Source organism: Anguilla rostrata, chromosome 13, assembly GCF_018555375.3.
Source record: "Anguilla rostrata isolate EN2019 chromosome 13, ASM1855537v3, whole genome shotgun sequence".
Classification (NCBI taxonomy): domain Eukaryota; kingdom Metazoa; phylum Chordata; class Actinopteri; order Anguilliformes; family Anguillidae; genus Anguilla; species Anguilla rostrata.
Window position 1 is genome coordinate 28,284,690 of NC_057945.1, and position 144,179 is coordinate 28,428,868.

General features: G+C 41.9%; 1 protein-coding gene across 5 annotated transcripts; it reads right to left on the reverse strand.

Annotated features, from left to right (window-relative positions):
* Positions 1–659: 659 nt before the first annotated feature.
* On the reverse strand, positions 660–89,990 carry pdzrn3b (PDZ domain containing RING finger 3b). 5 transcript variants are annotated; one of them, XM_064304995.1, is made up of 10 exons: positions 89,167–89,990; positions 84,375–84,461; positions 81,842–81,949; positions 11,064–11,317; positions 9,207–9,294; positions 7,155–7,253; positions 6,119–6,181; positions 5,922–6,023; positions 4,925–5,041; positions 660–3,071 (listed from the first exon to the last, which is right to left on the reverse strand). In XM_064304995.1, exons 1-10 carry the CDS (start codon positions 89,878–89,880, stop codon positions 1,578–1,580), a joined length of 3,126 nt encoding a protein of 1,041 aa, XP_064161065.1. In that variant the 5' UTR covers positions 89,881–89,990; the 3' UTR covers positions 660–1,577. The 5 variants fall into 5 exon arrangements, with proteins under 5 accessions (XP_064161065.1, XP_064161064.1, XP_064161066.1 ...); XM_064304994.1 differs by having other exon boundaries at positions 660–3,074; XM_064304996.1 differs by lacking the exon at positions 81,842–81,949 and having other exon boundaries at positions 660–3,074.
* Positions 89,991–144,179: the final 54,189 nt, after the last annotated feature.

Below are 144,179 nucleotides of genomic sequence, written 5' to 3' on the forward strand. Positions count from 1 at the left end.
ATTTTAACTGTTTTTTTGTACAAACTGAAAGCCCATTTTTACACAGCCACCCCTTTCTTCAGGAGTATAGCCTTCAAGTTTTTATTACATCAACTGTGTCCCCAGGTTTAGCTTTTCAAACTTCTCAAACATGAACTTGAAACTGTGACCCAAAAACCTAAGTATGAAGCATTCCAAGGAGCTGGAGAAGCATTAGACCCCTAATACACTGTATCTAAAGAACTACAGGACCACTTAGGAGAGTTATGTAAAGTAATTATTGTAGCAAAAATTCCGCTGTGGATTGTGGGCTATGACACAGGTCTGGTATTTGTGAAGTTGCAATAAGCCCTTCTTCCTGATTTACTTTAGTTTTTTTCTGTTACTTTTTAGATCCCACTACAGAATCTTTTCATGGGCAGGTATATATGAGGTATCTCAATAAAGGAGGACAGATTCCTGTCACAGATTCCTGCATATATAATAAACTGGTTCAATGTTACCATGGTCCAGGATCGGTAACTGGACACTGTTTTGGCAGGTTCACAAATATGTACTAATCTCATTCTGTATAGCCGTCAAACCTGCAAGCCTTCTAGACCACACGTTAATCATCAAAGCAATTGTGAATATGAAAAAGAAAACACACACAAAACTTGGACCACCGTTTTGAAAGCTCATCAAATATAAAACAATAATTTATTATTTCTCTCATTTTACAAGACATCAAATTGTGTTGCTAACTATGAATTTGTTAAGCCGCAATATTTTGCTCAATACATGGAGTCTTACTAAGGCATGGCCACTACAATGGGTTTTAATAACACAGAAAGATTTGGATATTAACAAATGCATGACAAAGGCTTTGTCTCTTTCTGTACATGCGAAATGCTTTCACTTCGTCATTCAGCATCTGTATAAAGATCAGACCATTTGTAAATGCTTTTACTTCGTCAGTTAGCATCTGTAAAACAAAAATCTGACCATTTGTAGCATGATATACCTTCAGGAAAAACCTTCCTTTATTCTGCAACAAACTGAAAAGCTGTTTGCTTAAAAAAATGATAAATTCTGTTAAATTTACAAAAGTCCGTCCGAATAAACGGTCCTGTGTTGACCTTGAAGCAATTTTTTTTTCATATTTCTGTTTTTGTAATAAGAAAAACTTATGCATAAACCGTAAAATACTGATAAAAGATAATTGTTTCAAAAAATTCCAATAAATGTTGGCTGTTTACTCTTGGCAAGCATTTTTTCCACTGCTGAAAAACCTGCGCAAGATTTCAAAAGAAAAAAAAAAGGCATAGGAATTGTTTTTTTGTTTTTACATATTATTTAAAATAATGAGTACAAAGGTAGAAAGGCTATTGAAAAGCACGTGAAAACATTTTCATATCACCTTCAAAGTTTCACAGACCGTTCACAAAAAAACCGCTCTCTGAACCGTCTCTTCACCTGCAGATTCTCAAGTTCCTTCGGAAAAAGGCTCCTCTCGCTTCATATTTACAAAAAACGTTGCCGCATTGAACGAGGCAGGTATCTCTACCCCAACCGGTAGTGTCCTATTTACAGTACGTTACATAAGGGGGAGGGGCCACCTACACGGTGGTGACGGACAGGAGGGAGTTGTACACTCGCGTTCCGTCGGGCGACTTGGTGCCGTGCGTCAGCAGTTCCTGGATGGTCATCCAGTTGTCGAAGATCTTCTTGTTCCTCTTCTTCATCATCTTTTTGTGGCTGAGTTCGATGATGTTGAGCTCCTTCTTGTCGTCGGTGGCGGCGCTCTGCTCCTTCAGGCAGTCGATGCGGCTCTGCTTCATGAACTCCCGCCGCTGCCGCTGCTCCTTGGCCCGCACCACGTGCTGCTTGCGCTCCTCCTTGCTCCAGTAGCGGCCCATCTTCAGCTCGCTGGCGGCGTCGTCGTCCGTGGTCATGCCGCTGCGCTCCTCGCGGATTCGCAGGGCGCGCTCCTTCAGCAGCTTGTCCCGGACCGGGCGCTTGGTGATGTAGCGCGTCCCGTCGCTGCGGATCTTCACCTTCCACTCCATCTTGGGCTCCAGGTCGCCGGGGGAGACGGCGTCCCTGCACATGCTCACCAGGCTCATCTGGCTCTGGGCGTACTCCACCGCCGACTTCTGCTGGATGAGCTGCATGTAGCTCTGGTAGTGCTGGGCGTGGGCGGGGATGTGGGCGTGCTTGTAGGGCGAGCGGGGCTGGGGCAGCAGGGAGCTCTTCCCCGCCGTGCTGGCCTCGCCCGGCTGGCCCTCCTTCCCGTCCGGCGGCAGGCAGGGCTCCGCCTCTTTTGGGCGCGGCCGCGTGGGGCTGGCCTCCTGCACCGGGGACAGCAGGGGCTTGGGGAGCCGGGCGCCGGCGGCGGCCCCCTCGGCCCCGCCCTCGTCGCCGCGGCGCAGGGAGTTGTCGGGGGACAGCTCGAGCGTGAGCGGCGTGCTCCGGCAGCTCTCGCCCGTGTTGTAGGCGCTGGAGCTGTCCTTGTCCGACTTCTCGGGCAGCTCGGTGATGTCGGAGAGCTCGTGGCGCCGCGCGTCGATGCTGGTGTTGTAGTTGCGGAAGCCGCTGTTGTGCAGCATCCAGGACTCGCGGTACTGCTCGCGCAGCTGCTGCATGCGGTGCGCCCGCACGATGTTCAGGCACTCCAGCTCGATGCTGCGCAGCTCCTCGTTCAGCAGCTCCAGCTCCTTGTCCACGCCCTCGCCGTCGCCCTCGGCGCCCGGGCAGTAGGGGCCGTGCGGCCCCGCGCTCTGCACCTGGCACTTGAGCTCCAGGAGCTCGCGGAAGCGCTCGCACTCGTCGGCGGGGATGCCCAGGAAGTCGGCGTCGGCGCAGTCGGCGGAGATGAAGGACTCGCTGCTGAAGGGCAGGTCGGCGCTGCCCAGCGTGTCCTGGCTGTACGCCAGCTTCCTGCGGCTGCCCAGCGTGTTGGAGGACGTGGTCTGGTCGTCGCCCAGGTTCTCCTGCTCGGAGCTCTCGTCGTTGCGCGTGCTCTCGTCCGTCCGGCCCACCCCGCTGTCCTTCTCCAGGTGATTGGACAGGAGGGTGGCTGTGTCTGTGGTCCCGCCGTCTTCTTCCCGCTTCTTCTGAAACAAATGAAAGATAGTCAAAATATTTAAAACATTACACACACACACGGCAACCAAACACACAACCATCTTAAGTATCAGGTGTCATGATATGCTTGTCAGAAACCCCACTGAGCTCCAGAACAATGGAGCACAGATCTTTAAAGGAATATACATGTTAACTTTAATGTAGATGCAAAAGAGAAAGGTTTACAGAACTTTAAGTACAGCTTCATTTTGTATAAGGGTAGTGTGTGACAATTATGGCTAAGCATTTGCTCACCAATGCTAGCAGGCAGCTTTTCTTCTGTCACATTTTAAGACTTTAATATCAATGTGTTTATGTTTTAAACAACAAAATTAGTAATTCCATACTCAATGGCACTGTCTTGGAATTTAAGAATTTAATAGGAATGAACAATAGATTAACAAGTAACAATGTCTATAAACTGACAGCCTTAACACACACAAACAGACAAACACAGTGATAACACACACGCACATACTGAGTGCAAACTCACATGGCTTAAGATAAATTTATAACAACAAATTTGAGGTTGCAACTCTCATCTTTCAGGCATTCTGTGCAGCATCGGACTATGAGCCACTTGGATCATAGGTGACTCATTTAATCAAGACATTCCTTGAGGGCATAAGTTAGACTGCAGCAATGCATGAACACATCAAATCAATGTACAATATAGGAAGTAATAAACTGATATAATTATGGCTGTGGGCACATTTTCCTTTTTCCATTTTTTATTTCTTTGGAAAACTGCAAAAGAAGAGAATGAGCTACAAGGAGATGGGCTACAAGGAGACCTAGGCTTGATGATACTGTCTGAAGATAAATTGAGACAATAATCTGATAATCTGCTTTTTCCTTGATACATGGGAGGTCTTCTGTGATTTAGTGTCTGGGGTAATGTTATCCTGGATAGCAGTGGCTTGTCTGCAAGACTACGCTGGGTAATATTTTATACCATGATCCACTGGTGCATCTATATGAAATTGCAATGGGCGCATCTGAAAATGATCATCGTGGCAATGATTGTTCACCAGCACTAATCACACTCTCATGCAATAATTCATATTTGTTCTGTCGCTGTTGAAAGAATGGATTTATAACCTGTGACTGCGTTAGACCAGGACGGAATGAAGAGTGCAGTCACCATGTCGCATTCTAGCTAATCTTTGCATTGGAAACAGTGTTGCCAGATTTGGGGGGGAGGAAAAAGAAAGTACAAGTGAAAGTTAAAAAAATGCAAACACTCAAGGAGGCTATACTCAAGGAGGCTATACTCCCAATATGTATTTAAGTACAGTAACAAAGTATTTCTATTAAAGTACATCTATCTGGCCTTCTGTACTTCTGACTATGCATTTTTGAGTTGGACACTTTGATGGCCATTTAATTGTTCAAATGTGCAGGTACTTAAACATAAAGTAAATTGTGGTTTCTAAATAAGTCCCGCCCCACCAGACAAGAGTGAGAGAACAATAGCAGACTGGAGGAACAGTGGGAAATTCAAATTTTCCAACTTTTCTGTTGATAGTATGGCTAGAAATGACATAGTCAGCAACTTTGCAAAAATCTCTGAGTACATTTTAAAATGTGGCTACATTTGTGGCAACGTGCTTTTTGGGAAAGTAAAGTTGCTAGGGGAGGCCAAAAGTGGTTAGATCTAGCCACAAAGTAGCTCGGTTGGCAACACGGATGGTGGGGAGAAAAAATTCCCCAATGGGAAGAAAACCCAGCTATAGAGGGGAAGTCCATCCTCTGCTGGCCGACCTTGTGCTACTTCTTGCAACATGCTAGCAGTGGATCCAGGAAACTATTTTACTCTGGGCAAAGCACCCTAGCTTACCTGCTGCAGCATGCTAGCAGTGAACTGCATGGCCTGGTGATGCTGCTGCTCCAGCATGTCCATGTGGAGGTCATCCAGAAAGTCGTTCCTGTCATCGTCCATCCATCCCTCATCCAGCTGGTCCATAGAGACAGGACATCAGATCATCACTCTCAGCAAATCAAAATCACACACAGTTGCTGTCACAGGCACCACCCAGCAACTCCCCCTGAACAAACCAGGAAGGGACCTGGAAATGCGCTCAAAGAACCGCAAGCTTTTCAGCTTCCACAGCAGCCAAATGTGAATGACTAAGCTGACCGTGAATTCACAGACAGAGACAGGAGGGAGTCTTTTTATTCCAAATGTTGTGACTCAGCATTGTTCAGTAATGGCCTAACGCTTGTCATGCTAAATCTGTATGCTGGGCCAAAAGCTGCATTCATGCTATCAGACTTCCCTTGTCTGTGCAGTTGCATGTGGAAGTGAGAGGCTGAGACTTTTAGCTTTCCTCAAGGCCTTTAGCTTCAGTCTCTGTCACTGCTGTCAGAAGTGAGATAGAAAGCGATGTCAGCAGTGGTTTGGGAGCTAGTTTCATTGTCAAAATCATGGTGGGGTATAGTCACTGTATATCTACCCAAGGAATTGAACCTAAATTGCTTCTATATTACCCAGATGTATAAATAATATACTAGTATAATAATAAAGAGATAATGCAATGGAAATAAGCCCACACACAATGTAAATCATACTACAACGTCTTTTTAACCTGCTTTATTGTGTACGACTGACTACAGTGTCACATCCCAGGTAGAGTATCGCATTGTGCAAGGTAGTTAACCCGTCTCGTTTCACAATAAATTGTAACCCCACAAATGATAAAATCTTAGCAATGTGAGTCCCCACTGACAAGGTTATCTACTATGAAAGTAAATTCAGCGATAAAAGCCCTGTATATCCATGTGAAAGCTCCTTTCTCCACAGCGTGTGTGAGTGGATGCGTGTTCTGTAGATGTACCTGTATCTCCGGCCGAGCCACGAGCAGGCAGACATTCTTGCTCTCTTCGCTGGTCAGCAACGCCACTGCCTCTTCCCGATTCTGAACCTCGATCCCATTGATCTTCAGTGGAAAAAAAAGAAGAAAAGAAAATGAGCCACATATTTGAGGAAACGGAATCCCAACAGCTACTCTCAAACGATGGAAGCTGAGTGTACCTGGATGATCCGGTCACCTTCCCTAATCCGGCCGTCCTTCGCAGCAATGCTGTTTGGATCAATCTAAACAAAAAAGAACAATTATGTGTAAATACATTTATACCTAACCATAACAATGACTTCAAAGATATTTATATGTCCAGGATTTGAAATGTACAGGGTATTTAGATTCTACGGGTAGAGAAGGATGGATTGCAAAGTAACCACCGGTAATCTTTAAAAGGAGTTAATGATTCATTTGGTTTAACAAAATAAATAAAATAAATAAAATGTTGCCAACAAATCTGTTACTTCTAAATCTATAATATGATTATATCATCGGAACACTGGCTGAGAATACTATTCCAGTGTAAGTTTCACGTGTTTATAATGTTTGTGCATAAAAACATTTAGTATTCCTGGGGCAGAACTGAATGTACTAGAAAATAATCTGCCTCTTTCCCAACCAACATGATAAATGGCTATCATTCATATGAGACCTTCCTGACATCTGAAAATGACTATTCATGAAAAATTAGGCCCTACCCATATGAGGTGTTTGCTTGTTTTCAACATTGTCTGGCAAATATCTAGTTGCTGTTTGTCTATTTAAATCTGATTAATTGAAGTCATTTTCTTTCACAGTATCTCCAGTGTATTGCTTGCAGTAAATTATGTGCTGGGTGACCAAAGTAAAATAAATAAAACACAAACAAAAATCTAGCCAAAAACAATCTTCATAAACCACAAATACTAATGAGGCAAGTGTTTAATACATTGCTACTGTTTTTATCTGGGCCACACACAAGAAGTAAAGAGTCACATAAAAGCAAAGAAAAACAAACAAACCAAAGGAAAAAAACCGGCAAAAATAAGCCAATAAATGGAAAACTAAACAAATCGAGCTCTGGTTCCTTACCCTCTACCAACACTCTGTGTGCAATAATTTGTCCCCTTTCAATCACTATGTACTCACAGTTGACCAACTTTACATTAAAAAAAGTGTTGAGGCTGTGTTAGCTTTCTAGTCTACCCACAATGCTGTTCTGCAACACACCTCGCTCACATAAATCCCAGTCTCGTCTTCATCGTCAGTCCTGTAACAAACTGTCAGTCCCAGCTTGTCCTGGATATTTACTCTGTATAAATCCACCTCCTGAAAAGATGAAACAGAAGAGTACAATTAACAATTATAATAATTACAATCCTGACATTCAAACTGACAATTCATCACCTTCCTGACAAGGACAACTGTGGAACTCTTATAATTTAAGACATACATTTTAAACCATACACAACACAAACACACATGGTTAAAAAAAAACAAAACAAAAAGACAAACAACCTAGAAAATGTTTTCTGCAATCACTCTTGTTGAAAATGGACCGCGCCTGCAATTATGGGAACATGATGCTGTGCGTTTTAGATAGAGAGTAGTGACAGAATGAAAGATGTCTAATTTATTCACATATCAGAGAAACATCTGCCAGGCAGCGGTTGAGTAGTTCTCCCACTCCTCACCTGTCAGCACCTATAATCTGTTAGATACAGGCACACAGACTGCCTCTCCTCTCTCTACTACCCCAGTGAGGCTTAACTCTATTTTTTTACAAAAAAGCAAAAACTTTCATCTAGACAAATAACAGAACAAGTACAGACATGTCTATATCTACAATAGAAGAGAATGCATAACCATTTCAGCATATACATCTTCACTACACAGAACCTTAAATCAGTATATGAGACTTCCGGCTCTCTGGAAAAGTTCTTTGCATAAAATATGGAATACAAAATGGGATTTTATTCATTTCAGAGGATTTATCTTCAAAATCTCTTCAATATTATTTCCTAGTACATTAGCACCTTTAACAGATCCTTCGATCTAATCCTTGTGTGCTCAGTCATGAACTTTGAGTAATGAGTTCACTCAATTATCTGAAAAGCACATTAACACTTTACTTCAGTCTGAAAGGAACAATGACACAATGGCAGCCTGTTCATTCCTTGATGTTAAAGACACGCTGCAGTTCCATTGAACAGCAGCCAAAATTTCAAGCCAGGTGGAAACGTTGGATGCCATTATGAAACCAAACAGCCAACCCCAAACTGCTGAGCCGACACAACTCACAACAATGATCTCACAACAAACGGGCAGTTTCAAGATGCCCTTTTCAACAAAGGCTCAAAGAAAGCTGTGATGCTACGGGATTCCTGGTGCGCCTGCATCTCCATTACAGTACACAGGGGTTTCAGATGGGTTTCAGTGAAGCGATAGGGATAGCATTTATCAGTCCTAACAAAGCACAGATCTGCAGGGGACCGTTAGGGCTTTGTCATTGTCCTGAGCCAACAATTGATCTCTGTCTGTGGGATCTCCGCAAGGTTCCTTAGTGGTCTTCAGGTCTAGAGCGGGGTCAGAGGAAGGCAGCCTACTGCTCATCTGCCCGAAAGTCGCAGAAGTTCACCTCTTGAGCCTATGGCACGTGTCAGGGACAGCATTATTAATGGTGAGTGCCCGGTGACCTTACAACCTTCATTTTTTAAAATATATATTTATTTCCATCACTGCTTTTATCTGGGCATTGTTAAAATACATCATACTAGCCATCACTCTCCCATTGTCTCTGTCATCCAATTATCTTCTTCCCCTGATCTGTGCGGAGCCTCTGGGTAGGTTCTGTCCAAAGATGTATTATTTGTTGTCACAAATAAATAATGATGTTACCGTCTGGCATCTGCTCAAGAGTGTGGAACAGACAGCCCGCTCGATTGGTGTCTGGTCTGCATTTTAATCTCAATACAAGGACGAATTAGTCTGAGTTCATCAATAACACATATATCCTATAAGCCTCAGCACAGAGACGACACGTGTATCCGAACACTGAGAACAAAGGCACTTCGAGGCGGGTGGGTCGGAAGGACGTGGCTCCTGGCTGAATGGGCCACACGTGGGAGAATGTTCTGTATTTCGTGTGTGCGTGTGTATGTGTGTCTATGTGTATGTGTGTGCGTGTGTGTGTGCGTGTGTGTGGTGTATTTCTGGGTGCGTGTGTGTACGTGTAGGCATACATGCAGGCGCATGCATGTGTTTGGTAGAAGTGATAAATACCTCATATTCCAGCTCCTCTCTCTCCATGTCCTGCTGCATGCCCTCCAGGAAGTCACTGGGGTCGAAGTATTCATGGCCCGGGGAGTGTCTATAAAAAAATATCATCTCATAAAAATATTCACAAGGAAACAACACACCCTCAGACACCCATAATACACTACTGAAGATAATTTTACAAGATCATCCAATATTAAATGTTTCATTGCCAATGAGCCTCACTGTGAGGATGTGGAGTGTTTGATGCATAAAAAAGGTAGAGCATAGAATGCCTTGCTCTCGTGTTTTACACATTTTGACCAGACCTGGGTCAAATACATATTTGTTTTGGATTCAAATACTTTTCTGTGCTCTATTGATCTGGCCTGGTGTAATTCAGCCTGCCAATATGATCAGGGGGGTTTGTACTTTTTGAGAGTATTTAATTGGTTCCAATACACAAGACAAGATCAGTAAAGCGTAGAAAAGTATTTTAATCCAAAACAAATTTGACGTATTTGACCCAGGTCTGATTTTGACAAAAAGCAAAAACTTGAGCCAAGAGAGCAAAACACCCACGTAACTGATCAGGCATCAAGCTAACTGATCCCAAGGGTATGAGACAATTTCATTTTATTAACAGGCATTTGAATCAGATTGAATATGCAGGTATTTAGTTATTTTATCCTGTTTTTGAGTGATTTTGACGCAGGCTGTTGGGAAACTAGAGAACGTGAGGCATTACTTTCCTCAGGCTATTAGTGAACCTTGTCAGGCAGGGGTTCTCAACCCTGACCTGGAGAGCCACAGGGACTGCCTTTTTTTTCTAAACCTGAGCAACCAGCTCAGACCCAGAAAAACGGATGAGGTGAGTTAACTGTGTCATAAACTGCTTTAACTGCTAAATTAAGTGCTGAGTAACGAGGGAAACTGGCAGACCGTGCGGCCCTCCAGGACCAGGGTTGTAATAAATGGGTCCTGTCCTTCGCCTGCAGGCCACACAGAATTTTGGAGGATGATGTCACGTCTGGCCCGTCACGCATTCACAAATTAGAAGAAGCCGTAATTACGCTTCCTGCCCAGGGCCTAAACTCTGACAGGTGTAATAATCTGCGCGGACTCCATCACCGAGGCATGAACTGCAAAGCCAGCTTGTGAAAGAATGGCAGATTTTAATTTCCTTAACAAGCAGAGAGTTTGTTTGAAGACTAAGATGGTCTGAGGAGCGCTGTAAGGGCTGTCAAACCACTCTGGCGCTCCAACACGCACAAAGAGCATATACATGAAAATTTCAGCAGGATTTCTTCAGCTTGTCAACAAAGGTGAGGTTTTGAAAAGTTAAAAGCCAGCTTGTTTCTCTGTGATGCGAGGATGGCGAGTACTGGAGGCTATGCTGACATCACAAGGCAAAAGATCATATGCAACACGGCAGTGACACACAGGCTCTGAGATAAGACAGATAGCAGCCAACTGGAGCCAGTGACCCAGACATGTGTGTTTCCCTGATAAAGCCCCATTTGGATTTTTCATTTATGTAACAATGCAGAAGATCATGTCCATCCCGGTCCATTATATCCATATTCAGTGTGAGGCATGCAGAGCTATACTCTAATCATGTGAAAATGTAGAAGCATTTTGAAATGTATTATACAGTGTATTAAACATTGATTGGAAAATATACAGTATTGTCAATCTGGCAATAATTCCAATTTTACAATTCTGCATATATTACAGTATAAAAGTTACATGACATATCAGGACACATTTTTCAGAATATGTAACTCGCTTAAGTCTGCTTGTGTTTTCATTTAATCTTTGTGTCCTCTTTGAACACACAGGACCTCAGCACAAACAGCCAGATAACGGACAGGTGTCACTCACTCCTCCGGCAGCAGGTACTGCTCCAGCACGTCAACGGGCGTGGCGGCGGCAGGCAGCTTGGTGAGTGCCATGATGTGCTGGAAGGTGATTTCGGTCTGCGTGCTGATGTCCACCACCTGGGCATCGGAGGCGGGGCTCACGGCTTTGGGGCGGGGCGTCCGGCGGAGCACCTGGACCACGATTGGCTCCTTAGCCGTACGGAAGGCCTCCACCGCTTGGTCATGGGTGGCCTTGGACAGGTCCTTCCCGTTCACCTGAGGGGACAGGACACACACACAGGACAACGCTGTTAACAAACTCATGTTTGAGACACTGGCTATGTTTTTCCCTAAAAATGTTAAAAACATTATGTACATCAGGTCGCATTGAGCAACTACATTTTGATTAACTTTATTTTAAAATGATGATAGAAATGTTTGGTGAAAAAACAAGATCATTTGGTGCATGAATGAATGGCTATGTGACATCAGCTGTTTTACATTTATTAATTCAGTCATTTGTTTTTCTTTATTCTCCAATGAGAGAACAAAACACATTGTACATTAAGTGCTGTCATTAGATCTCAGTGGCCAGTGATAAGTGAGCTCAATAACTCTCCTTAAAAAGAATACAGCAGCACTGCTATAGTCCAGGCTAGTTCGAGTCAATGCAAACATCACATGAGCTGACCCTAAATCAGGTCCTGAAAGCCTGCCTCTGGGTCAATGAGGTCACGGTTTCCACGGAGCTGAATGGATATTTGCCTTTTCCACCCTGGTCGTGTTGTGCGGCTTTACAGATTATGGCGCTTAACCCAAAACGGCTGCTCAGACATTCCAAGCGCATGGTTCCCCGTAGCCTGCAAGACCTCAAATCATTCTAAACTGCTGTAGAAGACCTTGCTCCAGCACTAAAAGGATCCCACACGGGGACACAACTCATCACAATAAGTGCATTAATGAGGGGGTAAGTAGCTACTGAGAGGCTCAAACAAATGAACCTGCAGAAAAAGGATGGGCTCTGTGTTATCTTTAATAAGCCAAAAGTAGTCATTCATCACAGGTGCTACTGAAGACGTGAGGGGTTGGACTCTTGAACTGACCTTTCCTGTCTCTCACTGAAGACCTACTGTACTGAGTTACCACGCTGGGACAGAAGAGAGCAGGCGATGTGGGGTGATTTGTTTTTGTGTGGGGCTCATAACATCAGGCCATATAAAGACAGACAAGGTGATGCTCATCTCTCTCTCTCTCTATGTCACACACACACACAGATTCAGGAGTAAGAGAACAATGCAGTTTAGTAGGTCGTCTACGAAAGTAATGACCAGTGTTCAAACAGCCTTCCATCAGCCGAGTAAATGTTTTTGTTGCCCATGAACAGCTGCAAGGATCTTCCATTGCGTTATCCTGGTGTGTTCTGTACCTCAGCAAATCCTAGCCAAACAACTTCAGCTAGCACTGCCTTTAACTAAAGGATTCAGAGTCATAGAACATAGGAGACAAACATCTGAGAAAAATAATTAAAAAAAACTTTCAAAATAAAATAAAAAAAGCAACATTAGGATTTGGTAGACAGGCTCTTTGTTAACTTCTTAATGAATATTAAAGTCAAGCAATGATGAGAAGTATGATAACTTGTTAATGCCTCTTATTGGTTTACCGGGTCAAAGCACAGCTAAGCAGAATGGGACGTTAATTAGAATGAGCCGGGCTTTCATTAATAAAGGTCGTTAGACAAACTGAAATGAGGTGCCCTCATTTAGCTAAGTAATTTCTGGCCAGTGAAAAATGTGGCCTCTCCTTGGAGGATTATCTGTGTGCAGTATGTTAACCTGCTAAGACTCATTTGTGGGAAAGGCTACAGCATGTCACAGAGAAGAAGCTAATTAAGTGTGGATGAGCTGCTTGACCCTGCGCCTTGCTGTAGCGATGACGGATGACAGTGCGCTGCAGCTGTTTGGGAGAGATGTTCTGGCCACGCCTCCTATCCCGACACGTGGAGGAAAGACAAAGCCATAACAGTGCCAAGAACCACATACACTGCTCTAAGCGCTAGCACGTTATGCTAAACTCATTAACAGTTCCTCTGCAGGAATTAGCACTGTGCAAAGCATTTATGCAGCATCATGATATTCGAAGTATAGTAGTTCTAATAACATCTTGAAAAAACATTTGACAGTATAGGTTAATGAGACCTACAAAGCACAGGAAACACCAGTAACTTTGGTCCAATTCAACAGCTTAAATTTACATTTAAATGCGAAGCACAGGTATGGGTGGATGTACCTTCCATTCAATAAGACAACTGAAAGAAATAACCATATTCATATGCATATCCATACGTAAATTCATTTGCCCGGTACTGTAGTTTGATAAGGAAGCCATAAAACATTACAGGTATAAAGTATACAGAATCGTTTTGTCATGATTAACATACAGGCAAATGGAGAGCGGCGTGAATAAGCTGTACTACTTCATCAAAGCCAACGGCCCAATGGCACTCATCCATGGGAATACCAGAGAGGAAAGCCAGGCTAACGCGTTGGGTCACATAACCTCATTAAGATGCTGGACACTAGAGCTGAGATCACCCACCTGCTAACAGCAGATTTCGCTCCGGCCCAGAGGACCAGCCCTCAGCTTATCAGAGTTCCCACAGCTACCCCGGGTCCCGCTCGCCATCCGCATGGCATTTGGAATTTGTCCATTTATGATTCCTGGATGTGGGGGAGCTTAGAAGTAATCTGCACCCGAGGCTCTTTCTCATTTCAGATACGCACTGGCGCTAATGCCGCCGACCAGAATAGGCTACCGCCAGGAATGATGAAACCCTTGAAAATTCACATGAAATGTGGTGACGCAACAGCGCACAACCCGTGCTTTCGCGCAGGACTCCGTGGAATGCACACAGGGAGGCAATGATTGGGTACTGCCATTTTTTGATAAGGCTGATATCGTTGACCAGTGATAACATGTGCTCATTCTCCTTTCCAGATGAGGGATTTATGGTTATTAGCTTACCCAACCGGAACTACAGGAATGTCAATCACATCCACGTTTATGAACAATGGCATTTGCGCAGTTTTAGGCATTGTTTACATTCATTTATATTCATCCATTTTAATATCCGGCTAGAGGTTCTGAGATTACCATGAGAACTTTGGCGCTTTTTTTACCCAGTGCCCAATATGTTTCACCCCCTGCTGATATCTACATTAACAGAAATGAAAGTGAAGATGGATGTATGGAAATTGCACACTCCAACTTTGAAGAGGTTATGTGCTCACTAATAACTAAAAAGGATTAATGCTAATCCAGGCCTGAAGGATAATTGGATCATCCCAGATGAGTTCCACTTCTACTTCAGAAACAGCAAAACTTGTCAAATAAGCTACATTCTTATTAGGCCTATATGTCTTCCAACATTTGCATGTACAACTGGTAAATTCAGGGCAATTGTATAATACTGCTATAACTGGATATCAATGCCAATGGTGATAATAAAATGGCAGGTATAGAATGTGGGAGATGTAGGCATTTGGTTAGTATATTTACTAATATAAATTATAAGTCCTTAGCAAAGATATGATTTACAACAACTACAGAAAAAGAATGGACACATAAGTTGGATGCTGAACAGTATTCCCTGATCTACATGCAGTCTGTATACATCTCTGCACACAATGCATCTGTTTCCTCATTAAAAACCAAGAGACAACTTTGAAAGTACACAGGCAAAAAGGAACATGCCTCCCCCTCCCCCTCTTCACTCTCTCTCGCTTTCTCTCTCTCCCTCCAACTCCCCTCTGTCTCTCCCTCTCTCCCCCTCTCTGCCTCTCCCTCCCCCCCCCTCTCTCTCTCTCAGGAGCAGGAGTTGTGACAGTGTGAATCATCTGGGAGGAATATATGTGTTTCTATGTCCGTCTCCATGCTCACCCTCTGGACTCCGGATGCCTTGTTGCCCTGGAATCCTGCTGTTCCCGGGAGGCAGCGACCCCTGAATAAAGCCCCGCCCCCTCCCATAGAGGCCACAGTATTGCGCCTGAGTGCACACGATGGGGGCATTCCCACCCGGGGGGGAGGGGGGGAGGGGGGATTGGCTGAGCGTGGTCCCCTTTCACTAAACTCACCTCTGACACCACACAGGTCTGCAGGGAGAGGCCGAAACACTGTGCTCACCAGTGCCGTACTCCCCAACTCTGAACCCAACTTTTAATCCATTTGAACCCATTCTTTTAACTCCCTGCTCTCTAACACCACACAGCACCTCTATTAAACTAGAGACTCCCATCGTGCGTCAGCCCACCTAAGGAAATCCCCACAGATGGCGCAAAAAGCCTACCTTTCGTCTATCTCCTCAAAGCAAGAGTCCATAGTATAGCTTGACCATGCAACGGGGATACATTTTTATGCTGCACCACATCACCAGTTATGATTAATGAAAACAGTGCAGAATTAAAGAGCACAAGCTTGCTTGTCAGCGAGGCTGAAATCCTGGTTCAGATGATGTAAGGTTACCCTATTACTGAAACAACAAATCACAAACATCTACCTCCTTCTGTCACCTCCTGTACGACATTATGCTAAAGCAGTCAATTCAGGGACAAAGACCTCGTAAACCCTTTTAATGAGGGCCGTGTGTGATATTCACAGTGACGAATAGCAATGAGGTCTGAAACCACAGCTCTGTGTACTTATGGGTGTTGGGGTACAAGGGAAATTTATTCAACAGCCTGTCCATCACTCAAAGGCCTTGATAGGGAACCAGTGCCTCCTTCAATTAAGATATCAGGCCTGCATCAACCCTATGCAGACGTACAGGGTTTTTTCTCCCCTGTCTGTGGCGAGCAGCATCCCTCATCGTCTCCTGCCCTCCTGCCACCCCTGTCAAAGTTCCGCACATCTGCGGCGTGTCCTCAAAGCTCGTTACGATCCGTGCCGTCGTCCCGGAAGCTAATTAAGAGCTCCCGATGGGAACGGCAGCATGTTCGCCCACCTCCGTGCTGGACCGCGGAACGCAGTTTGGGTTCTGCGTGCCTGGCGGCAGGTATGTGCGGGGCCGCTGCCAGAGAACACGGCCAGGGCTTCCGCCCTCTTCCGCTGCAGCTGAGGCTGCCACAGGGAGCGCATCATGAGAACACACAACCAGAAACAGGCTTATACGGATTTATCATGATCTCATTTACTTACGCTCCTCTAATTTTAAAGGCGAGAAGGGAGTTGCCTAAATTCTGGGATTTTTAGATTGCTAGTTTATTTGTACTCATCCAGTCAAATGTGACTAATTTACCAATGGGACTGTCCATCCAGATGCCTTCCTTGGGTTTTAAAGTGTTGTTTAATTAGATGCCAAAAATATATTAAGCTAGGTTTACAATGGCAACTTAAGCAGTTTTGTAATGAATTTTGAGGCAAAGTGTTGGCTTGCTCTACACCTCATGGAGGGGTGGCCTGGAGGATGGCAGCAGACTCAGCTTCATATTGAGACTGAGGGAACAGGAGAGCTGCCAGACAGATGCAGGACAGACCTTCGCTTGTAGAGAACTGTGAAAGCCCTGGGAAATGCAGTCTATTAACGCCTGGCCACTGATGTGACAAGCTCTTCTTTAAGTCCCTCTTTATGGTTGGATACACTTCTTAAGCAAATTCTTCGGTCTGTATTTTACAAGGGGGAGGGGGAGGGGGGGGGCTCACAACGGCTGATTTGATACAAAACATTGAGGCTTGAAAGCATACTTTGAGATGCTGGGCGGTTGAGTGGTGGAGGAAGAGTTCTAAATGTGGGTCAATTCTGCTTGAAACAGCAGCTAATCCGTCTTTTCTTTCACATTTAACAGTTCTGACAAAAAAAAAAAACGCAATGCAACTCTGTTAAGGCTGGTTATGGCCTTTCTCTGCATACGTGTTTCAATCTTTTCATTGACTGAGGAGAAACAGTTTCTCTGAAAGAGCAGATCTCCCCTCGGCTTACATGAAACACATGAAACACATTATTTACCATAGTCTGCTGTGTTACTGAGGAACGCAGAACAAATAGTGCTAAACAAAAGTATTCAATAGGCATAGCTGACTGAAATAAAACACCATTATTTACTCTCTCCTAATCTCATTTAAGCAAAGGACATTTGAGTTATCCTCAAAAAAAATCAATATCACTTCCTTCAGGCTCTCTGCACTGCTTTCCTTTCTTGATGAGAACTCCTTCAAGTGCTTTATCAAAGCAAATCTTTTCAGATTTTTTTCAAAATCAAACGCGGGCTTCACTCACACCCGTTGCAGCGCTGTATCTGTATCCGTGTGATGTTGTGCGTTCTCTAAGAGAGGAGGAGCTCTCTAAGCCACCGAACGGAGACACTGTCCGACTCGTGTAGAGAGTGGAGCATGAGAGGACCAGGGGAGGGACAGGGGTGGACCCGGCGGGGCTGAAATCACAGGCAGCAGCTTGGGAGAAGAGTCCGGTCATTATTAGAGCGGCAATCTCAGAGTCTCCCGATCTCCGTCTACCAGCCGGGACACATGCTCATTTCTCCCTGTCATCAGTGCAAGGGCAGACAGGAAGCCTGTGTTTCCCAGCTCAATTCAAAAGGCTGCCCCCTCCCACACATCCCCTCCCCATACACCCAGGTCTGGGTCACACACACATACACACACACATACACACACACACGTACGCACCCATGTACACACACACACTAGTGTTTTCCAGTTATCCCGATCTTACCCTAATACTACAAATATACAGGACAGGCCCTGGTTTACAGAAGGAACACAGCACTGGCCCCAGTTCCATTTTAAACACATTCTGACCCCTGTATTAACTCTTAATAAGGGAGCCTGAAAGCAGCGAGCTCCTTCCCATTGGCCACATGGGGTACGCTCAGCCTGCAGACTGATAATGAGCAATAATGGCACTCCATCACTCGCATTTAAAAAGGCGCTGTGACTCGGTTCACTTTAATAAGCGCTTAAACCCCTCTGTCCTGATGTTTTATTCATGACTCTCCCGCTGCACAATGCGGGGCACACTGTTGTATTCACTGGGTACATGTGTACAAAGCTGATTCATTCTCTTAATCAAGCGCCACTGCCGTCAAATGCTTTCTTGGCTGGCGGTATGGAATTGAACATGGGAACGTCTGTGCTTCTCACTGGCGGGATATAACTGTAAGACAGGCACCAAGACAGCATTGCTTTGAGTCTTAATTAGAAAAAGGAAAAATGTATGAGTTTTTTCCACAAAGCACACTGCAACATTATGTTACCTCAATCTAATAGACAAACATTATACACTGTGACAAATCACCAGCATAAATCCTGAAAAGACAGTCTGTATTTGATCATTACAAATTTGATCAACAGTAACACCTGTTTTACGCAATCCCTATAAATCAGCTCTGTCCTTGATATGAGATTAAAATTTTGTTTGAAACGAAGCTATGCAACTATAAATCTGCCACATCGCTGCATATCTCAGCCAATTATGTTGCATGCAGTGACCTCTCTTTTGTAACTGTCAAAGGTTAACATGGGAAAATTTTAAAGAATGAAACTACATTTTTTGTGTGCCTTTGTTAATTTTTATACCAATCCAAGTAACCAATTAGTGATCCCACAGTCAGATAAAATTCAGACAGATAATCAGATAAAATTATATTTGTGCACTTTTTGGTGTGCATTTCTCTTACAGTAGCTAGATCTAAAGTGCTTTTACTTGTTGCACTGGATCCACCTGTGCTGGTGTTCACTAGGCTAAATGTCACACTGCAGTGATGTGCCACACTGTGCCATCTCTCTGTGCGGTGCTTTGCTTTGTGGGTAATCTGTAGACGCTGTGCTGTGTCTGTGCACTGTTTTGCTTTGTGATTAATCTGTAGACGCTGTGCTGTGCTGTGTGTCTGTGCGCTGTTTTGCTTTGTGGTTAATCTGTAGACACTGTGCTGTGCTGTGCCATGTGTCTGTGCGCTGTTTTGCTTTGTGATTAATCTGTAGACGCTGTGCTGCGCGTGCGTGTGCGCACATGGCGCTGTGACTCTGATCAGTGACATGTGACAGGGCAGACTGAAGAGGGGCCGTCGCTGAGCGCTCCCCCGTGGCTGATCACCAGCTGCTCCGGTGTGAAGCAGATGTGGAAGCGCAGGGGTGAATCTGCCTCATGTTAAAGGGACTGTGCTGCGTAACCCCCCTTTGTCATTACACCCGACCTCCGTCAAGCCTCATTAGGGAGCCCACTGCCTCTGTCGGGGCCACATTAAAGACAAAGCTTTCCTCTGTACTTTTTGCCCTTGTGATAAGGAAAACTGTCCTTCCTTTTTCTACTCTTGACAAGCCAGTAGTTTCCTCTTCCAGTCCCATGCACCTCATGCAGCAGCCTGTCACCCTTGCATGGTCATCTTTCAGAACATCTAAAATATCTGATGTAATTCTAAGTAAACTACTAGAGCAGCATCGACCTAGAAGTATATTTAATGTTTCCACAGTGTACATTATAACAGATTTAATGTTACTCTGTGGACATCTCAGAGAATAATTCATGTTGTGGTTAACAGAGAGAAAACTGTTCTGGGTACTGAGCAACAAAGGACCTTTAGAAAATGAATCTGAGGCTCACTTCTGTAAACACACATTAAAAATCCTAACAATGAAAATATACGCTCCATAATTACATCGCCGCGGATAAAAATGTGTCATCACATGTGGCCTGTGTTGCTTTATCTGCTCAGCGTCTGCTCCCGATTTACACACAAGACCCAACACAATCAACCGAGCGAAAAACAAAAAAACCTAAAAAAAATAACTAAAATAAAGTAAAAAACAAAACAGAACAGTATTTAAAAAACGGCGAGCGATGGAACAGACGGAAGAAGCGATGCGAGCAGATGAAAGCAGGAGCGGCACCGCCGTTAGCGTGTCTGGCCGGAGGACCTGAGTGGCCCGGCTTGTGGTTTTTTAAAGTTCTAATTAAACGGGGGTCTTGTGAGGCGCAGACAGGCGCCACGGCCATTACAGGCCACTTTAGGAGAGATTAGGAGCCTCCAGACTGTCAAACAGTGTTTTGGAGCGCTTTACCTCTGCCTCTCTGACAGAAGCACTGGAGCTTGCTGCTCTGCGTGGCACATACCTTTCCTGCTTTGAAGAGGGAGCCCTGGGTTCACTGCAGTTAGCGAGGTCAAGTTTACACAGACAGATCGGAGCAGTCTCAGCCCATTGCCTTCCCTGGGCTCTAATTATCTTAACTGACAGAGAAAACGGCCTTCGGGCAGACTCTAAAACTCACTCACTGATACTCTTTTTGTAAAGGTGGCCTTTGGACCCACTTCACGCACCATGAAAGCAATCATTGCTGTTGATATCAGTTTTGTTGTGTCCCGTGTACTGTAATTGCTTGAGAATAAGTTAGAATAAAAAAATAAATAAATACAAAAAGCCGCACAGCATATGCGAACAATGCAGAATTATCAATTAATTATTGCCAATTTTACGGAAGACATGCCGGCTTAGCAAGCCGTGCTTCTGAGCAGAAAGCTCTAAAGAGCCGCATTTTCATGTCAAAAGCCAACTCCCCCTGGCAAACCGAAGAAGCTAATGATGATGACTACGCACCAGTGACTACGACAGAATCAAAAGAACACAAATTAGCATGGGGGAAGGCAATTCTTCAATGAGAGATTCTCCGTTGCAAAAGAACAATGTTTTACTGTTATCAGTGACAATAACCAAGTGACTATTACTGTTTTTCCTGATTGTGAAGCAATAAGGTATATGTGCAAGAAGAGAGGTATTGTGCATCATTAAACCCCCAGAGAAGTGAAAGGGGAGAGCTGGCAGTGTGCCACATGCCCTAATGAAGAGCATCTCTGCAAATGTTTATTATCTGTGTATGTGGCAGGACCACAGCCCAGCCTGGGTTAGACCCTGTTTCTGCTGCCTGTTCCAGGGGCTTAACCACTCCCCCCACCCCCCACAGCCACTCTACGCCATCTCTCTTTTGGAGAAGTGTGTCCTATTCAACAGAGTTCCTGTGAGCAGAGGTGCACACAGACCGCTTAGCGTACAGTACGGTGCGGTGCACTGGACCCCTGCAGAATGCAGTTGACGTGCAGAGGACGAAGGGACCTTGAAAGAAACGCTCACAAGTCACATTCGGAATGTGCACGTGTCCATACGGCTCATTACAGCAGCATGCTACAGGCGGCTTTGACACCAGTGACAAAAGGCAGTGATGGAACCAAGACTTAATTCACCAATTAAAGGATATATCCAGTACAATGCTAACATGTCCTTGACCCTGTCAGAAATCTCACAACCGGACAAATGGCTTCCTAAAATACACGACCATACAGCCTGCACAGCTGAACTATCTCTCCCCAAGTCCATTTTTGTGCAAGTCAATCCCATTTTTTGGGGCCTTATCCTAAATTCATCAGAAGGGGCCACAGTATGCCTTCAGGACTCTACAGCATCTTTATGGCCTGTCGGCTGAGACAGTAGAGGGCTGCCACAAACAGCGAGCACTTTGTCAAGTGCATCTGAGCATTATCTGCGTAATCACAGGCACGGGGAATGGGGTGTCAGGGCAAGGTTTTCTGATGAATGGGGTACGAGGCTGAACGCAGCAGGCTGGCTTTGTCTCGCTCGTCCTCCGCCCGGTCAGGTGGTGCTCCCTGTTGGAGTAATTGGCAGAGGAGGGAGTGCCATAAGACAGCCAGCATGGGTCCGTCAGCTAACAGCCTGCCAATCAATGGTAATTGACAGATAGCATGACAGGCTTGCCACTGATCAAGTGTAAGGACACAAAGGGTCTGGGCCTCCTCCCCGAGCCTCATCCTGACATTTGTCCTGAGCAAAGGAAATAGAGGAGGGCAACGGAGTCTTTCTATGCCTGCTCATCTCATATCATCTGTTAGCCGTGTTTGGCAAACAAGTCATTTAGCATGACAAAACACACCCCGCCAGTCTCAGGCAAACCTTTTAGTCTTCCAAGCAGAGCCAAGCATGATCAAAGCTCAGCACTTTGAAGACAGAATGCTGAAATACCAGGCGACACCTCGGAACCTTTGAGTAACGTGTGAAAGAACAGCTTTCTTTCTTTATAATACAGAGGGAAAAGCAAAAAAGCCAGCTCATTAAATTCACTTAAATAAAAAAACAGGCCCCGCATTCTCTGTTCACTAATGGGGCTGGAGATTATAGCTATACAAATATAATATTGTGTCTTTCACGGCTAGCACAGAAAAGGTGCTGTGTGAAGATACATTCCTTTCATGGTGATAAGTTAGCCTAATGCTATCATCAATGCTTGGCAGGGCAAAGCCATTCAAAGGCTTCTGTTCAATCTACAGGCCAGAGTCACAGTATTTTTCCAGTCAAACACAATGTGACTGGTCGATAAATCCTTTCAGATGAAGACACCTCTGTGTTGCCATCCTCTTGCTACAGAGGGGGAATATGAGACTGTAGAGAGAGCATGTTAAATAATGGGGTGCTCTACTTCTTCCCCTGCAATTCACAAGTAGAGATTTACTCTGTTACCTCCTCACAGAATGTCACCCATCTACTTTTATCATAAAAATATACATAAAAAACTTAAATCAATAAATAAGGACACAACTAATCAAATCCTCATGCCATGATCAGCTAAGCTGGACAGCTTAACTAATGTACACCAGCAGAGCTAAAGACACACTGTTACAACAGGCAAAAAGGACTACAGCACACAAAAAGACACAAGGACACATGCTGATGTTCAGTTCACCTGAGGAGACACAGAAGACAGAGAAGACTCATGATGCAAAGCACAATTGCAGATCTTGATTTGTTTCTTAGCATTCTAATTATTAGGGATAATAAACTAGGCTACGTGTGTCTAATGCATTTTCGGTCAAATATTTCACAGAATTTTGGACAGCATTTAAAGTATCTGGCAGTGCAATTCTGCATACTTCTTTGAACACTTTCAAAGTTGTGGGAAGGGTGGGGTGGGGCGGGGGAGGTGGGGGTGTTGGGGCTGTTGGGGTTTTAATTTGCTATGCGCACGCACAGTTTCCATGCTGAACCTCCAAATCTCAATTTAATCAGTAATCACTAAGAAAACAAATAGAAAAATAACTTCTTTTTTGTTAAAAAAAGTTAATTAAAACACACGTTATAAAAGACAGGCCAAGCAAAAATACCACAGTTCCACACCACAAAACAAAACAAAACTAAAACTAAAACTAAAACATGCCACATAAGTGGTTGCTCATTAAACATAAACCCAAGTAGAAGTCAAACTGGGGTTAAAGACTGGAAACCCCACAGTCAGCACTTAGTAACACAGAAGGAGGAGGTGGGTTGGAAATTGCACATGCGGACGGAAACATTCAGTCGTCTGTCACAGATCTGGGCGCACTCCTTGTCTCTAAAGTGCGTGACCATGCCTCGACCCTGTGCTCACAGACCATGGGTACTAAGCACACCCAGCCCCCCCTTCCCCCTCCTCCAGCCCCCCACGCATACATTTCAGCCCTTCATGCTGTCACTCTACCAACAAACTAACTGCAACCAACAGACACCGCTAACTTAGTGCCTAGCAAAGGCAAACCAACATTACAATCACCAAGGTGAGAATAGCATCCACAATCACAAAACAAAGCATGTGCAGTGATGCTCAGACATAAAGTAGCCTACCTCATCCTAAAGTCATGCAAAGTCTGTGCCTGTAGCCCCTTCAAATAGCACAATGCTCCTCCTTTACTTTACATGCACTGTATGTACACTGAATAAAAGTAGCAGAAGCTCTGTCTTCATTACCTGACAGACTTCGTACAGCAGTTTGTACTGTTCCTCTGGCTTCTGCAGAGTACAGAGGCGGCATCCCATGGTGGAGAAGCGTCCCTCTCCTTTTCCTTCCTCCGGCCGAGCAGGAAGAGAGAGACCTCAGCTGGCTCTCCCACAGCGGGCTCACATGTGGCTGCTCTCTCTCTGTCCCCCTATCTCACTCCGTCACTCCCTCTCTCTCCCCCCTCTCTCTCTCTCTCTTTCTGAGGATAAGGGTCTGTCTAAATGGATTTACATGGATGCTGCAGACTCCAGCACCCGCATGTGAGTGTGAGTGTGTGTGTGTCCCCTACCTTCACTCACTCACTCGCTCGCCCGCTCATTCCCTCAATAAGTCAGTCCTCCCTTTACTCCTTGCTCAAGCTTCACCACTGCCTATATACATACACCCCACTCATGCATATTAAGCAGCAGCTCACTGAATATTCATGAGATGCTGCCTTATGGATGGTGGTGTGTGTGCATAATTGCAGACTACGCCAAATGAAGTTTCATTAATTGACAATCGTTACTTCTATTGTGCGTGAACACAATGGAGTTGAGCGGTGATGCGTTATCACTGCTGCAAACAAACCTCTCTCTGGGTCAGACCTGCATAATTGTTTGGTAGTGAAAGCCTCTTTTATTAGATTCACTCAATAGTCAATAAGCTGATCACAACAACCACTGAAGTGGAAACCAGTTTTTTTCTTCTTTTCAATGTAAAATTAGACATACATCTCTACTGAAGGAAATTCATGAAATGAACACTCAGTGGATAGTATGAACACAAAAGAGGGGAGCATTAACTTTTGCGAAGGGAAACATGTATCCAGTTAAGAGGGTTTTCTTCTTGTGCAAGGTTTCCTTTTGTATTTGCAGCCAGGACCTTAGACAAACACATTCTCCAGTAAAAGGTGAATAAAAGAGAATCTCATCTCTTCCAGCGCTGGTCCTAATGTATTGGGGGGCGAAGACAAGCAGACAAAACATGTGCAGACGGAGACTGTCCAGCTGATAAACAGTGACACGCATTCGTAGCGAGTGAGCTGTAGTCCTCGGTCACAGCCAGAGAGGACAGACGCTTTCCAGGACCGGGCCTGACAGCGGAGGTGGGCTCAACCCGCGCAGATCTGGCATCCGGCCTGGCGCCTTGCCAGGCGCAACGCAGCCAACCAACACAAAAGGCAATTACAGGAGCCAGGGTGGGCACTGGGTCAGCCTCTTGCTTATTATGCACCGGCGGCATCGCCGCGCAACAACAGAGCGGCCTTGTCCAACGATGCGCCCCACTCCAGCTCACACGATTAGTGAGCCCCTGACATTTTAATTACTGCCCCGGGACAAAGAGGAGCAGGGAAACTGACCACTGCGCTCACCGTTCCATGTCCTCGCAGGACAGGTCCGAGCGAACAGTTCCGCGACGGCGCGTGATTGGCCAACGCCGTGACGGCTCTGACTTGACTCGACTGAATGTTTTAACATTAGGCTGCTGAGGAAGTCGGCTCAGACAAAATTCCTTCCTGTCTTATCTGCCCTTCGCTTGGAACCAATGTTGTTCCAGAAATTCACCCTCTGTCGTGCTCCACCCGTCTCAAGTCTAGCACAATTCACACACTATGCGTCGCAAGACGGGGAGATTAACTGGCACGTTGGTGATGAATATTTAAGCTTATATACCTGTATAGATTTCATGGTCTAATTCAGTCTGTGGTGTTTTTCACGGTTTGTGAGGAAGGTGATAGGAGCTTCCAGAAACCAGATGTTCCTTCAGATTCTTATCCATGAGGGATTCCTGCGGCTTCCCAGTGCCACAATGGCAACTGAAAAAATACAGCCCTCCTATATACATACTGTAAACCCTTGGTTTAAAGTGTCAGTCAAAACTATTCAAATTATTTAATCATTTTCCTTAAGAAATCACATTGAGGCCAGCAAAGGATTATGACTTCTTTTCCCACAACCTTGGCTTGACAATTCTCAGTCTGGTTCTCACACAGTCAAGGTCACGGTAAAACATCACATAATCCAACTACATAATGAGAACAGGGTAGACAATTGCCAGAGGCATCCCAGAAGAGGTCAAAGTACAGTAATTGCAATTATACTTGAGCTCCTCTATCATTCACAGTGTCCCAAAGGTTGTTTGTTTCTTTATCAAAAGAATCAGCCTGATGGTTGCTGTCTGGGCAGCATCATTGAAAGCACCCTGTATTTGGCTTGGTACAAGCCAAGCGTAGCCTGGAGACATGATGCAGAAGAGAGATTTAGAGAGAGCTTTCTCAGCATGTACAGGTTTTAGAGGAGATGAATCTATAGAACCACAGATAACTTTTCCTTGCTCTCCAAAACCTGCATTTTGGTTGCAAATCTGTGCTCTGGGCAAATGACTGGCTACCTCACACCTCCTAGAGCTGAAAAAGCAGTTCAGAAAGGGACAGAGGTAAGGAAATGAACAGACTGATAAATAAATAAGCAGACGGAAACAAAAACCAATCTACACCCACTCGTCCTCGTCCTCGGAGATGACAATCAAGTGACACTGGGAGCAAGAAAAAAACATGGACACTGCATTCATCAAATTAATTTCTTGTTGCCGTGCCAACACAGCATCTCCCCTTCCCCCCTCTGAACCCTGGGACACGGGGGCTGAAACTTGCTCTTTCGGTAAACACGCTTCAAACAGCGGTTTTGATCCGCGGCACCGGAGAAATGAGCAAACAGCAGCAACGGCTAATTAGCAGCGAATGTATTCCTGGACTCCGGCGTGAGTAACAAGTGAAACTAAAGGTAATGATGTAATCCCGCCTGTCACTGGGGGTACGTGAAAGAGGGGCACAGAAGGTGGCGGGCGCCTGGGGACTGCTACCGTTGTGTCCCCTCCCTAATTAACTAACTGATCCTTTAAACTGTCAAACCCCGGCTCCGGCTCCACGCTCCGCTGAGCCATTCATATTCATAACCAGCTATTTTGCACTCGCCGGGGTCCTCGCCTATCCAGTCAAACAGTTGTCCCTTTCTGCTGTTTGTCAAATGGTGCACTGGAGAACCAGGGGCCCACGGCCGACTCCCTCTTTCTGTCTGTGTTTCTCCTTCGTTCTCATTTCCCGGGAGTTTATCAAATGAAAAACTAAAACATTAAGATGCATTTTATGTAACAAACTAATTTTCCCCCACAAAACAGCACTCGGTGCTCTTAAAGATCAAACAAAGAGTAAAGCTTCCTCCATCACTGTCGTGGATCTGAGACTGAGCTGTAAATTGCATGAAAGTTCACATGAAGCAAAGTTCAAATTGGGCCAAACACACACTCGATTGGGAAATGTGCGAAGAGGTTATATCATATTGGAATGAAAGATGCCTGTTGAGGTGTCCGATGCTGGGGCCGGTCCCTGTCCAGCCCGTGGGAGGAGTTAATGCACGCTGACCCCCGGCATTTCCATGAGCTGAGGGAAAATGTCAAGCTATCAGGTTTATGATTGGGAGGCCTGGCTGAAGAAAGTTCCTCAGATTTTAATCCGGATTTTATGACGCGGATCAAAGAGCAGCTTCATTAAATTTCGGGGAGCTGTCGACTGACTTGCTGTGTCTGAGGAGGTGACAATTCAGGACACGACGGTAACAAGTTTGAGGATGGCGATGGGACAAAGGAGACAGAGACGTGGGCTGCAATCTCATGCTGACGAACGCCGTGAAGCAATATCGAGACAGAGATCCCCTGCATGGGCAGTCTTTGTTTGCACCCTGAGCGTCCACAAGGGACACATGCACATGCTCATGCAGGCTACCGAGGCCAGTTTAGGCTATGGTATGCCACATCCCTCATGGCTGTACGGCATGTCTGTCTCCCCTAAGCCTCCCTGGGCCCTTCTCTGTTGGGGGGGGGGGGGTAATCCCACGGTCCACAGAGACCCGCGATTGCGGGAGATTAGTGCTGTCTTCCACCCCGCTGACGCTGGCTGTGGAGAAAGGTGTCTGTTTATTAGGCCCTAATCTGCTGAGGATATGAGTCTGAATGCTGGTGCAGAGGGAAGGTATCCTGTAATAGGACCTCGCTGTTTTTACAACGGGGAGACCAGGTCAGAGCCCCTGCTTTTTTAATGAAGGGGGGGCGGGGGGTTGGCAGAATGAGCTCTGTCACAGAATGTCCTAACCCCCTCCCACTTCCCTTGCAGACTGGTCTCTCTGTCCACAACTGGAGCTAGTGGGCGTATAAATCATGAGACAGCTGTCAAGCTTTTATTTACTGCGGTAAACAGATCCCGGCCAATATGAGCAACAGTCAAGGGAATTGCAACCGCTACATCATTTTAATTGGGGAAAATAAAATAATAATGTCCTATCCGTCATTTAAATCCATTAATGAGCCTGTCTGTGGAAATGGCTCAGTGGCAGGGCAAAGCTGGGGTCTAGGGAGCGCCCTCACTTTTGTGCAGACAAAAGGCAAAGCAACACATTGCAGGAACAGTACAGGGAAAATGAGGGCCACAGCAGAGATGTCACGCACTCCACACACCACGGGCTCCACACGATATCAGACAGTCTGCAGACATGCCTGTCAACAAACAGTTTTTTAATCCCCATCAAAGAGACACACAAACACCCAGGTTTTTATCTCTTTTCCTGATGTGAAAATGCAACACCCACGGTTTTGTGATGTGCTGTAATTCTCAAAGAAAATTCTTAAAAAGATGAAGAAAAAAAAAACATCAAACTGATTTTTTTCTCTCTCAAAGCATCATCAGTGTTCTTATTTGTGCGAACGGACTATGAAATACATGCTGTTTCTCTCATGATTAAATACAGGGGAAATCAAACAGTCACACATAAAAGTAGAAACAAGCATATACAAAGCCCTATCAAATATTAGATAAACGAGTAACAAAGGGCCCTGCAAGTGACATAAAAACATCCGTAAAGCTGCATTATACAGAAACGCCTGGGCTCGAGGTCAGTGGAGAAAAGGGACTATGGGCTATGCGAGCTGACAGGGGGCATAATTCTCACTGCAGCTCTCAACTGTTGTGGGAGAGAGGCGAGTTTCACATGAGGGATAAAGAAGGATTTGAATATAAATAAATTGGAAGGGGTGATGACAGCGAGCGAATCTGGTGGCAGTAAATGGATCCCCCATCCTGGCTGACAGATCTAATATGTCTTCGGCTTTGGCGGGCCTCCAATCCACAAATGACAGACCCCTGCTCAAAGCGGAATTAGCGCGCATAATGGGGCTACTAAAATCATGGCCTAACCTTTGCTGCCATGAAGAGCGCAAGGTAAACGTCCATAACGAGACATAAAAAGTATTTACGATTAATTATCTAAATGCCACGGCATTCCTTCCGCAGGTAAGTCATGCAGCTTGTCAACGCGGTTATTAAGTGGGATATTAAGGAGTTCGTATTTCATCCGCTGGGCCACAAGCGCTGGAGTCCCAGGCATGTGGACATAGGCGCTGGCGGGGGCCTACAGCGTCTGCCTCCGCCGGCAGGGAGACCAGTCTGTCACGGCCCGGCCGTTCCATCTCACTCACTCCCATCGTATTACTTCCGCCGCGCTCGGCGGTGTATATACCTACTGTAAAGTCGCGGGCGTGCCTGAATCACGTTTGCTCAGACGCAGGCGGATGCGTCGTGTTGAGTGAATTGGCGTTGCGGTGTTACCCGTCCTGCCGGTCTCGGGGGGGTTGAGTTATTGGCCCGGCGATCCCGTCTGACGCTCATCCATGAGCGCATCTCATTACATTACCACGCTCTCAGAGGCTAAGGGACTGACTACAGGACATTAGCGGTGATGTCAGTGATGGGTGAAATCATGGCACGACAGTTCCGTCATAAATGATCCTGAAGGAGGACTGCAATTTGCAAAATGGAGCCGCGGTGAGTGATGGGCAGTCACAACGGTAAATACTGTAGACAATGCTTTCATTTCATTTTCTACATTTCCATCAATTTCAGCCCAGCTGTTCTTACCAGTTTTAATGCCATTACTCCATAAAAATCCAGGCTTTTACTGAATTAAAACAATAAAAAAAATAAAAAATAACAATGTTGTCACTACAACGCTGAAATATTCCAGTCGGGTAACACCTGCCAATTAACTGGCACTAAGTTCAATTTAGAGACAAAGCTGGAGATAATCTCTCGATGATAAGACATTGACAGGGACAAGTGAAAAGTCAAATGAGCCTGTGAATAATGTGGATCTATACCCTCCTGCCTCTTGTAGCCATTCCACATCTGATATATCTCTCCAGCCATCAGAGAGCTGAGGCCAGATGCTATATGGTGCCAAGCCGTCATGATTCAGCCTGTCACGAGTTCAGTTCCAAAGCCCTCTCCAAAGACCCTTCTAGCTAATAGAGAGCTCTGCTGCACATTGATAGTATGCAAATGTATCATATTTCTGTATGTTTTAACAGTCAGGGGACCAATACACTACAGAAAATAATGTCTAAATTAAAGGCTAAATACCCCTGTTGAAACGGAGTTCTAAATTAAATTGACAGACTAGTATAGTGAGAAAATATGGGCATCATAAAGTTCTTGGTTGAGAGAAGTGAGTTTCATTTCGTAAAAAAAAGTCTATATATATATATATATATATATATGGCCTGTACAACACATTCTGTTCTGGAAACATGTCTTCTGTTGAAATCATAGTGAGATGAAATGTTGATGAAACACAAACACATAGGAACACATGTAGAAATGCACCACCCATGCACACACACACACACGCACACACACACACTACTCACCCCTATTATAGAAAGCTCAGATCGTGAGTATGTAGCCCCACTCATAACCCCACTCCCCACTGGAGCCACACAGAATCATCAGTTGTCTGACCCCAGGTCAGAGTTCACACAAAGCATAACCCTGGGGATTCCCCACCTCTCTGTTGTTTTTATACTGCCCACATCTACTGCTCATCCACAAGCTCACTTTGCCCACACACTCCTAAGAATGTTAACTAATTTCATCCCTTTTTTCAAATTGTCAAAGGCCAAAACATATATTTTAAAATATATTATAACATTAAAAAGACATCAACTCTGTATTCCCACATTGTGTTTATATAGATTATATTTTTATATAGAAACAGATCACACATAAATATATTTTTACTGAGCTGTCAAAAAGCACATTTTGTAAAAAAGCACCACCCTCTAAAATAATACCACTTTGACACAATATTCGACATTTAAAATATTGCGGCTGAACCATGTAGGCTAACATCTTATTTGTCACAACTCATCCATTCAGACAGGAAAAAAAGTTCCCAGCAGCCATTTATTCATGGCCAAATCCCCGAAGAAATGAAATAATCAAAGTTGTATTGATGTAGGCCCACCCAGTACCTCGGGCAAGCCATAGATTATCAGAACCCGTGTTTGATTGCATCTACTGGATGACAAACTGAAAACAATCGCGCAAACAAAGCTGACACTTTCTGGTTTTTTTCCCCCTTCTGTTCAATCCAACAATATTCACACTGGACAATCAGCCCTTCCAATGGTTTAACAACAGCCTCTGGCAAGAAAAGTTACCGAGCGCCATCGATGAAAAAGCCCCTGCAATAAAAACCGCACAAGCCTCCCAGCCCACTACAGGGAGGTGTGTTACACTCCCATACCAACCTGACTCACGGGTGCATGTTTTCACTGGTGGAGATGGAGAGATATTAAGAATATGCACTGAAGTGTGTTTGATGGCAAACCATCAGGGAGATAAAAAGCCCTAATGTAGTTATTTGTTCTGACTCAGTGTGCTCAGGCTATCCCAACATGCAGCTAAATTAATAGAGGTCCTCTGGTCAGTCGTTTGTCACTGGACAGACACCCAGGGGCTCTTGGTCGATGCGGACACTTCAGCCTGTACTCTCGAATGGACCTCTGGGAGACGGAATGCAAAATGGCGTCCCTGGGCGCGCACCCCACCCCTCCAGCCTACCCGCCGCGCCTCCCGCCATCGCCTCCGCTCACGCCTGGAACGCATCTGAACGATACAATGCAAACCTCGTTTGGCTGACGAGTAAATTCAATAAGCCACTTCCAGCACATCAAATTCCAATTTATCAGGGCTCCTCTTCCTGTTTGCCTCCTGAACGCTGATATTCAAATAGTGTTTGCTTTTAGGCTAAGAGAGGCTAATCCATTTAGCAGCGATGAAAAATACATTTGTAACAGTTGGCGTTATTGAACTTTCAATCTCCATTTTTAACCACTCGTAATGCCCTTTGTCAATGCCTCGCTCAGTGAGAAGCCGACGCCAAAAGGACTTTGTGAATGGTAAAAACTCTTTAATAAATGCAAAAGGAATCCTCTTGGCTGCGTGACAATTCTTATCTCCTGGACTGTTTATTTTTCCCCAGTAGAAGTCATCCGATGCCTCTATTGGACAGCTATAGCAATTAACAGTCACTATAGCCTAATAAAAGTTGTATGCTTATCTGTTATAACTTATCAGGTCAAATAGAAATGATTGCATTTTTCTTCCCTGGTACCAAAATAAGAGTGGACAGTGGGACTCCATGAATTAAATGACAGCCTGTGTGTTGTCAAATGGCTCCCACAATAGGCAAATGGGCACAAATAGGTACAGCTTTTCTTATTAAAATCCACACTGCCCACAGTGCACAGTGCCATTAGTGGTAATGTAATTCTCTAAGTGTGGTAACTGCACAAAGAAACAGGGTTGGGTGAAGATAATACACACAGCAAATTTCGCCTCTCACACACCACTGCACCCCCCAAGCCCCCGCCTCCCCCTCATCACACCACAACACCCCTCTCCCCGAATGGAATGGGAGAGTGTGTGTGTTTGTGGGTGTGTGTGTGTGTGTGTGTGTGGGGGGGTGGTTTAAAAAAACCCTTGGCATATAGTTTTCATCCAATCCAAAGTTCATTTGAACTGAAGAGCACAGAAAACACTGTCATTATGGAGTACAATGCTTCAGCACAGTGAGGGGAGAATTGAAACCATTAAACAAAGGAAGGATCAGCAAAGGGTCTTAGAGAGAGAGAGAGAGAGAGAGAGTGTGTGAGAGAGATAAATTAAACATCTTGTCACAGAACAGAAGCCCTCTGGTGTAATAAAGACATGCCGCTGGACATAGGCAGAGCACCAGGTGGCCTCTGACACCTAGACCCTGAAGTACACCTGTGCTTTGTCAGAACGTGGGAGGCAGGTGGGGGACCGGGTTATCTAAAGCAAGGAAATAAAAAAAGAAATAAAAATACATAAATGCAAGCCAGCTTCTCCTCATTAAACACAGAGCTAGTGGAATAAAACCACGGTTTCCCTCATTCATCAGCCCTCCAGAGTTACTGTTCAGGCACTGACCCTATAGTGAGGTCCATAGGTCCATATTCACCACACACCAACGGACCACTGGCATAGCATCCACCTGCTCAGACCCCCCCCCCACCCCGCCCCCCCCCCGCCAGGTTCTCCCCTGCCCCCTATAGTTGCTTCATTATTTCAGCACTGGCAGTGATTGGCGCATCACATAACAGATAAATTCAGCCACCCTTGGTCTTTATTCTAGAAAGCAGGTTTTCATCTGGCTATTAGCCTACAGAAATGGGCTGCAAAGCAACACGATCAAGGTAGATATAAATACATTTAATCAATCTGCTCCCATGGGGGCCCCCTGCACTATTGTGTTCATCCACTTCATTTCTGAGCAAGACAGTACAAAGTTGCTACCATTCTACACATATTGCATTTCTTGTTCTTGAAAAATGAGGTAAGGGTACAAAATAGGATCTTTTCAAAATATATCAGCACATCTGCATATCTTACCTCTATGGAGAAACACTGACCTTGACATTTTAGCTGGTAGTATGAAATGGAAAATAAATAAATAAAAAACAGCTAGGCATTTTGAACCATTCACAATCTCAAATTTGCTGGAAAATTCCAAGCACACTTTTTTCTTTTCATAAATCTCTATATACTGTGCAGCCTAATGCTCAACCAGCCAAATAGACAATATTACAGTGACTTGTCTCATAAAGTCTATTTGTCTAACAATTCTCCAGTATTCACAAGCTTTAATTCACAATCTCTAATTGCATGACACATACAGACCTGTTAAAGTGTGTGCTCATTGTTAACACTGTTCATTTGAATCACAGGCTTTAAAATCGAGCTGTTAATTGTTCCACATGCAATTACAACTTAATGAACCACAGCAAAAAACAGGTGTATTCAGAAGGTTAAGAGTGTGTTGTTTGTTTACGGCTTTCCTTAACCTAGGCTTTTCAAAAGTGAACAGTTTGCCACGCTGGCATTTTAAGAAGCTATTTAACACATTTTTATTGCATGGAACATAACATCACATTCTGTTATAACACACCACCTGAGTTGCATGTTGCGTCAATGGAAAAATCAATCTTCAAGGGAGCAAATCTTAGGTGCACTGCAATAGGATTCTGCCTACCTCAGACCATGGTTCTCTGTTAAGCGTATGTGTGTGTATGTGTGCGCGCGTGTGTGTGTGTGTGTTTGGTAATGTAATTTACCCATCGGTATTACAGTACAGCTAGAGCAGAAAGTGCAGTCTGGTCCCACAGGGGCTCAGTAACACGCTCCCCGCTGTTCTACACACATCCAATGCATATGATGTGAGAGAGCAATCAAAGCAATAGGGAGACACTATAGCTTATCTTGCTGGTACCCTTCCCCCAATTCTCCCCTAAAGTCAGGAACTCAGCCCTCCAGGACAAAAAGCTTCTTCTACTACAAACTTAACTTCCAAGCTCTTCATCATACTAAACAGTTGGATTCAGACTTCTGAGTCATTTAACAGAATATGTAAATGCAAACAGCAAATGTATGAATAACAGGACCACGCTGAGCCTGCATGAAACGGATGGCAGGTATCCTCTGCCCATCTCAGCAGCAGTTCAGCTTCATCTGAGGCACACCAGAGGAGCAAACGGATTGGATCAACGGTTAAACCAAGGCATGCATGTTTATCCAATCAGCCATCACGTCTGACTGTTGCTACTAACAGCTACAACTCATTTAAAAAAAACAAGTGGGTACAAAAGCTATTATAACATAACAACAGGTTTCTAAATGAATACGTACATATTAATAGGTAATAATAACCAACTAAGGGTTATTACTTTGCCAACCTGTGTAAGCATGGGAAAGGAAGACATCATTCCTTAGGGGAAGCAAGCTCATACTGATATGCGAGCTGTTGATGTGATCTAAGCCACTCAGTATTTCAATTAGGCCAAATAAAACCAAAAACAAACAGAATAAGGATTCTAAAAATATATTAAGATGGAACTATATCAATATTAAGAGATGAATAAATATTAAGGGAAGATGTGTGGTTGCTTCCGTAGTCCGAACAATTCAGTAGATGGCATATTATTGTGGGGATATTGGAGAGATTGCTGTAGCAGTGCATTGCCTGGTAAGAAGACTTTCATGGCACGAGTCCTACTGCAACATTGGCCACGACCATTAGCCACACAGTCACCAAAACTAGGTCCAGTTTGTGTACCTTCAACAACACTTACTTCAAAAGTAGCTGATTAGTATGGACTTTCCGTACATAGCTGCATATATAGTTCATCGCAGAAAATTCTCATTTACCCCCAGTGGTGCAAACTGGATCCATATACAGTCAGAATTAATCGGCACAAAGTTGCTGATATGCTCCCTCACAATAGGATTAGAGAAGGAGCTATCTGCCCTTGAGTCTTTCCTCCATCATGAACTCCCAAGCAAATAATGTGTCATTTGGAGAGCTGCTGTATTTATTTATATACAAAAGCACGTGCAGCGATAGGTGGGCGTCAGCGATATCTGAATTTCATCTCCAGTGTTGTTGTAAGGCTAGCAGCACTTGAGCGGTACTGCGGATGAGACCCTGTAAATTGAAAGGTGAGCCGCCGCACTGACTCATTGGAACTGCACACATAAAACAAAGGTGGGGTCAGTGGAAAGTGGGTTTACAGTACATATAACTCTTCATGTCTGCAAATCAATAAACCCGGTTTGTTTTCCAGAACATCAAACTGAAAATATACCTCGCAGAAAAAACAAAGGCGTGTTTAGCCAGAAGAAGCGCGAGCTGAGACTGACGTCTGCCCTCTTCTTTTCACACAGAAGTGACACAGAGCACACAGTCCCCTCCGTGACAAAGCCTTCCAGTGACTGCACTTTTCGAAGTCTGTTAATAAACTTAACAGCAATTAACAAATTGCAGGCCAAACAAAACTGGGCTTGATCTGTGAGGCACTCACAGCAGTGAATGGCACTACTCAAGAGGGAACAAAACCCATTTGAAACCCTGCTTGAAATAATGAAATGCTTGAACAGTTTTTATGCTGCACAAAGGTTCTACCTTGAGATTTATGTCTCGGAGCTCAGGGTTAGTCACTCACTTACTCATATTATTTGCCTTCGTCATGATTCTTTATGGAAACAGGACAAAAAGAAAATGTTTTCCCCCTGTCTAGACAAATTATTGTCCCCTTCCAAGCTACAGTAACATATTGAAAGGGCTGGATTACACTGCTTTTGTCTGTGGCAAAAACGTCTGAAAGTCTATGCGAAAGTAAGCCATCATGCATGAGGAAAGTGAAGTGGATTTCCGAGGCCAAAAGTCTTGAAGTTATGTTCAGCAGCTATACTGATCAGGAATCACCTACAAAGTAAAAATATTAATACCCAAACATCCTAACTATGCAATGAAATTAAGTGTTACGGTCAGTGAATGCAGGTCACTTTGTGCAAGAGGTACTTAGCAATTCACCATTCAGGCCTAGACCTAATCTATCAAACTGCAATAAAGCATGGATGAAACACAGACCAAAACATCTCTGGGTCTCCGGGACCACTGTTGCCTATCCCGTCTTTATTCAACACCAGAACGGCAATACATTTTTAAATAGCAGTCTGTGCTTTACTGTTTAAAGGATCCAGTATTTGAAAGAAAACGCAATGAAGGAATATTCACTGGGAGAACGTGTGACAGTATTAAGAACCTCTCAGCATTACTCTGCATGCCACTGTTGCATCTTTCTAGATGAGAGTTAGTCCTTGCAGGTCACAGTCATCCACTCATGCTTCAGTGCACAAATGTTCACCTCAAATGACTTAAATACAGGGTTTAGGGTTTATATAAAAGCCCCATCCACCCCCGGCTGAACTGTTTATACGCAGCGCTGAGAAAAACCTTCGCTGGGGTCTCCGGTCACTGGTATCGGTCAGCTCATATTTACTCGAGTGCAGCCTCCGTTTGCCACCAATTCTGTGTCTTCATTGTCACATGTTTTCAATTACTGTGCGAGTGCACAAAGCCAACCTGTGCTGCAATTCAATAAGGACACAAAAGAGTGAGGGGGACCATGTGTTCCGCCTCGCCCATTGTCCCGGGACGGCTGAGTGACAGGGGCGATTCTGCCCCCTCTCTGGGGGACCTGGGGCAGTGAATCGTTACTTTGTACCTGTCACTCAAGCGGTGACACGGGGACCCCTCCGCGTTTTCATAGGTGTCCCCGAGATCAGGAGAGGTGAGGAGGTCCCAAAATCACCAGCATGTCACAGGCAGCAGGCCTTTCTCCGACTGTCTCATTCAACACCCCCCATCCCCTCCCCCCCAAAAAAACCCAACAACACTGAACAATTACCTTCACATCACATGAAAAAAATAAAATACACCGAACAATTACCTTCCCCTTAGATCAGGGCTGCAGTGAACCAAAACATGAAATCCACAGCTAATCCCTAATTACAAACCTAACGTAACGCAAGGCCTGCAACAAGGGAACACAAATTACTATAACTGTGTGTTACTCTCTTTGTCACACACACACACACACACACACACACACACACGCACATGCACAGATGCAGCCATATGCACGCACGTATAGAAAATGCAAAAAAAATAAAAAAATAAAATAAATGAGTCGGTAAGTATCCCTTTATCAGTCCTGATTGCTGTGTAGATGAAGGCTTATCAGCGTATATTCATCTGTCATTTTCACTGGGACATGCTGGAGATTGATTGAATAAGTACAGCATTCAGCTGACATTGTGCGCAAGTTTCGATAAGCATCTCCCTCTCCCATCTGCTTCTTTCTGACTCCGCCACATGCCCTGACTCATCTTTTACTTTCAGCTCCATCAAGCTAATTATAATACAGCTTAATTTATGTGGAAAGTCAATGCGTATTCCCAACCATTCAAAGAGAACAACACAATCAATTTCTACTGATTAATGGCAAATGTGAAAGGCCATTATGTGCCAATCAAAGCTCCCCACGCTTTCAAATTAATGAGCAGTTTTTCGGGGTAGGGTTAACGACAAGGCCGGAGAGTCCGACCGACTCAAGCATTCTAAGCACAGATTACGTTAATGAAACCACACTTGCAAAACATGAACAAAAATCGGGGGGGGGAGGGGGGGGCTGTGCTGGCTTTGGTAAACAGGATTACGGTCAAATCCAGGTTCCTACTCGTTGGGTAGTGTATGTGGCAGTTACTGACTTCACAGGGCAGGGATTAGGCCTGGGGAAGTGGTGATTTTCTGCAACGGAGCTTCCTGATTATGCAGCTCTAAAAGATTACAGGTCACTCAGAACACAGCCCACGTGATGGTGCACACCATGCTCCACGTGTTTAAGCCACATGCTGGCTCGCACACTGGTCCACGGTCCACGTGCTCAATCACAACACTGTCAGAACGAGCTCACCAAACACGTACCTTCACATGCAAGGTGCCTCTTTCTTGAAATCAGAAAAATCCTCCCCCCAAAAAAACCACCTCCTTTACCTGAGGTTTACAGTGTTCTGCTCAGCCAGTCTGCTGCAGTGCACTTCCAGTGTGCACTTCCAGTGTGTACACTGCGGAGCTGGTCATTGCAGAGTGCGCTAAATCCACTACCTGCAGTCCCCTCAGACAAGGGGTCCCTCCCCTCAGTGGGGAGTCATTAGAGCCCATGCGGGCTTGCGTTCCAGGGACTGATAGAACCTCATTACCACAAGCCCAGACTGCTTTGAAGCTGTTTTCACGCTCCGCAGGGCACTCGGTACTAATGAGGCAAACAGGTGAACGCTAATTTAAATCCATTTGGAAAACACACGGCGGTCACACACATACACGGGAGCTTAGCTGGGAACAAGCGCGGAGAAGCAAGCAGCATTGTCCGCAGTCATTTATTATTCCCGTTGTTTCTGGTGAGGCTTCTCCGAGCTACGCTTTACCCAAGGGCGTGACCGTGAGGAGCCGAGAGCAGCGCACAGTAATATTTGCGGTGCGTTTTTTTTTGGCTCTTTGAGGAGCCGAGGCGCACACGTCGTGATTCGAGGCCCGGGCAGACGGACGTGCCGCCCATGTCTGAGAAGCGATAGCTGGGGACTGAGGGCAGTTGTCAAGGAAACGAGCGCTGTTATTGTCTGTTGCCATGGTGCCTCGTGTGCTGAAAGTGCCTGGTGTTCTTGTTCCTGGAGAGGCGGGGGATTTTAAGATGCTTCTTAAGGCCATGCCACAGCGCTAACTCGGTGCTGGCCTCTCCCATGCTCAATGCACTCTCAGCACAAAGCAGAGGGACTGCAAAAAACAGCTCTTGATATTTTTAGAATTCACTACAAGTTGAGTGCTGAGCGCAATATACTCACAAACCAGCATTTTGACCCAACAAAGTTTTCTGACAACATAAACACAAATACTCTTTTAACAAACATGCTTTTCTACATGTTTGGAATGTAAAGTTTATTTGAGTTGGTAAGAAGGCACTTTGAAAATACATCAGTATTATATAAGAAACAGAAATGTTTCTTATTGCTGTCCCTGTTTTAAAACTGCACGTGCTTGAGACAGCAGTGTTTTTGTCTGAACGCTTAAATATGCACTATGCAGCCTGTATTGCCTGCATGAACATTCATGGTCCACTCTAAAAGCAAACCTGATTAAAAATACATAAAATATTAATAAACAAATGCCTAATTTTAAACTAACCATCACCTTTCCAGACATGCTCATTCATAGCAGCTTTCAAACAGCTCTTGATCAAAACCCATGGAGCAGAACTCCTGAATGACATGATGGAGGGGGCAGGACAAGCGTAGGCCACTCTGGGAACACTAATGAGTGTGCAGCCCAGGTGAATGTGTGTGCAGCTTTTGTTCACAGTGCATGCGCAGGTAATGAGATTATCAGCGCCAATCGGGACTGTGGTAATGGCTGGGGGTAGAATGGCAGGATAGGGCATGAACCATGGCTAGTGATACTGCTCCAGGAAAGGGATTCATTCTTACTTACATAAGAAATGTGCATGCACTTCTATCTTGTGCTTCGGCAGGGCGCTAGATTACCGTACATCCCTTTGAGGATCTTCCTCACTTCCGGTACTTGGTGACATATGGAATCACTGAAGGGCAGAGCTGTGTCATTGCACAGTCATTGTATTTAAAGGTGTTCTGCTTGGAAACCGGAGAAATTCAGTGGTTTATATTCCATACTAAGAGGATTAATATACAGTTCGAAAGGGTCATGTGACTGTTCCCGTCCTGCTCAGGGTATCTGCTACTGTAACACTGCTCTCTCTGACTGCCTTCACTAACCTGCTGGGTCTGCAGCAAAGGAACTGTGCACTGTCAGTGCAGCAGAAAAACACATGCATAAGAGCAAGAAATGCTACATTTCTGCCTAGTTTTCCTCAATATTACCTTGGAAGTATATATATTTTATTATTTATTTTTATATTTAATAAAATATATAATATTATTCTCTCATATAATATAACTTTTTTCTTATTTATCATTTTTATGTAAAAAAAATCAAAAAATCCATTCATTGCAACATTCAGCAGAAATCAAAATGATTCTAGAATGCCCTTAAAATTATATGGCTCTTTTGAAAAAACATAAGGTATTTTTATTATTGTTAGTGAAAATTGTGGTTTAGTGTACACTCAAAGGTATTTTCAGACTGGTGACATATTCAGTGAAACAGAATTTCTCCAAATGAGAAATTCAGATTCAAACTACGTATAATTCATCTAGTCATGCCAAATATTTTTTATTATGTTATGCTCCCCCCTGCTGGTGATGCTGATTATTACAGTGAAGCTGTGATCGTGGGAAATGTGGAAGTAGGATAAGTAATTTGTTGACTGATTTGAGAGTGGGTGAAATTGTTTGGTGAAAACCTTTGAGAACACATTTACAGTGCTGAAATCTTTTTATGGATGAGCTCATTTATTTCAGATGTAAAAAAGGTATCTAGAGAGTTTTTTGTTCTGAAAAGCGCAGAGAGAGAGCAATAAAATGGGTTACAAAATTATAAATATGTGATGGAAATTTTTATAGTAAATGCACGGAAATAAATCTGACTCTATCGTAAATTCATGACACTATAATCTATCAAAGTGTGGGTAGAGAGTAACATAGAGACAAAGGGATAGTAGACCTGGTGGATACAGAGCCTCTAAGTTCTGTACCAAACTGAAAATGAGTGCTAACAGTTTCAACATGTGCCCTAATCCCAGGCCTGTGTCCTCCACTGCTCTCTTATTTACCAACTAGATTCTATAGCAGGTTACCATGCCCACCGCCTACTCTTCACCGTGTTTCCCTCTACTTACGCTCCCTCTCACTCTTCCCAGTGAGCAAAAGCTGGAATCTAGACTTCTAGAGAGGTGCACATCTAGGCTGAGACGTTTTGACATAAACAGACTAGGTTAACCCCAATATAGCTCTGGTTGTATCCCGATATAACCTGGCTACGTCCTCGTCGGCTACTCTCACTTTTCAACCAAACGTAGCCTGGTTTGCACCTGAACGTCTAGACGGCGTTTCACCAACTCTTCACCGACCTTCACCGCTAAAACGTTCACTGGGTTTGCTCGTTCTCTCTCAATGTAACATTTATCAAGTCACATAATTGGTGTGACCAGCATAACCTGGCTTTTGGAAGCACATACATCAGCATAAAATTCTCACAATCTTTATCCAACTCTCTTTCTACCAACTCTGAACTGTCCACCATTGTTGGGTAAATCTCACTTTCTGCATCCTCTTTTCTCCTCCAAATCCACCATTTTCTTTTCCTTTCTGCATCTACATCCTCCCTCCTTCTCTCCTCTCACCTCTCCCTCTTCTCTCCCCCTCTCTTCTCTTCCTCTCCTCTGTGGGAACAGCTGGATCTGAGGGGGGAGTGGGGGTGGGGGAGGGGCGACGTGGCTCCAGCCGTGTGACTCACACAGAGTGCATCCCTGCCCCTAGGAAAAGAGTCCAACCCCCCCCACACCCCCCCACCCCCCACCCCCCAACCCGCCTCCTGTAATTAACCAGGTAACCGAGAGAAAACCATTCAGAAAGAAAGACACTTTCCCTTAACATCCGTTTCCATGTCCTGGAGCTCTCTCTGTGCTACACCACAACACCAGCCCACTAGTTCATAATTGCACTGGAGCTCTCTCTGTGCTACACAAAAACATAACAACAGTCCACTAGTTCATAATTGCACAGGAGCTCTCTCTGTGCTACACAACAACACAACAACAGTCCACTAGTTCATAATTGCACTGGAGCTTTCACTGTGCTACACAACAACACAACAACAGTCCACTAGTTCATAATTGCACTGGAGCTCTCTCTGAGCTACACAACAACACAACGACAGTCCACTAGTTCATAATTGCATTACCGGGGACGTCTGTTCGGGATTTCCCTCAGAACGTGCTGGTTCAGAGGATAGAGCTCAGGGAGCTTGGAGAGAGGGTGAGAAGTGTGGCTCTAAGCGCCGTTCGGGAATGTGACACTCGGGAGAGCAAAATGGACAACGTCCCCATGACTGACAGATTTACGACCCTGGAGACAGGCCACCTGTTCAAACAGCGATTGCTAACCTGAGGAAATGAGGACTTCCATTCCCTGCTCCTCCTCATGTGTCCAGTACACAAAATCCCACTTGCTTCCAATCCACTGTTTCCACAGCTGGTCCATGGCCTGTCCGCCCGACTATCTGAACATCCAGTACGACAGCAAATCAAATCCCCCTCAAAGCTGAATCATCTGACTCACTTCAGCATAAAGGAATATTTTATCTAGAGGTTCAAAAAAAATCTCAAGATTAGAAAGTAAAGCCGTATTCAATCCATGTTCTGGCATGTTTTTACAACTTTGAATGAAGAAACCTTCGCAGGGGTCATGGACCGTGCTACATGTTTTTCAGAAGTGCTAAGTTTCAGAAGCAATAAAAGGCATTCTAAAAACAAAAAAGGTACACAAACAAGATTAATTACCATCTTGTTTCAAGTCTACGTGTAATAAAGTCTGTACCCTGCATGACCTTGGCAAGGGCTCTCTTGGTATTTTTCCACATTCCTGAGGAATGGTGGATTGAGAAGGAGGCTGCAGGGCATGATGGGTAATTACCCCATAGTGTCGCTCAGGCACCAGATAATACCTACCAAAAATAAATAACTAATTCTGTCATACTGAATTCTACCTACACCATGCTACTGTAAACACCAGTACAACAGCCACAATCACCATAGTGACACCCATCAGGACCAATCAAATAAGTCACAGCAGGAGCTGACAGCAAACAAATGGCATCATCCTCTTTACTGGGAGACTAATGCACTGCCTCTACTGCTTATCACAACACCTACCCCAGACCAGTGGCTCAATGGTGTTTGACAAGTTCGAAAAACAGAAGCAAAACAAACAGTGTCTCACCATCCTCCGCGGGTTAGAAACTGTTCCTGTGATTCATCTCATTGTAAATCCGCAGAGTGTCGACCAGGTTACCAGCCCAATTCCTGAGACGAGGATCAATAATAAGGACACAGTTCTGGCGTCACTGGCTGTGTCCCGGACACAGTTTTACTTATCAGCTGATGTGCACTCCTGCGCTGGAATTACATTTTCTCTTCTGCGCTGGCCTCACATGAGCACACACACTTTTAGCCTTCTGAGTTATCACCCCTCTCTCACCAGCAGAAGCTGCATGGGAACTTCAATTACGGGCAGCTAAATACAGGCCATTAAACAGTTAATTACACTAATCCAGTTCTTGATTATTTAAGTGTTAATTTTAATAAGGATCACCTCTCTGCTGCTTGTTTCCTTTTCAGATGATTCCATCTAATGTGACAGAATTACCCTGGACACCTTCAAAATTAAATAATTTATCATAATCACTGATCACAGCAGAGACATAATTGCAGAAAATTTCCTTGATTATAAGACAGGGAATGGGGATTTCATGACATTAATTATTTTGTTATTATAAATATTTTTACGGTACAGGTGGACACTGGACACCAATACGTCTCCTGACAACTGATCCTTATTTTAACTGGTCCACTTTTTAAATACATAGCACAATAAAACAATTAGCAGCTCAGACCTCCCTTTATTCTGACAGTTATTTTTAATAGATGCAGCACTAATGTATAGTAGTTTACATTCATCCCATTAAACATGTTTCACATGATATAACAGTGTGTAAATATTCAGAATATGTGTTCAATGAACCATGAAACGAATCAATAAAACGCTGCATGCAAAAGAAAGATACTGGAATACAAGACAACCGTGCAAACCAATTATGAGCATAAGGGGATAAAAATGGTGTACATAAAACATACATAGCTGTATATATGAATGGAAACTAAATTTACAACTACATTTAACAGATTTAGCAATTAAATACTGCATACAGAGTTTTGAATGGGGAATAAAAGAATACTGCCAACATAGATTTGTCCACTGGGTGGCTCTATATTCCTCATCTGACATTTTTATAGTCTGAATTCTTGCCAGATTGAACTCAAACTGTGCCTACATAGAGCTCAGATTCTCCTTTGGATAAAGTGATTACCTCTACAAACCTCGGGTACTAAAACAGTAAAGTGAAACAAGGTTAAACAGATGACAGCTTCAGTTACACATAAAATGTTTTTTTTTTTCAGAAAGCACATAAATATTTTATGGTATTGTCAAAGCTGGCATGAAGCCAGAAAAATTCCCTTTGTCTTGTGAAAATACTAGTGAACATATTCAGGTCCCGTGCTTTAAGTGCAGCTAAAAGTCCCATTTCGCTCAGGCCTGGTCATGCTCCCTTCATACTGTGTAATGGCAGCAGCAGATCAGATTCTAAAGCATGCGACAGCACAAACGGCACTCTGTGCGGACCACATAACATGCTGCTCAGGACCCTGACAGCAGAGCATTAGGTCACATCCACGCATAAAATCTGCTTCTCTTACCGGCATTACGCGGCACGCATCAGAAATACAGAGAAACGGACAAACGACTCCAGGCTCTCTCCTTAAGCTTTCAGGACAGTCACCATCCAGATGTTTGTGACGTGCTCGTCGGTCAGCGGATACTGAATAAGCATGATAAAAATGTGAGAAGACAGAGAAGAAGGATAGAGAGGGAGAGAAGGAGTGTGTGTGTGTGTGAGAAAGAAAGAGAGCGAGAGAGAGAGAAAGAGATAGAGAGAGAGAGATCACTCGCAGTGGTCTCTTAGGGATAAAGAGCAGCGGTGACATTAGCCTCACAGTTCAGTAAACCCATCATGGACTCACTCAGGCTACAGACAGGAAACACCTGGGCTCTCGGGCTAGCCCTGTGCGCCGTCAAGCAGCCCCACTGTACACAGCGCATCAGTCCAACCGGAATAAATATTTGCCTCCTTGTTGCCCGACACGCAGCCCCCTCGCCTGTAAACAAACAGGATCCCCTCTGAAGCGGAGGGGCCGCGGGGCAGGGATTGAGCATTCATTTATTCTCATTGTGCGAGCGAGGCCAGGAGATGCCATATGGTAAGTCTATCAGAGGCAGACGAAGCGCCCGGGCCACACTTGGCTTCCTCGGCAGCCTAGCGTGGCGAGCCGAAATGTGCTTCTGCTTCTCCTCGGCCTGTAGCGACGTGGGGGCCATGTCCACACAGGTGTGGCCGCTGGAAGGGGAGGGTGGGGTTTGGACATTGGAGGGGGGGGGGAGGTGTCAGGACGCTGGAGGGGTCAGCGTGAGTCCTGTGTAAGCCAGGCTGCATGCAGAGAATGCTAACGGCCCAGGGTAAACAGCTCGATCCGGGTGCGGCGAGGAAGGGGTGCTGGATAGCTCCTGTAATTATGTTGTTGGTATGACTGGTCGTGAGCAGAAGAAAGAAAAAAGGCCCAGGCAATGATAATGATCTTTATCTGCGGAAAATTCCCAGGGATTAATAAAAGCAGAGCCAGGGTGGGGGCAGGGAAAAAGAACAGTCACTGTGCTGGGCTCACTCTGCTTTTTTTAAAGCACTGCCAATACACTGGTGCACATGTACATTAAGGTACAGAAGCTGATACTAGAGAAATAAGACAGCTAAATCGACAGAAGGCCTACTTTTCTCCTGTGTGCCATTGGTTTTAAAACCCTGCCTCAGTTTTATGTCCTGAAAGAGTGACCTCATCTGCCTGAGAGCTGGATGCATGTGGAATTGGTTTAAAAACATCTTCTGCTAACCAAATTTCAAATGTCTCCAACAGACCTTCAGCCAAAAGGAAATAGAAAAAGGGGTTCATTCCTGTGCATTGGAATAAGAAGAAGAAGAAGAAGAAGAAGAAGAAAAAACACAAATACAAATGTGTCATTTGACAGGATGTACACCTGACCAAGTAGTTGCGGAGTTCAACTAAATTTATTCAAAAACATGAAAATACATGCCTCATCTGATGGTAGCACTATAGAGCACAACTACTGGTACTCAATATGCTTTGTGGACTTCAGACAAACATGCAAACATAAGCTACATCCAGGTTGAATGTGTTGCTCAGAGATTACGCATCACATCCCTTTTACCCATATTCACCAAGAAGCTTTGCTGCTTGGACTCCTAATAAAAAACAGAACAAACACAATAGGGTGCCAGCAGCTCTTAGCTGATTGGACTTGTAATAATAATAATAATAATAATAATAATACAACACTACCAGCTAATTGATACTCAAGCATTTGCTGCACAAGACAACTGTCTATGTTCCTAGCTTGTACCTTCTATTCTGCAGGGAATAATAGAGCCCATTTCCCTAACATGAACTACAACTTGTTAACCAGAGCTCAGATGTTTACCATTAAAAGTCCATTAGAGGGAGGTAATAACATGTGCCCCCAGCATTGTGTCTCAAACTCAGACTTGCTGAACTTTTCACTAAAGATGAGGGAGCAAGAGGAGCACAAACATCATAAAAAACTAATGATGACCAACAAAGCTATGGCTTTGAATTCACTGATGTAGCCCAGCGCAGGCTTCAGGCTTCAGGCTTCCTGACTGGGTGATCCTTATTGTTTGCATCCTTACATGCGCAATAGACGGACCTGAGGAAAAGTTCCTGAGTCAGTGTTTATCCCCTGCAAGCCCACACCAAACGAATCCTCGCAGAGCAGTCACCAAGCTCTTTAGAACATCATCACTGGCTTTGCCCACAACACGATCTGACCATGTAACTCCAGTCAGACTCTGAGGGGGATGTCAGGGTAAGATGAGGTGGGGGGTGGGGGGGGGGCGACCCTTTCTGTGTCGGACGCAAGCGTCCGGGTCCCCCGTGCGTCCGCTGGACCTTCGCGCACCGGCCCTCTGGAACTCCAAGGTTCCAGAGTTGAGGAGCGGGCTCTGATTAACGGACGAATGAGCTGGTGAGGAGATGTGGGATCAGGTAGCGGCGGAGGAGTCAGCGACCCCGACGCCAGGATTAGACCTCCTCCGTGCGCTGATTACACACCACTTACTCCCGGGGCTGAGGATGTCAGGTGCGCCCCCCGCAGATTAGTGCAAATCTCCCCGTAATGAAAGGGAGAATACCCCCTCTTCCTGCGCCCCGTTTGAAGTCAGATCAGTCAATCCCAATAAGAGGAATTCCCGAGGCGGAGACCCCAGAGGAGACGGAGCCAGGCTCCCAGCTCCGGGTGGAGGCCCGGATTAGCTGATCCGCGCTCTTCCCGGTGTTTTAATTCAATTAAATTGGCGAAGGCAAAGTTATGGCCCTTCTGACAGGCAGAGGTGGGGAGGACAGAGAGAGAAGTGTGTCTAATCTAATCAAATTCACTCTTCTGGAAGTGCTCCAACACTTTTATAAGGTCAGCTGCAGCCAAGAAGGTAGATATACAGCTTAAAACAGCCAGGTTGTGTACTGTGTTGGGAAAGAGGAGGAGCTACACAATAGACCAGGCATGTAGTAAGGGTGAAGCTTCCACCCTTAAAATGACCATGAAATATAGACTTTAATCAAGCTGTGTTGAGAGAACGTACTGGGGATGCACAGAATAGTCAAAACAGAGCTGATGAAACTGTAATTCTAAATATGGAAAACAAAATAAACTTCAAAGAGGAAAGCTGAACTGGCAACAGTGGGAAGCATTATCAAACAGAGACACAGAAAACCTCAGAGCTGCAGTGCAAGGCTTGTCTGGGAAACAGAGGCCTGAGACTGACACATTTGTGATTGCACTAACAAGTCTGCTGCAGCATCATGCACATGTGCAGAACAATCCCCCCACACACATATACAAACACACACACACACACACTCACACACACACGCACAAAGTCAGCAATGTGGAAGAGCCACTTTTTTTCTTCTTCCCATCACTCCTGTTTTGTCATAGGAGAAATGCTCCAGTGGTCCCACCTGATACATGTCTTCTCTCTTCCGAAACAATGCATTTTAAGGAGACAACATGGTTCTAATTCTAACTTCTAACCCCACAAACTAACGCGGTGTGAGTCACAGGCACTCCAAGGGCTAGAATGTTCTAGAATGTATTTATTTCCATGGCACTCTCCCCAGCTGTGTGGCAGGAGTTATTAAAAGAACAGCAGAGAGAGAGAGAGAGAGAGAGAGAGAGAGAGAGAGAGAGAGAGAGAGAGAGAGAGAGAGAGAGAGAGAGAGAGAGAGAGAGGGAGAGAGAGAGAGAGAGAGAGAGAGAGAGAGAGAGAGAGAGAGAGAGAGAGAGAGAGATTTATGTGGTATTCTTCATTTTCAATGTTGTCAAATTCATTATCTTTCCTCATTATTCATTTTTTTCCTCAGTATCCCTGCTAACGTTTACACTGTACTCCCAAAAATAAACCCCAACAGAGACAAAAGAACTGCTCCCCTACAAGCAGGGAAAGTATTTCCCTTCCTTTCCCTTTAAATCTGGGCTGCAATATAGCTACAAAGCACACAGTGAGCCCAGCACTGTGAATCATGCAGTCAGATGTGAATAAAAAGCACAAAGCACTCAGCTATGCTGTAACAGGGCTACATACATCTTAAATCCCTGCCACTACCATATGCAGGCTCAGCAGGCACAATGAAAATTATCTTTTTATTTAAAGGAGAAAACCATTCGGTAGAATATTTCCCTTGGACAGCAGTGATTCCTACCCTTCCTACCCTCCAGTTTAGGCCTGATCAATTCATATGTTTGTAAAGATACTGCACATGTGTGAGGTGTGAGGCAGGTGGGGGTGTGTCCACGTATCTGAGAGGATACTCGCAGGAAGATAAACTCTCCCATCAGGGGACCAGATGGCCGAGACTATGGGCAGCTACAGTAATTATCTACGCTCACTGCATGACTTGGCACATCTCCCCCTGCACGATAACAGTCAGTCCACTGCAATTCCTCAGCTCTTTAGCTTTGCCGGAGTTTCAAACAGCCTGGCAGCTCTGCCTTTTGTGTCAGCCATTTCCGACTGGCGAGAAATCCGAATGACTTCAAACGAACGAAGCGTCTGCCGTCCATACCGCAGCTCGCTTGTCATCGTCACGTTCAGTATGGAATTAGGCGCTTCCGCGTTCATCTTGCTTTATATTTAGTTCTCCCTGGCTCCTCAGATCTCCATGCTTTGTCTTCCACAGCTAAACCTCTCCTCTGCCTTCTGTTCCAAATAAATATGGTAATACATATGGAAGTCTCATTTTTAGACGAGGGGGTGGGGAGTCTATCCAGATTATTCTCGCTTCAGAGCTTCTGAAAATGCTTAGTAAAATGTGACCTTCCGCATTACTCTCTCGAAAGTGTTGAGAAATCACCGATGCACTCATATATTTATACAACCAAGGCCACACTCTCAACAGTGCTATGGCTTGTTACTCAAAAGTGCCAAACTCTATATTAATTTATCCGATTTTCCAAAACAATCCTTGGAATGGTACTGTAGACAGCTTTGAATAAACACAATTAAAGTAGGAATCTTTCTACAAAACCTATTGCTCAACATGGATGTGTATGTAGTCTCTGCAAAAATGACTAATTTCAGGGCATTTAGTGAAGTAAATATAATTACAGATGCTTATTAAAACTAAAATAATCCTAATTTGACAGTGTTCCTTCACAGATCTTCGGAATTAATGGCAGGTAACTATGGACAGCTGTATAATTTTCTACCACGTACTTCTTCAACAGTGAGTCAGTGCAAGCCTAAAATGTAGCCAGAGGATGATTTGTGGTCTGGGTTGGATATATGATGGTCTGGAAGAGAAACAAGGCCGCGTATACAGGACAGTTTTACAGAGCCTCAACCGACAGGGCTTAAAATTCAGAGCATTTCTCCTGCAGAAACTGAACCTAAATCACTTGTATTTTTTAATAGCCTGGAAATGGGGTGAAGGTAAGGGTGAGAACATCATTGCTCTACGAGAAATATTACCAATAAGTAGATATGATATGAAGAGACATGTCAGTTCCAATGGACAGTTGCCTGAATTTAATCCCGTACAATCAACTGAAAATAGATTCCAATGCAGTTTGCCAAAGGTATTATATTAACACCTTTTCGTTTAGTGCTTGTCCTAAAATAAGAGTGGTGCAAGTGCTAAACTGTGTGCCCCACAACCTGCACTTTCACATTATTCAGCATGTTCAGCATACATTTGATTTATATTCGCCATGGCAACACAGCTGATGAGCACTGCAGGAGCGGAGGGGGGATGACTGGATCGAGAGTACTGTGTAGCAGTGTGCGTCAAAAGAGGCAGACGTCTCTGTAAAGTTGCTGAAGTGAAAGTGCAACATTTCTGGTAAGAAGTCTTATATTGACAAGATAGATAGGATGTACAACTTGTCAAGTACACACACGCACCCCCCCCCCCCCCCCACACACACCCCACACACACGCACATGCACACACAAACCCCCTCCACTGATCCATTGATTTATTTTTTTTATGTCATTGAGATTCTGGTGTAATTACAGTTGTTTATTCTGTAGTAGCTGAACTTTAGCTCAACCAAACAGAAAAAAAGGGAGGTGTGTTTTCACAACTGCTCTAAATAGCACTCGATATGATCTCTGTCATGGTCTCATTCAAACATATATATACCTTCACTGGGCATTTCATGATTAGCAACTACATCTTAAACAATGAAAAAACGGTTCAGTTGACAAATCAGCCAAGATCAAAGGAAAAGACACGGAATGGTGAAACAGAAACAGACTGATGCTTGCGATGCTCATTCCAGAGTCCAGGTGAACAGATGAGAAGACAAACAGCTTCTGAAGAGGGAGTTACGGAGGTACACTGTGTTCCTGCCGCCCAGCCAGATGTCTATGGGTCTGCCTGCCTCTGATAGCTGCTGTTATAAGGTCACGTTTTCTTTCGCTCCAACTACTGCATCTTTACCCAGGAGAGAGCAGAGAGCTCTTATCACGACCTGCCAATTACTAACCCCCTGCTATCCCACACTCCCCTGGAGCAGGCCAGGGGTGACGCACCGGGGGGAGGGGCTGGGGGAAGGGAGCGTTTCGGAGGGGTCCGGCTGACACCTCCCGAGGGACCTCTGCTCCTCTACAAGGCACGGCTACTGCACTCACCCCCAACACTGACACAGCCCTCACCACCTGAACTTATCTCATTCAGCTCTCCGTGTCTGGTCCACCGCCACACCAACATTCTTTTTTTCCACTCCCCCACTAAGCCTCAAGCTTCACATGCAGTGGGATTAAAATTCTCACATGCGTCTTTATCCCACCGGTATCTGCCTTGTAGTAATTACAGACACTCTGGAAGTTACTCTTTAGCAGGGATTATGCAAAAGAGTAAGTCAATACAGGTTAAGTCTCCATTATCGCTAAACCAATACTGCAAGTGCAAAATTGCAGGCGGTAAATGCCTCCTTTGTGCCGCTAGAACAATAGGCAAGAGATAGCGCAGGCTTGTGCCAGCAATCAGGCGCATTGTTTGACCGACACGCTGGATTACGGTGTCATACCACGCAGTGATATGACAGAACATGAGGAATCAGAGCCCGCCGCAGACAATCCAAACGCTTTCTGGAAAAGCAGACATCTCCAGGATCCGTCACAACAGCGTTTATCCCAAAGTGCAGCACATGTATAAGGCATGAGACAAAATGAATTTACATTGCGGTGCAGTACAGTACTTACACTGCAGATCACAGGCTTCGAGAATGAGCAGAGACTTACCTGCAACAAAAGAAAAAAAAGGGCTAAGTGAACAGAAAAAACATATCTCAAAACAGGTGTTCATTTACATTTCTTTATACTGCTTTTATATTTCTTCTTTTTTTTCTCAGTGCGACTTAAAAGGTCATGCAAAGACAAAAAGTAGGTTACAGCTTTCTTTGAGCTGTCTTTTTGAAGGGTTATTTGCATACTAATGTCCAGTGTCAGTTTTAGTATCACTTCTTTCCATGTCAGTCCTGAAACAATGACCTTATTTGGTGCTGCAGGGCAGACCCTTCCATTAGCTGTCTCTGTTTAATACCAGAGAAGACTGGTCTCACAGGGCACTCTCCAGAGATCTCATCCCATTTAATCTACACCCCGTTCATCTCAAACAGACGTCCTCTTCTACGTCTTACAGTCCCAGTTATTCCTCCTGAGTGGACAACATGGGGTTCCAATCGAAAGTAAAAGTGCTCCATTTTCTGATTATGTTCATATCATAGCCTTTTTTTCTTGCGTTTTCTTTAATCGCTCGCTTTTTCACACAAGGTTCCTTTCAACCCTGATCGACTTAATTATTCCCTCGCCCTCGCACAGAATCCTGAGGATTCTAGAGGCTTAACTGAACAACATAAATCTAATTTGCGTCCTGTTAAGGACAAACTGAAATATTCCACACAATGAGCCAGCAAGCTAGGGGTATGAGCGCTTTCAGAAGAGGCATTCATTATATGCAGGGAAATATATGAGCAAAAGGGATAAATAACAGGCCGAAATGGTGAAAAATGGCTTGCAAGACCCAATGACAACAACACAAAAACCAACAGAAAATGCCTGATGAAGGATCCCAAACAATGTAATTGCACAAAATCTTTGTTTTGAGTAAGTTAGCCATGTCCACTTTCAAAAGGTACAGATAAGTGCTTAGTATCCTCACCAAAAAATAAAAAATAATAATAATCTGTTTGAATTCTTCATGCTGATTGGTCAGAGAAGAAGTTTCCTCCTGGCCCAGCCTCCTGACTGTGGGTTGCAAATTTAACAGGTCTCTTCCTAATCCCTGAAGTCCACTTCAAAGAGGGATTAGAAGTAGGAATGAAATGAGGCGAGGGAAAGAGGCGGGGAAAGACCAGGACGCAGTACCCAGCATCCTTTCTCTGCCAATTTCACAGGTTGCTAAGCACATTCTAATGAAGCTAACACCCAATGCGCCATTAGCCTGGGCCTCCGTGTCTGGAGCCATCTCTGAGGGTCTGGTGAATAGGGACACTGTTAACTCGCTCTTCAATTAGCCGCTCTGCGAACTGCTTTCACCACTGTGCTCCATGCCCTTTATAAAGCCCAATACTTGTTGTGTTACAAACCTGACTCCTGTCTGGCCTTATAGGACAAAGACATCACTGACTACTTTCAAATATAAAGCGCATACTGCACACTGGGGCCCCCTAAATCATCCAGTGAATTTGCTGCAGATTTGCAGAAAGTCGCACAGAGGATTATGGAAAGACACCAAATTCAATGTTGGCATCAATGTTAGTATCGATGTTGCTCGGTTATCAGACCAGATACTGAGCATTTGGCCTACCTCCCAACATGCTGGATCTGAGACAGAACGCTATTACTGGGGCTGGCTTTACTGCTACAGCGACTCTTCCAAAGCCTGTCCCTCCCACGCATTTCGCACCCCACGTAGTTCTCACAATGTGAACGCCGGCTACGAGAAGGCTGCGTCGTGCCCAGGAAGGGAAGGGACGGATGGTTCTTTAGGAGAGCCACGGCTCCCGCAGAACACAGGCAGGGCCGCTGGCGAGACGCGTCTGTCCGCAGGTTTAAATTTAGAGCACCTCAGGCTCTCGCAAGCTCATGCCATCGCGAGCCTTCGGCCTGCCTTCAGTCAAAGGAGGCATTATCATGCTCAGCGTCAGGCTACACAGAAACACCCCGGGACAGATCGCAGCGGGGCGCAGCCAGCGCACGCAGCCACATTGTTTTGGCCTGGGCTGTGATTTCAGAAGTGTCTCTAATGAAGCGCTGGTCCACAGGAGAGCACTTCAAATAAAATGAATCATTGCTCATTCAGAACGCCCACAGAATATTCCAGTTCCTCAGTTCAAATTGTGTTCACTTCATATTCTCTGCACATTATTATTTGATGGAGTGTCCAAATTCATTCAGGCATCTGTAGCACGCTTTCCAAACAAAGAGAAGTGATCACCACAAAGCTGACACATTTTTGCAGTGAAGCATTAGAACCAAGGCGGGAACTGAAGGAATAAAAATTGATTTGACAAAACAAAAAAAAAAAACGACAAAATTAATATTCAATGCGGTTTGTAAACAAATATAAACCTCCCTGAATCTCACAGCTGTAGAAATCTCTGAAGACCGTCCAAGCAGAAAGGGAGACAAGTCTGTTTACATAATTCGATGCACTTCCTTCCTTATTTGCTGGTTTTCCCGATTCTGTTATCCGCTATCCAATTGCACCTCATTAAAACGGAGAGATAAGGGGAACTGAGGCGGTGATGTCGCCTCTCATGTCAAATGTTTGGATGTTTCATAAATCTTATCTGCATTTGCCATTTCTTTGTGTGTGTTAGAGCACAGTGAAGACGGCTCTTGGCTTTCTGCTCTTCTACTTGAATATTCCAGAACAGACTTCCTGGAGTCGATGCAGCTGTTTTGCACTGGCCGCAAAAGCAGCTTTTAATTGAATCTGAATGCAAAAGGCAGAGGCTTTTAATTTGGCCGGGCTACAGAGACATGCACTGGGCATAGTGTGGGAGCAGGGGGGCAGCTCCATCTTCCCAGGTTTCACCCGTCCCCGTGAACAAAAAAAATATATTGCTGCAATTATACACCTCTAATTGCTAAACATGACACCGGGTCTTTGGGAAAGGACAACAACTAATCATCTCATTAAAAGGGCTGAGATAGTGGAGGGATGTTTAAGTCAGCCTGCATAATGATGCATTTAGAATGGAACTGATTTGAATAGTTTTGTCTTGAGCACGCAGAACGTACAGTGCGCTTTGCCCAAAGGCAGAGAAACTAAGCGCTTCCGTAGGCGGAAGTGTAGTCAGCCTTGGGCTAGGATTTTACAAGGCCTGTCTATTTATAAACAGGGGTAGCTGTGTGATAACTCAATCTGAGCTCAGCAGACATTGTGATGCAGCATTGCTTTTCCCTCATTTCTCCCTTTCTGAACTCTGAAAGAAGGTCCTTCACTTTTAAAAACAATGGAAAACGTTGCATGAGTAAGGAGTGAAATCCAAGCACAGGGATAATTTTTCGATTCGGTAACTCGCAAAGCCGTCATAAGATTTCATAAGATAAGTCATATGGATTTCATTTCAACTCCGCTGTAGGTATGGGCAGGGGGAACGGGAAATGCAGAAAATGGGCTAAATGGTTTCACATAATCAAACTTCAAATGATGACTATCACCCAGTGGCCCAGGTTTGTGGCACCGTGAAAGGTGCTGGCTTTACCTTCTACCATGCACATACAAGCTTTTTCACCACACTACTAATACAGAGCAGCCCTCTGTCTGTCTCTCTCTCTCTTTCTCTCTCTCTCTCTTTCACACACTCACTTGCACTCTTGCTTTCTCTCGCTTTCCCTCTTGCTCTCTCTCACTCTGTATCTCTCTCGCTCTCTCAAATGTGGGACTGTTTAACTTTGCTGATGATCTCAGTCCATTTCAAAACAACCTTTCTCCCCTCCCATCCCCCCGAAGTAAGTAATGGTGGCACAAAGGCTGCTTAAGAATCGTGCACAGACACACACACACACACACTCGCACATGAAAAAGGAGGAAGGCTGAGGAGAGCATGTGATGACAGAGCAGAGCATGTGTTCTGTATTCACCCGTGAAACAGCCACACTCTCTCTGTGCAAGCCTCTCATCACGGATGGGTCTGCAGACTCACCATTGCACTAATTCAACAGTGCATTTTTATGGCTCTAGGGGAAAAAAAGCGCAGTTCCAAAGGCCCACTGCATGTGAAAACAGGACTACAGTGAGCAGACTGACCGACGCAAATTCTCGGGCTCAGCTCTGCCTGGTGTGGCCTGTTTCCACAAGCTCTGGAGCGCTGCCTGTATAAATACATGTGCATCTTCCACGTTTACTCGTGAGGCTCACTTCTGAGAGCAGGAGCAGCAGAACCGAAACTTAAAAACACAAAAAATACGAGCAAAGAAAATATACTTTAAAGTCAGTGGAAGGGTAATGGAAAGGTTAATTTTTAGTAGTACTTCTTTTTCTGATGCCACCATCGTACATAAACAATCATGGGGCTTTTTTTATGGTACTCAAGAGAAAAAAAAAAACGATGCGTCCGTTCTTTAGAACAATGTCTTTAATGGTTTATCAGTGAGGTGTTAAAATGAGTAAAGTCAACAGGAAAAGCCTTGAGCAAAGCCATTTTTGCTTGCATTTTTTTTTTTTTTTCAAATTGCATCTGGAGATGTTTAAATGTCATTAAAATATGTGCCGGGTGAACCGGTGGGGCTCAAATTACTGCCAAAAATGGTCTGGGAACCATGGATTCCTTGTGCTTTCCGACGTGGCCGGGGTCCGCCGTGAGGCCCTTCTCTAAACACCGCGCACGTCCCCGGCGGGCGCCCTTCCCCTCCTGGCCGTCGTGGGAGCCGCGTTCCGGGGTGAAGGGGCGAAGGCTTTTATTTGCGGGGCGCGCGTAAAAACAAAGGGGGGGGGGGGAAGGAGACAGACGAGCGGGAGAGAGAGAGAGAGAGAGAGAGAGAGAGAGAGCGGCGGGAGCTCTCGCTCTCCTCCGCCAGAGACTGCGCTCGTCTCGTGCCAAGAAAAACAAGGCCGGGGCGATCTGATTTCACCAGAGGAGCACGGCAGGAAGTGCTGCTCCTCTGAAGGGCTGGGGGGTGGGGGCGTAGGGGTAGGGGGTGGGGGGGGGAACACACAGAGCTCCTCAAAATTCACTCTGCGCGCAACTTTCACCGGGGTCCGCTGCACCCCCGCCACCTCGGCCAGCTGGACAGAGGTGCCTTTGTGGTCCCGCTCAAATCCAATGGTCCTGAACGCACATGTCAGTAAAATTAAACCAGGAGAACTCAAAAACGGTGCTGATTGAATTTTACATCAGCCCTGACAGACACAGACGGGCCAACACAGAGAGTGGATTACAGATCCCAGGAGGGGAGATGCTGTGGAGTCTCCTGCGTTTACAGAATAGCTTTAGCCACATAGGCCAATATCTGCATCTGGATCTCAATCCAATAAAAATAAAAATAAAATAAAAATCCCCTCACGTGATAATGCTTCATTCTTCATTTCTCCTTGCATGAAGTAGCACTTCTTCCTCTTATTATGTTGTACATGCGGGACTACTCTAACTACAGCAGACTCTGTGTCACCTGTGTCAAAGTGTCAAAAATGCAAAGACAGTGTGGCTACGCATACTGCTGCTACTGAGCTCAACCTGGGCCAGCCAATAACTATGGCAACCGTCATGAGCGAGCAAGAGCGATGTTGTCAGCTTTCAGCAGAAAACTGATCATCTGATAAAACAGTGTGAGAACTAACAAGAAGGGTGGGGGGGTGGGGTGGAGTACAAGACAATTTCCTCTAACTAAACCTAAGGGGAAAACATATTTTATATCAGGCATCCTCTATGGACAGCCTTGAATTTATAACATTATACCTACACCTTAATAATGCTGGTACAGATGTATAATAACTGCATTGTTCTTATGTATTGCTCCCTTATGGAGCATCTGATGGGGTCCATAGCTAGGTCAACACATATTTTGAAATAGAGAAAATAGACTATAATTGTCTATAATGCAGATAATTGAACAACAGAAACCACAAGGGTGCCGTGCACCAGCAACTCTGTTTCACTAAAAGATGCAGTGCTATTCCAAAGGGGTGCTGAAAATGGCTCCGTCCCACGCAAGCCCAAAGACAGGGGTGCATATCTGCATATCTCCGCTTTCCGGGTTACCGTGAAAGGCCCCTCCCCGCCAGAGCGGCGATCGCGGAGGCGAGCGTCGCCCCCTCCCCCCCCCGGGACCGCTGTGATTTAAACGCGGAAGTAATGATGCCAGATGTGGCCAATGGAGCCGATAAAGAGCCGGGACCGTTACGACCCGGAGCACAGCTGGATGGAGCGCGCTCGCACAGCTCAGCCCACGCCGACTCCCCCGCCCGGCCGTGTCAGTAAGGGCCCTGGGACCGGGCGGGGGGGCGCTCACTCACCTCACACGGCTACAGTAACGAGGGGTGGGGGTGGGGGGGTGGGGGGTGTCAGGACCACTGCCCGCAGCACCGATGGTATTTGCTGTTCTTGGCCATATGTGTGTAATGTGACATTTTCTCCGGCTCACTGGGCAATTTCAAACACTAATCTCACCTCCAGCTGAACCTGAGTGATTCCGCTGTGCCTTTTTTTCTTTTTTTTTTCAAAATCCAAATAATTTTTAATCCATTCCACTGTCTCGTGAAATGGCACATTTTGACAGCCTATTTAAACCAGATGAAATAGCTATGATTCATAACATAGGGGTGCTAGGGAAGTGTGGGAATATACAGCTGAAATTTACATACAGAGGGTGAGCCAAACGTTATGAGATATGGAACTGGTTGTTTAATTTAGTGTTTTTTGACACACTTATGACCTGCACGGCAGTTAACCGAGGCTGTCTGTATATCACTTTTTGGGCTTTTTTTTTTTTACTATTTGCTGGGGATTGGATAGCCGTGAGGGGAGAAGGAGTCTTATCAGAGGGAGTTGTTAATGCACTTCCTGAAACGCATGTATGAGGACAGCCAGTTCCATTAAGGCAGTGGCTTAACATGTGCGGACATCTCTCGAGACGTGCTGGGGGCTAAAGGAAATTGTGCGAGTATTCCCACCTCTGATTTAAAAAAAAAAATAAAAATAATGATCACTGGTTCGCCCAGGGGATGTTTTCACGAGGTGGAGGTCTGAAATAGTCCGCATTCACATTTAAAAATGAGATGCAGTTTAGGAAGACTGGAGCGCTCGACTGGAATGTAAATCATATCTATCCCCAGCCAACGTGACGTTTGTATTCTTCCTGATTGATTTCACAAAGCCAGAAAGCAAGCTTTCTCCCAAACATAATGTCCTTTACAGAAATGTACTTAACAGCTTCTCTGAGGTATTTCTCACATTGTTCCCATGAGAGCTGACGCAGTTAAACCCGAGCCGCACAAGAGCTGCCCTGTTCTGGCTGCTCGGAGCCGGCCGCTCCAGCAGGGCTTCGGTCCCGCCTCGGCGTGGACGTTTAAGGGCCCTTCCGCAAGGCTCCACGTAATTAAAACCCCATGTCACATGCACAACGTTCGGGCCCCGGATGAAATCATGACTCACGCGTGCAGCAAACAAACAAGCGAAGCAGGCCGAGCGCAAACGCCCGCGCGGCCCTTTCCGCCCGCGATCCCGCCCACTCTCCACCGAGCTCGTATTTCCTCCTCCGCTCCCAAAAGCAGATCCCTATCGGACGTCTGTCCCGCCGCAGCTGCGTGCTCCTATGCATCACGCGCTCCGGGCGGGGAGCCACTTTTCATGGGCGTTTGTTGGAAATCCACCCGAAAAGGACTCGCGGCCGAACTCACCGCAGCGAGCGCGGTGGAAAGGAGCCGGGCGCTGATGCAAGCGGCTCGGATGCCTGTGATTGGATCGGACATTTTGAGGCCTTTTCGCAGCAAAGTAAGCAGCAGCAGAAGACAGCCGTTGAAATGCGCTTGCAGGCAATGAAGCGGATTTTGCGGACAGAGCACGCTCTGCATCGTGAAGGCCCGGGTGATTGGTGGACATGAACATAAATCAGTTTGTAGACCTTTACAGGGATTCAGGTCTGCCTACATCAGGCACCGATGTTTTATCTTCAGGTCTATTTCCCATTATCGCTGAGCACTTTGAACTCTACGAGCATGATGGAGCTACAGCTAATTTTTCCTTGCTAAATCAAGCTTGATTAATGACACATCTTGGATAGTTAATATGCTACTTCAAATGGAGTTAACTGCAGCCCATAATTTCAGGCAGTAGACACATTTGACTGCTGTTAGCAGAAGACAGCATTGTGAGAAGGTCAATGCACCGTGCTCAAATGCACCAAATCGCGTATCAAGGCAGGAAAAAATACACATGCGGTACAAAAGCAATGAGGTACACTCAGTGCTATTCTAAGACAATGATTTGGGAGCTTGCTAATTTGATATAAATAAAAAATAAATACATATAAATAAAATCAAAAACACGATACAGCATACAGGTCTAAACTGTTGTGGATTGGAAGTAAGCAATTCCTAGTGTTTGAGTTAAATTATGTACATATCACAGATTCAACAGTGTTCATTTAAGACACTACACTAAGAGGTGATGCTGTCACTGGACAGTATGTGGTGAACACACTGAATAAATCAACAGGAATCCCTAGCTCCTCTATAATCACTTTTTACTGTAGCACCCAAGAGAACAGAGTCTGCTAGTTTTATTTATTTAGTATATTTTCATATTTTAACTTTTCTATAATTGTCTATTATGGCCTTATTGTTTTATTGCCATCTTAAAATATATTTTATCATTGTCATTACTATTATTTTATTTTTAAAATGATTATTCTGTGAAGCACATTTTATTTTATTCTGTGTGTAGTTTATGTGTTTTTATTATTCTGTGAAGCACATTGAGTTGCCTGAGCATGAAATGTGCTGTATAAATAAAGACTGACCTGACTTGACTAGAACAGTCTAATACAGAAAGAGTCAAAGGCCAGGCAGGCAGCGGTAGACAGATACATTAAAATCAAGGGAGCGATGGAAAGTATGAGTGGTGAGGGCCCGGAGAATGAGAGCAGGTGGAGTAATAGGCAATTATACGAGGTTGCAGCCACAGGTCATGTAGCATCAATGATGGAAGCATTGAAATACCTGATAAAAACACTCATTATTATGAATCGCTGCCCTAAAGTTACTGCAGAAGTACGTTCTATGTCTATCAACCGTATTGCAAACTATATGAAAGAGTAAAATCAACGAGTTCCATTCTTACAGAAAAGAGTATGTTGCAATCAAAGGCAAAAGACGGTGTGATAAAAACAACAGTGAAAACCAGCTGAGACTTCATGGAAACAGAAGCACGCACTTGCACCGACATCAGGGTCAACAGGTACATTCAGCCCGGCTGCTCTTTCAAGCACCTTTCTGGAAAAATGGGCCCTGCGTTCAAGCACACTTCAACGCCGGCTTCTTGAAACCGCCAATGAGATTTCATGCTGAAGAAAGGACCACACGGGCAATTCTGAGACAAATCTCTGCGGAAGCAGCCATAAGAGACAAACATATTCCATCTGCTTCCCCTATTAACAAAAACGTAGTCCTGTGAAATACACTCAGCTCCAGCTGGAAGAGGAGGAAGGAGTCATAATTCAGCTCTCCCAAAGGTACAGATTATCTGCATCTAGAAATTAGCCAAATCAGCCAATCAGTCACGCAGGCGGGAAAAAATAATTTGTATATTATCAGCGTATTTGAACGGTTCTATTTCATTCATCAGAAGTTCAGCCTGCCTGTTAGTCAAATTATGAACACAATTACTGGTGTATGTACAGTCGGCATGCACTGGCTGGACTGCCTTGGGAGATTTATGAATACCAATGGGGAACGGGCAGATCTGTGTCCAGATCTAAATCATGCACATAACTCTGGGTAAAGTTTGCTAATTAGGAAAGCAGACATGCCCTTGGCCACGGAAGCACGGTCTGAGGTGCAGGGAGGCCTGTGACTGTCCTCTGCACCATCGAGCCAACTGACACCCCCCTCCTAATCCTCCCAATCGCTAAACAGCCAAAGGCTCGCCGTGTGCACAATTACTGGCTACTGTCCGCTCAGAAATAACAGGGAGAAACAGGTGCATCACTGTGGTACTTTTCAAAATATAAACACAATTTTGCTAATATTGGAGAAATACACTTTGATTTTCTTTTTTTCTAAATGTTATTTAAAAAAAATACATTTTATCAAGATTAGGTCATGTAGCCTAATCAAGTACTTAAATATGTCGTAGACATACAGTATTGCCAAAGGTCCAGATAGAGTAAAACATTACAGCACGTGTTAATTCCACTCCAACACAATTTATCTGAATGAGATTCAATGTCCTCTACCAGACAAAAATTAAGCATCTTAGTTAAATGTGATATATAATTTAAAAGGGTGTGAAAATTAGCCGAGTGAGGGCCTCACGCATTGAAATAGACTCCAAATAGTGCAAAAGAGCCCACTGTGACAAGTGTAAGAGTCACAACACCACAACAAAACATACAGAGGCTTCCATTAAAGGCACAAGCACAGTATCCCCTGTTCACACATCTGAATTCCCCAGTTTTATAAGTGCTGAGGGCATGTCATGAGCATGAGTAACATCCGTTTACGATCGAGACATTCCTAGGGACCAAACCAGGGACCTGAAGCCAGTTCGGTCTCCAGCTCCTGCCCTGACCGAGGACCATGTGTCTGTAATTTGCACGCAGCTGATGTTGATTAGGCCAGGCATGACAATTCTCAACCTCAGCTGTGTCCGAGCGCAAATGAAGAAAGGCCTAATTAAGCACGGATGCGCACACACCGGACCCATCTGATGGCCAGCGGTCAACGGGCACCTCGGCCAGAGGAGTTACGGGGTTACTAGTCCATATGGGATCGGCTATGCTGGGTAAACAATCCATGCCACTCCCCGCCATGTGTTCAGACACAGGGGCTGATTTAAAGAGCAAAGGCATGGGGTTTAAGCTCCTCACATCACATCTGACTGATTACAAAAGCGCAGAAACAAAAACACACGCCTCGCCTCACCGTGAGCTCGGGTCAGAGTGTTCAGCTCCTGCTGTAAAATGGCCGCAATTTAAAGTCGTAAGACATGAGAGTTACACCGCCTGCTTCTGATGGATTCTCATCACTTGGTTTACTTTCACTAGTTTCAGTGCAGAAATGTGAAAAAGACTCCTTCAACATATAAGGGTAATGTTGCTGATCCAACTTCAGCATAAAAAATACATTAAATGGCTTATACTTACACTTGTCATTTGAGCAGGCTCTAACGAGATATGTGTTACATTTATAATGCTAATGTCAGTACTTCAAAATGTTGGTACAAAGTCTGCAAAGCCACACAAAGGCAAACATTCTAACAGCCTTTGGCTTCTAGTTGCTGGGATTGTGTTTCTCCTCTCTCTAGCCCTGAATATAGGCTATGTGCGTGTATGTGTGTGTGTGTGTGTGTGTGTGCGTGTGTGTGCATGACCGATAAATGACAGGACATCAAATGGTTCTGGGTGCTGTTTTGGTCGCAGGAGGGACCCTCTCCGGCCTAAATGCAGCTCCTTTCCCTGGCCTGTCTCCACACAGACTGTGGGAGCGCGATTACACGCAGGATTGCTCTCCCTAAGTCTGCTTTTCACAGAACACACGCAGGCAGATACACCTTAAGCTGGGAGCTCACTGCACTGTTGATTTTTCATTCTTTTTGCAGGCGTGGTGGGTCCTGTGTTTACAGCAAGCAGCGAAAATCTCACATCCCTCAACGTGGTCTCTCCCCCCTACGCCTAGCCCTCCACACTCTGTCTCAGTCACGCACTGATCGGGAGATAGCGTTAAGGTCATCCTCAAAGGACACAGGCTCCACAAAGGAATCTGAAGAATTAAAACTTTCTCTGTTCACAAGACAGGGAATGCTACGTTTAATCAGCATTGTAACATCATTCTAGTTATGCTCAATCAGTTAGGCAAGCACTCAGCAAAAACAGCCTTGATAAGAATAAAGGTACTACTGTACCTTGAGCTAAATATGTTATTTTCACTTCACACAAGTTTTTTTTTTTTCTTTTTTACAGAACTATGCCTGCAATTTCATCCCTAGCATGCTAGCATTCATCCCTACCCCAGGCACTGAAATTACCAAATTTATTTAGCTACAATCCATCAATAAATCCAGAGCCAAACTGTTTAAACTCAGCAGGGTGAAGGCAGACTGGAATTAAGTTCAAACATCCACTAACAGCTTTTGACAACTAGCCTGAATTGCAAGTGTTGAATTTCATTTCATACCTATCTTATGGAAAATACATAAAACATTCCAGAGTAAGGACTGTTAATATCCATACCTGCAGTGCATGACATAATACAGAGACCTATAGCACTGTTTACAGGACCATAACAGCACAGCATAGCAAAAGCTACTTTATCAGAGTGGAATGTAATCTATTTCACTTCTACGTAAAAACTAGAAATACAGCGCTGACATGCAGTTTGGAGAGACCAACCTCAGCACACTGGAAAGAGACCTAACAGCCCAGTAGTGTAGCAAGACCAACTGCAGTACAGTGTGTAGAGAGTTGCTTCAGTACTTCATGGAGCGTGAGACCAAGTAAAGTATAATGAAGTAAGACCTACTGGTTCTCAACAGTGTAGAGACATTGTATACAGAACAAATACAATGAAGACAGTTACTGTAGTGCAGTAGAGAGCACCATAACTGTACAGTGGAGACATGAACCACCATACAGCAGAGCTAGACTACCTGCAGTACAGTGAAGAGACATCTACATCAGAACAGTGAACAAAGACTTATTGTAGTGCAGCAGAGTACCACTGCTGTGCAGGAAAAAGACCGCCTACAGACCTGTGAGAAGATTTACTACTGTATGGCAGAGTGAAAATAGACCTACTGAAGAACCGTTGGGCCTGCTGAGGCAGTGTGACAGAGACCTAGCACCCTACAGTGGAGAGAGCCGGTGGAGTGCAGTGGATCATGGGTATATGTAGTTGAGTAAAAGGGAGACGATGGATCAGAGCTTCCTGGTCCCTGCAGTGGCCCTGCACCCCCTCTTGCTGGTGGTCTTCTTCCAAATGGCAGGAGACTGTCACCCCCGTCGGGACAGACCACACAGTGGGCTCAATGGGAATCTTGGCTTAAAGTAAGCGCCGGGTCAAAACTGAAGTAGCTACGCTTAAATAAGCAGAACAAGGCGGTCACCCCTCCAGAACAATACGGAGGCTCACCAGAGGCTTAGAGCAACGTGCCCGAGAGCCGTGGCTCCTCCTCCACATCCGCTCCCGCAGCCAACACATGTGGCCACAAACGGGACCTCCGTGGCTCCGGGCTCTCTGGGCCATCCGCACTCCACCCCTGGGGAAAAGTCGCTCTGCCACAGCTCTTTTTCCACTCGACCGCAGGGCCACGGAGTGCTGTCCCAATCACAGCAATGCCTCAAACCCTCGCTGCTCTATAAACTTCTTCATCTGTCATAATTCAAATTCTTTTCGGTTCAGTGGATCGCGGTCATTTTCATTTGCACTGTTCTGCTGCCATTTCACATGGCTCGTGACATTAGACTTCACTTCTTTTTTCGGGCTGATATTTTGGACGACACCATGCCAGGATATTTGTTGTGACAGTAAAATATTTGTTGTGACGGAAATATACAGAAGAAACTGGAGATGTTTTTTTGTAATTCAACCACAGATTTTCTGCACCATAAAAGAATCACATATAAATTACATTCACCATTCAATTTTGGGTAAAAAATTAATCTTTGGTTTAAAAAAAATGCATATATATATATATATATATACTATCTGCACTGTCTACACAACCATTGGCATACATTAAATAGATTTAGGTTTCAACAGTGGATATCATGACATACTTCCCCCTCAATTTTTCCTTCTTCCGACTTCCTTGGTTCCTTTAAAAGATACAATACTCTTTTCAGAAAGGGACTGCAGTCTTTATTAAGCCCTGAAAACCCTGCTGAAAAGCCATGACCTCAAACATGCTGATCAACCCTTCTAACTTCCTTTTCAAAGAAGATAGGGAATCTATTTTGTTGCATGCTGGGGAAAGTCTGTGGCTATCTCTGAAAACAAGACACCGAAAGCTGAACACAATTCAATAAATAACACAATTTATTTGCAAGTCACGTTTTGCAATATCAAGCTTAAGAATTGTCCAACCCAATACCATAGCAGCGTTTTACATTACCTCTGAGTTAACAGTCTATCTTGTAAAGCAAAAAGATTCAACAAAGACCGTTCCCATGTTAATAACTCATTTTTGACAGAAACCCACAATTCTAAGTTTGCTACACTGCAAACAATTACTGTAAAAGACTGTATCTTTAAAAAATTGCCATATCCAGTTATCAGTGTTCCATGAGAATAAACATGTAGAAAACTTCAAGATAATTATACATTTCAAGTTATTCTGATCCTCTGTTCTGTTAAAAAAAGTAGTTATATGTGAAAATAAAATCCAGAAAAAACATTTACTGGGCGAGCCAGTCACAAATCAGCTTTTTATGGGCTGGGTGTACATCTGGTTTGTCCAACTAAAGACTGTCACTGGGCTTCAGTTTCAAGACCTTTTCCAGAAATATAGGCTACATGTTAAATGATATCTGAAACATTAACACTGGTAGGCTAATTCAGAGAAAAGCCTCACAGTGGTGCCTAAGGCCAGTATCTCTGTGTCATAATTTTTTACATGGTTCTCCCTCTTGATTTAATGATTTTATTGAAGTTGCTTATTAGACATAATATCATTTAAAAGCACCACACACGAAACAAGACTACACTGAACATTTCTCACACTGCCAATAGCACTCTAGACATCACAACATGTTTTGATGGATAAATAGTCACAGTTTTGATTATTTTCAGTAATGCAAAATTTCACGATTTCTTTTTAAATGTCTTCTGAAACAAAACGACATGAAGGAGAATGTCAGATAAATTAAATCAATTCAGTTACAGATCTGGCAAATATCTAAGATCTCTTAGTTCCAGTCATAAACACCAGCAATTATAGGGCCTTATCGCACCCAGGACCCCTGTTTTTTTTCTAGCCAAAGCCCTGCAGTAGTTGACGCTGTGTGCACAGTATATGGGTGAGTGTAAATGCGTTTCTATTTGTGAACTCCCCGATGGAAGCTCAGCAGTTGGGGGTCTGGTCGAGGGTTAATCACATGTTTTGCTACACGCTTATATTGAGAGCAGTGGGGTTGGAGCCATCGCTAACTCCTCCATTTCCACATCGCTGGGGCTTGGCGAGCACTGGCTCCAGGACCTGCTATTTAATCAATTAGCACTAAGTCTCTGGAATGAACAGCTAAAAAGGAGGAATCTCTGAGGAGATATTAAAAGCAGCGTCAAATGAAAGGCCTAATTAAGTTAGCGAATCACGTGTCTGCAAGAGAGCGCTCCAGATGAGCAGCTCCTGTCCTTGTGATTAGGGGTGAAAAAAAAGGAGGGGGGGGGGGTGTGCAGTCATCTGTGAAATCCAACACAACCTGATTTTCACAGGAGCAGCCACAACAACAGGATCAGAGAGGACGCTGGGGCTAATCAGGCCGGGGCTAATCAGAGAGGCGCTCCTGTTCCAAACCACAGAACTGACCCGCAGCGGCGTCTGCTCCCGCCATATGCGCGCTCCACTTCTCCGGGGGAGCAGAAACGCTGATGATGAAGATACTGACGGCATCGCATTCCTCCCCGAGCTGGATGTCTGCACGCCACACCGTGAGCAATAAACTGTTACACGGTACGTGCAACTCCAATTTCAGAGGGCCTTGTCTAAATTATGAGAGTGTGCATCGCAACTGTCAGTTAATGATACGACATGCCAAAAGCTCTTATTTCTAAAGATAGTTATTTGGGGTAATTTAAGAAGGTGACTATTTCATCTTCCCCTTTATTTTACAGTATGCATTTATTTAACTATTTTCAGATTATAATTTACAATTATATATTTTAAATTATAATTGTAGGTTAAACTACTATATACATTTTTTCCAGAAATCAGTTTGAGGTGCCTGCCCTTCGACCACATACGGGGGTGAGCCAGTAACATTTTCACCCTACTTCAGACTTCACCTCAAATACTTATTATTAAACATTTAGATTTGGAGAGAGACATTCATGAGCCACAAAGTAGCATTTTTCTCCCTTGTAGTCATATTCCATTAGTCAGGAGGACGGCTGTCCAGGAGGGCAATGAAAGGATAAAAAAGCCTCAGCCAGAACACAAGTTTGCTTCTTGTCATTTCAGCATGATAGCACACAGGCCTCTCAAAGGAAACCAGAATCATTTGCTCCTGCTGACCACTTAGAGACCGGAGTCTAGAGTCTGCCCTCCTAGAGCTACAGAATCATGTAATTTTACCCCATGAGCCAAAACACAACTCGTTTCCTTCTAATGCTTTCAAATGGTTGGCTCTAGGCCAGCACGGCTCCAGAACTACCTGGGTTCCCATTTTTCAAACGGCGGCTGTGGTCAGTCACGACACAGGCTTCCAGTATTATACCGAATGGGCACCATGGCTGATAATTACAGAAACCACAGGCAAACATATTTCCAGCAATTATAACTGCAGTCATCGCTTTTTGTTACCACGCATACTTCAAACCCCAAAGCCCTCATCTCACTGCTTGCTGAGAGAATATGTGGCTTTTTGTATTGCTACCTCTAGCAACCACTTGCAACGCAGCCTAGTTAGCCAGGAGTTCAACAAAATGGCAGCTGAAGTGAGTGGCTATGGTTATTCATCGTTAGACAAACAGAATTCTCTTCTCTGAATGAGTCACATGTGTTAAGTCTCTTTCCTATTATACCAGACTTTTCACAGAAGGTTTCCTACCATGCCCATTTCAGGTTGAGGTAATGTAGTTACATGTCCAATCTACACTGTTTAAAACATGAATGAACATTTAAAAACAATGGCTGGTGGGGGCCTCTTCAGGGAAGAAACTGGCCCAATGTTTAGGCCTGTGCTTTGAGCCAAAACTGTCCTCTAAAGATTCCATGCAGAACAGACATGTTCTGCAGCCATTCTCTACATCAAAAGATGTGAATGTGACTAAATATGAGGGAAGACATATAAAGTACCAATTTAGAATAAAAATATGATGTTCTGCATTCAAGTTTTTACAAAATGGGTCAAGAATAACTAGTGATTTTTTGGTCTTCACTGTCCATGACACATTTGATAATCATATATTGTTTGTCAAATATCTTTTGTTATAAACATTTTTAAAACATTACTGGCTTTTCAACATCTTTTAGTCATTGCATGTTTTATGAGAAAGACATATATGAGACAAAGCAATTTCTGCAGTCAGGGTTTTTTTTTCTCCAAAAGTGTCACAGTAGCAGTGAATCACTCAAGAATGTTCTGCAGTCACATTAACCCATACGGTCATTAGGAGCTTCTGTGAGCAAATGATGTTCAGTGTCAGGGAAAGTTCAGACTTGAAAGACTCATTTGATGACCGCCTACTTCATCTGAGAAATAAAAATGTTTAAATATTGACCAAGTTTTGAGCATTGTGCAAATGGGACTAGAATGATAGTTGTAACATGGTTAGATGAATTCCGAAGTCTTTAGAAGTACAGGCAATCATCACTTGATGAATTGCCAAAATTTTCCCTTCAAAGAAATTCCAACATGAGGAGAATGTTTGTCCAGTTCTCTTTACTTGTAGCAAACAGTCATTCCCTCAGCAGTTCAACAGATGCTTAGACTCAAAACAAAAACAACACACAGTTAAGTCAGCCTTTAAATGAACTGATGAGGCTGCCAATAAATGCGGTCATATATTTACATAGACTAAGGAGTCATGAACTGTACAGAATGGAGTAATGGGACTTCAGATAGTTATAATCCCATATGCCCTGTCATATGTCACATCATCTTACAGAAAACAAAAGATTTAATCAAAAACAGCTCTGGGCAATAACAATGATCTGCATCCGGAGTCAAGCCAAAGTAGCCCGTCGAAAAAATGTTACAGTGCATTGTCCCCTGCTGTTTCAAAAACGCTCATATAGCTTTCTTTTTCAGAAAGAAGGAATGTGAAAAGAATAACAAAACAAATTTCCACCAGTTTATCAAGTGTATTTTGGAGAAAGAAAACTATCATATTTGTCCCATTACTGGGCTTTAACCGCACCTTTTAGTGTAACCTTAAAGAAAAAAAAATGTAATGCTATGTCCATATTTCAAATGTCTACTAAATATTCCATGGTGTTCTTTTTTCCTCAGTGTTTCTGTGCGGTCACTGATTGCTTTATTTTTGAGATTATTAGCATGGTTGCACAATGAAGTATCTCCATGAAAAAGATCTTGGAATTGCCATCGATGTCATAAACTTTAAACACAACAAAAAATGGCAAATAAAGAAAAACTGAAAACAGATTGGTGATTTTTCCAACAAATTCCCCCAAAAGCTATTGGTCTTTGGATGAAAGGTGAATTTGGCCTTAGCACTGTGTATTTCGAATGCCTTTCTGGAAAATGAGGGAAGGTGTGTGTTTGGGTTCCAGAGGCTTGTGTGTGCACATCTGCTGGTGGGAGGCAGGGGAGAGGGTGGGGGGAAAACAGAGCACACTTTCATACTCTATATGCATACCTTTAAGTATAAATGCAGCCAAACATGTGGTTCTCGTTTTCATAACTTTACACAAGTGATAATGTCTGAAAATATTTTCACAGGCATTTGTTTAATCTGGTTTAGAACTCAGACCAAAATTCATGTGAAAGAAAAAGAAAAGTAAAGAAAAAGCAAAGAAAGTTCAGACATGGGAAATGAATGGAAATCGAAAAGTTAACAGCGATGATGTCACTTCCCGGTTTGTGCTCAGGTACAGGGCGCGAACATGGAACTCTGAAACACGAAACGGCCTGACGGGGAGCGTGGCAATAGCGGCAAACGCTGGGAAGCTCCATTTCGAGAGCTTTGTGTTGAGGGCAGAATGCTGGCCTTAACTCTGATCTGTGAAGAATAGGAGCCAAACTCTGAAAAAAAGCTTTGACCCACTGTGCGTCTGCAACAAACTGCTCACACACAAGCTTACACAATCAGATAATGGCCACGCTTGAATTTGCCAGGGGACAGCTGCGAGGGGGCTCACATTTCTTGGCCATACGTCAAGGAATTCACTCAGAACTCGGCAGAGTCAGAGCACTGTAACCGGTACTGCTGTGGACATCTGAGACCATTCTGGCCAAATATCTACATCACAAGAGCATCTGTTTCGGAAAGCAAAGTGATTCAACAGGATGACGTCTCCGTGTGAACGTGGCTCATTTAATTCGCTTTTCCGCACTATTGTTCAAAGAAAATCTTGCGGTAAACACCTGGTGATTCGCTACGAGGAGGCTGGAATACCCAAAACTACAAGAAAAAATAAGGTGTGGTCAGCTGGAAAATGAGGTCCAGGCCTTCACAATGAGACAGCAGCTGTTACCCTGATATAGACTGACTGAAGAGAACTGTCTCCAGCATCTGTCCTGCTGTCTGTACTTCTCCTCATTTCTCATAGTGACTGAGTCAGGGCACACATCTCTATGCTGCGTCTACAAACACTTACATACAAGAGAGATAAAAGAGTACCATGAACTCTTTTGTCCCCCAACTGTTCCTCGACCACAGTGATAATAGGCTACGTAACAGTCAAACATGAATGGCAGCCTGTTGGACCTCATTTAACCTCCGACTTCTAGGAAAACAAGCACGAAACCGTCCAGACCCATGCCGCACCTCCTGCGCATGCGCCCACAAAGGTCGTCCGTGAGTGAGTGAGTGACCACAGTTTGCGGCGCATAGCCCGCGGCGGCAGTCCTGCGGCACCATGGGAAACAAGGGGTTTTAAACCCACTCATTTCGTAATTAACTGTGGATACTCCTGGGCCTGATGCAGTGTATTTATATCAGTGCTTCAGGTAAGCATTGCCTGAGATGAACTCCTACACTCTCATATTTTCCCTACTCTCAAATGATAACTAGCCCAGACAGAATAAAGCTAGATGGTGGCATATGATATGATAAGTAAAATCTCAGGCATAAATCTGGATGACGTTAGCGAGATGGTGACCTTCCAGTACTGGGAAGTCACCCAGAAGATGGAGAAAACAACTGTGCAAAATAAAAAATAAAAAAGGAAAAATAGATACAGGGAGACACAGAAAGGGGGCAAGAGACATAGCGAGAAAGGAAACGGATAGAGACGGCCCCTAAACCAATCGCAAAAGGAACAGTTGTCAGGCAGACCACGCTGTCCGAAACCTGATGCCTCCCACAGATGTTGGTTGGTTTACTTAACATTGCCTACCTTGTCCAAAAGAACATACCCTTAATCTGGGCTGCTCCAGCTCAAGTCCCCACCTTTGGCAGCCCAACCATTTCCCTTCCCCCCACCCTGACCCTCGTCTCCTCCTGGAATGATAAACAGCCACCCACAGGCCTGTTGTGTCTCATCTCCACCCAGCATTTCCGACACCAGCTCTAAGCCCCCTGATGTGGCGGCCTCGTATGGAACAAGATACAGATATGAGAGTCTTTCTTTGGTAGGGTGTGATCCCACACAGCTAGGCCCAGAAAAGCCCCACGCAGCCTCTAAAACCCCTGTGACACTCCTGTTCTTTCAGCTCCCTTCCACAAAGAGAGCAGGCTTATCTACATGTTCGAGATCAAGTCCTACTCTCCGCACAGGCCTCCATCTTTCCACTTCCTCTGGCTTTTCTTTTCAGCATCTTTATCATTACGGCTAAATATCATGGACAGCATTTAGCTAGCTATATATAGATAACTTAGCAAAGTACGACTTATCAGCTACCCAAGCAATTTAGTTATGAGTCCAATATTACTCTTTTTTGTATTAACTGAACTCTTTAACTATTTGTTATATAATTGGTTTATACAAACAATATACAAACCAATTATAGTATCAGTATTTGCGTGTAAAACCTGACAGGCATTGGTGGCACTCACAAAGAAAAATAAATAACAAAACACTGAGTTCTTCCTGAAAAAATAAGATTATAACCTCCACTCTTTTTCATATTGCATGTGTATATTGGCAAGATTCAGAGATTTTCCATTCTTTATTCCCAAACTGAAAACTGAGATGACCAAAAAAATAAATAAATAAATAAATAAATTCTTAAAAACCAAAAAGCGTATTAAAATTGTATTTAGGATTTAATTCATTGAGTTGCTCCTGAAATAGAAATTCTGGAGATGCTCAGATGCTCTCGTTGGCAGACGGTGCCTTGGGCTAATTAAAGCAATACCACAATTTAATTGGCTTCTATCAAAACAGGCTTTCATGTTAGCAGGCCACAATGCCCTACTGTCCAGCGGGGGTCGGGCAGGGGGCTAAACAGAAGCAGCTGAATTACACGGCTTATTAATTTCCTGGAAGATTCTTCCTTTCTGTCATGCTGTTCCTTAGAGAAGGTAATAGACAGAAAATTAATTGCTTATTTGTTTGGAAGGAGCACAATGGTTATATAATAATAAAAATAATAACAAAAATAAAATAATAATAATAATAATAATATTTTTTAAAATGTATTATTTATTACTACTGCTACAATGTAGTCATCTAAAGTATATGCAACTGGATATTTTACTGAAGCTACTGTGGTCAGTTACTTTGTTCCAAGGTACAGCACCGCTTATAATGCCACCGCTTATTAATGAAGCATGAAACCTTCCTTAAGCTGAGTTCCTTAAGCCACCTCCTTGATTTGGGAGGTGTGGTAGGAGGCACTCATTAAACCTCGAGTTCTAACCTGTCCCCAGGAGGTTAAAGCATCTTTTCTGACATTGACCTTCATGCTCCAGCCCCTCCTCAGCTGGTGGTCTCAGCCTACACAGCCAGACTGCCTGCTGGTTCTTTCTTCCCTGATCTCCGCTGTATCGTGTGACATAATATCAAGAGGAATTTGTTTGCACAACCTTTTCAACTGCAGATTGAAATATACAGCGTGGGGACTTTCACTGGGGCAAGAGTCCGGGAGAGTGTATGTTCATTTCAGATGTTTAACTGACTTATTGAAATGGAAGCCTATGTTTAACATGGTGAGGCTTATGAGGTTAGGGCACGTCTGGCTAAAAGCTTTACCATTAGTGTGTCAGATGTTGCAGTTTTGTTCTTGGGCCAACTATGACGGAAAGTACTTGTACAAAACAGTGAAAGCATGTTTAATTTACAGCGACAATGGCTTTGTTTCAATTATGTACTAAAATTGCAGCCATGAGGTATGGAGATGGGCAATAATACGTAGAAAGTACGCTTGAAGCAATGTCTTGTTCGTTTCTCAGGCTAAATCACACAAGCAAATGTGATGACTAAGTAGCAGCTCCTGCGCTGCCTGTTTGTGTTGAGCACGGTCTGAACTCCTGGCCTCCTGCTTTTACCAAATTTGGTGAATCGGCAGCAAGGGCAGTTTGGCTCCGGGCAGGAAAGGCCTGCAGTCTGCTAGGCAGCTGTAACTGGTCTTGCTATTCGTGCAACTCATTTTAAAAAAGTTCTGAGTTCAACAAGAAGGTATGACATGAAAGATAATGTGTTTCATGGGGGGGAGGGCATAGTGTGGTGGTGGGGGGGGGAGACAGAGGGTGAAAATGGGACAGTGCTGACAATGACCCCAGCTGACGGAACAATGTTTTCTATTTGCACATATTTGCATAATAAAAAAGCAGCTCTGCCATCGCTCCCACTTTGTTGGTGTGTGAAAGGATGTCCATTTAAATGCTCTTGAAGAAAAGCGGTAAAAGACAGGAACAGTAAATTCTAAAGCTGGCCCATGTTGTCAGGATTAGTGAGTGGCAGGGAGTGTCAGACAATGGAGACCTGCCACCCTGAAGCATTGAATCATCACAGCCAGCTCCACAGAGCTTCCGCTATGTGGCTCCAGTGCATTCTGGGAACGCACTGAAGCTCATGCCTGAAAACTTCACCCAGTCCAGAAACCAAGTAAGTGATAACTGAAGTATCTTATATTTTCTTTATTCACTTTCATATTGTATGTTCTATATCCTTCTTGTGTGAATTGCTTGCTTACCATGAATTTTACTGTTTTGTTTTTCAGAATAATTTAAGTACAACGAAAGCATCTCTACATTAAGTGTTATCTGCTAATGCAGAAAAATATAAAATATATAAAAAAGAAAAATGCAGGGTTGAGCACAGAGATGTCTAATGTATTTAAACACGGATATACAGTTACATTTTAAATACATTTGGACAAAGCACATAAACAACTGATAAGATCTATGTCTTTCTCATGACGGTGTCTGCTATGAAGATGTGTATTTAATGTTTGTGATTGAGTAAAAGTATACACAGGCAAATAAATAAACCCATAAACTGCACAGCAAATTCAAAACTGCATAAAAACAGAGTATTGTTGAAAACAGGAGCATCATGTCAATGTACTGCTCCATGCCATCAGTGATGCAAATCCCTGCAGGACCATTAGGAAAACTGACACTGATCAATGAACTGCTTAAAACACTCCTCCAAATTATGTCCCCGTAAAACCATGATTAGCTAACAAATACAAACCATGCAGCACAGTTTCCATTCCTGCCACATGGTTCTCGGCATCGGACATGATTTATTCTGGGGCTCTCTGTCGAGGGCTCACAGCCCCGCCCGCTTAACTCTTTTTTACTACTGAACACCGTATGGGGCGGTGCTTAAACCGCCACCCTTCTGCCTTTCATTTTGTGTAACGCACCCATGAAGTCATGAAACGGTGGACCTGAAGTGTGCGTCTCAGAGATCAATCACTGCGGTGTGAACCAGGACACGGGAGTGTGAAGTTTGCCCAGGCCCCCCTAGCCCTGCCTCTGTCTGCCCCTCAGGCTGGGCAGTGATTAACGGGCATGCACTGGCCAGGATGCATTACTGCATGATGGACCTAGGAGGAAACGACATAAGGAAACAAGCACGGGTCTGCTAATCAGTCTATTAGCGTATAATTGACGGTAGTTAATTAGGGAGGCAGAGGGCAGTCTGCATGGTGGAAGGAGGGTCTGACAGAGGCACCAGCTGGTGTGCAACCCGAGACCATTGTTACCGATCTGTTTATACAAGCACCGTGATTGATTGGCAGGAAAATTAGCTTTAATTACACAAGTCTATTTTTAGCCCTAAACCATTTACAAAAGTAGAAGCCATAAATTAGCAGGACTTATTCTTCATCTTCTTCTTCTTCTTCTGAAAAGAGAAACATTAGCAGTGGCCTAGCTTCCACCTCTCTGTCTTTGAAAACCACAGTGGGGTCGGCTTTGAATGCAGGCCGCTTTAATCATAATGAAAAAATTCTAGATTTTACACAACAGACAACCTCGAGAAACGAGCAGCGTGTAAAAAAATGCAGACAAAGAGGTCCAGCGGCTTCGGTGCGGCACGAGCTCACCTGACGCCGCTCCAAGCCCGAAAGAGGCTCTGCGGCTCAAAGTCCCGTAAAAAACGCCGACAGGGGAGAGAAACAAAGATCTGCTTGTCTCCGCTCCAGGCAGCGGCCTTCTCGTCTCAGACCACAAAGCCACGCATTCTGTCCCAGTGCGTGCGGCGTCCACCAGAAGCCGATTACAGTGCCTTAAAAGTTAGATTTGATTTAATGTCCTGCATTAGGGGAGCCGAGGGGCGCACCACTGAGCGGGGACGGGACAGAGCATAAACGGATCTGGCGAAAAGGGCGGGCGAGAAACGCGGCTGGCCGAGGAAAAGACAGGCGGGACTGTGCGGAGGGCGAAATCCAATAAAGCCATTCACAATGGCCCGCTTCTGGCCCGCAGATGCCGAACAGCATGTGATCCAGCTATGGAATAACTGCCATTTCTGTTCTTCAAAGCCTTGGTCAGAAATAGCATTGGGAACTTGTGATACATCCTGACTCGCGACTAGGACGGTGGTGCAGTGACACTTATTAATAGCAGGTGAGGAGAACATCAAGACCAAGTGGGGGGGATGTGACACCTCACCAGGCCTGAAAAGGCAAGAATAGGGCCCGTGTGAAGAAGATAACTTGTCCACAGTGCTTTCTGGACTCTAACACCCTTTTCTTTAATACCAAAGAGCTGATTCATGTAGGATTCTGTTTCAGTCAGGCTGCAGAAAGCGTCCCAAAATGAGTTAAGGACAAACACCCCAGATAACTGATCCGAAGGCTGTGGGTGGTGACATTTAGTGCAACATTTCTCTAGTTCCGGACACGGTTGGGTGTGTTGTAGCAACGACTCTCATGCCCTAAAACAGTCAAAGTGCTATTGCGTGTGTAGAAAACAAAGAAAACAAATGCAGCTGTCCATGGAAGGATTAAAAAGAAAGCCTTAGTGCTTCTTTTAGAACAGAGAAGTTTTGATGTACAGCAAGACTTCCTAATAAGTAGCGAGCAATTTTGAGTGTCATTTTTTAATGGTTTTGAGATACTTGAATAAAAAGAGAGTAGCTGTGCACCTAGCTGTAGAGAAAGTGGCCTTTGCAATTAATATGCACAGCAAAGCTTCCCCTCTCTTGTTTTTTCTTCAAGCTGTCCAAACACCCTCCCCCCCCCCCACCCCCCCCTCCCCTGCAAAGGAATGCTAATATTGTCACTTCAAAAGGAATTAATGCTCATCAACATGCATGTACAGGGCCCCCTGCACACAGCTCACTTCACAATTCTATCAGCATTTATCCACCAGTGCACTGCCGCCATTTAGCTGCAGGTCTGGCAGGCTGGAGCGGCGCTGAAATAACACGGGGAGGTACGGGGCGTTAAGTGCCGCTCTGTAGGTAACTTCACAGCTCTGCGGGCGGGAGAGATAAGGCGGAACTCTCTGGGCTCAAGGGATAACAGCCACTGCACCATGCCGCTGGCAACAGGACTCCACACACCCGCCCGCAAAAACGTTTTACTTTCTACCTTTTTTTTTTTAAATGTCAAAAGTCTTTTTTTTTCCAGCAAATATTTGTTGCCATGCCATTAGAGTTGCCACGTTTCATTTTACAGATGTGTTTCATTCTTCAAACTGCAACCTTGTGAAAACTGTGATGAGAATCGGAGGTACCGGATGCCAAAATATATTAAAATGTCAGATAAGTGCACTGATATTTATTGATATTCATAGTTCACCTTCCTACCAGTGGTGAAGTGTTAGAAACTAAGCTTCAAAATCAGTCATTCATAGGCAAACATTCTGAGCAATAGACTAAATCACAGTTGTCATTTTTTAAATCAGACGTTTAAGCATTTGAGACAAACTAATGGAAGCTGAAAGGAATCAGTAGGCAAAAAAATCGTGATTTCAATTGCATTTTCCCTCAGAATCCTCAGTGCCAGAATCCATGGTGGGAAAACTGTTTTATTTTTTATTTCATTTTCTGAAAGGCTGCAAGTTCAGATATGGAGTTACAATGTTGCCTTCATCCCTTGTTTTCAATATGGTATCTGATCCAATAAATCTATCGTTGGCTTGGTTTCACATGGTTCACAGAATTTAGTGTGGGCAGTAACCTGATAGCACAACATGGTGGGACAAGATTATGTAGACCAGGATGAAAGAAATCTGACATGTGAACATAAATATAAGCATTTTATGTAGGTTACACAGATGTGTGGTACTGTAGTAGAAGCATGAGAAATGCCTTATCATTGTTGATATAGGGGATCAATAGTCCTGGTATCTCATAGAGAAAAAAACTGTTTTTTGTTGCTTCCTAGTGTATATTTAATTATTTAAGCGACATAATGATAAGAGAACTGTAATTTATCACAGTACTCCAAAACAAGTCATTTATTTTTGTGAATTTATTGAGCTAGATATTGGTTTGGCTCATGCTGTTACAAGAAAAAAATCAAACAAATTAATCACTGGGCTGGACAGTCAAAAAACAGTCATTCATGATCTACGTCAGCACAGCTTTCTGCCTGCACAGTTAACACGAAAACAGTAAGCAAAATAAACCCTTCTTTCAAGATAAGGACATGACGTCCAGAACTCTGCAAAGGCAAACCATTACATTTTATTGAATTTCACCAGAAAAAACAACTTCTCCAAAGTGCTAAGATTTTCAGCTTGGAAAAGTGGGGAAAGCAAACACAGCTCCAGGTTTTATGAGGAAACTTCTGTGTGGAACAAGGAGCTATTCATTCATTGATTTAGCACAGCCTGCAATCTCGCAGTAACAGGACATCTGCCTTTGCATTTAACACTCATTTACTGGAAAAGCAGTGCATTCGGGCCTAGCATTTTACATGCACACACACTGATTGGAACAAGCACATTCAAGGAAGAGAAGGAAAGGAATTCCTTTGGAAACTGACTCCTTTTCCCTCCCACAGAAGTACAATGGAAAACACTACTTAACCACTGCAGCGTTTCTTTCCTTTTTGTCCTCTTTATGAATCTGTGCAAAAAGTAGAGACTCCCACAGTCACAAACTCAGTGACGTGTTCTGCTCTCTATTTTTCTCATAAACAAAACAACAATTATTAAAGGCCAGGTTGAAATGGGAGAAAAAGCGTGGGCAAAACTATAATTATGACTTTTTTAACTGAAAGCAATAAGAAGGCAGTTATATGTGTAATACATAAGCACATTTTGAAAGAAAGTCATTCATATGTTCAGCTAATGGAAACAGGGATGATGTTACAGTACAATAAGGGCTACATTTTTTACTTGCTGACTCACTGTACTGAATGATTGTGTGTTTTGGCACTGCCCTTGAACACAAAGAAAAACAATGCACCTTCATAAAAACAGAAAGCAAATGATACTAAATCTGTCTATATAGAATATAGAAATACAGAGTCTTTTAAATAAAAAAGTGCTATAAAAAATGTATGTTGAACATGCATATCCAATGAATTGTGTGATAGGCACAATGGTGAAATGGCTGAGCTCCCGATTAACCATGCTTGCTTGATTTCAAAGCCCAAATGCAGAAGGCATGGACCCAATACCCCTGGCTTGATTACTAAATCTGTTTTCAGGCCACAGGAAGAAGAACATTTTTGAATTAATTTGATCAGAAATCCTTTTCCATAGTTTTTTGCACCATTCATCTGTCTACTCTTGGCCGCAAGAATAATTCTGTCCAATAACAGGTTGTCCAATAAAAGTAGATAAGACAGCAAAACAGCTAAAATGTTAAGTTTCCCCGTACACAATAAAAAGTGCTGACAGGACAAGCAACATTTTGGTTAAAAATTCAAAAATTGTCTCTTGTCCTGAAACGAGGCGTGCAGGAGTGCTTGAAGCTATTGATTCAGCCACGCGGTCCCCAGAAGCATCCGGAATCGCCCACGGCCTCTTATTCTATTTTGTGTCCTTATTATAATTTCTAATTAACAATTATTTAAGCAGAGTAATTAGACACTGTGACTTGCACCCCCGGGACTGGTGGCAGGGAGACGAAATGAATGCACATTTCACTAATCATCACCTGAGGTGTGATGAACAGCTGACGGAGGGGCCCTAGACGGCTTCTCACGCAACAGAACACAACTGCTGGCGCTGAATCATCAACAATCCCTTTCTGTGTACAATTATATGTCCTACCAGCCCACGCAGAGCTGTGTGAAATTCTGACCAGAAACTGAACTTGCGTCACCTGAATCATCATAGAAATGCCTCCTAGTAGCTACTCCCAGACATAGTTTCACCGAACGCATCCGAACAGTTCGTTTAAGAAGCCATTGAGGACGTTTCCTTGCTGTTGTCACACACATTTTGGGGCAGGGCTGATTTACCTTCAGTCTAATATCTGAGTCAAATGCAATATGAAAATAAAATAGGCCCCAAACACGAACGGCAAACCGCCCCAAAGTAAAACAGTGAAAAGTTTAAAAAGATGACATAGCTGTTCTAAAGGAGCAGCCTATTAAAGAACATTGTGCTGACAGATATCTTCATATGAGATACTGTACTCACATCTGGCCCACTAGCATGTTTCTACCTAGTCTCCCAGTCTCTGTAACTCACATAGAAATGCCTGCATTCTGCTTCGAGGCAGATTCTATCCCACAGGTCTAACAAGAAGACCAAATTCTGAGACCCCAACTCTCTTAGTTGTCAGGCATTGTGGGAAAAGCTGTTGGCTTTGGTGGTTTTTTCTGCCTTTTGTTAGGATGTTATGATATAAAACTGAGTGAATACAACAGGGATTTCATCTGCTACACGCAGCTGCTGTTTGAATTAAGGTCGTCCCATTACAGTGTCCTGGTGTGTTGCAATCCAGCAGAATTAAATCTTACTAATGTTTTACATATGGTAAATCATGTTTAATTTGAGATGCCTGAATTGTCCTCAGTTCAACCTTTGTTTTGCCCTTTCTTGTGCATCCAAAAAGGCAAATTTAGTGGAAGTGACATTTCGAGAAGCCCCTGAGATCAGCCTCCAGCAGAAACGCTGGATTTGCACAGATTTTTTAATACAGCAGGAGAAAGGTTGTGTCACAACAGTTCTGTCGTGAGAGACTCAGGAGGCGGACAGCATGTGCAAGCCATTCTCCTACACAGTTAAACAATGAAGACAATCAGCCCCGTATCACTGCTATATTTAGAGGTTCCAATGCCCCAGGCTTAGACTGTCTGTCTGTGCATTCTGGTCTTTTTTCACAGGGAAAACACAAGGAATAGAGTCATTGGACAGAATGGCCTGTCATGTCACTTCCTGATTCCGATATTCTACGAGCGGTACGAATGCTCCTTGGCATACCTCCATTATCCTGTCGTGGATCTGAAGTCCGCCCTCCTTGTCCGCTGGTCCGTTCTCCACTATTTTGGACACAAAGATCCCCTCATTGGATGAGCCATCCTCATTTTCCTTGAAAAGAACAGCCTGTGTTTTAGCAAGGCCATAGTTTCATGCGAAGGCCAAATGATTTGAAATAAATTTGACTTTCAGGCTGTTTTAACCTCCTAAGACCCGGCAATTCACTTTTGTCCTCTGTAGGGAACACAAGTCTTTGGTCTTTATCTTAAGAATCATAAATTATACTGGGCTGAAATCTACACTACAAGGAACATTCAATAAAAAATAAAATAAATAATTGTTTCAAAAATGTTTTTACTGTAACATGTTTTTGTCATCCAAGACACTAGTATTATGTCAAAAGAAATTTAATACTTAAACATGTTTTCCCTTCTTGGTCTCAGGAGGTTAAGACACCACTGTATGAGAAATTGCCCATATATTTTTTATTTTAAAAGAAAAAATACAATTTAGAACTTGACGAAGATTTAGAAAGATATATTTTTAAATCATTGCATTAATAGAAAAAAAAAACAGTCTAGGATTGCCCCTTTTAATGAAAACCGCAAAGAAAAGAATAATGTTGAGGAAATTTTATGAACAGGATTGGTAAAAACCACAGAGAAAAAGTACTGAGTACGGTTTACAGTAAAAACCATACAGCCATGTGAGAACAGAACTGAGGGACTATCACAGTGCTCTCCTGAACAAACAGGGTCACAAACTCCCCAGGCTCCCTAAAACCCGCACTGCTGCAGTCATCAACGCCAACTGCTTATCCATTTAACCAAGGGGCTCCACGTCCAAAAAACACTGGCAAGTGCAGGCAGGCATTACGCAGTTTAATATTGTTTTACACTCACACACACACACCGCCGAGATGTCGTGGCCCCGCAAATATTTCTGGGGCCCGGGAGGCGATACCCCCTCGCGGTGAGGCCAGTGCTGGGTGAACATGAGAAGGGCAGTTGTTCTGTATCTGTCATTGGGTCCGCGACCCAGCGGTGTCTGCGCAGAGTCTAAAACAGAGCCATAACAAGCGCCTAGCCCACACCTCCTCCCCGCCTCTCTCTCGCCACATCAAACCGTCACCGCTTTCCCGTTCCAGCTGTCTCCAACAATGCCGAGTTTAATGAAGTGCGCCGTTCCTGCGCACCTGACTGGAAGCCACAGAAGTCAAGCTGTGAACGTTCTAATTAATTCTTTTTGCGTCTGCTTCCTATTTTTTCCCCCCTCCCTCGCCGCAGCAGAATGTTTACAGCGGGACGTTTTCGCGAAGCGCCCGCGTTGTGTTGGGAGTGTCACGTCGCGGTCGCTGGAGCAGCCTGACACAGCTGTCACGTGTGTCCCCCCCCACCACCCCTACCCCACCGCCCCCCACGCTCCGTGTCGTCGGCACGGACGTGCTCCGGCGCTTTCCCAGCTCAGCGAGCGCGGACGGCCAGCTCATTCGTTACAGCTGGCGCTCGCCACGGCCTCCCATCACATATGGACGAAGCCGCCAGGTGTCGGATGCTCCGGGGCCTTTCCTTTCTGAGGAAATCAATGTTCCCACAAACTGCTTTCTCAAAGTCTTTTAAAATAAAAAAAAAGTTGTGCGGACCCTAGAGCACCTGTGACAAAGTTCACAGCATTCTCCGGGTCTTCGGAGGTCGAGGCTGATAAACGACTCTGTCGGGGGGAGCTGGAAGAACTGCAAATCAACGTGGTCATGAGGTAAAAAAAAGCCTCAGATATTCGGGGCCTTTTATAGTTTCCTGCAGTAAAAGTTTCACTGTAATAATCCATGTCACTGTGGCCAAGTGCGTCACTGTAGCTCTTTTACTAAACCGCAAAAAATAAAATAAACAGCACCGCATTGCCCATGTTCCAGGTGGAACATACACCATGTGCAACACTTCACTGGGTCTGGCTGCTGAAAGTGGCGCCACGTACAGGAGACACATTTCACTGGCTACACAGCAAGTCTGCGGCAGTTATTTTCACTCTGAAAATGTCTAGGGCATCAATGATGGCAACAGCAGCTTCACCATTGCATTTCAAGACCTGGCAAAGTTGGACAGGCCCATATGTTATTGCCATAGGCCTCATGCCACGCTCCACATCATTATATAGCAAGGCTATGGGGTACAGGACTGGGATAACCCCTGGACAACTTACCACAAAGGGGCCTCTTACACCCCACAATCTCAATTGTGCCTTCCAAATTGTGTGTTCCACAACAGAGGGAACAACTGCGGCCAGAGTCATAATCTTTAATTTAACACCCATATAAGGTAATTATAGTTTTTATTCGAAAAACCAAATCCGCTAAACCAAACCAGTGTACCGACCCAATAAAAATGCTTGATTTGTGTGGTCTGTCTCTGTCCTTGTAATCTTAGGAGACACCCTCAGTGTGTATGCAGCGAAATGGGTGAGGATGAAATGCTTCACGACAGTCGGGCTGCGTCAGTCTAGCCAGCAATCCACCAGACGGCTTTATTTTCAAACCTACCCCGCACGGTCTGCCACCAACGATGTTAAATCCCAGAGATCCGGATTCTCGGTGGAGCACCACTTTGATGTTCTTAGTCTCCCCGCCCTGTGGACAGAGACAGAACAGGTGGTTTATGGCTTGCCTGTGACCTGCCGTTCCCATGCGGCCAGCCGTACTGCCGGCGCATGCCTCCGCCAGACCGGGTCACCTGCAATGGGCACGGGGGTGCAGCGGGGCGGCCGGACCGGCAGCCTTGACATTAAGCACAATGCTGAGGATTCCGCTAAGCGCGCCCCCGGCCCCTCCCCCACAGCACCGCCAGCCACCCGAAGTCTTCAAAGCAAGGGCGGGTACATGATCAGTGCCTTATCCTGCAGGGCTTTAAAAAAAAAAAAAAACGCACACTGTATGTATAGCTTTGTTCAACACAGGGATGAAAATGTAGAAAAACAAGACCCATTGAGAACAACTACAACAAACTGTGTGTGTGTGTGTGTGTGTGTGTGTGCACGCGGAAGCGAGTGGTGGGAGAATAACTGCAGCTGTCATTTCTGTAAGTCATGGCATACAGTAACTAAATATAAAGCAGGTATTAATGGAATGTCCGGCCTTCTGTCGCCCATTTTGTCTCAGGTCATATAGCCATTCGTGACTGTGCAACCATGGACCTTTCATCAAGTCAAGAGAAAACATGTCAGGAGTGGTGCCATGGAATACTGAAGGCTCTGACTACCAGCAGGTCTGGTGCAATGGCCAAGGAGTTGGAACAGAGAACTGAGAGAAACTGCAGCACAAGAGCTTTCTTACGGACACTAGGGCAGTACATGTCTGAGATTCATGTTTGAATGCTAGGGCACTACATGAATGAGATTCATGTTTGAATGCTAGGGCACTACATGTATGAGATTCATGTTTGAATGCTAGAGCACTAGATGCATGAGATTCATGTTTGAATGCTAGGGCACTACATGTATGAGATTCATGTTTGAATGCTAGGGCACTACATGTATGAGATTCATGTTTGAATGCTAGGGCACTACATGTATGAGATTCATGTTTGAATGCTAGGGCACTACATGTATGAGATTCATGTTTGAATGCTAGGGCACTACATGTATGAGATTCATGTTTGAATGCTAGAGCACTAGATGCATGAGATTCATGTTTGAATACTAGGGCATGTATGAGATTTATGATTGGTGCATGAAATGGTCCCTCTGAAGCAACAGGAAAAATGTGTATAATACATATATACTGCATATATACAATCTACAGTGTGTGCTAAACACTTCGTAATATTTCGCTCTCACTTTTAGACCTGGATGGAAATTAATCAGATTCCGCTCATTAAAAAGAACTTACAAGTTGCGATCTGAAATAAACAACGAAGAACCTTATGATGACAGAAGGAGTCTGAAACAATAAAGCGCGTTAGCTATCCCACAAAGCTTGTGTTGCCAGAGTCAAACAAAGAAACCGGTTCGAGCGGCACCTCAGATCATCTGTGTATTCACAGCATGCTAAACAAATAAAAGCTGTGTTTTCATGGACATGCCTCAGGACCATGTTTGCCATTCTAATGCGTGCAAATATGCCTCACTTCACAATGCTTACTGCTTAAGTGATGCTGGACCTAATATAGCTTTATGGTTGTACTCGGTATCACCCACACCTAACAGCATTCCATTTGTTTGCAAAAAAAAAAGTTTGTTTGTTGACAGAGGAAGTGACTTTGTAATTATTATTTAAGAGAAATCAACACAAAAAGATCACAACGGAATCTGTTAAGCATTTGCAAAGCACGTGAGGTAAATGTATCCTTCTCTGAGCACACTTTTTTTCAGACTGTGAACCAGACCATAACAGCTAGCTCAAAATATTAGCCTAACTGTTAAAGGCAATTGCAGGCTATAATATTTTACACAGCATAGCCTAAACGTACTAACTTGTCCTTGATTCTGCCTGGGCTCAGTGCAAAGCTACGGCTAATATTTGGGATTGACTAACATATCCTTGTTCAGGGTAAATTTACTGAAGAACCGCCCGGGGAGAAACTGGATCTAAGCACACCATCTCACGTACAACAGACGTCCGTCAACACATCGCTAGGCCAGTTCTGCAGCCTGCGCTGCGCTGATACCTATCAGCTGACTGACGGACCTCGCTGTGAGATAGGTGGAGAAGGGCCGCATTCCCGCGCAGGTCAGCCGCTCTTTCATCGCACACCACATGGCACCCCCGTTAATACAGAGAGACTTCTCTTCCAACATGACAGGAGAGATAAATGAGGATTCAAGGCAGCCAGGTTTTTTTCGGTTGTTAATGCGAGGTGTTTGGGGGGGCAGGGGGGTGGAGGTTGGGTTAAACACGACGCCGAATCTGGAAAAGGTCAAGAACGCCCGAGCGTTATTTCACGCGTGACTCGGCTACCGCGAGCAGGAACGCCAGCGGCGGCTTTGGGAGTCGAGTGGTGGCAGCCTGCAGGTCAGCCGCCTCGGTCAGTTAATTCCACTTGTGTCTTTCTGTTTCGTTCTGCCACATGTGCACTAAAGTCGCGGCAACCCAATCATGTTCATTCTGCATGACCTAATCCGAGGAAAAAAAAAAAGTCCTTCAAATGAACTCTGTCATCTCCATAACGATTTTTCGTTTTTCTTTTTGCCTCAGCTCTTTCGCCTACTCTTTACTCTTGTAATGGATAATTTATAATAATGAGGAATCACTCCCTCTGAAAGCGAGATTATAAAAATTACATGCTGCATTCCTTCTCTCACCACTATCGTTTTCCTGAATATACTGCACTGCCAAAGTATCACAACAAAATCGTTCACCTAATTGACAATTTGCTGCAGGTAAGGAGAACAGAAATGATAAGCTTCTTTATGGAAGAGATGCTTTCTCAAAGAGTTCACTCAACAGTGTAATGCAGAACAGCTGGTGACATACGCCACTTCTCAAACATATTTTAAAGACTGAATTGGGCTGAACATGGGATAGAATCTACAGTAGCCTATGTTAACAAAAAGATAATTATCAAATATCATGATTGATGAGCACTGAAGCATTATGGGTATATTTATATTAATGTTACAAATATAAAGCATACAAAATCCAGGAAATGTACAAAGACCGAGAGCATGAAACTGAAGATTAGTTAAGATTCTAGCTAGTTCAAATAATTCAAGTGACATGCAAACACACATTAATATGAATAGCCTATATTTATATATGATCCACTACCAATAGGCCTACATGGATCTAATGACATAAAGAGATAAATAAATGATGGTGAAAACAAGCCCCACCACTCACAAGACAAGCACATGACAGAGAAAGACTCATTTTGTGGTCTTGAGACAACATAAGGCCTCCGTGAGAATGCAGTAGAGGCTGTTGTGTATCTACATAATTGGCCACTGCCAGAAGCCAATTAGAAATTCTCAAGGCTTCTGTTCCATCCAATGAAGACATTCAAAAGAAACATTTCAAAGCATTTTGATTTTAAAAGAGAAACATTAAGAGTGGAAAAAACATCAGTGACAACAAAGAATAGTTAGACCCTTAGACGGTAGTTGGTGCCATGACTACAAGGCACTTTTGTGTGTTTTACTTACGTTTAACATGAATGCAAGCTGTCAAATTGTGCTTGGCTTGGGTAAGGATGAATCACGCTTGGATTTAAAATTTGACTGCTTAATGCAGAGCATTAAGATGCGAATGGCTGTTAAAAGTTACACAGACGTGAAATTACTTTAAACGGCTTTACCTACTTTAAGGCCCTTGTATGGAACCATTATAGCTTTCAACCCTAGCATTAGGCTATTTTATTCCATTAGTCCACTTTAATAGTACATTACATTACATTAGTAATAGTAATTAGTAAAGCATATAGCTACTTTACATTCTTACTTATTCATACTTTCTTTGATTTTCATAATTGCTTGAAAAAAGAAATATACATAACTTTTTTTTTTTTTCAAATAATCCATGAAAATCAAAGAAAGTGCCAAGGACGAACTTGTGTTATTGCAGGGCTTTGCAGCCTAATTTTCCACAATTTTAACAAATTGCTACTTAATACATTCTTAGGTTAAAAATGGCCATATCAAACAATACTTATTTAATTACTCTTCAAATAAAGAATATATAAAATGTTAAGGCAAAAAAGAATCTTATTATTATTATTATTATTATTATTACTTTTTTTCAGACAATTTGTTTGTTTGTTCGTTTGTCTGTTTGTTCGTTCACTTGTTTTACAATTAATCTACCACTGAGGACAATGACACAAACATATCTGGGTAAAAAGTTTGTAAAAGTTTTGTTGGTGGGGTCGGCAGGGTCTAGGGAGGGTAAATCGTGGCCTGGGTCTCGTGTGTACAGAACAGCAGTAAATATTTGCCCCTCCCCCTGGACTGCCAGCTGGCTCAGAGTGCAGCTGACAGACATGTCTCCGGGCAAGATGAGGAGGGGGAAAAAATGACCAACCTTCAGCCCTTCCAAGGTACTTATGAATTGGAAATCACAGTAAATAACTTTAAATAATACACCACGTTTAACCACAGGAGACTCCAAGTCTGGTTGGTGAAACGGTCCGTCCTTGCTTGGCTCCCAAAGTAAGCATCTTTACAGACAACGTACCACTCAGGTTTTCCACTGACTTAACACATTGTTAAAACATAAAACAATTATCAAATAAAATAACGTCTCTAATACTAGACATGCAAAAATTCTTCACGGAATAAGGCAGCATGGGGGGAACTTGATACAGCCTGTCCAGTGTCCAACAATATTGCCTGAGACGAATTACCTTGCACGGAGGCGCGAGGGTCTTCGTGAGCGAATCGATCCTCGCGCTGTATTCGGTGAATTTCTTCTGATACTTCAGTGCTGTCATTTGAAGCTCGTTGTGAACCGCAGAGAGTTGAGCCAGAAGTGATTTCTCTCGTTTGCTAGACTTCAGAGACTGCTTCTTGAACTCCTTATCCAAGCCGAGCACTTTTGCTTGCAGCGCGCTGTTGTGAGTTTTCAGAGCTTTCAAACAGCAGTGGCTGCCTAATTTATGCTCTTTGTGGATGAGCATCAATCCACATCCACTTTCACAAATCCCGACCGGTCTGTAATCACAGGTCTCGCGCATGTGGGCATCCATGTCCTTCAGATTCAGTACTTCATTGCATCCCTTATTCCTACATTTCGCTGGCGAGTAATCGCACATCTCGGCGTGTTCCGCAAGATGTTGTAGCTTCACTACTTTTTCACAGCCCCTTGCATAGTTGTCACACTTTATGTCCAGTTTCAGAATAAGGTTTTTCAGAGGGAGAACGTGGTTCAGCTCTTTCGTTGAGATTCTTTGGCACTTGACGGGGCAGCTGCTCTGCTGGACAACCCAAGGCAGCACACAGCCAGCACAAAATACGTGACCACACGGAGTTGTAAGCGGATCTTCCAAAACTTTATTACACAAGTTGCATTTAAAATCTGGGTCCACGGCCCCCTTAAAACGATCCAGCTCAAATCCCATGTTTTAAATAAATCCAAAAATCGCACAGGGATTCCCACAAATAAGAGCAGGCGCACTGAATTAGTTTAGCTTGTCATTGGAAGTACGCGAACTGACTGACTACAATCTCTCCTTACTGGCTGAACTAATTGCCCGAGACTTCCTCGGAAAAAAATGTAGAGGAATTTACTACCGTAATTACGGTATGAGCGGAGCCTTCAACAGACATTTTGGGGATCGCAGTCCTTCTGTAGGGGCCCGCGCTCGCGTGGGACTATAACTCCTCACGGTGTAATGTGAAAAGTTGGTATGATATTATAGATACATAGCACTAGTTTTGCTTACAATTAATTGTGTTAAAAGTTTAAATCCTGAAGCATAAACATTATGTTGATAATGATAAAGATGACGATGATCATTATGGTCATGATGATGTTTATTATTATTATTATTATTATTATTATTATTATTATATATAGAGTGCTGCTTGTGCATTCAATAGATCTCATATTCATTTTTTTTTTTTTGGCACACTGGATCACTGCAATATATGATATTGTAATGTATGATGCTGCGTTTTATTCTATAATGGTCTCAGACATGCCATTGACTCACAGTTTTAAAATGCTGTCCAGATACCCTGACAGAAACCTGAATTGGTTAGCTGTGTGGCAGGTTTCACTCTGTGAGAGTCCAGTGCTTGGCAGTGTAACACAGTGGGTAAGGAACTGGTTGTAACCAAATGTCACAGGTTCGATTCCTGGTTAGGACACTGCCATTGTACCCTTGAGCAAGGTACTTAACCTGCATTGCTTCAGTATGTATCCAGCTGTATAAATGGATACAATGTAAATTCTATGTAAAAAGTTGTGTAATTCGCTCTGGATAAGAGCGTCTGCTAAATGCTTGTAATGTGATGTGCTGGCCTGTGAATATGTCAGGGTGTGATTGATACATTATGGGTGGCATAGTGAGGCATTGTTCAAATCATGCAGAGGACCTACTGCTGGTAATTCTGCTTTTCCTAGCTCTTCATTCGGTTGGGGGAGGGGTCAGTGGAAAATTATAACAAGTAGTATTTTCATTTCATCTAGCAGAAAGGGAAGGAAAAAGAATGTGTGGAAAAGTGTTTGACTGCCACGTGCATTGCATGCTGACAGGTCACATCATCACTCTGCTCCGAGACAAAGGGTATTCCTCATGACTAGGTCAGCTGTTCGCACGCAAGGGCCAGCTATCATTGCAGTGTCCAGCTTGAGAAAATGTCTATTAATATAATTATTTGGTTCTTATTGTTATTTAATTTTCCGTTAAGCATTTCAGTGAAGAAATGGTGCCAATGTCCCTTATTAGTAAATTATTTTCCACCGAAGGCCCCATTTCTATGACTGTGCTCCACAGCATTGATTAGTGCAAAGCAACCATACAAAACTAGGTCTTTTCTGTGAGTTCTGAGAACTTTTACCATTCGACAAGTCAAGAGAGAGAGACTACCACTATTGCATGTGCATACATATACCATATTTCCGTATGCGCAATACTGCAGTATAAGTGTATTACAACAGTGGATTTAGGGATGAATGCTTAGTTGTTTGTTTCATGGCACACCTTTGATGTTAAGATTCTTTTCAATAATTAAGCGTCAGAAGATCAGAGTGTTCTTTCTGTTTATACTAATTCTGTTTAAACTCCACCACAGGATTTAATAAAGCAATGTGTAAGAATCTGCTTCATCCAAAAGCGTTCATTCTGTGCCAGTTTCCCTAGTTTTTCCAGGGCCCTCATGCAAAGCTTGTGTTGGTATCACTGTAGATATAATGCCGTATTTTATATGAAAGGTCAGAATGATTATTTTGTAAATACAACGTCAATAATTTCTTATATAACATTTCACACAAACACACACACACACACACACGTGGACACATGCACATGTTAAACCTCTGTTATGAAGACATCATCTGATATAATCCCTGACCTTGAGGATTAGAGGTGGCATTTGCTTCAAATCAAAAGTTATTTATTTATTTATTTATTTATTATAAAAATGCAAATACATTGAATAAAGTAATTTTCCATCTGGAATACTGTTGGCAGTAATATGATAAACTGATCAGTTGTGATGACTGTAATATGCTTGAGTGGTTCATTACAGAGGTGATTTGACACAGTTAATGGCATGACTTCATTATCAAACCTTGTGAAAACACAAAAGGAAAACCTTCTAATGAACCATTCTACCCTTATGAAGATAACAGAACCTCTGCATTTTGGTGGCTTTCTTAAGTCTTTGCTTGAAGTATTTGGTGTGTGAAATACCAAACGTCATGGTTACGACAGCACATAACTGGTAGGGGGCAGTCATAAACCTAAATATTTAAAATAGGGCACCCCCCCCCCCCAAATACACACACCACACACCCTCACACACACGCACACAAAGTTCTGCCAGTTAGATGTGTAGATGTGTAGTAATGCCTTGTAATTCGGACTCTGGAGGATTACTATACAGACTGAGATTATTGTCACCTGCTCCTATTCCTCCAACAGTTGGAGGAAAAATAATTTTTTTTAAAGTTTGTATGATTTTGTGAGCTTATATCTTATATATTATGTCTAAAAAGAACACTGCATAATACTTTTCCTGAAAATACTTCAAATAGACATAGTTATAACTTTGGAACTTTGAAAGGAATGCTATTATTCTGATTTCTCTTTTTATTTCCTTTATTTTTATTGGTGAAGTTGGTATGTGCTGACTAGGGCTAATTCCAAGTTTTTTAAAAAAAGAAAGAAAATCAGACACATTCATCAACTTAAACATTTTATTTTTGATGAAAATGACTCAAGAGCTTATCAAAATAGTTTTTTTTAACAATTCAGCTCTATATAAATCTTTACATTTTAAAATATCTTACATTTTGTTTGTTGTCATGGTTTCCAGGATATAAAAAAGATTGGGTTTGATTTAAAATGCACCTCCTTCACACACTGGCATTTTGAAGGATTTTCCATCTCTGCAGGAAGTATTACAGTCATAAAAGCATTTGAATTGTAAATGATGGAAGGCCAGTTCACAGGGCACTCCAGTTGTGTGTGGTGAGGGAACAATAATAGCCAGCACACGGGCAGCTTAACCATCTTTTGTGCGACCATCTTTGAGAGGAGCCTACAGCCTATACAGCAGATAGAAAACACACTTCTGCATGAAGTGCACACTCGGGTAAATCAAATAACATGTGATGTTGTGCTTCGACAATTCGATCCACATGTGAGCTATTGAAAATAAAACCTCCTGCTCATCAACAGTCGGAGGAAAAGGACATTGGGAAAGTGTGCTCTCAATTATAAGCCGCAGTGATGTGGCCTGTTTCACTCTTGGCAAGAAAGTTGCAGTAAGGCTAAAATCTCCCTGAAAAACAACGTTTTGGAACTGAAACCTCACAGCGATAGTAGTTTTAAAGTGATATAATTTGGCTAGTCAAAGTTTTTGATGTCTTACATTCATTATTAAGACCGTGACATTCCAAGACACATCTTTGATTACTGTCAGAGAAGAATAATGCTATTAAAATAATTAGGTAATTCGTTATGAAAATATAACCAGATATAATGAATTTAAGAACAGTTTTGCACAGCACTCTTTCCTGCATTTAGCCAAGTTTTTAATGAAAGACTATCGCTAGTTGTTTAGCCTGGCTTGGCAATGCAAAGTTCAAAACTGACATCAACCTAGAGTGAATATTTCTATTTGGGAAGCCTAGCAATATGTAAACAAACATTATGCTACCAATACATAAACAGTTCTATTCATTACAGTCACTTACTGTACTTACTTCCGAATGTGTAGCAAAAAATACTTTCAATACAAACATAAGTCATTGTAATTATAGGGCTATATTTCCAGAATGAGCTCAATAGATTAACTAACTGAAATGTTAGTGTTAGTGTTTGGTGATATTAATCTATGTTGCTGAAACATTTGATTAACATTTTGGGTATATTATGGGCTGAGCTGGATTACATCATGCATTTGAAAAATAGAATGTGGTTATATGAATGTAAATTCAATCAATCAGAGATGTAATGTTCCCCAAACACACACGTGCACACACACACACACACACACACACACATACGCACGCACGCACGCACATGCGCACACACACATACGCATTTAGCAATGTTAACTCATGCTAATAGTGACTGCAAATAACCTATATGGTTGCACCTAGTTATTTATTCTCACTTCAAGATCATCTTAAATATGTCAATACACATTTACTGTATGCTTAACAAAAATAATAATTAATTTATGATTGCATATAGTTCTTAATATACTCTGTAAAATCCTTAACGATTCCCACTGAAATAAGCAAAAATTGCGAAATAAAAGCATTTACCCCAGCTATTTTCTGCAAAATAAGAGTTTTGTTTCATATTTCTGCCACAGACTGTGACAGATTGCACTCAGCTCAATGATGCAGATTCAGTTTTTAAAAAGCAAGCAGCTCCATTGATACATACATTTCTTTACATGTGTTTATTGCTTTATATCTAACAACCACATTTGCAAAAGTTCTTTAGGCCAAGATATGCTTAGAATCTCATTTTCTGGGATGGTAATAATTTTGGATTAGTCATGAACAGAATTTACAGCTCATTAAATCCACAACCACAGGAAGTGTTGCACACGTAATGTCAATGCAATTTTTTCACTAAATGCACTGTTCCATGCAATTTAGTGATATTTATGTTGTGATATAAATGCTATTGTAAAAAGTTGTGTATGACACTCTGGATAAGATCGTCTGCTAAATGCCTGTAATGTATGCCATTGGACCTTCTATTTTCCAAGGTAATATGTGGAGACTGAACACTATGTTTCCAATGTCTGCCATAGACTTCTCTGTTGTGTTTTGGAGTCTTGTCATCCTGTAATCATTGACATTTCAATGACATATAATCACTGATATGTCAAAACCACAAGGGGCTGAGCAAATCAGTTATTGCTTGATATGGAATGTTTTCATTGTGTATTGGAAGACTGAAAACTGGCTCCTAGGTGATATGCATAGGACCTCTGAAAAACAACATTTTAAATGAGTTTTAAAGGTTTTTAAATACATGTCACATGCAGATAGACCATTTTTAAACAGAATATTGGCTTGACAAAAAGCATGGGTATATTCATTACCCTGATCAAAAAGACATGATATGCAAGTAAACATAGTACTGATCTACTTTATCTTTCTACGGGACATCATCTGTGTTCAGAAGTCTTTTGTATTTCTGGTCTGACTGAACTTCCAGCAAATCCAGTGAGGGCCCTGCGTAGCAGCGATTGGACGTGTGGAAGTGAATATTTTGTGGGAGGCCTGGAATAGGTAAGTAAAACTGTGAAGATCTTGGAATCCTGTGTCTCTGAGCCGGGCGGGGAGGAGCACCCGCTTGGAACAGACAAGGCCACACATGTCTGTGTGGGGAGGGTAACGACAGATGATCTGAGTTAAACAGTTACTATGCTCACTGGCGCGAAGCCATTAATAGGGCTCGTTCTCTCATTCTTGAAATAGCAAAAAGTGCCAGTTGTTGTCATTGCTTTTTTTATGGTTTCTGAATGCTGCATGTGGAACCTCCATGATGCAGACAACGATAAATTCATCATATTCCCTTTGGGTATTCTCTTGACTGCGTGAAGTTTAAGGAGAACGAGCATGTTGATGTTGAGCACTCCGAGACAGTTCAGAGACAAACAGAATGTAGGTCAGAATAACATGTAAGGAAAATCACAGCAAAGAAAATACCCAGGGAGACAAATATCAGTTTTGCACGAACTGAATCATGAAGAAAATCTGACCCATTTCTGGAGAGGCATGCACAATGGGCGTTTACAACTGCTGTATACAACAGCACACGTGAAGATAAAAAATAAAACATAAATATTCGAAATGCTCTCTCTGAAATCAACATTCATTAAAATGCTCTGCATATCTGGTTTATCATTACCAATTAACTGGAAATACGAAAGCAAGCAATATTTTTTCACTGACTTGATTCCATATTTAAAACTTGGAATTTTCATCTTACATTCACACATTTGATTTCTGAACAGTGTTCAGACATTTCACTTGTGAATGCACAAGATCTTCAGTAATCAGAAGAATAAAAATGAATATACTCTCTCCATGGCATATCTCACTCTCATGTACTTGTTGTATCTCTCACCTCTTCTGACTCCATGTTTCTTCTCTCTCTAATAGCATTATAAATATATAACTATATCAAAATAATTTTGATTGAGACAAATAACCATTCAGATTAGGATATTGATTAAGTAATTATCTTGATACATATACAATTTTATATACAATAATACATTTAATATAAAAATTCAAGTAATATTCAACTTTGATATTGCTTTATAATGAACATTTCTGGTGAAAAAGATTAGTTTTGGGTGTTGTCTGTGTGCATTGTACATGGTTTTGCACTTGCTAAGGGGAATGCCCTGTTGTCATTTTTGTGAGTTTGTTTACGGAGGTGCTTCCCGGTTTGCTGTAGGGTGTTGTGCCTACATGCCCTGGGCGGTACCTTTTCTGAGACATGAGAAAACAATAAAACACACGAGACATATTTTATCGGCATACTTAACATCTTCTAAAAATGAATCCTTAAGCACTAGATGTTAGTTTAGTTTTTTGTATCACTGATATTTCAGAGTTACAGGGATAATGCATGAATGCCCAGAGCCAATTCTGCTACTTTGAGCTTTTATGGGATGTGCTTTTGATCATACTTTTTATAGGTAAGCAGTTTGTAGTTAAGAATGCCCATATATATTATTTCATATTATTTAGCCTTTTGAATGTTCAATATTATTTGAGAAAGGAAAAGTTGATGGGTTTATCCAAAACCTCTTTTGTTTTGTGAAGTTAAAATATCATTGGCAAAGTGTTACACTCTGTGATGTCTCTAGACGCACAAATGTGTTTCTGATTCTGCATTCAAAGATAAAAGCACTGCAAAAGGGAATTACTGGTTCCAGCTTATCCTATGCTATAGCGTCACATGCAAGGACTTCAGACAGAATGGCACCAGTTACATTAAGCTGAAAAACAAGTTTACATGGAAGTGATATGGGGAATAAATTTACCTGAGAGACTGGTACACTTTCCAAAGAATATATAATCTGTGCAATGCAAGCTCCAGTACTTGCTGTGTAAAGCTCTCTGCATTTTTGCTAATGGAATAATATAATGTGTTAGTTACAGAGGATTCAAAGGTATGAGTGGGTAATACTAGAAACAGATGATGCTTGACAAGGCAACCAAAATAATTCACAAAGTAGGGGATATAAACTTCAGCAGAAGGTGTACCTCACATGCACATGCACACGTGCACACACACACACACACACAGTGAAAATCCCAGGCCCAGGACAAAACTATATTATTATATAATTCCTGAGCCCAGGACAATAATATTTACAACAAGTTCACAGACCATTGCTCCCCCCTCCTCCGGGCCTGGGAAAATGTATGTAGTTGTTCACCCCGATGGTGGCCCCGCATGCACACACACACACACACACACACACACACCCGCGAGCGCGTGTCAAAAGAGCATATAATTGTGCGGTTCTTACATTCATAAAAATAGGATTGACAAAGTGAACTAGTAGTTGGGTTTTTATCATAAGATGAATGGGACATAGTTGGGAATTAGCCAAATTAGTAAATTTCACATTGCTATCTTACACACAGATATTTCATTCAGATCAGTAGGCTTAATAGTAACAGTCCCATTTATTCAACTGGCTTCTATTTGTTGCAGAAGCAGCCAAAATCTGTAGGATGGCTAACCATCTTCCATTGTGACACGCCTATTCAACTTTACCTTGGCTCATTGTGGTGATTCAAGTTGATTTCATGGATTATTTACTGGCTCCATATGCAGTAAATGCTATCATTTGAGGGAATGTTGTTTTTTACTGATTGTTTATTGGTTGCAGGAAATGGTTTGTTGAATCTATTCATGTTTCTAGTACTAAGTCTAATGTCTATGGCATTCCTTAGGCCTTGGGAACATTGGGTGTATCAGCAAGACAGGGTGAAGATGCTGAAAGTTATGCAGGTTAGTGTGACAAAGAGGACGGAAGTGTCTAAGCGTCTGGCACCAGGGGAAAGGTGGCAGCCAGGGAAAAACAGCACTTACATGGCACCTCAGTGAAAGGAGGGTGATAGTGGTGGCTAACTCGCAGGCGCCTGAGACAGTGATGACAGGCCATTGACCAGAGGCACGGGCCGGGCCTCCCACTCCACGAGTGTCATGCTCGCCGCTTCTCCTTGGGGGTGATGATGTCATCAGCAAGAGACAGACAGACAATCCCCTGGCTCAGAAACCTCAGAACCAGCCACTAACCTCGGCGGAGTCATTTAGCTTGCAGCAGTCCACAGACATCTGAAGGAACACAGGAGATGTTTGAACGAGAGGGAGAAGCTTAGTGTTTGCTTCATCAGTCATAACCTCCAGAGGAGTGCAGGAGCGGTGCGTGAGCAGCACTGCTCTCTTTTTCTCAGTGTCTGGCTTGAAGAACAAGCAGCAAACGCTGTGATTACTGGGACTGCTGCAGGGCCTCCTGGGATACTTCAGGCTCCACAGCGCTTCCCAGCCGCTGAGAACCCCAAGATTTCCGGGAACGCTCCTCCAGCACAGGGAAGACGGCCAAGCGCAAATGCAGTAATACCCAAAGGAAGCCTGTCAGGTAACAGAGCAGTGGTCTGCTTTTCATGGGTCTCTCTGACCTAAAAATGAAAAAAATAGTCTTTTGGAAATGTCTGCAAAGCATAAAAAAACAAAACAAATTGAACAACCTCCCCCCCCACCCCTCCCCCAAACACATACACAATCCTGTTTTTCAGCTGGGAAGCAGACTCAGATACAGGGACTATGGGAACTGGGGTGACGTGGAGTTGAACCAGTTTTTCTCACAACGAGACAGGCTTTTGTCTTCAAGGGCCTTACCGCATTGAGAACCATGCACTTTGAACAGCAGAGACCGAGTGTATATCTTTATATTTTTCCTCTAGTGAAACCACGTGTTTAAGAGAATTGACTGCCATTTATGATCCAAAAATAAGTTTTGACACACCATATTGTAAAATGTCCTTCTAACCTTGTGGCTATCCTTTGTCATCACATTTCCTGTTAATATAGCCACCGGTTTGTTGTGATTCCTCAGTATTTCATTAAATCACAATATGCTTCATCTTGAAAATGGTCCAGAAAAACCTTTAAGGCATCTCACAGGGGAAGTCATTACAGCACTTTGACGTGACCTAGATAAGTTTTTTCGTATCATAAGAATTCTTACAACAGAGATCTATTTAAAGCCATGATCACGAATGTGTAAATAAATGTGTATGTATGCATTTATATAATACATTAGGTTAGGTTCAATGAAACCTTTCTGCTTGTGTTGGCTGGGTAGTATTCCATAAAATATCTTGATTTAAATTTCAATCTCATGGTTAACACCATGATTCTATCATTTGTAAAATAAATTTAAGATTAAATATGAGAAACATAATAAACCTAATAAACACATAGGTATTTGCTTAAATAATAATTAATGTGATAATTTCTTAAATAGAAGAGATTACATTAATGTAATATTCAATAATGATCATTCATGTTCTTTTCTTATGGCTTCCAGCCTTGTTGTCAGAGGTTTCTGAGCACACTTGTGGTTGCATATGCGGACCACAAACATTATTTAAAGGAGAGAAATATATGTAAATAAAAATAAGTAGCTAAATAAATAAATAAATAAATAAATTAAGTTGGCCACATATTTGGTCATTATAGACAAACAGGCAGACAGACATGCACATACACATGCACACACACATACACCATCTGGAAATAAAACAGACATCTGACAGCTTATACTTGTTAAAAAATCCAACTGACCTAAATATTTCATTATGTAACTCGCTTACCATCAAGTCATTAGTGAAATCTATTATGGGCTTCTGAACAGCGCAACAGAAAATACAACTAAAAGACAAAATTATGCTCTTTACAGTGTATTGTGCATTTCAGATGAACCAATATCTTTGTTTATTTATTTATGCCTAATGGCTGTTCAGTTAAAATCTTCAGAATACATGGGGCGAAAAATGTAATTCCACTTCATACTTCAAGAAAAAACTTATGCCTGAATTGACAGCAGCTAGTAACAGGTCAATTTTAAAGCTGTACCTTACTGACTGGGACATTACGTGCAAGAGAGCAGTTAATGGCGACAGGAAAGAAAGTAATGGTCTGTAGAAAAAACACTGCAGTCAATCTACTTCAAGCCTTCTCTAATTGTGCATTGTAAAAATAACTGACTCATGTCATAACAGTGGATATAGTCAGTATTAAAGTGCTGCTCAATTAAAGTAAAATCAAAATGGCTGAGAATGAGGGGTCCAGAAATAAGAGTTTCCTTTATTTGCTTCATGGAAGCCAGACTTTCGGTTTAATTTTAAAATATGTCAGCTTTGTTGAAATTGGTTTGCGTCATTGCTCATGACAGTCAGGCTGTACACTTTCTGCTGAGTATTGCATGTACAGTGTTGTCTAATCCTTGCTTTCAGATTTCAGTTTCCACATCATGGAAACACACGCTTCATTCCCATAAGCCGTAATGTACAGCACCAACACATTTTTACCGGTATCCATTTTGTTGTCTTGTTATTAGATACAACCGTTATTAGAAACGCACCAAAATGCACCAAAATAGTAATGGGTAATTATTTAAAAAATTTTAAGTTCACTGAGTAGAACGTATAAGCACTTCATGACAAAGTAAAGTAAAATTACATCATATAATTAATGCAACATTCAAAAATCTGTGAGGAGACAATGCAGTACATGCTACTGTATGATCCAGGCAAGCACGACTACCACAAAACACCTTTATCTACATTCATTAAGGAGATGACTAGATGTCATGCCATTAACTGAATATGGTGTCAATGTTCCTCTCCATTTTACATTTTTAATCATATCAATTTCATTTCTATAAGCTGGAAAGTTCATATTTCATGGTTCAAGCTTATGCAATTCTTCCCATGAACACATAAAAAAACAATCATTTGCAAAGAATATGGTTAACAAACTGAGTTGTATACCATACTTGATACGAGAGAATCAAAGATACGAGAGAGAGATAAAAGGTGAAAGATGAGAAATTGCCTGTCAGCACTGGGCTCGCATAACATAATTATAGCTTTCAGGTTATCGGTAGAAACTGTGGGAACTGCAATCTTTTTGGCGGATACCTGGCAGAATGAGGGCTTCCCACAGATAAGATAAATAATTGTGTCTGTGTATGTGTGTGTGTGTGAGAAAGAGAGAGAGGGAGAGAGAGAGAGACACTCACACACGTTGATATCTGCGCAACACCATGCCACTGTTGTTACTGTGAAAACAAATGACAGTGGAAAAGAAAGAAATGAATAACAAAAGTAAATAAATAAGTAAGAATCATTTAATTAGAACACCCAACTCACTCACTGTACTGGGCAGGTCTCCACTGGGCCCTGTGACCCATTAGCATGTTTCTCATGAGCTATGATACATATGTATGACATAAGCAATGCCAACACTGAATGTGAGCGATAGCACAGTAAATCAGGTGCACCCATGTAAAAATGAACACTCCCAGACATGAGTGAATGGAGTTGGGTTTCATTGAGTGCTCATATCCAAATATGGCTGTGCAGAGAGTGTTGGCCCTCTCCTCCCATTGGGCAGTCCCAGGCGTATATGCCTGGCTCGCTGAATGCAGAAGGCCCCATTCTCTCTATATAGTGTCAAAACTTACATATCACGGGACAAATAATAATTAAAAATAATAATTAAAATAAATAATAATTATAACTTTGCCATTGTGCTCATTAGGCAAGTTATGCACTGGTGCATTGGTGGCGTAAGCTTACAAATGAGATAATCATAATAATTAGTTGCATTAATTGTATTCAGTTTTATTTCAGGCTTTACATAGTCTGAAATAGCATAAAAGTTCAATTTACAGCACAGATATTGACACTCCTATAAGTACCCTTGAATGTGAAAACACCCAAATAGGATTAGTTGAACCTTTCTTTCTTAAAGAAAAAAATAAATAAAAATCCCAAAAACATTAGCAGGGTGTTATAACTGGTCTCAATGAATATTTCAATGTCAAGTCCAGGTTTTCACTTTAATAGAGATGGCCTTTAATGGGCCATTAACAGCTATGTCCTCTCTTTCAGTAGCTTAATGCTCCAAATGCAGACTCCTTGCTCTCCATCACTGGCAATGACTCTGTTCAAGCCAAAGCTCTGGAGTTTGTTTGCATGAGCAGATGGGAGCTGAGATAGCTTCTCTGCTTTTCCGCCCTGCACAAGTGTAAAAATAAACAGCATACCACTGTGCTGAGGAAAGTTTGCTTATTTGTCCTCGTGCTGAGAAAGCATTTCACCCATAAATTATATGCTCGTTAAGGAGAGCTTGTCCAAACATTTGTGCTTCTCTGTTGGACATATTCTCAGAATTTGACAATGAGAAGGGGGTATTCAGCCTAAAAATCTTGAGCTGTTCCTTGTGGCATGGGTTGTAGATTATTTTTTTATTTTGTTTTACAATACACAAATCCTTACCCTGATCATTTCAATGCTTTCTTTCTTTGACTAAACACAATTTTTAATGCCTGTTTGTTTTATCCCACGTTACTATTGATCACAATTTAGCAGTGAGTAAGCAGCACAGTGTTAGAAATCTGTCACACACTGTGAAATGGGAGGACATACTGGTCATGGGCTTTTACCTGAAGGATTTTTATTGATCTCAATCCCTGACTGTAAGATTGGAGTGCATGCAGTGATTTTATCCTTCATAATCCTTCACTTGTTTAGATTACATTACAATTACAACATTACAAGTGCCTCTACTGGCCATATTTTTTCACTGTAAGATTGCAACAATGTACAATGTTTGTACTGGTCATAATTACTTAGTGTCTGATTATAGTCCTTCATTGTGAGGCTGCAGCAGTGTTATTTAGTTTTTCCATATCCTTCTCCATAGGATGGTACAGTAGGTCATGCAATGTTTTCAACTGGTTTTGTCCTTCTTCGTCAAACAATGGTCCACAAAATAATAAAGACATATATATTCACATGAATTATATTACTTCATAAAGGGCATAGACAAAAGTAGATGTTCCAAAATATATCCATATATAATATATTATTTTTAAATGACATATTATGTACATGATTTCCAATCCCAGTTTTTGTGTAGGCATTTATTGTTTTTAATATATGCACTTGACATACTTATGGCACAGTGTTGGATGAGGGGGAATGGTGCGTTTCCAGGGAACAACATGATGCACAGTCACATCATTACCCCAGAGATTGCCCTGCAACCACTGGGCACAACTCCTTGTGCCTCTTGCCTTCAGACACGGATGCAGGGGAATTACCAAATTGACCTTAACGTGGGCTTTTGGCTCTGAAAATAGCTTTCATTTACATGCCTTTGTGCACGCTCCAAGCCCCGATCTGGTGCATACTTCACTGATTCTGTTATTTCCAGAAAGAAACAGGAATGAGCTCCAGAATGCTTGCGGACCCATTGCTGAGTTCACTCTCCATGCTTATCTCTCCCTCACACAGTTTAAAATAGTAAATTAGGACCTTTTTTTCCTCTCTCCATACCAACCCCTAACTCGCCTCCACCAAACGCCCCATCCTCCACACCCCGCAACCCACTCCCCACTCCCCACACTAAACCCAGCTCTGGTTCTCTTTCTGCGAGCTCCCTCGGCCAGCCTGGAATCTATATTGTCAGGTCACTTCATCACACCAGTGCAACACCAGATCTGAGTGCCAGTGTCATACTGTATGGCAGCCTGCCATACAGTATACCTTTAGTCCTTTAAAAGATGGATAGGTGCTCCAACACATTAAAGTTTCAAACAGAGGGTTCTCCTCATCAGACATGTGCATTGATTTTGGAAGCAGTACTGTAAATCCTTACAGCAAATCAAAGTCCTTTGTGCATCTACCAAAAATCCTCCATTAAGTTGTTTTGCCAATAAGACCTTCTTATTTTCAGATCAAAGCCACAAAAAGAGCTGTCATTGACATAGCAGTAAGTTTGAACAAAATAATCCAGCTCTTCATTCCTGCTCTCAGGGCTGTCTGGGAGATACACTACATACATGCAGCACACACACGCATCTCTTTTTTTTTCATTGAAACAAATGCGCACATCATGCACCCTCCACTGTTTTTGCAACGTAACCTACGCTATGCTGCATTTCTGATAGATACTAGACAACAAAATAATACTGTAGTTACTAGTATTTAGATCTGCTCACAACCATGTTTATTAGGATCTGGGATTTGTAAAGCAGTCACATCCCACAATTGAATAAGCACACGCTATTATTGACATGGTGGCTGGTGAGCTGAAAATAGACGGGGCAGAAAACTTCTCTCTGCACTGATCATTGGCCTCAACCTGTTTGCATTCATGTTCCTTCATTAACGAGTGTGCCAACAATCTGAATAATCAATTGGTAGGTAAACATACAGCTTGTTTTAATCACTAAGTACACTTAATGGAAAAGATACACAACTCTGACTGTTAGCTTCCAGCACAACCTGCAATAAAAGCTATCTAACAAAACCTGCAATTTAAGATTGATGTAACTGATTAAACATGTGTAATTAAGGGATTATAAGCTTTTCAACTTCAATTTGCTATTCCCCGATTACCCCTAGTTCTGCCAGGACTCCTTGCCAGGACCACTGATCTACAACTTGAAATTCCACAAGAAGGAATGAAAATGACTCATATGGTACCAGAATTCTGCAGACAGGGCAATTACAGCAAAGTTTGAAAATGACTTCTGGAAGGCGCAGACTAATCTAAGATGGTAACACTGACAGATACAATAAAGGCAGGATCCATAGCTAAGACAAGCTGGGGGAGAGGTCTGTGCCAAGTCACCTTACAGAGATCAAAGCATGTTATGTGACAATCCATTGTCCTAGACCTAGTCCTAGATGAAAGCACTTCCTATAATTTCACATTTTACATACTGTTTTTTTCCTCCCAGAGAGCACTGTTACAGTTTGCTACTATATAATCACTTCCGGGGCACCTGTTCACAGATACTAGCTTATCTCGTTGCGTCCATAGGCCTATCTGTTAACTTTGAGCGAGTTTTTGCTGGACTGTTGTCTGTACTATCGCACAGACAGTAGCAAAACTGATTTGATGAGTACAGGCGTATGAAGAAAGAAGCAATGCTATTTCCACTTTGCCTATGGGTGGCGAAGTTCATCTGGCTGGAGAGCACTGATCAAAGGTAACAGTATGTGATCATATCTGAGATATTTAAAATACAGCATATCTGAAAGAAATCTGAATGCCTACCGGCTTGGTAAGGCAAGCTAAATACGTGAAGTGAAAAGCAAAACACAGAAATAAAGTAAAACCAGCTGTGGTTTGACTGATTGCACACCCAGTAACCAAACACTAGTGCAAGGTTATATGCTGTTGTTATTTTGAAGCTTCAGGGGTTATCAATACCAGAACCCTTTGACAGTCATTTCTGAACCAAAGGAGATCTGGAAGTACATTGTGTCACCCATATTTATGAGAATGCTAACATAATTCAGGACATGCACATTATTCTCAGTGATGAAAGCCAATATTTATTATAAGCTTCTTATAGAAAGCCAAATAATGTCATATAAATTCTATTTATGAATTTGAGCCAATCCACCTTCCTCTCAGCCTAAATAATATGTTAGATATTGCACCCTCTGCATTTCTACTCCCTCCTTGTGTAACAGTCTGGCTTTGGTTTACATAATCATTGAGGTCCTTTTTTTGTGTGGGGTCTTGGCAAAAAAAAAAGTAACTTGAACTTACCATAAAGCCTACATAACATAACCATAATCATGACACAAGACCCATTATTACCAGTCTGGGAAACATATTACTGCTCATGAAAAAAATAAATACTATCATAATGCATGCAGGGAATTTTACAAAGCAGAATTTAAAATAACTGATACAAAGTGATCCTGGTATATGCCAGTGTATAAGCAGCTATTTCAGGCTGTGATATGCTATTATGACCTGTTAAAGCGGTGGTATGAAAAAGGCTTTTGACAGTGTTACGTCAGCTTTACAGAATATACAGTAGTATATTCTGTAAATGTTTTATTACATACATAAATGTGTGGAAATGAAACAATGTTTTACATATATAGCTAAAAAAGGTTTAAATACTTTGGAAATAATACACCTTTTTAATGTGTGGACTCATTGTATAAACAGAACCTATATATATACAAGAAATAAAGGTATTTTATCTCTCTTTGTCTTCTTTTTGTCCCTGTACTTTACAACCAGTAAATAAACCAGTGAATCTAAAATATTAATAGATGAACAGATAAATCTGACCAGGGATCAGTTTCAATAAGTTTATGGTAATGGTATCCGTGCTACAAAAACACACAGTTCTACTCTATGGATCCTGCCAGGCAATTACTCTTTCAAATTTGGCAACTGTAGATATATATTTTTTTCATTAATCTGCTGTTGCATGCAAAAACCATTTCAGCATTAAACCTCGGAAGACAGGCAGTAAAGACTGCCAGTCCCAGTGGCCCAAGCCTCATCATTAACCTCCTGGATCCCCACCAACCAAAGTGAACATTTCCACTGTTGCCTAGCAATGAATGTCAAAATACTTAAAATTTGAAATAGATACATAGACTCTAAACTGTGTTTCTTTGTCAATTAAAAATGCTACCCAAACAACTAATTTCTTTCTGTCTATTTTCATACTAAAAAAACAAATATTGTGAATTGAAAGACAGCAATTTATTTATTATTTCCAACAAGGTGATTTAACTGGAAATGAGAAGTGTTTATAGGCATATGTACTAGGCAGCATACAAAAGTATATGTATACATATATATATATATATATATATATGTATACATATATATATATATATATATATATACTTTTGTAAGCTACCTACCTGTATTGCAGCCCCGTTGAATCTAAACCTCACTCACAGAAAAGATGAGGGAAAAAAAAAATGCTGAAATACATCAATCTGGAAAGGGATTACAAAGCCATTTATAAGACTCTAGGACTCCACCGAACCACAGCATTATCAAATGGGCAACAGTGGTGAATCTCCCCAGGAGTGGCCAGCCTGCCAAAGTTTTTTTTCAAGAATGCAGTGACAACTCATCCAGAAAGTCACAAAAGATCCCAGAAGAATATTCAAAGAACTGCAGGCCTCTCTAACTGACTCCACAATAAGAAAGAGACTGGGCAGAAATATGATTCATGGAAGAGGAAGTGGCGGAAACCACTGCTAACCAAGACAAACATCAATGCTCGTCCCACATTTGCAAAAAAGCACCTGGATGATTCCCAAGCCTTTTGGAATTATGTCCTATGGACATATGAGGTAAAGTGGAACTTTTTGGATGGCATGGGCCCCATAGATGTCTAGCGTAAAGCATATACAGAATTTCACAGTAAGAGCATCATACTAACAGTCAAACATGGTGATGGTAGTGTGATAGTGTGGGGTGCTTTGCTCTCTCAGGACCTGGACGACTTGGCATTATTGGAGGAACAATTAATTCTGCTCGACACCGGAAAATTCTTAAGGAGAATGCCCGGTCATCTGTCTGAGAACTAAAGCTGAAGTGTAATTGGGTTATGCAGCAAGACAATGATATAAAACGCAAAAGTAAGTACACATCTGAATGGCTGAAAAGAAACAAAAATAAAGTTTAATTTTTAAGTGGCCTAGTCATGTCCTGACTTGAACCCAATACAACTTTCGTGGAAGGACATGAAACAAGCAGTTCATGCTTGAAAACCTGCCAATTGTCTGAATTAAAGCAATTCTGCAAAGAACAGCGGGCTAAAATTCCTCCACAGTGATGTGAAAAACCAATATCAAATTATAAGAAGCATTTTTCTGCAGTTATTACTGCTAAAGGTGGTGCAACCAGTTATTACGTTTAAGGGGGAAATTACTTTTTTGGGGGGTGTTTTGTGTTTACTCAGGATCACTTTGTTTAATATTATGTTTTGCTCCAAGATCTGAAACCGTTCACTGTGGCCAAGTATGCAATAATAGAGGAAATCAGGCAGGGGGGCAAATACATTTCATGGCACTGTATCCTTTCCTGAATGAGGAACAAAAAGCTTTCTACAAGGAGGTCCAAGCACTCTTTGACCCGGGCCTTGGCAACCTGCCCGAGCCATCTGGGTTCTTAGGTAACCAGGCTGGTGCTCAGAGAAAACCTCTGACCCAACGGTCGGTAAACTACCAGTACTGCACTTGTGAAGTGGTAGCGCTGCTGCCAAAGCCATGGTACCGTCATGGCCTGTATAAATGTCAAATCTGAGCCGACGTGCAAATTAAAAGGTCTTGCTTTTTGCATGTCCCACAGGCTGGGAATAGGAGAACGGCGACACTTACTGTACAAGTATGCTCAGTAAAAATAGATAAATAATGGATAAATAATGGGTAGGTTTCCTCCAGAACCAGTCTCCAGCTGCCTTGTAGTATAATGAGTATTACTGTATGGATGCTGAGGCACCCAATAGAAATCCCTGTTGCCTACATATGTGTTCCATTACAATCCGTTTCAAACATTTTTCCAGGACTTGGGGTTTTGCCCTCTGCTTCAGATGAGGATTAGACTCTGAAGTTGATTTATTTCTCCACCAATGCTGTTTATTATATATAATGACCATCAAAGTTGTCAGGAAGAAATATTCAAAAAACAGAACAGAACAGTTCAAAACAGTTGCTATTAACCACAAAAAGTGGTTTCTAAAAAAGGCAACTGTGAGCATTTGCAGAACTGAAAACCATCAAGTTTCAAATGGCAAATGGACTGCTCTCTAATTCCTCACACCAGCATTTATATTAGTGGGTAGACCTACATTTAGAGATATAATGACTCTCATAAATGTTAAATTGTGGTATCACATTCTTATACATACATTTTATTTTTTATTCACTAGCATATACAGTATATGAGCACACTTCTTTGTAATTAATATGTGGTAGTATGAAGTTTTCTCATTTTTGAAAAGATTCATTTTCATCAGCTTTTCTATAAGGTACTGAGACTAAAGCAGCATTGCTCCTGGGTGTTTGAACCCCAGCTTGTGTCCCCTTTGACCACAGAAACATTGCAAAATTTCTCACAAAGCACAAACACGCCAGCAGTTGGCTGGGTTTTCCAAAGTCTGATGGAACTAGCAGACACCAGGGGTATCAACAGACAGGGCATGTCAAACCAGGGGTGGTCTGATTCTCATTACTTGCGGCTTTAAAGGACACATGCATGGAATCTTTTAAACAAATCGCAGATGCCAGATGGACTATAAAGGGTATTAGGTTGTTTGGCAATGGCGTCTCCCCGCATAGTTGCGAGACAGCTCCGCCATTTCATGCCACACATTTTGTCTGATTAATTATCAGAACAGATACTTGGTCTGAGGAGCAGCCCACTGAGGAAGAGATACAGTTTCATATAGATCATTGCGATGGTTTTGCTAAACTGATGGGGAGACAATGCAATTTTTGGTGCTAAACTGCACTCAGCTGTGAATAAATGAGAGCAGTGCTATACGCCACCAAGGGGAGTATATGTATATTACAATTATAATGCAAGAACAGCAAAAAAATAATGACAACATAGAAGTTAGCCTATCGTTTAGTGTATATATTTAATTGAATTTATTTAATTAAACATCTGTTTACAAATACTCTATGCTCTTCATGATGAGTTACAGTTGTACAGCAGTTGCTGACATGTCAACTCAGTAGTAGTCTCAGACTCTAATGATATGTGTACATGATAAAAGCACTCAATACAACACATTGATTCAAATAACTGAATCATGCTTGTCTGCAACATCTGGAATGACAACTTATGAAAATGCCTGATAGAGGGGGAGAGAGAGAGCACAATTTAATGTAAATAAAAAGCATTTTAAACAATAAATGAATCTGCTCAGAATGTTGGGACTCCTGTTTTATCCTGTAATGTTTTGGAATATGATCCTTCCCTTTATATTCTTTATTACTGTTATACACTTAAAGCACGCTTAAATTTGTATCAGAGCCAAGAAAAAAGCCTGAACTTATCACATTCTCCTTCTCCCAGCGAAATAATAATTTTGTCTGAATGGTTTCATATTTTGTGTACAAGCCATGCCACAAAAGACCACATTCTTGGCTTTTGGATAGATTTCCTCAATGCTACTATGCTACACTGGGTCACTGTGAGTGAGGCCTCAACTCTATTTAGCTTGGGGTTTCAGAAGGATGTAGTGGTGTGTGTTTCAGAAGATTGGCTCACTGTTATCCGGATTACCCATCCTGACAGCAAACTAACAGCAGTCACTGTTATCCGGATTACCCATCCAGACAGCAAACTAATAACAGTCAGTAATTTACACACCTTTAGCATAAACCAGGTCACATCTTCAGTCAAGCAAAGATTTAGTTTCTATTTAGACCTGCGGAGAGCTATCATTGCTCAAACTCGACATGTGCCCAATGAAATTCACTGTGCTTCAGCTTGACAGCATGGATCTGATAGTATTTCAGGTCAATACAAATATTTACACGCTAAAATTTGACATATCAGGTGAGTCACAGTTTTCACAAGAATCTCATTTTGTGTCAGGTTTCACACTAATAGAAACAGGCCAGTTGACAACCTAATGATGCAGCAGCTGTTTCTGACAGGACCACAGCAACAAATGCAGACACAATGGCAGCAATACACTAGCAGGAAAGAAAAGCGCTCCGAGGACAGAAGCAGGTGACGAGGAGCTGAAAGAGCCATGGAGGAAACACAGGTTCTTGTTCAATCAGTCAGCAGAAACTTTTTATATGATGACAGACAACAGAAGCAAAAGGAAATGGTCATGATTAGGCGCTATTTTAGAACCATAGGTTAATTTTGCATCACAGAAAACTACTCTGTGGTTTAAAGCCTAATGATTTAGATAGACAGCTGACACATTTCTTTCGGGTTAAATAATGGTACAAATACTACCATGTTGTTAGTGTTTGCACATCAAAGCAAATGACCAATGTACAACTCAATATAAGACTAAGCCCCACAGAACATCTTTAATGTCTGTAAACTGCAAAGTTGAAAATCACAAACAGTAGCATTGCTCCAGTAAAGCATGGGGTCAGTTATGTGTTTTTTATATACTCCCATCTCTCTGTAAATCACTGTTAGCTGCATTTGAAATTATATGCAATACTGTGATTATTTAAAAAACTGCACTTTGATCATTATTTGTAAAAATAATTTGATATTTGATAACACCTATGCTCAACAGCCAAAGCATTCTGGGATGGGCAAAGACATTTGTTGACATTTAATAGAATTTAGAGTTTAATAATAAATAAATAAATAATAATAAGGTATTCATTTGACAAAATATGTTATCCTTAATTCATAAATACCAATTGTTTCTTATGTCTTGAAACTAGTTACATATTATTTCATTGCATAACTTATTTTCTCTGCATCAAACAATTCAGCCAGCTTTCCTTTTAGCTTTTTAGATCCTTTTAGGATCTCTTTAATAGTCACAACTACCTATTTTCCTCAAATGGAAACACTGGCAGTTTTGCTGCACAAACTGTAAAAATGTTATTTGGAGGCAACTGAAATAAATCACTCCTAATAGAGATCATGCATTCTCCAGTTTCTCACTGTGGAAAAGGCACCGTCTTGGAATATGCTTAACCAACAAGCCTCGACCTCCGCCAGCCAGAAGAATGAGACAGCTGCCTTTCGGAATGGATCCAGGGATGAAGGGACCTTATCGTGTCTGCTCATCACCACGTTCTAGAAGGATCCGCATTCACTCGTTCCCAATCCAGATATCAAATGGCTTATCTCCCGGTTGTACGGTATACAAACAGATGCAGGGATGCATGCGGGACCGATGGGGGGCACGTCTGCTCTTGCTGCTGGGACAGATTTTGATCAGGTGTTTGCAGTTTCAAAGAGACAGAAATGTGCTGCTGCTTTTAACTCTTTGAAAGCAGGCTGGTAGGCCAGCTTTCTCACATCACTGTTCCGTTGTTCTTGGATGAAGTCAGCTACATGGACAATAACATGTGCTATTTATTTAAGCCAGTGGTGCCCAATCATGTGCCACGGAGGACTGAGAGCATGCAGGTTTTCATTTCAAGCAATCACTTCAACAGCTAATTTCACTAATTAACACACCTTCCACCAGAGGTGACAAATCTAATTAGTGAAATCAGCAGATGTAGTGATTTGTTGGAATGAAAGCCTACATACACTCAGCCCTCCATGGCACACGCTTGGGCACCACTAATCTAAACAGTAGTAATAGATACATATACATATAATATGAAACAATTATTTAAGGTTTCCATAAAAATACAAATATCCTAACTCCTAAATCGAATCAGACTGTGTCCTGTAATTCTCGAATATGTCCGTTGAATATGTTTCTTTTATAAATGTGTACTTTTTCATTTCCTGTCAAGCTCTCTTGCAGGTCATTATATCTGCAACTGCTCCATCCTACTGCTTTGCTGGTTGGGTTGCACTTTCACCTATATGCGTTGCTGTTTTTGTTATGAAAGTGCTGATTAGGCGGAAGGATTAACTAAAAGAGATTTATTTTTAAGTAAAGTAACCAACAAAGGGTTGAATTGTGTGGCGATGTCTGTTAAGAGGTGAAATCATCTTGTCGTGAAATAAAGCTATCAAAATAATATTTGCAAACTGGAGGTAAAACCTGAAATACTATATTCAATTCTAGGATTGGCAATTACACATTCACACATTTCATACGCTCACGGAAAAAGAAAAAAACAGATGCTCTGCTGAGATTGATACTGAAAGATGAAATCACACAAAGCTTTTAGAAGGTAAAAAATATTCATGGTGGGACCTAAAAGATACAGTATGCCAGTATGTAGATCAGGGTTGTCAACCTCAACCTGTAAATGAAATCACTAGTGTTGAGACAACCCACAAACCAGAAGATCTCCAGGGCTGGATTCTGATATGGGTGATTTACAAGATCTTAAATAATGATACAGATCAAATGCAAATATAAGCAATTTATGAGAAACATATTATAATACAGTACAGTCTGTAATATTGTCTAATGTAAATAGCAGATAGTATTTTCATATACAAGATTACAAAAATTCATATGTGGTACAGCATTTACACCCTTACGCACAACATCTGGTTATTGAGAGGTTTCGGAAAATTGTATGTACTTGTTGAGTTTTCATTGTTGAGATAGAGGTTTACTTGTTGAATTTTCATTGTTGAGATAGAGGTTTATTATTTTAAATATTATTATTATTTTTTAAAATAAAATAAAATGAACATTGTGTGTTTGTGTGTTTTTGTGTGCAATATTCACATTGACCTACAAATAAAATGCAGCATTATTTTAAAGACAATTATACGCATCCAAGAATCAAGCATATCATTTTATATGTAACTCTTTTTAATCTGAACATAGAACCATAATCAAGTTTCTTTCTTACTTGTACATCCATTTTTAAGATAAGCAACCATGGTATGAATAGACTCAATTCTACAGAAATACTGTATTCCTGGGGTGGTTAGCAAACAGTGGAGCCAAGAGAGACATTACCTACACATGATACATTTCCACAGAACCAAACAGCCTGTCCTGGTTTATACCTTACACATATTAACATGACACTTTCCATGAATTCAGCAGTTTCACTTCAATTACCCTACAGTAAATGTGCAAACCTATGTAATAACAACACGTGCAGCTGTTTTTATATACTCAATCATCACCATCCTCCCAGGATTACATAGGAGACAAACACTCCATATTCACCTTCAAACACTCTTTGTCACTAAAATGGAGCCTTCAGCAAGTCACAGTTCATTTCCTTAAAAACAACGTAAATCAATGTAATGGCCAGGACCTTCCATGGATAAATGCATGTACTTTGAACCTCAATAAATTAATTATTAAATGTTAAAAATGAAACCTGCCATATTGAAAAGCCACAAACCTATTTCATACACATTCCCTTTTCATGTTTCTGAGTCATGGGCAAGCCGTGCCAGCAGTTAAGTACTACTTTCCATTTTTAGATATTTAAAAACAAGCCAATTCTCCCAATACTATAAAATAAGCTTTCTGACAGCTAGGCTAACAGCTTGCTGTGTCAGAAGAGGGCAACCAAAAAAGACTGGTAAGAGACAGCTGGTCTCCTCCAGGAAGTTAAGGAAACTGATTTTCAGCCATGTCTACAATGTATTTTAAATATAAACATGTTCAGCATCAATGCCCCTGATCATGTTCTAGGTTTTAAAAGTGCCATTCATTAATTATTGACAACTTGTAGACCAGGGGTGTCAGACTGAATTCCTGGTGGATTCCTTCCATTCTTGGCTTTTCTTTCCCCATTACCTTAATTGGTCTCATTAGTTTAGATTAGCAGCAGTAATCAACTGTAACCCTGCATTTCCCCAAATGCATTACAGTTATGGATTGTAAGACAGAAATATAATTAAGATGTGATTATTCATTGAAAAAAAAATAATTTTTACTTGGCTAATAAAGAAATTAAGTGAGATTCAGACAGAAACCAAAATACACTGACATATGTCAAGTGTTTTCACAAGCTCTCTGCTGATTGGTTAACTGAGTGGGAATGAAATGCATACCCCTCCCATCTCCTGCCCACCCTCCCACTCTGCAAAAGCAAACAAACACGGCATCTGTAAATCAACTGGCACAACGTTTGTGCCATACTGGGATCTCAAATTTAAAGCAAAGGAGGAAAACCAGTTGCTGGTTTAAGAATCAAGGTCCCCGCAGGAAATGTCCAAATGGTAAGCTTTTCATATCTAATTGCAAACTATAGTTAAGAAGTCGCAAAAATCAGAAGTGAAACGCATTTTTTCAGGAACAAAAATGAAAACTGAAACAAAATCAATATTACTGCTCCTGAACAAAAACATTCGTAAAAATTTAGGTAACTGTTATTATTATTATTTTTTTCATTCTGTGCAATTAATCCACCTGTTACTGCCTTGACACAAACTCTGAAAATTTTATATGGGCAATGTGCAGTCAGTATCCCCCCAATCTATAACATAAAATGAATAATTCACATGATAAAAACAAACATTCTCATTAGACTACAACATACACAGACATATTTCTCAGCTATCGTTGAATATCAAATGAGAAGACAATACTACTGCTAAAGAAAATACCACAAATAATTAAATTAATAATATTAGCAATACATTCTCATACATACATAAGTTTGACATGCTCGGAGGCTATTATAAAGTTTCAAACATGAGTAACCATGAACCCAATATGTTTGTTAAACTACGGGTATATAAAGCATACACCATTAGCAATTTGCTTATGGAGTTATTAGACACATTTAGCATTTCTTACGCCATATTTGTGTTTGGCTGTGGGGAGCCCAAGGGCAGTAAGTAATGATATTTTGCTAATGTTACCGTTTATAATCACTTAAAGGGTAATTTTATATTCATCTAGCACATATCAGCACACAGTAAAATTGTATGAGTATTCTCCATGCCCTAAGTAACAAGTATACCCCATGGAGATACGAATCCCCATGTTAGGTACAATAAGATTCAACAATAAATATTCTGATGTTCTAGCTTCCCGGCAAATCGGTGCATTGGTGAATGCTTATGCTACAGTATGTGAAATATCCCCATTAGAGAATAGTGCAAACCTCTTGAAAGATACTCACTTTCATTGTGAGCGGTACGAGTCCTGAGAAAGCTGGCCACAACAAGTCACTACAATAACAATGGCTAGCTGTCAGTATTATTAACAAAGGCAAACAGTGGTTGATTGTGACCATATCCCTATGAGCTAGATGAGGATATGCCTTGACTGAGAAGTTCTCAAGATTAATATTTTACAAAAATTTAAGGAAAGCAACAATTACACCTCTCCGAGTGCATGTCTTTTCTTGTTAACACTGTGGCTGAATGTGTAAAGCTGTGACGATGCAACCAAACTTGCTTTTACGCTTGGATTTAAATTTCTGTTCCTGAAGTCCAATTAGACACATCATACATTGGAAAGAGGATGCTATCCTCTACTGGATAAATAAAACCAAGTTCATATTTTACCAACACATACAATAAGTATCATGCCATCATTACGCCAAAACTAGGTAAACTCTGATTTCTAATATTGGATGTTTAAGAAGTGCCACATGCCATCTGAGTTTCATTTACAATGTCAGTTTTCTGACAGGGTACTCTGTTTCCTCCCCTTCCTCTGGCCAAGAAGGACTGCTAAAATCTAAAAGTTAATCTGACTTTCCACTGTGCAGGCATTCTGTGGAGAGAAAAACAAATACTAAAATTCCCAGAAATAGTCACCTCCATTCTTGTTGATATACAATTTCATGCAAGTCAGTCACATGAGGTAAATATCCGCTCTTCAAAACTCAAACTTTTTTACACATTTTTTATTGGAAGTTTACCTTTTGTTTGCACTCTCAGTCACCACCGCGGGTGCAGCTTGGGGTGATGGAAGTGGGTCTGTCAGAATAGATAGCTAGCTGTCTAGTACATTTTGAAAATAATAGTTCAAATGAATTATGTTGGGTAAAATGGATGCTTGATTTATGTTCTTCTCTTGTGTCTGGGCTCTGTCTGTCTGGTCAACAGCTAACCGAAAGGGCAAATGTCAGACTTTCAGTGAATCCATAAACATTCTCTTTTTATGAGTATTTAGGATACTGCAATATAGATAAATCTTATCTGCACTATTTTAACTGAGAAAGAATGTATGACGGTTGAATAATGATGTTCAGTCTGTACTCAGTTGAGTTTTGGGTTTGTTTTTTTCTAAATTTCGTTTAAAAAAAATACTGTCCAGGACATTGATGAATAAAATATAGTAAACACTTTCATGATTAATTTATTGACTGATTGATTAAATTATTGGATGTGTGGTTCCCTGTGGTGCAATAGATTCACTGGGATATTAAGGCTAAGTTATTTCTTGTGTCAACCCTGTGAACTCAGTGCCCCTCTGGCATATGTACAGAGATTAGTTTCACTAAAGACAGCTTAATTAGACCCTACAGATAGTGCTAAAGAGACTTTCCCTTTTAAACAGATGGAAATGAGGAGTCAGTGATGTGGACTGGGTAAATTAGTAGTACGGAAGCCAGCATGGCTAGGAAGGAATGCAATTGCAATGATAATGAGACTAACAGGACGTCCAGAGTCCCATTACCATAATCTTGCCCAAACATGATCTTACAGTAAAGGTATTGACTGAGGTCTACAGTGACCAAAATCATATCCTTTAGGAGTCAGGCTGTCTCTTTCCTCAGTGTTGCAAATATTTCTGTCTCGTAAACCCAGCACAGTAAGAGGAGATGATTGTGGAGCTTCAAAGATTACGATGTCTTCCAGGTTTGTTTCTCAGACTTTACGGCATGGTATGACAACATCTTTACATTGTTTACAAGGTTGAAGACCAGTTGTCAGATAAGAGTCTAAGAGAGAATGTGGTGTGACTGAGTGTTTTTATCCTCTGTGCAGCTCTGTTCAGGTCCAGATCAGGCACTCTTGTCTGCTGGATGTCTAGCAAAATAAATATTTATCAACTTGGTGAGCATTCCCGTATGGTGGCTATCGCATATCACAATTCATCAGGCCACAAAACCACAAAATTACATGCTTAATAATTCTTCAGTCAAGTTGTTGATAGTGCCTAAAAGTAAAAATCAGCAGAACACACAGAGCAGGAGACTTCCAGGCACCAAATAATTGAATGTTAAGATTCAATTGAAGGTCTAAGGCCTTTCAGCAAGGTTATGACTGAAATAACAATGTAAATCGGGAAAAAACGGTGCACATGTGGTGTAGCCATTTTCCTTGACTTACTGTGAGCTCCATAATGTTTGGGACAAAGACATTTTTTTATTTGGCTCTGTGCTCCATAATTATAGATTTGTAATCAAACTATTCACATGTAGTTAAAGTGCACATTCTTCCACGCCTGCTTGTAATGGGGGCTATGGTGACTGCCGTGACAAGTTTTTGTCTCTCATTTGTTGCTTTAGCTGGGATCACTGTCTTGTTGCGGGATGAAGCCCCATCCAATGAGCTTTGAGGCATACTGTTGGACTTGAGTGGATTGGTTGTATTAAAGTGCTGTCATTTCTACATGGTGAAACTAATGTGTATAGAAATACCCTTTGATAAAAGCTGAGAATCTACTTTTAACACACTTTAACAGCATGTGACTTGTTTGATTACAGTATCTAAAATTGTGGAGTACAGAGCCAAATCAAAAACAAAAAATGTGCCTTTGTCCCAAACATCTTGGAACTCACTATGGAACTAACACAGCTTGGATGAATACTTGCTTCTGACAGTCTAATAAAAGAGTTCATATTATGTAGGCCTGTAAGGCATAGTAAAGTCCTTCTCACTTTGTGAAACAAGTTTCATATTCCATGAAACAGACTGGATGTATAAACAAGGATCACTTGTACTCTGCTTGAACTTTTTCAGATTTTTAAAAATGTGATTACAAATTTTACAAGAAATGGCCATCTGCTGATCTGCTACCACATAGATTACTTTTTAAGACAACACATTAGCTTCTGCAGGAGTTTATAAAAGCAGCAGGACTTGTTTGCCCACGGCTTACATGAAATGATTGCATGAAACAAAACCCTTAAACTTAGACAGTAGTGTGCCAACTTGAAGCAATGAAATGATATTATGCGTTTAGCTGGCTAGCTAGTCAGAAGTTTTATGTGATATTAGAGCTTCTATAGGCTATAGTTTGCTATTACACATAGCTTGCTTACTTAGTTGGCTAAGTGAGTAAACAAAACAGCTTACTAGCTAGCAAGCATGTTATAGCTAAAGACATTTTTGGAATAAACAGCAAGAGCTCATTTCACTAGCTAGCGCTACTTATATACTGTTTGCCTCCTCGACTCACAACAGTAGGAGAGAAGGCAGACTGTCCCAAAAACCGGTTTCAACAGCTCGAGCTGGCTAATGTTAGGCAACTAAGCTAGCTAGCTAATGGTAGTTCTCTATGATGCACTCAACTAGTTTGTGATACATTTAAAAACAAAGTTTAAATCTTGTTCTTGATTTCTGCTTTCAGCTGAACTTGACATAGGCTAACATATTGTTATTTTTCTATATGTATAAATCTGAATAAGAAGGTTTTCATACAGTTTACATATATATCTATGTTTTATTTAGATTACTTGACAATGTAGGAACTATATTTCTTGGCGGATGTACAAATACCAAAATGTGATAACTATATGTTTTGTTCATCTGTAATTTAATATTTATTTATTGAAAGTGGCCTAGTATAAGTGGAAAAACCATTTCATGCCATGTGGTTCTCATGATACATATGCACCTCTGGGGTGGGTGAAAGCCTTGTGTCTTTTATCCTTACTGCACTTATCAGCAACTTACAATAAAATGAATAATGTCACATAATGAAACATAAAACATGCAAGAGCACACAACTATAACTTACCTGCTTATTGGAATTGTAATTGTATACAAAAAGAAAATTATGGCCCAATTAAGTTTAAGAAACAGCATGAAAGTAAAACAAATGAAGAACAAATTAAACTGTTCTGAAAATGGAAGCATTTGTGAATTCATGGTCATCATACAATTCCTTCTTTGTCATTTTGAAGGAAGAAAACACGGGCCATGCTAATAGGATTTCATGAGATGCTGGAAACGAATGGATTTCAGAGAATGTTGGAATTTCACAAGTTGGGAATGTACAGGAATGCGATTAATGCATAGATGTGGTTCATGGCGGATACAGGAGCATGTCCAAGCAAATGTGTGAGGAAACATATTTCAAATGAACACTCAATTAGGGTGTAACCCTTTTCCTTTCTACAGGGCCTAATCGTAAAAAGACATAATTGATATGCTCAATATGACAGGCTTAAAAACAAAAATGGACTGTAGGGGGTTAAAGTGTTGGCCACGGGGTGATATTTTACATTATCTTCAATCAGTAGAGGAAAAAAGCTGAAGAGGTATTATGGCCTAAGGTCTTGCACTGTTACAGTACAAAGCATTAATCTGTCAACCACAAATATACTACCCTACAGTGTTATCAACCCTATCTAAGAGACTCACTTTCAAAGTTCTGACCAGTACTCTCTTGTACGCAAGACGTATTCTGGGCAAGAGAATGTTTTATTTAATTTTTTTTTTTTTTTCAGAAGACACATGCCACCAGTGGTAACACCACTGCCAGGTCTCTAGCTCACTTAAATCCTCACGCAACAATGTGATTTGGCACCAAATCAGTGCCAAATCACATTATACACCAAACTGGTGCCAAAACTTTGCATCAGCAGGAGCGTGCCACAGGATGCTGGCATCTGTCCGGTCAGCTTTCATTAGGATCTTCACATGGAGCAGTTCCTGGTGTGAAAGAGAGGCCCCCGATCATGGTGGTGCTCCAGACCAGGGGCTCAGCAGGCGATGCCAGCATTGATGAAGGCCCAATCAAAGGCTGTCTTTGTGGGTTTACTAATTCCGCATTGTGGGGGAGGGAAGAGAGCAAAGGAATACAACTGCAGCGCTGTTGTCTTGAATTAAAGTCAGATGGACTGTTTGTGGTGTGACACAGTATGTTTTTCTACCGTTACAGTGACAATATTGTCATGGACAATGATATTGTGTTCAATTAAGCACAGATAAATAAATTGAGGGCTAAAGGGATAACCAATGGCCATTAATGGCTCTCCTTTGAATGACTGTATTACTATATTTTGAGTTGCTGGAAGAATTTGTTCATAATTGCCAGCACGTTCCTTACAAAACAGAAACTTGCATGTGAGATTTGCCTTTTCAATGTGCAAATCTCATTTTCACATGTGAATTTAACATTTTCATGTGAAAACAAAATATGTGACATAAAATCATGCAAAATTTCACATTTTCACATGTGACTGACTTTTTCAAATGTGAACTACAGTTTCTGCTTGAAAACAATAGCAGAGGTTACCTTTTCCTGCTCTCATCTTATAAGTGAGATTGTTTTTATCATTCACGTGTTCTCTAGGGTGGTCAAGTGATTTTTGGACACGTTTTTTGAACACATTTTTTCATAAGGGATGTCTCACAGTTCCTTTGTGCTATGATGATCTAATAAATGAGAATTGTAATGGGCTTAATTCTCAAAGTCAAAAACAAGACTCAGCTATGACCACAATACCATTAAAAAGGGTGACATCTGCAGCAATGATTAAAGAAAGAAAGAACTTACAAATTTTAGTTTGCTGTGAATACTATTTATTCATTCAGATCACAGAAGCAGCGTCCATACAGAGCCTGATTTTTCTGTTTTGAAGGAGTGTGATATGTAGATATGTCCCTGGTTAGGTGAATATTTGGTAAGTGAAAGATATTAAGCAACCCAAGATCATATATATTTTTTTCAAGGCAGTACAACAAGCAGATTTAATCATTAAAAGTTGAACATGCAAATGTGACTAAAATCTGTGTAGCTGTTGCCATGGTGATAAAAAAAAAGCATAGATTCACAAGTATAACCACTAACAGTCTGTGCAGCACTGAGAGATTTTAGACATCACTGAGTAAACACTCCACGCAAGGTTTAAAATGGCAAGAGTCCAGGCAGCGTGGGGCTAGCACATTAAGTGCACTTACCAACTGCTTCTTTCTTCTCTCTGCATATGCTACATGCCCAGACCATTTCTGTATAACATCTGTCTGCATTTCTAGCACATTCTGCTGGTATTTCAAAATCAAAGACTCAAAAGAAAAAAAAAAAGAAAAAAAAAAAAACGGCCCCAGGTCATTTTGTGTTTGAAATGTTTTGTACGGGACCATTCTGTGTGTAATCTAAGTTTCTTTCTCTTGCCTTTTGTGCAAGTGTAGAAAGCATCTTATCGGGGATCTGGGTGCTCTGCTGTCGCATCTATGTCAGTACGGCTGATAGCAGTCCCTGACAAAGACAGGTAACCCACAGGTACATCTGATTCCACACAAGCGCTCATTAATGAACTGACTGCTGTGGAGTAAGCCGCTGCTCTGGGTAGCTGCTGTTTTGGTTTCATTTGAAAGTGTTTTGAAATTCCTGCTATGCAAGTTCAGGGTTTTTGACAGCTATCTTCTTTGATCTAAGAGGCAGTGAGGCAGGACGCTTGGTCCCTGTGTTGCAGGTTTCACTTTCCCAGTAGAGGGAGAGGACTCCTGCTCCCAGTTAATTGAAAATATGCAGAGAGAACACGCTCGTCTCTCAACGGGCCCCCTACCGTCTCCTGTAATCAACACAACACTTGACACTACATTTCTGCACCTCTCCATCTCTTCAACGGCACAGATGACATGCCTGTCAGAGATAATGTTTAAACGCACTGTGATCAGCCCGCTGAAAAGGACTACATTGTTTGGCACGATGAACCTGCTTTTGTGATGCTTTCCTTGTAGCTGTCTTAAATAAACTCACACCGCTGGATTTCTGATTTAGGGGCATTCACATCCTGGGCCGGGATGGCTTAATGGAAAGGCGTACTGCAGATGCACTCCGCCAAACATCACAGTAGGGGAGAGGGCAAGTAATGTGAAGGCAGAGCTCTCTTAAGAACCCATGTCATCTGCGCTGTTGTGTTAGCTTTACTTGACAGAGACCAGGTGTTACCCGAATGCTCCTTTAAGGGAGTACCCTTCAGATAAAAACAAAAACAGGAGCTGGCGAATATAAATAACTGCATGATATCAACAGCACATACATTGCTGCATTGCTTATCAAAACAAGCATGGTGCTGATGTCTGATAATGAATTGAGAGAGTTGATTTGTTTTCTAGTTTAATGGACAGTGCAACATTCAACATTTTTAATCACACCTCATACATTTTTAATGTGTGGTGTGATTTAAAAAAAATGAAACATATTATATGTTGTCCTGTCCAATATTATGTTCAATGTGTTTAAATTCAAATGTTTCGTCCTCAAATGTTTTTTTTTTTTTCAAAGGAATCTTCACAATTATAGAGTGAACAAAGAAGTAGTCAGCCACTGGAACACTGCCTATGTCAATGGGAAATCCTCTGTAATTTTGACAGATAAACACCTGTTCAACAGTGCTTAACTGACAAAGAAGTAGCCTCTCTGCCCTAAAGCCATTTTGGGTGTCTTGGCAACACAGTCTTCTAAAGACTGCAGACAGAAACTCACCTGCACTGATTTATTATTAGATGCAGTTGAACATTGCCGGTATCTTGTATGTATAGTATCCTCATTTTTCATTGTAGGTTAGTTAAAATATGGTTGCTCTTAATGTCTTGAAGACATTACCAGACTACAAGGATTTAATAGAAAACAAATGAAGGCCTCCTTTGTGGCTCAGTTAGCAAACAAATGTGCACTAAGCACAAGCTGGGCCCTAGATGCGGCTATTTTGATTTTCTCAAATGTCACTAATCGATGTTCGCTGCAGCAGGACAGAATTACAGCATTTATTTCATTTGTCTTAGCAGGGCGTGCTAAAATTTGGCCAGGGTTCTTCAAGTGCCCACTATTGTCAAACCTGGCATCAACTGGTTAGCAGTGGTTATCAGTGCTTGCAGTCCTTTACTATGTTGTCTGCCTTGTAAGAAGAGACTTGGTAGGGATAGACATGACAAATTGGCCTGCATCCATAGTGCAGCAATGATGTCAATATCCTAAAATCATTTACAATCTCAAAATACACATTGTCATAATTCGGTGGAACCTGCCCCAAAAACACTGTACAATATGCAATATAAATCAATAGAATACAACTCAGTAAGAAACTAAAAGACAATACAGAAATTCAGCAGTGGCATAAAATAAAAATCAATTGTATTCAGTGTAACGTACCCCTGCTGAGCCATCGTTTTAAATAAGGACTTGAACCTGCCTGCAGCACTGATTTCTCTTAGGTTCTTTGGAAGTTTATTCCACGGAAAGGCAGCAGAGTAGACAAAGCTCTCCTTGCCCATGCAGGACTTACATCTGAAAGGGACGACATCAGTCATACTCCCACTGGTGTCATAAGCATGGGCATCTCTGACAGGCTTAAACTAGTTCGATAAATAACTTGGAACAGCACCACAGATGATCTTGTGCACAAGACACATTTTTATCGGGCTTACTCTTTCCTGTACCCTCAGCCTATTTACCTTCTCAAAGTGAGAGGGATCTAAGTAAGAGCAGGCAGGAAGTTTAAAAATAATTCTGAATAAACTTATTTTGGAAAGTTTGAAGTTTATCTTTTAAGGACCTTGGGACATTGGTAAATCATGAATAAAATGCATAATAAAAAAGAAAGAAAGAAATAAACACAAAAACCTAAGATTTGAGCTTCAGCCAGTGGAATCACAGTGAAGAACTTAGCTTTTCCTGATGACAATTTGGTAGCCATGGCCTGTTGGCCAGTTTGCTAGTTAAGCTAAGTAAGTTATTTTAGCGGGCCAGCTTGCTTACCTCTTCTTGGCAAAGCTAGCAGATATAGCACCATCAACAAAACCAGAAGAACTCAAATGGTTTACATGTTAATATTGCTGATTCATTAGTGTGAAAACAAAACAACTGCCGCAGATGTTGCTAGGAAGCAGTGCAGACCATTGCTGCCTTGTTTGGTTGACTGCTGGAATTCTAAAACAGAAAATGTTAACCAAAATGCTACAAATTAGAATTTGAGCTATGTGTGCAAACAAGTCTGAATTTACCACTTTCACACCAGAAGAAAAGTAAGAAACGTCATTACACTCAGTGGCGGTCTTCAATGCTAACTAATTAAGAATATAATCTTATTTAATTCCACTTTTTAGCGGAATTTGTAATCATTTCAGGGTTATCATCAGAAGGCTTTATTTCACAGCTCTGTAGTAACTCCAGTAACTGACAAGAGCCTCTAGTCTTTTCTGTTTTGTCCAGCAACTCCACACACACACACACACACGCACAAGCACACACCCTCAAGTGAAAGGAGAGACAGGCGCCTAATGGACATTAATGGATTGTGTGGGTCGGAGGAACACACCTGCTGGAGTTAGAGAGCGATGCTGAATCAGAGGATGACAATCTCCAGATCACCTCTGAACTTCAACACATCTATTCTCAGACTAATGGCACGTCTTCATATTTGAAAAGACATTGCATATCCACCACATTCAATGTCACTGCTGGTTCTTTCATCATAAAAATCATAAAAATTCTGGACTTTTAATGAGACTTTTAAAATGCTAGCTGACAGATTTCTTTTTCCTCATCAAACATGTTTCATATGTATAATAAGTGCACACACTGAAGGTGAAAATAAAGACAGCAATTAATTAAAAAATAGACATAAAATCTACTACTTTTATATGATATTTCATCTGGTAATGAGAGATGACAGTATTTGTCAGATATTCATTATAATATTTTGTCAGCTATTGAATAGATTGCCCTAACATGTTTCTTTATGAGAAGGAAGGACTTCTTGCAGATCCAGAGTAAATCTTTTAATCATTGGGTTGGCCAGTTTAAATTTCTTACCAGATGCTCTTTCTCTGGCAAAGATAGTAGATGTTTGATCTCTCTCTCTCTCTCTCTCTCTCTCTCTCTCTCGCTCTCCTTCCCCCTCTTTCTGTTTTAGAAACCACTCATTAAAATAAATGGGATTTGTAATGAAAGTTATTCACACTAAATTTAGAAGTGTAGGGGATATGGTTATTCTGACTGGAATATGTTTTGGGGGGTTTTTCTGTTCCATGTCCAGAGTCAGTAAATTTATTTTTACTTTTTATGTGGGCCAGAACATTACTCGGATTTGAAACTTGAAAGAGCACTATAATTGTAATGTGAAATTAGAACAAACAAAATTTCATCGGAAATGTGCTTGCTTCTTTTCTGTTAATAAGTCTGGGGTGTTATTTTTTATTTTTACATTCTGGTCTTGATCTGATTGGCTGCGGTACAGAAGAGGCTTCTGCAAAGTGGTCTGGTTTCTTCACACATTGGCCAGAGAGAGCTAATTTGTCTTGAAACACAACATTGCCCCCTACTGTCTGCTCCCGTTTAAGAGAAAGAAAAACTGCTTTGCCTGCTAGTGGTGTGTCAAAGAGCTGCAGCTTGGTGCTCTCAGCCCTTGCTCCAAGAGGGAGCTGTGTGACCTCAATGATCAGACTGACTTCATCTACTGAGAGACACCTTCACACTCCCCCTTGCACCCCCTATGCCACCTCAAGGAGAGTCAGTCTAATCAACACATTCCAGGACATTCGGCTTAGAACCAGCTGGGCATCAATACATGGTTTTATTTTTCACAAACATTTCTATTTTGTATGTCTTCAGGTAGTGCTCAGGTTACAAATGATGATTGTCTATCTTATTTGTACAGCATGTATTAAAATTATTCACATTGTAATAAGTTGCTTCCATGATTATGTAATGTCATTTGTAAGGTAGTGCATGCAAAAATGCACACAAAAAGACACAAACTGCATTTGCAAAAAAAACAATTTGCAAACAAATAAATACCATGCAATGATTGAATTGAAGGTCAGTTTACTGACAATCTTTGCCAATTTATGGAATATCCAGGTTTTAAAAGGCTGGAAATGGAGCTCCAACACCCATGATGAACGGTCACAGTAAACAATAAATCCACTTTCTGGTTGAGCCACAAGGGGGCAGTAATAGTACAGTTTATTGCATTTGATGGTTTTACCGCACAACGCATGTACCTGTACACAAAAGGAACGGTCAACATGGCAGGGTGCTTGTGGAGGAATATGTATTCGCAACCTGAAAACATCAAGAAAGGATGTCTTTATCCTTGCTGTCCTTTTTCTGTCTGCTTTTGTCCATTCTTCACCGTTCAGCCCACCTGTGGTTTGTGGCTTCACACGGGTCTTTCTTGAGAGACTACAAGTCCTTCTTGTACATCGGCTGCCACTCTTCCAGTGAGCCAGTGGAAACATGCTGAGCTTGACACTAGTGCCTGTTGTCTGGAATCTAGTATGCCAGCTCGACTGCGCGGAACACTGGTAAATGGTTCTCACCAGCTGTCATTGCTTTTGCTTAACAGATGCCCTGATCCAGTGAAACTTACACATCTACAATGATGTGCACTAACAATTGCAGATGGCTGTATGCAAATGGTACACCCCTGTTCAAAGTGTATGTTAAAATGAATCTCTAAGTGAACAGTAGCTTACCTGCCCTTTGTGTGATGCAAGGACAAACAAGATGTCTTTGTGCAAGTGTTAATTCATGATTACTCATTGTAATCAAATTGGTCATCTTATCAGTTATTATCAGTTTATTATTTTGAATGTGTAATAATACCAACCATACAGTAATTGTTAGTTTGAAATTTGCCTGTCATGTTTAGCTTTGTACTATATTTAGGGTGGGTTGCTTCATTCTCACTTTGAGATTAATTGTGACCAGGGGTGGCCAAATCTTTAAATACAAATGTACACCTTAACTCAAAATGGATGACCCTCCACAATTTTACCCCAAGAAACCTTCGGGTACAACATTTTGGCTTTGCTGAAAAAGACTTGTGGTTGGCCCCCCACAGAAAGACTGTTTCCTCATCTAATTTTCATTTTTGTTTTGCAGAACATTGTGTATCACCATACAGGCTTTCAATAAAGCTAATGTGTTTGTATTTTCAATAAGAGTTATTTAGGCATAAAGTTAGTCATTGGATTAATCAATTCAAAATATATTATCATGAACAGTCAAATTCTAACATTTGCTCTATTCTCAGGAGCTTAAATATTGACAGTTGTTTTTATACTGTCACTGGCTGGTGCTGGTAAACTACAAAAGGGATTCATCATTTGGGCAGTGTATGAAAAAACAATATTTTTGCAATATGCTTACTTTGTAAAAAAAAAAACAAAACAAAAAAAAAACCTCACATTACCATGTTATTAACATGTTAATAATGAGATCAACAAAAAGTCATCATTTTCATATAAACATCAACTTAAAATTTGCCAAATATCAATAGAAATGTAATTGTAGCTAGGAGATTTTACTTAATTTGAAAAAAATCTTAAGCCTTGTTCTTTTAAGGAAAAGAAGCAAGAAGAAGCAACAGGGTTTTGTCAGGCCAGATTTCATTCCAGATAGTTCTTTATGCCATACTTACAGGCCTGGTACGGCAAATGATTTAATTTATTTATTTTTTATTTATGTCAATTATTATTAATCCTTCCTGTGTGAAACATTCACGGCTGCAGAGATGAAACTCCATTTGAAGTCTGAGCATGTGGCACAGAAGGGGTGGGTTGCCTGAAAAGCAGGCTTCATGACTGAACCTTCTGAAGTTTTCAGCAGACAGCCGAACCTTGTGTCTGAGCTCTTCAAAGGAGCTTTTTAGTGCAAATCACAACGCGTAGGATTTTTCTACACAACAGCTCAGGTACTACAATGTTGGGATTTCCTGTTCAATAAAATTACATCATGGACGACAAAACTACAGCTAATGTCCACTGTGAAAATCATAATGTAATCACTGTGTCATGAAACTCACCACATGCAAAAAAAAAAAAACAAAAAAAAAAACTGCCCTGTTCTGTCATCTGGTCCAAATGCGTGAACTTGTGAGAAGTGGTGAGTCATTTGCATAATTATATTCACAAATCAACAGGAGCTTGAAGAATTACTTCTGGTGCCTTGTTCTTACATGCAGTGATTCTTGCTTTTTTTCAGAAATATTGTGCTTTTCACAATTTGTTTATAAGCTGCATAGAGCTGGTATACAAACTCTGTCACAGGCAAACTTCATGGCAGGTATTGCTGGAGAGTAATGATGATGAAAATAATTTGTCAGAAAGTAGTCGGCACGCCTATAGTATACCTGTTTCCCTCCATCAGCAAGTGGATAGACTAGATCAAGATTCTACCAAGAAAACATCTTTGCTTTGTCAGTCTTAAATACAAGCCATGCCACTCATATTACTTTCAGTCCAAAAATAATCACTACCTCTGGATTCTTGGGTTGAAAAGGGGAAAATTGGCAAAGGACAGGATGCAAATTAAACCAAGCCCGGTGACAAAATAGAGTCCCCTCCTGATCACGATTTTTACCTCCTATGGTATGCTGTGTGTGCAGATGAATGCATTTGGATGAGTGCATGCATTTGCTGTGTCCAAAAATAGGTTGATTCATAACAGGGCTGGTGTGGTAGATTCCATCAACTATAATGCACTGACTGGCAAATGGCATACCCCCTGGGCCAAATCCTGCTCCATTATCTCTTAGCCTATGAATACCTTTCCCCATTCCAGAGTAGTATGAGGAATGATTAGTCCAATTTCAAATGTCATGAAATTTCAATTTGTACTGGGGACCCCAACTGTAAGCACAGTATGTACTGTGTGTACTGATCGCTACCCAGCTAATCACTAATCTTTTAAATCAGCAGCAGGTAAACACTGTGAAAGCAAGCCAGCTATCTTACATTGTGGATTTTATATTTCCAGCTGGTGTGGTAGCCATATAAGTGTTTCTTTAGTACTGTGCGCTACTTTATATTAATGGTGGTTTTGTGTAATATTACGGCTAACATTAGGCTAACATCCTAACTTCCATCCATCCGTCATCTAACCCACTTATTCCTGGTCAGGGTCACGAGCGGCTGGAACATTATTCCAGCATGCACTGGGCGAGAGGCAGGAATACACCCTGGACAAATCATCAATCCATCATAGGGCACACACACCATTCACTCACACACTCATCCCTATGAAACCGGAGTACTCAGAGGAAACCCACATGGACACGGGGAGAACATGCAAACACCAACCTGGGACCTCCTTACTGTGAGACGACAGTGTTCTCCACTGCACCACTGTGCCGCCCCACATCCAAACCTTTTTTTTTTTTGCCAGTGTTTTAAATAGCGCAATTTCAATCAATGCAGTGTAATTGCTGGCATTGTTGAATTATCGGTAGAATCTTTTGATTGGTGCATTACTAATTAAATCCAACTATATTATCAAACTGACATATCGGTTACTTTTAATATTACAACAAGAAACATCATTACAATCGTATAATTAACATCAGACAGACAACGACAGCAAAAATGATTGTAACAATCATTGCTATCACAACCCTTATCTTTATTTAACAGGATTGCGGTTCATTTGGTTCATCAGATTTGTTGAAATATTTCTGTGTTTTGAGCTGAGACAAGTGGAGGTCACTGTAAATTGCTGAACATTGCATTTCATGTCATGTGACTATATGACTATATGATTAGTTTTATTGATGTGCAGCCAGTTGATGTTAGTCCTGATCAATTAATAAAGGGAAATATTATGTTTTATGGCCCTCATTCATCTCACACATAATATATTTGTGATAGCATGATGTTCAATTGATGGAATCAATTAACTAATCATTTAAAACTCTTGTCAGCCTATATCCTGTTCAAGAATCAGTATCTTAAAACAGTGTTTGAACCTGTGCACAACCTGTCAGTTAACAATGATGTTTTAATGGAGCTATTGAGATGGAAATGAACTACAAGCTAATGGTGAAAAATTCTTTCTTCCCAGCCAGTATCACAGAAAGTGAAGCTCACAATAATGTAGAGCTTACAGCACGGATTCACAATGCTGTCAGCAGGGCATCTCTGGGCCAGCTTGCTTCAGAAAGACTCAGGCTTAGAAGAGCTGATCCACTCAGAAAGAGTGGCAAAAGACATGCCTTCGGTTTCCAACAAAGATCCTCCTCTTGCCTCAGCTGTGTTTTCTCACACTACCCACTGCCTCTATTGGTCAGCCGGAAGTATTACTCAATATCCATCCATTATCTAAACGCACTTATGCTGGTCAGGGTCATGGGGGTTGGGCGAGAGGCAGGAATACACCCTGGACAGGTTGTCAATCTATCTACCGGCAATCTGTAGGGCACACACACCATTCAATCACCATTCAGATCTATGGGTAATTTAGAGTTTCAAATTAGCCTATGTCTTTGGACTGTGGGAGGAAACCAGAGTCCCGAGAGGAAACCCACGTAGACACAGGGAGAATATACAAACACCACACAGAAAGGCCCAGGCTGAGATTCTAACCCAGGACCTTCTTGCTGTGACGCGACAGTGCTACTCACTGCACTGCACTGCACTGCACTGCAAGTTCCAGAGACCAGGGAACTCTCTGCAAGCACCCAGCATATCTACAGAATGAAGTAAACAAAGGCAAATAAAAATAAAGAATTGTGATGGGGGGACTTGGTCTTGGGAGTAACATTTCTGAAAGGCTTAATTATGGATGTAAGTATGTGATACATACAGTAAAAGTTGTAGCCTGAAAGATCACTAGGCCAATCTTGCAAATGGCATCTTAGCTTCATAATATTATTTTCACAATATCATATTTTATATATGTATAGAAATGCATAAATAATTAATATATAAAGTTATCTTGTTTACTTAATTGCCAAAAAGAAAAAATATGCTTTAGTATATGTCCTATTATTTGTGGAATCATGAATTTTGCATCATGTACTGAGTGGTTCTTATTTCTCTTTCCGTATTAGTTACTTATTGTTTACCTGCTGTTTCCTTCTCAAGGACAGCTATAAATTACTTGCAGTGAGAGGAGGCAAGTGCAATTCTTCAAAGAGGTTCCTCAGGACAGATGTATTGTACATAAATATTAGAGCACGTATGGACTCACTGGGGTAAAACTGATGAGCCTGGAATAGCCACCGAGGAATGCTCAGGTTTGGACCACCCTAGAATCCTATTTGCAGAGGCCTGAGGATGATAGTTTATCAATTCTCTTTGAACAGCTGAGACTCAAGCCTGCACAGGAAGCAACCTACTCAGGCGTGATTCCCAAACCCCCCCCTCCCCCCACCCCCAAACCACCCTCACCCAACCCTCCTCCCCCAGCCTGCCCCAAGAGGGACTTGGCGAATATATGGGGCGGGCAGGAGGGCTGAGTGATGAGGGGAGGGGTCATGTGTATCAGAGCAGAGGCACCCACATACACTGTCAGGATGTATTTGTGGTTTCTGTGGTAATGCTTGGTGGAAGGGTGTTTATGCTGGTTACACAGTGAACATAGTATACTCTGCATGCACTAGTATGTGCTTTCATTGCCTTCATGTTTCCAAGCTCTGCTGCATCCATGTCCACAGATTTCTTCGGGAGCACAGCAATGCAGGGCAGTACACATCATTGCTAAAGCTGGGAAGCCCCATGAGCTTAATCAGATACGCGCAATAATAATATCGGCAACCAAAAAGAGCACACTCGAAACAATATGCCCAACAACTCAGGGGTGAACCCAGAGATGGCATTCTAACTCAAGCCACTCAAGCCTAACAGTGATCAGCTGGGAGGTCTTTGGTTTTAACTGTGCTTGATTAAAACTGATTGCTGTCCAGTCTGGTGTTCTCACAGACCAACCAATTGTTTCCACAATTCAGGTGGAAAATTGGGAGAAAAAAAAAAAACCGAGCATAAGTGTTCAAGGCGTTGTGGTGTGAACTGGTAACTCAGCCGCCCCCCCGCCCCTCCCCTTGACGTGAGCGGAGATCACCCTCAGAAAGTCATCGGAGGTGGAAATTGTGGCCCAAGCCCCTCCCCCCTCTCTGCCTGGTCTCGTGGCTGAAGTGGTAGCGGTGACAGCTGGTTGCGTTCTCGCTGTCCCCTGTCCCTGTCCCCACGCTGTCCCAAAGCCCTGGGATGCTTTGCCTTGGCAAGCCCTGCTAGCCGATTCCAAACTTTCATCTCCTGACAGCTGACAGCTGACAGCTGAGGTTCCTCTGCAGATGCTGCTTTTCGCGAGCAATAAATCATTCATAAAGACTACAGCTTGCCATCATTTAAGTTATTACAGCTCTCGAGTGACACCAAGAAATGTATTTTTTTCTTCCTTTTACATGAAGGCGTCTGGATTAAGATCCACCTCATTAGCCGCAGAGGTGAAATTTCTCATTGGCTTGTTCCTTTTTCCTGTGGACTACAGCGCAGATATGACACGCTGTACATAAACCCTGATAAGCCCCGATGAAACCTCAGCCCCGGAGCACAGTCTCAGGCGTTCTGTGTGCCTGCGCACTGCCAGTCAGGTGGCTGTGAAGTTTCCACTTGATTAGGCTGCGCTCAGTATGCTCGATACTTGCTTTAATTTAACTGGAAAAAAAGTAATGAGAAAATAAAATGCATAGATGCAATGTAATTGACTTTGCTGATAATCTAGGAATCAGAGAGAGTTTGATTAGAAGGACCTAATCGTCATTTAATTACTAGATTAAAACCGAACCCTTTCCCTCGGAAAATAAAAAAAGAAATAAAATTGTGGCAGAAGGCCACCTTTCCGACATGATGTGTGGATATCATTAATTTAGCCTAGCTACCCTATTTATCATCATTACATAAATACATGAATATGGAAATACATTCAAAACAACTTTTGGGTAAGTGTTTTAGTTCTCACATTCAATAATATGCAAACTTAGGGACATGTAATTGGGACATGTTCTGTAATGGTATTAGTGTCAGTATACTTCAGCAACTCTAAACATGGAGCAATTTAATCTGTATAAGGATGAGCAACACACTGGTTCTACATTATGTGAGAATAAATTAGACATGTCCGCTCTCACTTTTCCGTGGCAATTACCTCCAGAATTTCACAATCCATAAATGTATTGTCAAGAAAAAGCTGTTTAATGCTATGAATTTGTACCTTGAAATTCAGAGACTGAGACAAGGCAGTGCTCTGGAAATGTAGATGTGGTGGTAACAGACCAAGAACACTGCCAGTGCAGCCATCTCCCTTAGTCAGACAGGGAAACTGTTATCTATGATCTTATTCCTACCGGGCGTAATAATGATGAGTTGCCCCTAGAGCACACAGGGAATCAGATTCATCATTTCAGGATCTCACTGTGGCTCCTTGTTAACAGAGAGTTATTGTCTCCAACATGAGGTGACCATCTGTGTTTATGATTTATAATCAGTCCAGCGATCAAAGTTTCACATTGTTATATTTCCTACACACAGGCAGCCACTTTCTCTGAAAACCCAGGATGATGCTGTTTGCTGTGAAGCCTGCACCCACACCGAGAGAAAAATGGTGTGTTGCTTTTGTTTCACTCGGCCTTGCCGTAATATTACAACAAACAGAAGTATGTCTCACAGACAGTTGCCGACAATAATTTATCTCTGTGTCTAAAAAGGCATTATTAATCTCCACCCTCTCATACTTTTGCAATACAACACCTGATAGAGCAGCTCTGCTTTTTTATTATTTCGATCGTGCTATCAATCTATCATAGTATCCTGGGTCATCCATTCACTGTCCCAGATTCTGTCTGATTGCAGCTATGAAGTCAAACCTGTGCATCTCTCAAGTTCAGCAGAGACGTTTCAATAAAGGAAAAAAGTGAAAGAAAATACCAAAAAGGCCAGAGTAATTGCAGTTTACCTCCCACCTGTAAATTGCTACTGTTTTTAATAAATGGAGGCATGAAAGAGTCCACGATCTCCTCTCAAAATAATGAATCCTAAGCCTCCTACTTTCTCCAGATGGCATTTCAATAAAGAACATCCATTAAACTCTGTAGACTTTGCTCTTGTTGCAAAATTACTGCTACGGCAACACAAACAAGACTGGCATTCTTTGCCTGGAGAAATAGAGTCTGTCTTTGTGACTGCCCACACCATACTTACTGTAAAGCTTTATGTGTGTGCATATATGAAGTATGAAAATTACATTTACTTCAAAATAATCAGGGTGCAATGCTGTAGAGACAGCAGGCAGCTGCTGCTAAAGATACAGAATCCCTCTTCAAAATTAGATGTGCATTACGGACTGGCATTAGTTAATGCTTGAGCATGAAAATTCATGAAATGTTTTTTTTTTTCTTCTGTGTTGAGAAGCAGTGCAGAATGTCATTATCAGCATTATTTTACAATATTGCTTTCAGTATCAGCCTAGCAGGGGTAAATTGCATAGCTTACATTTGACATCTCAATTTATAAAGCTGGATATTTACTGAAAGTAAAACCCTCTAGTTGGATTCCTACAGCTGTACTGTATGTGATGTAATGTTGATATGTTGTCAACAATATTGTGATCTGTGCAACCAGAACTTGCAACAAATGTACTGATATCCATACATTTAATGCAGATCCCTTCAAGCCACAATATTAAGTAATAAGAAATGATAGATCATGCTATATTGTGAATGTTAAAGGGTGTTGTTTACACAATTTGTTTTGACTGTGACTACATTCACAATATAGAAAAGCCTCAAATCCCATGCTGAATTTCAGAAGACAGTTGGTACATTTCAAAATATTAATGATACATTGATATTTAACTGTTATTTTAGTAACACAAAGTCACTTTAAACACTCCAATTCCAATAGCTGACTAGGTAGCGGAGGCAATAAGCTGTAACAAACATCTGTCTTCTCCTGGCGAGCTGAAGATGAAAGCCTGCTATGCACTTGCTGCGGTGACATTAAATCACAGCTGCATTTCATTTATTTCAGAGTGGGTCATCCCAGCATGCAAAAGTTAGGGCAGCATAATGGGTAAGGATTTAGTCTTGTAACCTAAAGGTTGCAGGTTCGATTCCCCAGTAGGACACTGCCATTGTACCCTTCAGCTAGGTACTTAACCTGTATCGCTTCAGTATATATCCAGCTCTATAATTGGATTCAATGTAAAAAAAAAAAAAAAGAAAAAAAAAAAAGTCATGTAAGTCCCTCTGGATAAGAGTGTCTGCTAAATGCCTGCAATGTAATGCAACAAGTTCAATTGGAGGCATATCCCAATCTTCTGTGTAAGTTTGGCCATACATGCAGTTACCTCAAGCCTAGTCTGACATGTCAATTTATACATTCAATTCGCCATAACACCTACCAGAGGAGAACATGTAAAACAGCAGTTTGTGGTCAACTTTGGGTTCCCCGGGGTTCTCAGCAGTTGCATGCAGTTGCAACTCTCGAGCAGAGACTACTCTTATATACAGAGAGCTCCATAACATTTGGGACAGAGACAGATATGTTTTATTAATTTTTTTTATTTATTTGGCTCTATACTCCACAATTGTAATTTCACATGCTGTTAAAGTGCAGATTGTAAAGTCTGCCAAAGACTTCACAAACAGAACTACAGTGGCTAAACTGCAAGATGCAGACCACTATTAACCACAAAAACAGGATGGCCAGGTTCCAAATTTGCTAAGAATTACCTAAAAGAGCCTGCAGAATTCTGGAAAAAGGTCTTGTGGACAGATGAAACAAAGATCTTGTATCAGAGTGATGGCAGAAGCAAAGTGTGGTGGCCAAAAGGAACTGCCAAAGATCCAAAGCACCACCATTGTCGTCCAGGACTACCCCCAGGTACTTCGCAGGCAGCTACCGTCCATTCACAGTGATGGTGAGCTCTTGTAGTAGGGAGGTCTTGTAAGGAATGAAGACCAGCTGTGTCTTGTTGAGGTTGAGCTTAAGCTGATGCCAGGCCATCCGTGTTGAGATGACACTCTGCTTGGCTTATCGTATGTTATGCCCAAGACACTCCTATTATTAATTATGTAACTAAGTTCCACCCATTTGAACCTTGTGCCTTACTTTGCGCTTAAACCAGCAAAACTGGAATTGGGCATACCCTAAATGCACATGTGCCATACGCTTTAGATCATGTGCTGAGATTATTAAAAAAGAGTCCTTAGTTTTATTAAATTGCTGAAGTAACCACAGAAGTACTGTTGACATAGCAACCACAGTGATAATAATTAAATCAAGCAATGTGATTCAATTAATTGCTTAGAATTATCCTTATTTTCACACTCATCTTGACCCCCTAACATAAACTTTAACTCAACCCCTCATTCTATGTCCCTTCACCTTACTCCAATCGTAAATGTAACCCTAAACCAATCCTCCCACTTTATATAATTACATTCTTGTGCTGTAATATGAGGCTGCATAGCAATCAGACACTTGCACTGTATATAATGCTTTGCACACATATACACACAGTGTACGTTAAGTGAATGTAAAGATAGCATAAACAGTATTCCATAATCCTAAGCGTGATAAAAAAAAATTATGCCCAGTGGCTGTTCATGTAACTGTTGGAATAGGTCTTGTAAGGTGGTGTAGAAGGTCAGCCTGTGAGATCGTTACCAAAATGGAGCAGTGATTCTCCATGGCAGCTGCTTCATCACTGAGGAGCTCAACACACCATGGCGTCTTCTCTTCCTATCACTCTGCTACGCAAGCTATCCTTCATCATCCCTCATTCAATCATCATCTTCTCCTAAAGCAATATTTTAAGTTTAGAAATTCAATGTCTGGAACGCTGCCAAGAAGCTGGTTAATTATTGATGTCCATTGGTGCCAGGGTCCAGTGTGGAACTTGATCATTGTTGTTTGTGACTTATTAATATTGTGTTACTCTTCATCTTGTGCACGTTATTGGATCTTCGTGTACAGCATGGTGAGTGGATGTCCTCAATCATGTCAGACAAGGTGTCCATGGCTAGGGATTCTCAGCATTTGTGCTACATAAGGTTGCATATATTTCACGTTTCACATTGCAAAGGATAAAGACTGAAACAAAACATAGTTTGCTCTATCACAGTCTTTAACTTTGTGCTCTTCACAATATCAGAACAATTCGCAACAGTGCCAAAGCACTTAGCAAAAATTCTAACCACCAGAAACCCATTCTAAACAACTGCTACTTTCATTTCACACCCAGATGGTTAATTAAACACAATCACAGCATGTTGGCAAAGCGCATAACACTCTGCATAAGAGCGTTAAAAATACTCACTAAAGAATAAACCGCTTTTTCCCAGACATAAAATACATTTTAAAAAACCATTATTTATGGCATATAGACACGGAAAAGAGAAATAAAAAGAAAATGCAACCAGCAAGACAGTTCAGAACCATTGTACAAACTAAAACTTATGTTTGCCAGGTATAGTTATTCAGATCTAATGTATCTCTTAGGGTCACTGTGTATCAAAATGGAAAATCAACTCTTTTTCCAAAATGAGTGAAAAGGGGGATCCCTTTGGGGCAAGAGATATTTCACTTTCTGGAGGTTTAAGATATGTTTTTCTAAAATAGTATTTCAGTGATCCATGATTTGGTGAGCAGAAATGCAATACTGCACATGTTGAGTTTAATGTAATGTGTTTTAATGTGGTCCATTCTATATTGCAATCTCCTAAACCCGATTCTGCATGCTACATGAAACAGACACCACACTATTTAAACTAATTCCGTGGTTTTTGAATTTTTGGAGAAAAGAAAAACATTATTTGCTAGAATTCAAGGACCCACTGAAGAACATTGTAGGCAGACTAAATACTGACCTTAGACATATTCTTATTTTTCAGTCCAATACGTCATTAATATCAGCCTTGATTATGTATATCTCTGTTGTGAATGAAAGTTGTTCACTTTGGTTGTCTTTTTTCCTTTCATCTCATTCTGAATTTAGGACGATAATATTTTTTCATGCATTTTGTTCATATTATTATGTTTATATATTCAAAGTCTTAAATTGATTTTAACATCGAAGTTAAACTGCAGTTTATGCCTTTTTCAAGCAGGGTGTTTCTCCTCAAAACGATGCACCACAATTTGCGATAGTCATCTCCGATCAATAAATTGCTTGTTGAAATATTTAGCTGGGGTGTGAGGCAAATCACAGTTTGTATCTGTGAGTTGGGAGGACTACGCAACAACATTACGTGACTGTCTGGATGTGGTGACTCAACTCGGAAAAAACTGTGTGGTTGGAAAACGAAATCACATGAGAAAAAGCGATTACACGTCTGCTCACGGTTACGGTTCCGTCGGCGCAGAAACAATATATGATATCTGCAGATTCAGCAGAAGTGATATTGTAGCAGGTGTGAGCTGACGGGGTCCATGGCACGATGGAGAGAGCACGTGGAAGGGAGAGGCCGCACACATCCGCCGTAATTGTGAAAACGCAATTAAATTGATTACTGCGTGTCTCTTAGGTTTCCCAGCACTCAAACAGATCATTATGGGAAAAGCCACTGAGTGTCTCCTAGCTTCCAAGATAATACACCCAGCCTTTAATTACAACTTGACTCAATAAAGAATATGAAAAATCTATTAATATGAAATCAAACCCACAGAAGAATCACCATAATATTTACTTTAAGCTTTATCTACTTTACTTAAGAGATGTTTGTGAAAACTTAATTCTAATTATACATGCTTAACGTATCACTGTTTATTTACAAGGTTTTAGAAGTATGATGCTTAATCTTATAATTTAAAGGAATTTTTACTGCTATTACCACGAGTACTTACTGTACAAAACTGGAATACATATACCTTCTAATACACTGGATGTCAGATATGATGACATTTTTAATAATATATACTATTCATTAACTGCAAATCAGAGATGAAAGCATTAAATTGATTAAAAAAGAAGCAAAGTTCCTGTTTAACCTTGACATAATCTGAATGCATACATACAGGAGCTCTTGAGTTGATGTGTTTATGGTCCCCTCAGCTTCTCTACAAAGCTCTTGTTTTCTTTGTCTTGGTTTACTCAGGAAGCATTTGTTGCCATGTATAGATTTTTTGCCCGTATGAAGAGCAATGTTGTAATTATCTTGGCAAATTAAAGAACATTAGCGAATGTCTGGATGGTTGTACTGGGACAAATCACTTCATTAAGATAAAAGGCCAAATCAAGCCTTCCTTCAGTATTATGTGTTGTTAAGGAGACTCACATTCAGATCTCACTCTCATGCATATCACGTTGTGCATATTGTTTTTTTTTTTGTTTTTTTTCTCGACATAGCACAAATAACTACATAAATAAATGAAAATGAATGTACATAGTCAGGCAAATATGACAAAATATCAGTCATTTTTATTTTGATGATTTTGTTACCACCTCATTTATTGTTCATTTCACTGGTTCAAAAATGCCTACATGAAGATTTTGTGGTGTTCTATAGTTAAACTGTCTGAAATTCCAATTCCCAGGTACCACTGAAAAAGGGAGATAGGTAACCTCAGCCACCACTGGTGTATAGCATCCACGTGGAGTGTGAAATGCACAACCACAGTGTTAGTTGTTCTGGCTAAATGTGTCTGCCAAATGGTTAAATTGTGAATAGCGAATTGTAGACAAGGCCCAGCAACAATTAGTGCAAGAACACTCACGTATCATCTGGGGTAGCAACAAAGAGAGCGATTATTAAGGTTGTTTAACTGATGGAGAATTAAATGGTCAGGTTAAGCAGCCATCTTGGGGTTTTTGCTAGGATACTGCAGAAACTTATCTTTGTTCTTCTGGATGCCAGGGCTTCGATTTAACATCTCAGGTAAATAACAGTGCCTTCAAAAGCATATTGGCCTATCACTGCACTGAGACATTGGTTTACCACGTGGTTTAGAAGAAAGACCACCTCCTCCTGCCCCACAGACACAACTGCTGTTTTGCTTTCCAAGTAAAGTTTTACAGAGTTTATACGAGTCCAATAGAGATGCTGTGTACTCTATTAACATTAAACTATTATGTCAGAGTTGGTTTTGCACTGCACATTTTGCCATGTATCTATCAGTTGCAGACAAGTATGGCAGCGGGCCATAAAGTAGTTGGCAGCGCAAAGACCCAGGAGTTTCAATCATCCACTCACCAGAGGGAAAACATTCCAAAAGCATACCCATTTCCTTTGCGGTGTTCTCAACTTTTGCTATTGAGGCTGACAAAGAATTGTTCCAAAATAAAATGTTATAAAATCATATAAATTTCATTAATATGAATTGCATTTTATCATTAATTTAATAAATATTTCATTTTTAGCTGTTAATGTGAAAAGCAAGTTATTATAATAGAGGGAATAAAACTGTAATATAATGCTGAGAAATAATATAGGGGTAATAGAGGGAATATGGTACTGTAGTACCATAGTTTAAATCACTAGGCCACGATCTGTTTTCAGATGAGCCAAAATCTGAATAGACCTAGCCAATGCAATAGAACCTCTGATATGTGAATTCACAAGGAATGCAGGTGGTTATGTACTCTGAAAATTTTTAGCTTTGAACGTCATGTGAAAATGTATAAATGTACTACTTTATACTTATGCAATTGCGTGCTTACATTAAAGTATCCTCATTTCTATATTATAGCAATATACCTTAGTTCAATTTAATTATTCTGGTAATAATCAAACCAGTTGTTATTGAGACGCATTATAACATTTATAATTACACACAAGCACATACACAAACATATATTCCCATACTTCCACACCACCTTGTCAGGCCAGCCCAGCTCTGTGTCTCCCTTGTAGACACACTGGAGAAATGTCTTCAGTCATGGTGTGGGAACAAACAACTCCTGCCTCCTGGCAGTTGCATGGTCAGAGAGAAACAGTTAAATAAGAATCTGAGAATGCCTCCTTTCCACTTGAACCTCCCTTTCAAAAGGCCCTCATCAAGTACTGCATTGCATGCTTCAGAGAGAAAAATATTTTGCATTGTTGAAAATGAATGTGTATTATGCATTTAGCCTTCTGTTTCTTTTTCTGTGTGTGTGTGTGTGTGTAAGAGAGAGTGAGAAAGAGACCGAGAGAGAGATTGTGTGTGTCTATGTGTGTATGTGAAGGGACAGGAAGGACAAGCCTGCCCAATCAGAAGGACACCGTTGCTTGGGAAAGGATAACTGTGCTCTTGAACACTCTGAGAATAATGATGAAAGATGAAACGCATAATTTAGGACCTATGGAAGGAGAGAGGGATCATATTTGCATGATCCTGGTCAAGACCTCTCCATATAATAATTAAGCACAGGTGTGCTGCCAAATCAGAACAAGGGAGATTTTGTACTTGCAAATTGATAGGTGCTAATTAAAGTAAAATCCATATTTAATAAGACTGAAGTAGTATCCACTCCCAAACCTCCTATGAAGGGATCTGTGTGGTGTCCCTGTTACAGTAATTACGAACTAACAGAAAGAGAGATGATGAGAGAGAGAGAAAGAGAGGGTGAGAGAGAAAGTGAGAGAGAGAGAGAGAGAGAGAGAGAGAGAGAGAGAGAGAGAGACTCCCATATTGTCAAACATTCTGCTTTCCTCAAAAGAGCAAATGGCTAAACTTTCATAATGATTGACCCAGAGATTAAAAGGTCCTGCAGTTCTTGTTCCTCTTATAAGAACACAAACAGTGAGAGCAGAGGAGTCAACAGCTGACTGCTCACATCCAAACAATGTCACCACCCCATAAATGAAAAAAAAAGAGTTTTTATTTGCCCTTCAATACATTTAATTATTATACAACCCCATACACTGGGTTGGGGTTGTGGGAATAGAAAAACAATGTGATGATGATGAAAGATAGACAGACAACATGTTAAAAAAAAAAAAAAAAACTATCAGTAAGTGTCCCAAACAACTTGATCTTCAGCTCTATATTTGTACTATTTTCCTTTATTAAAAAAAAAAATAATAATAATTTTCTCTATAATATGAATTGGTTAAATTATATTATAGCTTAAAATTTGCTCACATAAGTAGTATATAGAAGACAAATATTTTGAATTTAAAAACAAATAGTAATGTAATAGATTACTGCATGATCATGACCACAGAAAGAGAGTGCAAGAGAACAGCTGGGAAAGTGTAAAAAAATTAGCAAAACGAACCTCGACAGAACTGATAACCAGGGTTCAAATTACACTCTGGGGTTTTGAGGGGTGGGGGGTGGGAGTGGGTCTGTGAGATCCCGTACTGGGGGTGGTGGAGAGATTATTATTGCGATCAGATTTTGGAGGAGTTCCGATCTCTTTCCGGGTGGGGTGGGGTGGGGGGTGAGGGGTTGGGTGATGAGCTCCCCCTAGCTCACCCGTAATTCGAACCCTGCCGATAACTGCTTTTGCATGAACAACTGTGAGGTTCTTATAATGTAGGTCACATACCAAAGTCATAACCTTAGAATTCCAGGGAAAATAAAAGGCTTCCATGTTGAATTCAGAGCACACAGACTGCATTAACCTAGCATTCATCAAACACAAGCGGGTGCATCCATAAAACATGAAAACAAAAAGCAAGGCTAAAAAGTCAATCCTTTGAGTAGTTGTACCTCATTTTGATTGGGAGGGAATAATTAATTATAGGAGATTCCTGTTATATAAGCAATTATTAATAATACAATACAGTCATACACAAGAATAAAATATGGACTGGACCTAAATCTAAATATATTGTATGCCAATTCTGTCTGTTCTTAATTTTGGGTCAAATGCTTTTTGATTTATTTTGTGTGAAATAATAAATGAAAACACTGTGTATATTGTGCAGTAAGGGGATGTATTTCTTCCTTTCTTCCTAGTTAACGTATCCTCTTCTGAAATGTATTCTTTCTGTGTAACACCTATTCAGTGGTCAAGTCATGCTATGATACAACATGGCACTTGAAATGCAAAATATGCTGTTTCTCAAGGGGAAGAAATGAGAATCATTCCTAACTATTCGATGACTAAACAATATTATGTTTAATGCATAGAAGTTTGCAGTCCTTTCGATGGCACTGTGTGTAATTCATGCAGAACGCTGTTTGTTACAAGAAAACAATATAAAAGGAAATTGGAGGGAGTATATGCTGAATGCATCCAAATGTTAGCATTTACTTAAGCTGAAGTTAAGGGGTGTTTTATAAAGATAACATGTATTATTTGAGAGAGAAATGTCAGGGATGTACTTGAATTCATAACTGAGCAGGAAACAGCTCCAGCAACACTTCGCCGTCTGAGTGTCAGAAATCAGTCCAGAATCTTTCATTCCTGGAGAGAAGGGAACTTTTCTTTGGCATTTCTGTGCATTGTTTCCAACAATCCCTTCTCCAAGAGCTACTTTCTTGGATTCAAAAGTGACTTCACTTGAACGATTTTGGTTACTTTTTGACCCATGGGTTCAACAGCAGTGCACCATCTGGCACTTTTGCCCACCGTCTGGTAACAATTAATGTGTAATTCATACAATAGCTTGTACATTTCCCTAGCTGTGCCTCATATATGGGAAAGTGAGGTAATATTATTGACTGGC

Bases quoted from the DNA above. Each gene is read 5' to 3' on its own strand.
- pdzrn3b (XM_064304994.1), bottom strand. From the start codon at position 89,880: ATGGGATTTGAGCTGGATCGTTTTAAGGGGGCCGTGGACCCAGATTTT. The intron at 81,950-84,374 runs GTAGGTTTGAAA...GTTCTTTTCAAG, and splicing joins TTGGTGGCAGACCGTGCGGG to GAAAATGAGGATGGCTCATC. The intron at 7,254-9,206 runs GTATTTATCACT...TCATCTTTTCAG, and splicing joins GAGAGGAGCTGGAATATGAG to GAGGTGGATTTATACAGAGT.